Source organism: Silene latifolia, chromosome 8, assembly GCF_048544455.1.
Source record: "Silene latifolia isolate original U9 population chromosome 8, ASM4854445v1, whole genome shotgun sequence".
NCBI classification, from domain to species: Eukaryota; Viridiplantae; Streptophyta; class Magnoliopsida; order Caryophyllales; family Caryophyllaceae; genus Silene; species Silene latifolia.
In genome coordinates this window covers 27,823,066-27,967,244 of record NC_133533.1, presented here as the reverse complement: position 1 = coordinate 27,967,244, position 144,179 = coordinate 27,823,066, and the positions used below count along the sequence as shown (strand labels likewise).

Sequence of the window (144,179 nt, the reverse complement as noted above, 5' to 3'; positions counted from 1 at the left end):
TTAAGACTTTTTCAAAAACTATACATTTTATTGCTTTCGTTGAACTTTTTATTGTTTTGTGTGCGCAAGACTTCGCATTTTAAGTTTGCATAGGATTTTAAGTACTTTATACCGTTACTTTGGGTTTTGCGCAATTTTTGGCGCGGTATTATGTGCGTTTGCAAGTTTATAGACCATATTAGCTCAAGTTCTCGAGCTAATTCGAAGAAATCAGAAAATTACAAAGATTTCCATCGATCGACCGCCTACCCCGGTCGATCGACCGAGGTGCGACTTCCGGAGCTTCTGTTCATTCATTCGATCGATCGCCTATTATGGTCGATCGACCATTGTCGCTGCTGTACCTGTTCACGACCTTTTCCCTGCTGTGTTTGGTCGTTTTGCGGAATTGAGGGAGTCTTTCTTCCTCTTTATTTTCCGACATAATTTTGTTTTCTTCAATTTCTTCATCTTATGCACGTAAATACCGCTTCCACATTGCTTTCTCGGTTTTATGCGTGGTATTGTTGTCTTTTCAGGTACCTATTAGTAGCACTGCTGGCTACTGAAACCTCCTAGCTCACACTGGTTTGGGGAGGTTTCCTTTTGCTGCGCTTAAAGTCTTGTGAGTCTCCATGTCTTTACTTCATGTCTTGTTTACTTAAATTTTCTCGCAAATTCCCGTTTTCCTTTTCTTCATTACATGATTTTGCACAATGGGGACATTGTGCGATTTGGTTTGGGGAAGGGTTTTGCGTTGCATTTCATATGTTTTTGCATTCACGTTTACATTTTGTCTTGCATTGTTGTTTAATTTCTCCAATTTTTACAGAAAATTCAAAAAAATTAAAAATTTCATCATAATTCAAAAAAATGCACGTTTATTTTAGCATATAGGTTGAGTCGGAACGGTGGTATTTCAATGATGACATTGCATTTGCATCTGTTTTATCGCCTAAGCCTTGCTAATTGACATGTTATTAGTAGAATCATATATGCATAGTCTACGAGTTTTCGTTAACTTATCTTGCTGGACTTGAGACTTGACTTAGAATTTTGGCAAACTACTTATATTTTCTGAGATTTAAACCCTATAACTGGTGACATCCATGACCAGTTTATCTAGGATGTGAGTAGTTCTCCTTATGAGACATGTTTCATTAATATGCATAAATATGAACTTAATCTGCTTAAATACCTGTGTGCATTTGGTTTGTGGTTAGTTGACACATGTGGTAGAGGTTTTCCTTTATTCATTTTGCCCATAAGCTCCATACTGCCAAAAACAGCCTTTTTGTCCCATTATTACATCCTACATTTAGCCTGCCCTTGTCAAGCTAGTAGTTTACGTTCTTGGGGTTATTACTTCGTTTTTGGTGGCATATGCTCATTTTGAGATGAAGTTGGGAAGTTGGAAAAAGAAAAGAAAGAAAAAATTGGAAAGAAAGAAAAAAAAAGAAAAGAAAAATGATTCGAAAAAGAAAAAGAGAGTGTTGTTCTGTTTAATGCAGTCGATCGACTGCTCTACTTGGTCGATCGACCGATGCCCGAGAAAAAAAAGAAATCAATTCCCATGACTCAAGTCTTTATTCAAATGGCGATTTTTGCTCCCATGTTTCATTTGTATCTTATGGGGAGTTGATTATTTCGGAGATTGTGAGTTTTGTGCTTGCTATAGCACCGTGTGGATTGAAGTTTGAGCAAGAAGTGGATATTGTCATATGGTTTTGTTACGGTACTAGCTTGATCACCTGTACCCCCACATTCCCATAAATGTTTTGCCTTTCCTGCCCATTACCTCACATATCACTTATTTACCTCGGCATGTATCATGGTCATTTGTTCGGTTGGAATGCATATGTACGGTTGTAGAGATTACTTTCATATTATATTGCAGGCATGTTCTTATAGGTCGTAGTTAGGTGAGTGTCACTAACAAAATGAATTCTTTCTATCTTTCACATATATTCACCTGTATTTATTGAGTGATTTGAGCGACCCGTGAGAGTCCATATTGATAAGTCTCTATAGTTGACGGTTCAGCAGTTTTTGACGACTACAAAACTCGTTTGCATGATTCACATTTCTAGTTGATTGTTGGTTGTTGCATTAAATCGGTTTAGGCTTTACATGTGCATTTCGCTCTGAGATTGAACTCGTTCCATTAGGTTTTTAGGATCGAGTCTAGTTCTTGCTTGGGGACAAGCAAGGGTTTGGTTTGGGGAAGTTTGATGCGTGTCAATTATATGATGTTTTACACCCTATTTTACACGCATTTCAGAGCTCATTTATGTGGTTTAAGGCTACTATTTGCCCCATTTCGTCTACATTCGTATTTTTATGTAATATTGCAGATTCATGCGGAAATGAGTAGATATTGAGCCAAATCCATCCCCGAGTATCTTGCATTGCATTTGACATGAAGTATTTGCTCAAGGAGCGAGCTTGGTGCGCATTTCGAGGCCCGGAAGACAAATCCACGAGAAGTTAGATGTCAAATATCAGCTACTTCAGTCGATCGACTGCTGCTCATGGTCGGTCGACCAACCCACGAGTTCCAGGAGCCACTGTTCAGAGCTTACCAGTCGATCGACCGGCCTCAGTGGTCGATCGACCAAGCCGCTAATCTGCGTGAATTAAAAGATCGAGAATAAGCAAGCCCATAGTAGTTAGGTTTTGGAAATAAGAACTACGTTGTATTCTATATAACGTAAGCTAGGTTTTGAGAACAAATATCCAGTTTTTATCAAGCTTTAATTTAGTTTTAGTTCTACTTTCATAATTAGGGTTCGAGATTATTGTTCTTCAAATTAATAAAGTTCCCTTCGCTTTCGGTTTGGATCTGGCTCTGCAATTCCTTTTCGGTATTCTTCTGTTTAGTTTCATTGCTTATTTTATTCATAGTATAGAATTGCTAGTTAGTTTCCCGAAACCGATTATCGTTTATTGTTACTCGTTATTTAACTATTTTAAGCATGAATTCAGTAGTCTATTTCGTTAATCTTGTTGTTGTTTTTACCAATATCATGAGTAACTAAATACCTTGTGCTAGGATGTAGGGGAACTGTAGATTAGGCGGCATTAGAATAGGGAACCCTGAATCGCGCCACGGTCGATCGACCGCCTACCTTGGTCGATCGACTGGCCTCGTGAGATATGCTTCGTTTTAATTAATTTAATTTCTATTTTTGACGAATCGAGTGCACGCGACTAGTTGAATGTTTAGGATTTGACCGATCCAATAAAGATCGAAAGATAGGGAAGGGAGATAGCCTGCCTAATTAAGACAACTAGATTAGCGAGATCGAAAGATATGCTAGTTTAGCCTTTCGAGTCACTTTTCAGGACGAAAGTTAGTATTATTGATATTAGGGACCTGTAGCGAGATCGAAAGATGCTACTTGTGAGAGTGGACCGAGAGGACCTCTTATTTTCCCGTCTCACGTATTTGATTTAGACCTACCTAGTATGCTGTCGCCGAAACTATAGTGAACCGACCATCTTAGCACCCTTTTAATTCTTGATTTCATCTACTGTTTAGTTTATTTTACTTTTATTGCCTTAGCTACAGATCACTCAAATCAATCAACCCCCACATACTGTTACCTTAGACTGAAATTAGACAACTAATAATTACATCTGCCTCTCCGTGGTTCGACCCTGTTACCACTAGCTTCTGTTAGTTTTAATAGGTATTATAAATATTATTTTTGGTACTCACGACGACGGGTATCAATAATATTGTTCAATTGTTTCTATCACATGTTTACATTGTCACGATTAATCTTTGGTTATCGGTCGTAATCGTAGATTAAGTTTGTTCATTCGTTCTAAAGTCGAAAGGCACGAAATTGAATTAGACTAACCATGTGTAGTAGAACGACCTAGTCATGGACGAGAGTTTCTCTAGGACCCGGTCTAAGGCTGATACTAATGCCGTAAGGTGGGTATCTCTAAGCCTAAACATTTGACAATGTTGTTAGTACCGAATTTATCATGATCATATGTTTACCTTTGCATGTGTGACCAGAACCCTTTAGACTCTCTTTTAATTATATAATTTACAAACAAACAAATCAAACCTAACTCAAAACCGACCTTAATAAGATTCTACCCATAGCATTTCACGACGTAATTCCCGTTTCCCTGTGTTCGACCCCTATTGCTATATTAATTTGTGTCTAGGGAAATTATCTTTGCATAGGTACACGATAATCCTATCACTATCGACAAAGCTTCTTCCGTTCCTTTCTGACTTGAGTGACCTGGGTCGGTGGGACTGGGTTAATCCAGGTTTTGCGGTCCTCACTCGTTATATGAGGGCCATGGTTCGTCCCGAGCTGCTGGAGTAGGGGACATCTCCGGCCATTGTCGGTCCTAGGCTGCTGCTTGAGGTATGAACCTTCATTTGTGAAATATCATTTCTCCTTCACGTATTTCCTTTACTTCCATTGAATCATGAAAGATCATTATCAATTGTCTTATTTTGCAAGCGTGGGTGTACTCCTACTTTCCGGGCCTCGCGCCCAAGAAGACGGAGCCTGAGCCGAGGGCGTACCCAGTTGTGAGGGACTGGGTGGTGTGTCGTAGGAAGAGGCAACGCTCTTCTTACGATGTTTGTCGACGGGGCGTAAATTTCCTGAAGCTGAGTGACGTAAGTTTCTTGAATTACCCTTCATTTTATTTGTTCATTGCCTTTAGAAATGATCATAGGAAGTACCCCTTCGTTTAGATCCGATCATAGAAATGACTTCTTGTTTTCCCGTTTTTAGTGGGTGCCTAGACCTTGGGTGGACTAACCTGGTTCTCCGGCTTTTTTGGCTGATATCCTTCAACCTAGGAGCTCGAGTCGGTTGCTGCTGAGGACGTCCATGTGACCTGTGTGGTACCTGGGCAAGCATTTGACTCGTTAGTGCTCTCGCGATGCTTTCACGGTTCCTATCGATCCTCCTCGGATGATGTTTAGGGAGACTTCTGATGCTGGGAGGGAGGCTGGCTTGGCGGGCGTTGGCGGTGATGCTCTCCTTCTTCCTGGCGAGGAGTACTCCTTGTTTGTTCGTCGGAGGTTGGCGTACTGGCCGATCGTGGTAAGTATTTTACTTTCTCTTTCTGAATTGACTTGATAAATGATGAATGATCGTCGAATAAAATATTCATTTGAATTTGCAGGAGATCGAGGTGGCGGGCATCAAGCCCCCAGCGTACCCAGAGACCCTTGAGTACACTGACGCTGCGGGGATGACGACTATCTCCGAGCTTCATGACTTTGGTGAGGCAGTGACAGACGCCGGCCTGGAGGAGTGGCAGCATCTGGTTAGAAGGGTAATCCCCCATGTTTGTTTGACTTCTGTTATTGTACAAGAATACATTTTCTCATTTGAGAATCCTTTGTTTTATTGAACTGCAGGTGGCGCTATCTCAGCATGTGGCGTTGTGGAGGGTGGCCAACCGGCTGCAGGCCACGGCCACGGAGGCAGTTGCTGGCGGCCGAGGACGACAGGTATGAACCTTTCATCCTCTTTACTTTTAGCTTTTTGTAATTTCTTGCATTTGTTTGAAATGGTTGATTTGAATAAAAGTTGAAATGACGCATTTCTTTGTCATCTTGCAGAGGGAGCGAGACTTGGAGCGCGAGCTGGGGTAGTCCCAGGAGGAGACGGCTCTCATGTTGAGATAGTTGGTGGTCAGGGACACTGAGGTTGCCGCCCTTGAAGCTACCGTGGCTGAGTTGAGTGGCGACCAGGAGTAGCTGCTTTCTCTTTTTGCTTCCTTTGTTGTTGTTCAACTTGTATATATTTGTACATTTCGGCCTTTGTTTTATACCGTTAGACTTGTTTTGGGCGAAAGCCCCCAGTTGGTTGAATTTTGTGCTTCAGTTGTATATATAAAGGCCTGAATGCCTTTGCTGCTGGATTGTATGTCGCTCCTGCATGTTAGCTTAGGAAACAGGTTTGATAGATGACGATTTACGTCGTCATGCTGCCGAAATTTACACATAATTTACACACGTGACACATAATATATACATGGCTTAAATTAGCGCGAAATGAAAACGATTTGAAAATGCAAAAATTTGCACAGAAATGAAAAAAATGATGAAAAATGCCCAAAAGATTACCGGACGGTAGGGAGGGCTACCCCCTAAAAAAAAACGTAAAAAGAAATGTATAAGTTTGAAATAAAATGTGAAACGAAGAGTGAAATTATTTCCTTAAAAAAAAGAAAATAAAATGAAATTGGTAAGTGTGCTTGTTTGGCAGAAATGTCGATTTTGCCTCGAAAGGTGTTCCCGGAACTTTAGGAAACAAAGAATTTGGTAATTTGGACGGAATTACCAAAATAATAACCTATAGGAATAGGAAATTATAACCGAAATAAATTAGGAAAGATTCAAAGCTGAAAACCACGGAAATCAGCCTGAGGAAGAGGCGCAGCAAGAGCTGCGACCCTTCGAAGAGGCGCAGCAGGTGCTGCGCCACTTCCCCAGATGGTGAGTCCTGACAGAAAATTAGGAAACGACTTTTAGTATAAATAGAGACGTAGGGGAGACTTTTATTCTCATAATTCCTCCGCCTTTCTTCCGTTTATTACATAAAAACTCTTTATAGTCTAAAAAAAATTCAAAAAATTTGGATGCCTTCGAAAACCCTCTCAAGGCGTGGACAAATGAATTCACAAGTGTGGAGAAACACGATATGAGTGCCTTTAATTTGAGATCAATATTGAGTCTCAAATTAGTGAAGGTAGTGAAACCTTTCTTGGATGCTTGTCTCGACTACTGGGACCCTAATTTTCATGTGTTCGCCTTTCCTGGAGGCGATATATGTCCTTTCCTAGAGGAGATAGCTGCTATAGGAGGATCGGATCCAGAAAATGCACCGGCTATACCTTCTAACTCTCAGGGGTATAAAGGTAAATTCAGAGACTTGTTGGGACTGATCAAGGCGGAGGTCGATCGTCTTGTGACCTCGAAAGGAGTCTGGATGCTTGACTTCATTCATCGATTCATAAACAAGGAAGACCCTTTTATATCCTATGTAGCAAAACATAGGACGTTCGGATTTTGTCTACTTCACTATTATGTCTTTCAAGGGCACGTTGACAAAGAGGTGATAGGGGATCCCAGTTTCATGAGCATAGTGGAACAAATGGAGTTGCGCAGGAGCACAGCGTGCCTTGCTTAGGAGAGATCATTTTGGGGTTGGACAACAGAAAAGACAACCGCGAGCTTCCTTATTTGGGAAGTCCAATTATCCTACAGGCAAGAGCCTTTTTTTTCTTCCTTTTTTTCTTCCTTTTTTCCTTTTTTCCTTTTCGATTTTTTTTTCTTTTTTTTCTTTTTTTTTTTTTTTTTTTTATATTTTTGTATTTTTTTTTTTTTTGATTTTTTTTGACTGGCTATTAATTCCCATCGTCCTTTTTAGGTGTGGCTCATGGAGCGATTGCGGTTGATCAAACCCCCGTTTAATGTTCCAAGCTACCATGCACGGTCGATTGTGATGAGAACTCGGCTCTATATGGCGGACTTTACTCGGATCTGCAACTATTGGGAGAATAAACTTAAGAATGAGGGAGGCCCCTTGATCCGATGGAATGTGCCATGGTGGCATCTCAGGTCAGTTACCGGAGTTTCTTCTATAAACCCTACTTGGTCAGTTCGCATTCCCGGTTTGGAATTCATGGTCTGTATCTTCCCGGAGAGATTGATTAGGCGAGTAGGCCTTAAACAGAAGATCCTTAAGCTTGACATCGTTCCTCAGACTGCATCGGCCCATACTACAGAGATTCGTCGAGAGTGAGCCCTCAAGTGGTCTCAAAGGAATATGTAGTTCATACTTGCTCCTGTTGGCTCCCTGTGGGTATCCGATTCATATTTGCGATGAAGGAAGGCTGCTACTTCGGAAGAGCGCGATATATTAAGGAAGCACGAGCTTGTTGACTACAAGATTCGTGAAGTAGCCAAGGAAAATCATAAATACTTGACTGAGGAAGAGGAGGAGGCCGGGTTCCGAGTCGTTCACCCGAAGAAGAAACCGAAGACTGCTCCTATCGTGGAGATGGTGGTAGACCGAAATGGTGAGGCGAGACCGCGAGAGAGACCTTTGGTGATAAGGTCATAAATAGCACAAGAGTGCCCGACTCGTGGTCGAGATAAAAATATGACAAAAATGACAAAGGCAAGGGAAAGATGGAAGAGTAGGCTTAGTCATAGTTTTATTTTTATTATTATTATTATTATTTTTTTTTTTTTTTTTTGCAGAAAAGTTTTAGATCTTTTTATTTCATCAAGATAAACGTTACATACAAGATCTTTGCCACCCTTTCCTACAAAGGAGACCAAAGAGGCCCCCTAAAAAGGAAGATAACCAACAAAAAACCTAGGCAAAAGAGCCATACAGACGCAAAGAGATAGCCCGTTTAATAACAATACAAAGAGAATCAGACGAGGACTTAGTCCCCTTAAAAATCCTAGAGTTCCTTTCCTTCCAGATGAAATGAAAAGAAGCCATCAAGCTCGCCTTTTGCTTGCCAGTCTTGAATTCAGAAAGAAAAGCCTGAACAATGGTATCCAAGGAGAAAGACAGGGGGAGGTGTACCCATGTAGCAACAGCAGCCCAAACTTGCCGAGAGTAAGAGCAATTGAAGAAGACATGGTGAAGATCCTCCATAGAGCATTCACAAAGCACACAGCGATTAACCAAAAATAAACCACGGGTAATAAACTTAGCCACAGTAGGAAGGCTATCATTCATAACCATAAAACCAGTAAAAGAGTATTTAGGATGATAACCTTTGCCATGAACAATAGAATGCCAAGGCACAGGCTCACGCCTACTTCTCACCAGATCATAAGCCTCATTTGTGTCAAAACGAGCATGATGAGTAAACCTCTCAAGCAGCTGCATAGCAAGAGAAGAAGAACCAGCAATATTAAGAAGAAGATCCTTCATCTTAACCACATTGTTCCAATACCAAGAATTTGAAATTGTTTGCCTAGCTATCCAAATACTCTGCCCTTTAAGGATATAAGTATGAACCCACCTAGTCCAAATAGACTGAGGTTTATTATACAGTTTCCAGACCCATATGACCATTTGCGCACAATTCCAACTAAGGACTTCTTTTATGCCTATCCCCCCCCCCCCCTAATTTTTGGGAACATAGTAATTGCCACTTAAGGAAAGTATGCCTACGAGTTCCATCAGAAATACCCCATAGGAAATCCTTGGAAATCATGTTGATTTTCTTAATGACCACCTTAGGGAATAAAATACTTGCCCCCCAAAAATTGTTTAACCCAAAAATAATAGAATTCACCAGCAAAGTTTTCCCAGCATAACTTAAATTCTTGTTTGCCCAATGCTGAATGCTTGCTTTGAGTTTATCAAGCAGAGGCTGATACATATCTTTGGTAATTTGTGCATTGAACAAGGGCAAACCCAAATACCTGAAAGGGAATTTACCTTCACTAAATCCAGTGGCAGCCAAAATAAGACCCTTAACATCATCTGCAACCCCTCCAAAGTAGAGATCAGTTTTAGAAGGATTAGCAACCAAACCTGAAAGCACACTAAACTGATCTAGGCAGTCAGATACAGCTTTGACTGAAGGGAGGTCCCCTCTAGTGAAGACAAGTAAATCATCAGCAAAAATAAGGTGGGTAAGGTTCAACTGAACACACTTTGGGTGATAAGAGAAGTTCTTCACCTTAGGAAGTGTTCTGAGAAGCCCTGATAACACCTCCATACAAAGAACAAAAAGGTATGGAGACAAGGGATCACCCTGTCTGAGCCCACATTTACCAGGGAAGAAGCCTTGCACTTCACCATTTATCAGCAAAGAGTAATAGGGAGAGGTGATACAAGCCATGACCCAGTCCACAAAAGCTGAAGGGAAATGAAGGTAGAGCAAACAATCCTTAAGAAAAGTCCAATTAACAGAATCAAAAGCTTTCCTGATGTCTACCTTTAATAAACATCTAGGAGTGAGATACGCACGGCCATATTTAGAGACAAGCTCATGAGCTAACATAGTATTGTCAAAAATATCTCTATCGGCCACAAAAGCAGCTTGCTCTGGACCAACAATGGAGTCCAGGACCTGTTTCAGTCTATTAGCAAGAATTTTACTAATGGCCTTATAAAATGTAGTACAACAGGCAATAGGTCTGTAGTCTTTGACAGTAAGAGGCGTATCCATCTTAGGGACAAGGACAAGCAAAGTGGAACTAGCTACCTTAGGCATAGAACAAGTTTGAAACAATTCCAGGACATCATTCTTAAAGTCCTGACCAACAACAGTCCAGGCATCCAAAAAGAATCCAGAAGAGTAACCATCCATACCTGGGCTCTTATTTCTGTCTATAGATTTCAATGCATCCAAAATCTCAGGCACTCTCACTGGTTGTATAAGGGAGCCACATTGTTCTGGAGACACTGTATCATGCAGAAAAAGATGGGAAGGCAAAGGCAATACTGGAGTAGAAGAGCCCAGCAGAGAAGAGTAGTAATCAAGGAACCCCTGAGCCATCTCATGAGAGCCAGTACAAAGCTTACCAGCTGCATCAAGAATGCTCCCAATGTTGTTCCTAACTTTCCTGGCAGAAATCTTTGAATAAAAATATTGAGAACTAAGATCACCAGACTGAATATGCTGAACTTTAGCCCTTTGGAACAGGATTTGCATCTCAGCTCTTTTAACCTGAAGATACTCCTGCACCAGAGTCCTCTCCTCCCTAAGGAGAGTAGAATCCATGGGAGAACTACTGAGATTATCCTGGCAATGCTTAAGAGCTAACTTGCAACTAGCCACTCTGTCAAAGAGATTAGTAAAGGAGGAGGTGTGAAGCTTTCTTAGACCACTCCTAAGCTGCTTTAGTTTCTGAAAAAGAGAGATAATATGCCCACCATAATAATGAGAGCTCCAACTCCTGCAAACAGTGCTCTGGAATTGAGGGGAAAGAGCCCAGCAGTTCAGATACTTGAATTTTGGTCTGCAAGGAGAAGCCATACCATCAATTTGAACCAGACAAGGGGAGTGGTCAGAGACTCCAGCATTCAGAAAAGTAGCAGTAGAACGAAAGCTAGCAAACCACTGAGGAGACACCAGAATCCTGTCCAACTTAGCCCATCTGAGACCATCACCCTGTTTATTGTTCCATGTGAAATGGCAACCAGTAACAGAGTGATCCACCAGACTACAGTTATCAATACACTGACTGAACTCATCAATGTCAGCTATCTGGACATGAGAAGAGCCCAGCCTTTCATCAATATTCAAAACAACATTAAAATCACCAAAACATAACCAAGGCACTGTAACCTGAGAGGAAATGGACTGAAGATGAGACCAAAGCCCCCTTCTATCAAGCCTAGCATTAAAAGCATATACAAAAGTAACCTTCATATGCTGTTGGGAGGCAATATGAAGGAGAGAACAATGTATGTGCTGAGCAGACTTGTGAAGAACAGTAAGAGCAACAGCCACAGGGTTCCAAAAAATCCAGATACGACCATTGTAATGCATATCATTGTTATGAACAAGTTGATAAGGAAGAAATCTACCATTAATATCCATGAGAGCTGTGTGCTTTACATGAGTCTCAATCAAAGCACCACAGTCCACCTTTTTATCCAGCAAGAGTTGGTGAGCCTCTTGCTGTTTAAGGGGTCATTGAGACCCCTAATGTTCCATATTGTGAGGATCATGGGAGGCAGGAATGTCTCCAGGATCCAACTCAAAAACCACAGCATCCTCAGTCTCACTGACAGAGTGCTCATCCTCAGTGTCCAGTACAGCAACCTCAGAAGAAGGCTCTGCAGTTTGATCAGGCTCAATAAGGTTTCCATCCTGAAGTGTTATTATTATTATTATTATTATTATTATTATTATTATTATTATTATTATTATTATTATTATTATTATTATTATTATTATTATTATTATTATTATTATTATTTGTAATAAAACGGCGGGGTTTATAGAATCCTAGCCTAGCATTTATTTTCAGCAGTTTATATTATATGGAATATTATTATTATTATTTATTGAGCAAAATAAAAAAGATTAATTAGTTAAGAAACTATTGTCATTTTCTTTTATTATTCTTGTTGAATTTCAAATGCGAATGCAAATGTCCTTATATTTACATTTAAAATAAGCGGGTTGTATCCTGTGAAGGATTGTCTACGTATTCATTAAAAAAATGAAATCAAACCCTTGCGCGTAGTTCAAGTAAATGTAAAAGAATAATTGTTCGAAGCAAGAGCTTGTGATGAACTTAGAAAATAAACACGAGCTTTACTTACTCCTAAATTGCAATTCAATTTAATGATATGAAGATGACGAAATGTCAAAATGCAAGAGCACGGTGACGTAAGCTTTCTTTCAGCAGACCAAGAACCATTATGTTTCGTTTCGCATGAGCGGCACGTAGGTGTTACGCAAGGCATGTGTCTCGTCCTATACTAGGCATAATACCGTTTTAGTTGGTCGAGATTGGTTGGGTTAGCTTAACTGCACCCCCAGAGAGTATGGACTTGACCAAGAAAGGCCTGGCCCAATTAGGTTTAAATTTTTCGCGTGGGTCGACAGGTAGCCTCGTTTGATACGTGCCTCTTTCAATCAGCTTCTAGAATTTGACTTTCGAGTAGGATACGTAAGGACGGGATTTCTAGCTCAAGTGATTGTACAACTTCCATGCCATAGGTTAGGTAGAAAGGAGTGGCCCCAATGGGTGTCATAACTGATGTACAGTATCCCCATAATGTGAACGGTATTTTACTAGGCTAATCGCGGTAGTTATCGATCATTTTCTTGAGGATAGTGACGACATTTTTGTTAGCCGTTTCTACTGCGCCGTTAGTTTGAGGTTTGTAAGGCGAGGAATGGTGGTGTTTGATCTTGTATTTGGCTAGTAATTGCTCAGTCTCAGGCTGAAAATGTGATCCATTGTCACTGATGATCTCATGTGGGCAACCATATCGACAGATGATATTGGTTTGTATGAACTTTGCCACGTTCTTGGATGTGAGACTAGCATAAGATGCCGCTAAGACCCACTTATTAAAGTAATCGATAGCTACTAAAATGAAACAGTGACCTCCTGTCTCGGCTGGAGTGATTTTCTCGATGATGTCGATTCCCCAAGCAGAAAACGGCCAAGGAGACATCATGGTGTAGAGTGGTGAAGGAGGGACATGTTGCACATTCTCGAAGATTTGACAGTTATGGCAATGTCTGACATATTTGATGCAATCGGATTCCATCGTCGTCCAATAATATCCCAGACGCGTGATTTTATTTGCCATCATTGGTCCACTCATGTGAGGACCACACTCCCCATCGTGAACTTCTTCCATCACCTTTCGTGCCTGTGAATAATCAAGGCAGCGCAAAACTACGCCAAGAGGCATTCTTTTATACAACTCTCCTTGGATGAGGAGGTATTGAGAGGTTAGCAATCGTATGGCGCGTTGTCCTCTCTTGTCCATGTCTGGCAGATATGTACCATTAGGTTTCAAGTTTATAATGGCTTGGAACTAAGGTTCTCCTTGATTTTATTCCTCATCTGTAATCTGGTGTACATAGGCTGGTTCTGGCCGTCGTTCAATGCATTAAGGCATTTCTATCATGTTGTTTGGCATATTAATCAAATATGCAAGTTTTGAATGAGCATCTGCAACTTGATTCTCCTCTCGAGGTAGGTGTAGATAAGTGACCTGGTCGAAGAATTGGGCAACTTGATCTATCCTAGCCTGATAGGGTGCAAAATTTTTACTTCGAATTTTCCAAGATACCGTAGCTTGGTTGATGATCAAGGATGAATATCCGTGAACTCGAAGATTCTTGATGCCTAAACTTACTGCCACTTGTAGCCCAATTAGGCAAGCTTCATATTCTGCCGCGTTATTTGTCACCTCTAAATCGAGTTTGACAGAGATTGGTGTATGCTCACCTTCAGTATAAATGAGCAACACTCCTATTCCAAATTCCCTTAAACTCGATTCCCTATCAAAAAAGAGGTCCCAAGAGTCTATACTAGTTTGTAATATGTTCTCATCTGGAAATGACCATGTGTCTATTGCTTGTGTGTCGTCGATGAGGTTATCTGCGAAGAACTCGGAAATGGCTTGCCCCTTTATAACCTTCAGAGGTACATACTTGAGATCGAACTCCGAAAGCATTAGGGTCCATCTTGTTAATCAGCCGTTGAGAACGAGTTTCTCGAAGAGGTATTTGACATGATCCATTTTGGAATACACCTTTACAGAGTAGCTAAGCATGTAATGGCGTAGCTTCTTTGTTGCCCACACAAGAGCGAGGCATGTCTTTTAGAGAGGTGTGTATTTGCACTCATATTCTAAGAACTTCTTACTAAGGTAGTAGATAGCTTTTTCTTCTTTTCCTACAGTTTATGCGAGCATAGCCCCCATGACTGTTTCGGTCAGTGTGAGATATAAACCAAGATTTTGATCTCGCTGAGGAGGCATGAGCACTAGTGGTATGGCTAATATTTCCTTGATTCTGTTAAATTATTTTTGGCAATTGACGTCCCATATGGTATGGTCTGTTTTCTTGAGCTTCTTGAAAATGGGTTTGCAGATCATAGTAATCTTCTATATGAATGGCTTATGTATTGCACCTTGCCTAGGAATCCTCTAACCTCCTTCTCTGTTTCGGTCCTAGGAGTTTTCCTAAAGTTACCCCTAACGCACATTTCTGGGGATTGAACCTCATGTTTTACTTTCACAATCTTAGGGAGAATTTACGAAGGTTGTTAATGTGCCATATCCTATCCTTGGACTTAACAATCATGTCGTCAATGTACACTTCCACTTCTTTATGCATCATGTCATGTAGTAACGTGGTTTCATTTCGTTGATATATGGCTCCAGGATTTATCAGTCTAAATGGCATAGCAGTATAGTAGTAGGTACCCTATTGAGTGACGAAGGCGGTCTTGTGCATATCTTCTATTACCATTTTGATCTGATTATACTCTGTGTATCCGTCCATGAAGGATAACAACGCATGGTCTGTTGTATTATCTACCAATATGTCGATGTGTGGTAGAGGGAAATCATCCTTAGGACATGCCTCTTTAAGTCTCTGAATCAACACAAACTCGGATTCGCCCATCATTTTTAGGTACGGGTACTATGTTGGCCACCCAGTCTGAATACTCGAAAAGTTTGATGAACCCGGCTTTGAATTGTTTATCGACGTTTTCTTTAATTTTAAGAGCCCATTCAGTTCTCACTCGACGAAACTTCTGCTTTACAGGTTTGAAACCTGGTTTGATTGAAATTCTGTGTTCTGCAATGTCTATTTCGATCCCTGCCATGTCTTTGTAGGACCAAGCGAAAACATCTTTGAACTCGTGTAGGAGGTCTATGAAATCGGCCTTTTCAATCGGATTTAAGGTTGTCCCTATCCTAAGTTCTTGGGGTTCTAGTTCGGTTCCCACGTTGATAGGTTTGGTATTCTCTATTACTGGTACCCCTTTCCCTTCTTGTAATATTTCCTTAGCTATGTAGGGAGATAATTCGATTAAGTCTGGGTCAGGATCATTCTCATTATCATCTTCAACAGAATTGCATTCAGAATAACACAAGAGTAAGCATAATCTGATTTATTCATATTAAATTTTGAAAAGAGCTGAAACAAAGAAGCCATCTGTTCAGTAGTCAGTGGCGGTAAAGGGACAGCTGCTGGGATATTTCCCAGGCTACTGTTACTATTTGATGTTAATCTAGAAGAAACGAGGGGATTGGGAGTGACGACAAGAGGAGACTCTTTATGGACTTCTCTAGACTCAGACTCTAATTCCGACTCCGACTCCGACTCTGACTTGAATTCGTTGTCTTCTGGTTCTCTTTTGAACATCTCTCCTTCTCAAGTTGTGATCTTGAAGAGATTTCCTTGGTTGTTCGTCCACTTGATCGACTTCCTCCATCCTTTCTGCTGATCTTAATTGATTTCGACGATTAGTGCCATGGGGTTGAAATGGTCATCCTGAAGTATCATGGTAATGATCTCGTCCCGTGCACCCTAACGAACTGTCTTCCCAAAACAAGACTAACAAAGATGTTCGTCTAAGCAAGGTGCTTGACGAGTTTTGACGGTATGAACCGTTTCTGGAAGAAAGAAATAGAAATCGTGGAAGACCTCGATTCCAGCTAGTTGCATCCCTTTGTAATGCCAGGGTTCGGTAAACCCATAGAAGTATTCTTGACTCCCCTCTCTAACGAAGTATCCATTTAGTGTAGCGAGGTAAGATCGCATTTGGATTCCTTGGTTCTTATGATTCTGAAATTGAGTGAGCATTTCTAAGGCTTCTTCTTCCGTGGGTTTGTATCCCAATCCTAGTGGTATACTTTGAAAGTTCCCTTCCTTGTAAGGTGCAAATGTATTCTTCTTGGCAGGATTCAATGGCATTCCCGGAAAGTATCCGTGAGACTTGAGTATGTGGTTGACCACTAAGTTGGAGTATGGGTTGAATTATAGAGGTGCCAGTTTATTTTCTACAAGATTTATGTTATGAAAGCCTGCAAGCTCGTGTACTGGATCTGTGGTTACTTGGTTGGTTGACCTCTTTTCTATTACTGCCTTAATAGGTGACGACGTGATTGTCACAACTTTGCCATTTAGTGGGATCTTCATTTTCTGGTGTAGAGTGGATGTTACCGCTTTGAAAGCGTGAATCCATGGCCTTCCCAGAAGTTAAACTTTCGTTCAATAGGCCCTGTGGCTATGGTGAGGTTGACTAGTCCCATCACTTTACGTCGCGTTCCATCGTATGCTCGAACACCTTGATTAGTGGGAGTCTAATCTGATTCTTTCATACCCAATTTGTACGCGGTTTTCAATGGTATGACATTGACTGCAGAGCCATCCTCTACCAATGTCATTGGCACATTCTTCTTCAAGCATATGACCGTGATATACAATGCTAGGTTATGATTGGGGCCGAAGGGAGGCAAGTCCTCATCTGAGAAAGTAACTGGGTTACTTAGCTTAGTTGAATCTTGGAAGACCAAGTTGACTACATCGTCAGGCATAGAGTTGTGTGCCACATTCAAATTAGCCAAAGCTTGCAGTAAAGCTTGGCGATGAGGAAATGAACTTGCTACTAGTTGCCAGACTGAAAGATCAGCCTTTGTCTTCTGTAGTTGCTTTAGCAAATGGTCAGTAGATGTATCCTCGCCATCATGTGGTGTGATGACATTGGTGTTAGTGATTGGACCATTAGTTATAGGATCGTTTTGAGAAACATTTTGGTATGGACGCCCTGAACGAGTAAGGTGGTCCATATATTGATCTTGGCTTGCGTTGGCTATATCCTCACTAACCTTGACAAGGTAGTGTTCAAAGAGGTATTCGTCTTCATCGTCATCGGCCCATATCCCGTTGACATCAACAAGCTCTCTCAATTTAATGATCTCAGCTTCTAGATTGATTATTTGGTCGACTAGCTTGTCAACTACGGCGACTATCTTTTGCATTGTAGAATTTTGAGACAAATTTAGTGGCATGTTCTCCTTGGGTATGATGTTTGAATTGTGGAGGGATGCTACTACATCTTCTAGTTCCGATACTTGTCTACTAACACTCTTTGCCCATGCAACAAAATCGGTGATAGTAGGAGAAATGGTGGAATAACTCTCCTCATCTTCTAATACTTGAATTCTGTTTTCAATTGGAACAATGAGGTGCGAGAAATTCAAGATGGATTCTTCATTTCTAATCATCGGAATTCCAAGAGGATTCTGAGTATTGTTTGGTTTACCTCCAGAAGGTATAGGTAGACGACCATCTTCGATCATGTCTTAGCTTGTAGCATTTCTCTGTATCGTGTCCCTTACCTCTATTAAATTCGCAGTATGCGTTCTCGTCCCAGAACTTGAACTTCTTCTCTGGGTTAGGTGTTGGTCCTATGGGTTGGAGCTTACCTTGTTTCATTAACCTTTTCAAAGCATTGGAGTACGTATCACTGATGTTTGTAAACTTCCTTTATAGGTTATGATCTTCTTTGATGGTTCAAGAAGGTTAACCTCATCAGTCTTGCTAGTAGAGCCATAAGAACGACTCGTTGAGCCTTGATATCCACAACCCACCGTTTTGGACGAGAGCCCTTTACGGATGTCATCTTCAATTCTTGTCCCTAGTACAGTTAAGTCTTTGAAGTTCTTTATGTCTTGATACCTCAAGTGATTGGCATAAATGGGTTTCAAGTTATTCACAAATTTCTCTACAAGGGCAGCTTCATCTGGATGTTCAACTAATTGCGTGCTAGTCTTTCTCCACCTACTTAGTGTGGACGCGGGCCCACGGGGGTCACTCGGCAGAAAAAGCGAGCAAGCTTTTGCATTTGTGGAGTCGCCACCAATTTATTGTGGAAAATTGGAAACCGTGCGAATACTTCGCGTCATGTCAAGACACAAAGTGATAACATGAACACTAAGAACTCGTTACCCTTAGCATACTATGTCTAGAATGACTCTCGTGGATGTCAATGAACACGGATGTTCACAGAGATCTGGAGTAAGGGGGTGAGGGTACGTATTAGGAAACTCTTTTGATCGAAAACCTAATCCCGCCCGCCTCGATATCGGCCTCTACTAATGATTAGGGAAGTTATTCATTCTTGATATGTTGTCAATATATGCATGCAATGCAACATCCAATAGATTAATACTAGCATGTGAATTAAACTATGTCGGTGAACATGAAATTTAGCATACATTAACGTCGAGGTAGGAAATTAGGTTAATTACATGTGAAAGCATACAAACAATAAATGATAAACTAAAATAAAGAAAATTACAATAATTACAATAGATTAATTGATTTACGTCGAAAATACACTTAAAACGGATGGTTTGAGAAAAGAAAGGAAAAATAAATTAACGAACATATTATTAGGTGATAATACAAGTAATAGTTAATTAATACGTAAGCTAATGAACTAGGTCAAAGTAACAACGGAAGTTCAGAGACAGAATTCAACCCGGAACAGACGCAGCAGAGCTGCGTCCTTTCGAAGAGGCGCAGCAGTTGCTGCGTCTGTTCCTGACCTAAGTTCTGACAGTGAAGCCGGAATTGCGTGTTGTTAATGTTCATTGGTAATTTAGTGGTTGATTAATAATAGTTGACTCAGATAGAAGTGATTTAATGGATTATTTACATATGAATTGGTCATAAAACAATAAAACATGAAATAAAACTAATTAGAACAAATTAATTACAAGATTAATAACAAGATTAATAACAAGATTAATGAATCAAATAAACTAATTAGGTTAATTATGTTATTAATGACAAACTAATTATGATGATAATAAATAACAGATGCAAATATACCAAAGATGGATTTCAGAGACTCAATATTGATGAATCGAACCTCTAAAAACCAAAATTGATTTTAATGACGAAAATCCGTATATATGAATTATAAGGGATTTAAGTCGGGAATTTTAGATGATAAATTATTAACGAATTATATGCTAAAACTATCATGCTAACGAAATAAGAACAAGCAAAGACGAAGCAAAACAAATAGACGAAATTAACAAAAAGACGAAGGAAGAGGAAGGGAAGCAGGAACTACGGCAGCCTCAAGAAGAGGTGCAGCAGGTGCTACGTCCCTTCGAAGAGGCGCAGCAGTTGCTGCGTTCCTTCTCGACGTTTGTCTTCCGTTAATCCATAAAAAGGGTTGGAATAAAGGTTTTAGAAATTGGTTTTGAATATATTTTCGACGTAAACCTTACAATAATGATTACAAAAATAAAGTACAATAATAAAATATGGGATTTACACCCTCAGACTTAGATGTTTGACGAAACGAGATTAACTAAGTTAACGTGGTCGAAAGTTCAAGCACTTAGGCGCCAATAAGCAAGAGCGTGGTCTTAGAATGCAAAGGGAGAAGAGAAGGGCGGACACCGCGTGAGAAATATGAGAGGCCGAAGGTCTCTATTTATACTAATCACGAAATTCGGTCTCTATTTATACTAATCACGAAATTAGGGTTTAGGAAAGGAGAGAAAGATCCGGAAACAACCGACTTAGGTTAAACACGGAAACTTGGACAAAAGGAAAGCCTGGAGAAAAGGCACAGCAGGTGCTGCGTCCCTTGGAAGAGGCGTAGCACTTGCTGCGTCCTTTCCTTAGCGGTTTCCTCCTGCGCAAGAAAGCGCGTTTGACAGCTTGTCGTATTTTAGGCATAACTTGCTCTATAAGACTTGGAATGTGGTGCTTTTGGTGGCGTTCGAAAGCTAAGAGAAAGATCTAGACCTTTCTGTGAAATAGACCTGACCCAAAAAAGTCGTTAACACCTCGTAAAACGGGCCTAAAGGTCGGGTTGTTATTTTAACTAAATGAAATGCACGTTTTGTAATGTAAACTTTAAGTTTAGCCTAAAGAAGTGACACGTGACTCAAAAGGAGAATAATCATGACATTTTATGACATCCTAACCTTAGGTGGACAAGGACATTGCTTTGACTCGGGATTTGACGGTTACAGGAAATGAAGACTTTGACCCGGACTCCAAATGAACTCTAATTACTTCCAAAACGACCGTAATGACACCTAGATGACAACCATGAGGTAGACACAAGTATTTGAGCTATCACTTGACGATAAACTTACGAACAATTATAAATTGTTCCGTATACCAAACATGCGGCCCAATCATCACTGGGTGGCTTGCCGGAGGTGCAGAAATGAGGTATCTACAGATCCCTCACTTTGACTGAGACTTGGACAAGGCGAAAGTCAAAGTATAGACACCAGGTCAATCGAAGATTACAACCTGATGACTATGGCGACGCGAGGCGGTTCAAGGGGTCTGAACCAAGGACCTGTCGTCGGGAACATTTTAGAGTTTGTCGACTATCGGGGAGGGTCGTTTAAAGTCTATTAGACTACGTAAGGAGGCTCGCCAGCCATAAGAAGAAACCATACCTGAGACTTCTTCCTCGAGGCATTTCCGGAGTTGTGTAGGAGCTGAGGGTAAGACCTAAAAGATATATAAGGATTGTGCTAGGGTGTGGGGCCATAAAGGAAAACATCGACGATAAGGAGGTCAAATATAAGTTCAACCTAAGGGGTAACCAAGGTTTGGGTTTAGGAACTCTAAGAAAAGGTGACCTTAAAGGATTATGATCCTAAAGAGAAAAGGTGATCCTAAAGGAAAATGATCCTAAAGCAAAAAGGTGATCCTAAAGGAATATGATCCTAAGGGTAGAAGTGTATGAACTCTAGGGAGTTTCGGAACCTAAAAGGAGCTAGGTGTATGAACTTGGGTGTACGAACCTAAAAGGACGGCTGGTATGGGAACTTAAAGGCTTATGAACCTATGAGGATTTGGGATCCTAGGGTTAAATTTAGGAACTTATGGGTTACTAATTCTTGTTTTAAACACGTGCGTTTAAGCTTTCTGAGGTATATGAACTCCAAAAGGATTTATGGGTTTATGAACCTAAGGACGTTGGTGTGGGAGCTTAAAGGTTTATGAACCTAAAGGAAGCCATTTTGAGATTTAAGAATCTAGGGGGTAAGAATCATAACTTTGGGTTTACGAACCTAAGAAAGGAGGGCTGGTTTGGGAACTTTTTTGTCGAACTCCGTGAGGAAACAATAATGTTGATGGTAGAAGGACGTCGGTAGAAACTGCTGGGGAATCTGCTTGTGTCTGTCTCAAGCGAACTCTGGCAAAAAACTTGAGGTTGAATCTGCTTGTGTCGGTCTCAAGCGAACTCCATATCTCGAGAAGTGCAATCGGCTGTCATGAACTCTCGCTGGGAAAATAACTGAGGTGTCGAAACTCCGTCGAAGAAAACATGCTCGTTGTTGCAAGCGAAGTCTTGATCAAGATAAGAAGGCCATGAACTATATTTAGTGATCATGAATTCTTGCTGAGGACACATTGACGATTAGGAACATCTTGATCGCCATGAGAGAAACCTTGAGTTCGCAATACAGCAAAATACTGCTGCGCTGGAACCTATATATTAACGACTAGGAACATCTTGATTGCCATGTAAGAAACCTTGAGTGAGCAATACTGCAAAATACTGCTGCGCTGGAACATAACAATTTGAGCAATACTGCAAAATACTGTTGCGCTGGGGAGAATGAAGACTTGAGCGAAGCCCCCGGTTGGAGCAAGCACTGCTTCTGATACTCACCTTCATGGTTAGTAGCCACACAAGAATTTAATCTAATATATGCACGTAAGCAATTATCACATGGACCTCGAATGAGGAAACACATAGGTTTTGCAAAATTTGTTTCTTTATTTAAAACTTGCTCAAAGAAATTCGTCGTTTATAATGCGTTATGCATATTCAATGGGCTTTAGACATAGGACTTGACATGACATAGACCTACTAGGACGCAAAATGTAGACTTGGGTTTGACTGACGCGACACCAACTTAGATTCGACGCGACACATGGATGACCTTGACAGACTTTGCTTAAGTATGCGCAACCCCTAACCAAGTATGGGCGACAATGCGTATCAGTTCCAAAGGTAGAAGAATCGCAAGAATGATGACGACATATAAAGGCAAGGCATGAGCCATGGATCAGGTGTCTACTTGGACATCTTTTATCACCGTTTGTTGTAAAAGAGACCCCTCTTGAGGCACGATAACTTTGAGAATCGATCTAAAGACCTTTGCCATTGTCCGGACCGAGTACTAGTTTGACTCTAATGAGAAAGGAGAATAAAAGAAGGGTGGCATCTCGGAAGAGAAGCCCCCAGGATGAGAAGATGACTCTGGAATTTGGTAAAAACAAACTGGGCGACAAGAAAGAGCCCCCAGTAAAGAGGTGTTGGTTGTGGAAGGGATGTTAATTGAGGTTGGAAGGTTGAAAAGGTTGGGACGGTTGTGTCCATAAGGACTGCCTACGTATTCACGTGAAGTGAAATCAAACCAGATCGTAGTTCTGAGGTTTGGTTAATTTTATTTGGGTGTTGTGTTTGTATCCTTCTTGTGTAAGAAAGGACTGCCTACGTATCCACCTGAAGAGGTGAAATCAAACCATGCTCGTAGTTCAGGTGTATTCCTAAGCTTATGTTGTCGGGACGTTAAAGTGCATGGGTTAGGAGAGTATGATCCTTTGGTGACTCAAAGAATCGATTTGAGATAACTCCCTCTGATCATAGACCAAAGAGGTATAACTTATTTTGTAAAAAATTCCTTGTCGTGTGAGCACACCTAAAAAAGGACCCTAAGGATGGATATGGGTATGTCCCATTCTGGGTAGCAAAGTATTTGAAGACTCCATGTATGGGTCAAGGTGAAATTGGATTGGACATTTGGAATGTGGAGCTCGGTAATAAGAGGCTTTGACGAACAAATCTCTTGAGCTTGATTTTGTGGAGTTAAGGCCTCATGGGGGTTATGGCTTGTAATGTGGTTTGGAAATGGAGTCTCTTGGCTTGATGTAGCCTGAGCACATAAAGGTAGGTTAAAAATGACGTGGGATCAAGTTTCCATGTCTTGGCCCGAAAGGATGAGGGGTATCCTTGACGAGCTTGAAAGGATTCTCAAAATTCCTAACTATCTCTCTGTAACGGTCTCGAGAAGGACTTAGGGTGTGTGATGTGTGAAAGGCTAAGTAAGGGTGCTAGCTGACCATCTTCATCGATGTCCTGATTCTATATATACTTCAGCAGTATTCCGTTTAGCATTTGATTTCATACTCATTCTTGATTCAGACTTGGATTCTTGGTCTAGAATATATCTCGGCTTTTTGCTCAGATTTTTGATTTAGGTTTTTGAAGATAACTTTGACTTTGGATATTGAAATTGACTTGCTTGATTGAGCCTTGTTCTTTTGACTCTTTCATCTTTGATATTGAGCTTGGTCATTTTCTCTTTATTGAGCCTTTGTCTTTGATCATGGCTCGTATCGTCTTGGATTTGCTTACTACCATGGATTTGGGTCAGACTAGCACATTTGGTATGAAACGGGTTGGTCTTTAGTAACACGTTGTTTATTGTGGGGAATGGGCTTGCCTTCCGTCATAGATCATTAACAAGAGAGATGGTCTGGATTCGTCCTAGAATCTCTTGAGATAGGCTCGTTCAAAATGGGGTATAGCAAGGTTTCTATTGCCAGACATGGAATAGGTAAGGAAAAAACACGGAGTTTCAAGTCCTCTACAACTTAGAATGGAACATCATTTAAGTGTACTCACATCGACTGACATGCGTTGCTTGTCATTTGTTTTAAAATGTCTCAAATCAATTCTTGTTGTCACAAGAGAATCGGGTAAAGGAAGGGATATGATAGAACATGTGGATTGAGAATTGTACTTTTATTGAAATGAATAATAAATGTATAGACTCGAGAAGACACGTGACTCGTGGGACAGCCCCCAGGTTGTCACTAGTAATGGAAATGGACACGAAGAAAGACACTAGAAAAATTATGGGATAGAAAGCCTAAGACTCGGACTCTGACTCAATCTTAGATCCAGACTCGTAATCATCGGCCCATGCTTGAACATTTTCTTTTCCATCAACTGGCTTTGGCATCTGACTTTGAGCATTCACCCATTTGAGAACCTCGTCCTCATCATTGGGAACACTGGAAGGATAATAGTCAAGAAGAGTTTCTTGATAAGTGGCATATCCATGAGGATTACCTAACTTGTCGTGTGAGTTAAAGGTTGAGAGGGACAACTTCCCGCTTTTGTCATATCTTGGATCACATGCTTGAACTTATAGCACATCTCAGTATCATGTTCCCTGCCCATGTGATACTTGCAATAGACGTTCTCATCCCAGAATCTATACTTCTTTTCTGGATCTGGTGTAGGACCGATAAGTTTCAACATTCGTCGCTCCATGAGTCTATGAAGGGCATCCGTGTATGTAATACCAATGTTGGTAAATTTCCTTTTGTTGTCGAAAGCCTTTGTGAATGACCTTGGAGAGTTGTTAGGTTTCTTTGACGAAGGCTCCATGAGGTTGCCTTTGTTGATTTTGATTCTTAGATGAGAAGAACTAGGAATGTATTGCTCATTTGTTGTTTTAGGACTGTCAGGTTGAGGGTTCGTCTGGAAACTTTTCATCTTGAGATGTTGGACATCAAGCTTCTTACCCATTTCAGCAAACTGATTCTCCATGTTGGAAAGTCGAGTGTTTAGATTATCAATAGCCCCCTCTATTTTGGAAAATTTATTGTTGAAGGCCATGGAAAGCATGAGCATTCCATTTTTGGATATCATCGTCTTCGAGGACATTGATTTCTTCACTATCATGAGGAGCGAGGATGTGAGAACATTCTAGGGATGATTCTTTGTCGTGTTTAATGATATTGGACCCAAGAGGGTCGATCTTCTTGGATTTCTCGACAGAAGGTGGCTTAGGAAGCATGCCCTCTTCGATCATGTCTTGGAGGGTGTGTTTCAAGAGAAAACACTCTTCAATATCATGGCCTCTACCTTGGTGATATAAGCAGTATTTGTTGCCCTTCCAGAGGTTCACCTGTTTCTCTAAAGGTGGATCCGGAGTCAGCCCTATTGGATGTAGCTTGCCTTGGGCAGAGAGTCTCTTCAAAGCAACAGCATAAGACATGCCTAAATCGGTAAGCACCCTTTGATGCCTCCCAGGTTTCCTTTCAGCTGTTTTCGGCTTTCTAGGACGATAGCTATTGCAAGAGGTAAGCTTTGGACGACCTAGACTAGAGGTTTCTCTAGGTGGTGTGTTCTTTTCCACCATTCCATTCTCGAGGGTGAGGACGCAAATGCTCAAATTTTCCACTGTAGCTTGAACTCCTAGGACCATGGCATAAACGTCTTGGAAAGACACGGTGATTGTGGCTTGATCTGCTTCGTGACTTTGCTGACTGACAAAACTTGCTGGATTCCTACTCGACAGAAATGACGCGCATTACAACTCGATTCGACACGGGATCACGCATACTAAGGCAACAAACAAAGGAAAGGATAAGATGATAAATCTAGACTTGACTTGTGAATTCGTGAAAAGTCGTGAGCGACTTCTCGTGTTTGAATTCACGGTGCTTGACTTTAATTTTAGACTCGAGTGTTGATTTTTACAGAGTGACATTTATGTGGTTGATTTTATTGACAGGATTGTCGACACGTGTTAATTCTAATTCGTGTGTTTAAGACAGACTTGACTCGAGGTTCGGGTATGTGTGTCCCGAACGTGTCATTAGGAGAATTCAAGAGACGGATTTTGGAATGACTCGACGTGTTAGCCTCGAGTGTGTGAGTCGAGGTGTGGAAAATGTTTAGATCCTAACTGAAATGGGGTAGGGGGTTCAAGATGACGGCGTGACGCCTTAGGACTTGACTTGAACTTTGAAAAGACCCAGAATGTAAAGGAAGACGGGTTTATGACTCGACAGAGTTCCGACTAGGACATAGTCGGTTTGAATTTTGACTCTAACTTAGCCCAATTGAATTTACATACTTACATTTACATGCTTTGAAAATATTTTGGTTTAAAATGTTTTTTTTTCCTTTTTTTTTTACGTTTTTATTTTACACGGATTTTGAAATGGGATTTGAGGCCCAGAGTTTGACTCGACATTTGGACAGAGTTTCAGTTTATTTTGCCCTGCCTTGAAAATGTTTACATTTTGAAAAGGATTTTATTTTACAAAATTTCGTCATGGTATTATTTACAAAAAATGGTGATCACGTATATGATACAAACATTCATACAGGCATTATAACGGTATGCTGAGTGCATTTAGAAGGGTTTTGGTTTAAAGGGTGGGTTGCCATACCGAACAATCAAACCTGGGGTCTGTGGAGAGGCTCGTACCAAACAGGACTAAGGCTGATTCCTAGTCCATTCCTTCGAGTAGTGAAAGCCCTTGATACAAACAAGAGTAAGCATCATGGTATGCTTGACGTCAATCGTTATTCATCCTTAGGCCCAGATAAGAATTTGGACCGTCCATATGGGACGATTGGTCGAATGGGTTGGGTTGGGCCTAGGAAGGCCGAATAAACGATCTAGGAAGACCGAGTTATGAAACCAACAACTGTCTCGTACAAACTATTCCCTAACCTTGTTCAAGTTTCACCCTTGGCTACACGTAAGTGTATTATCCACAGCAGAGTCGCCAAACTGTGAACGCGGGCCCACGGGGGTCGCTCGGGAGGAAAAAGACAGCAAGCTTTTGCATTTGTGGAGTCGCCACCAATTTATTGTGGAAAATTGGAAACCGTTCGAATACTTCGCGTCATGTCAAGACACAAAGTAATGACATGAACACTAAGAACTCATTACCCTTAGCATTCTATGTCTAGAATGACTCTCGTGGATGCCAATGAACACGGAAGTTCACAGAGATCTGGAGTAAGGGGTGAAGGTATTTATTAAGAAGCTCTTTTGATCGAACACCTAATCCCGCCCGCCTCGATAGCGGCCTCTACTAATGATTAGGGAAGTTATTCATACTTGATATGTTGTCAATTATATGCATGCAATGCTACATTCAATAGATTAATCCTAGCATGTGAATTAAACTATGTCGGTGAACATGAAATTTAGCATACATTAATGTCGAGATAGGAATTTAGGTTAATTACATGTGAAAGCATACAAACAATAAATGATAAAGAACTAAAATAAAGAAAATTACAATAATTACAATAGATTAATTGATTTACGTCGGAAATACACTTAAAACGGATGGTTTGAGAAAAGAAAGGGAAAATAAATTAACGAACAGATTATTAGGTGATAATACGAGTAATAGTTAATTAATACGTAAGCTAATGAACTAGGTCAAAGCAACAACGGAAGTTCAGAGACAGAATTCAACCCGGAACAGGCGCAGCAGAGCTGCGTCCTTTGGAAGAGGCGCAGCAGTTGCTGCGTCTGTTCTTAACCTGAGTTCTGGATGTGAAGCCGGAATTGTGTGTTGTTAATGTTCATTGGTAATTTAATGGTTGATTAATAATATTTGACTCAGATAGAAGTGATTTAATGGATTATTTACATATGAATTGGTCATTAAGCAATAAAACATGAAATAAAACTAATTAGAACAAATTAATCACAAGATTAATTATGGATTAATAACAAGATTAATGAATCAAATAAACTAATTAGGTTAATTATGTTATTAGTGACGAACTAATTATGATGATAATAAATAACAGATGCAAATATACCAAAGATGGATTTCAGAGACTCAATATTGATGAATCGAACCTCTAAAAACCCGAATTGATTTTAATGACGAAAACCCGCAAATATGAATTGTAAGGGATTTAAATTGGGAATTTTAGATGATAAATTATTAACGAATTATATGCTAAAACTATCATGCTAACGAAATAAGAACAAGCAAAGACGAAGTAAAACAAATAGACGAAATTAACAAAAAGACGAAGGAAGAAGAAGGAAAGCAGGAACTGCGGCAGCCTCAGTAAAAGGCGCAACAGGTGTTGCGTCCCTTCGAAGAGGCGCAGCAGTTGCTGCGTTCCTTCTCGACGTTTGTCTCCTATTAATCCGTAAAAAGGGTTTGAATAAAGGTTTTAGAAATCGGTTTTGAATATATTTTCGACGTAAACCTTAAAATAATGATTACAAAAATAAAGTACAATAATAAAATATGGGATTTACACCCTCAGACTTACATGTTTGACGAAACGAGATTAACTAAGTTAACGTTTAGTGATGCTCGACTCGAATGTACGACCGAAGTGCCCTCTAAGAGGAAATTAAACAAGATTGCTTAAGTTGATTGATGTGGAGTTGGTCAAATTGGTCGGTTATGCAAAACGAGGCTGGTACCCGGAAGGATCCGAGCTTACGTGGTCGAAAGTTCAACGTGATTAGGGTTTAGGAAAGGAGAGAGAGATCCAGAAACAACCGACTTAGGTTAAACAAGGAAACTTGGACAAAAAGAAAGCCTAGAGAAAAGGCGCAGCAGGTGCTGCGTCCCTTGGAAGAGGCGCAGTACTTGCTGCGTCCTTTCCCCAGCGGTTTCCTCCTGCACAAGAAAGCGCGTTTGATAGCTTGTCGTATTTTAGTCATAACTTTCTCTATAAGACTCCGAATGAGGTGATTTTGGTGGCGTTGGAAAGCTAAGAGAAAGATCTAAAACTTTCTGTGAAATAGGCCTAACCCAAAAAAGTCGTTAACATCTCGTAAAATGGGCATAAAGGTCGGGTTGTCATTTTAACTAAATGAAATGCACATTTTGTAATGTAAACTTTAAGTTTAGCCTAAAGAAGTGACACGTGACTCAAAATGAGAATAATCATGACATTTTATGACATCCTAACCTTAGGTAGACAGGACATTGCTTTGACTTGGGATTTGATGGTTGCAGGAAATGAAGACGGGTTTTTACCCGGACTTCAAATGAACTCTAATTACTTTAAAAACGGCCGTAATGACACCTAGATAACAACCATGAGGTAGACACAAGTATTTAAACTATCACTTGACGATAAACTTACGAACTGTCATAAATCATTCTGTGTACCAAACATGCGGCCCAATCATCACCGGGTGCCTTGCGGGAGGTGCATAAATGAGGTATCTACACTTAGGAAGTCGGTGAAAGCTTCTTTTTCATTTTGGGTAAGAACCTCAAGAGTTCGCACGTTGACTTGAATCTCAGCACTATCCGCGTATTGCTTAGTGAACTCGATTGTGGCATCGGCCCAAGTAGCGATCTTCTTATGCTCTAGAGAGTAGAACCATTGCTTAGGGATGGTGTCGAGAGATGAAGGAATGATCATTAAGAACATCTCAGGTTTGATGCCTTTGATAGACATGTAGTCTTTGAAAGCACGGATGTGGTTCAAAGGGTTTTCATGTCCTTTGAACTTTGGGATGTCAGTCATGTTGAAATTGGTTGGCAATTGAGCATTTACGGCCTCATACTTGCGATTGTTTCCCTGTATATGTCATCTCCCTTAAGGTAATCGATTGCTCCTCCAAATGTTGGAGTCACTTTTCAGCTTCGGTGAGACCCGCTGGAGGGTTGGTTTCTTGTGGTCCAACGTAGGGTGGAAGGTTATCATACACATTTTCACTAGGAGTATCCTCTTCCGCAGGAGGGAGTCTAGTTTCGACAGCAACAATTTGGCCTTCGATTACGTTGAGGCGATCACGGGCTTGGTCTTGGCTTGTTTGGAGACAAGCGAGCGCAGCTAGGATCTGATCATTACCATTCGGGGTCGGGCCGCTGGCACTTGTGGTACTAGTTTCAGGCATCTTGGAAACTGGATAAGAGATCGATGGCAAATCAAAACACACTCGGCCATTCTAGCACACTTACTCAAAAAAGACTCGACTTGTGAAGTGGAAGTGTGCCACTTGTGTTAAGTGAGATTTTGAAAATGAAAAAGTTTTGAAATGTTTATCCTGACAACCGTAGTGTAGTTGTAGGAGTGTTGACTCGAAATGAGGTTTTTGAAATGGGTTATGAGGCCCGAATTTTGACTGGAGATTTGGACATAGTTTCGACTCATTTTGCGCTAATTTAGGCCATTTTCGAAAAAAGTCTACATTTTCAAAAGGTTTTGATTTTTACAATATTCATCATGGTTTTGTTTAAATGGTGATCACATATATAAAACAAGCTTTTATACAGGCATTATAACGGTATGCTAAGTGCGTTTAGAAGGGTTTTGGCTTAAAAGGGCGGGTTGCCATACCGAGCAATCAAACCCGGGTCTATGGAGAAGTCCGCGCCAAACATGAGTAAGGCCGGTTCCTAGTCCATTTCCTCGAGTAGTGAAATCCCTTGATACCCAAATGAGTAAGCATTATGGTATGGTTGACGTCAATCGTTATCCATCCTTAAGCCCAGATAAGAATTTGGATCGTCCAGACGGGAGGATTGGTCGAATGGGTTGGGTTGGGCCTAGGAAGGCCAAATAAAACGATCTAAGAAGATTGATTAATTAAAACCGACAACTGTCTCGTATAAACTATTCCTTAACCTTGTTCCAGTTTCACCCTTGGCAACACGTAAATGTGTTTCTGCCCAGCACAGTCGCCAAACTGTGGACGCGGGCCCACGGGGGGTCACCCAGGAACAGGCGTTTGCATTTGTGGAGTCGCCACCAATTATTATGGGAAATTGGAACCGTTCGAATACCTCGTGTCATGTCAAGACACAAAGTAGTGACGTGAACACTAAGAACTCGTTACCCTTAGCATTCTATGTCTAGAATGACTCTCGTGGATGCCAATGAACACGGATGTTCATAGAGATCTGGAGTAAGGGGTGAGGGTACGTATTAGGAAGCTCTTTAATCGAACACCTAATCCCGCCCGCCTCGATAGCGGCCTCTACTAATGATTAGTTAAGTTATTCATACTCGATATGTTGTCGATTATATGCATGCAATGCAACATCCAACATTTTGATCCTAGCATGTGAATTAGTACTAAGTCGGTGAACACATAATTAACACTCATCAATGTTGAATTAGGGTTTAAATTAATTACATGTGAAAACAAGTAAATAAATCATACAATAAATAAATAAATAAATGCAATAATTAGAATTACAATAATTACAACGGGTTAATTGATTTACGTCAAAAATACATTTAAGATGGATAATTTGAGAAAAACGGAAAAAAATAAAATATAATTAGGTCAAAGCAAGAACGGAAGTACAGAAACAGAACTCAACCCAGAACAGGCGCAACAATGTTGCGTCCCTTGGAAGAGGCGCAGTGGTTACTGCGTCTGTTCCTGAGCTGAGTTCTGGCTGTGAAGCCGGAATGCGGATTGTTAATGTTCGTTGGTGATTTTAATGGTTGATTATCGATATTTGACTCAGTTGAAAGTGTTTTAACAGGTTATTTACATATGAATTGTCATAAAAGCGATAAAAGCAAGTTAAAACGAATTAAAACTAATTAATTACAAATTATAAACAAGTTAAAGTTAATTAGAATGAATTGGGTTAAATTGAAGATGGAAACAAGATGAAAAGTCGTGATAAACAGAGGAAAAGATATACAAAAGTCGAATTCCGGAGACCTGATATGAACAAATCGAATCTTCAAAACTCGGGTTTGATTTAATGACGAAAACCCGCAAATATTGATTGTTAGGGATTTAAGTCGGGAATTTATGAATATGTTAGAAATATTTTATGAATGAAATAAGAATAAAACAAGAAAAGTCGGAACAAAAAGAGATGTTGCGACCCTTTCTCTGGAAGAGGCGCAGCAGTTGCTGCATTTCTTCTCGACGCCTATCTTCCATTAATCCGTAAAAGAGTTAAATAAAGGGGTTTTAGAAAACGTTCTTAGCGTATTTTTGACGTAAACGTTAAAATAGTTAGTACAAAAATAAAATACAATAATAAAGATGGGATTTACACCCTCAGACTTACATATTTGACGAAACGAGATTAACTAAGTTAGTGTTTAGTGATTGCTCGTCTCGAATGTATGAAGAAAGTGCCCCCGTAAGAGGATTTAAAAAACAAGTTGATTGATTAATTGAGGTGGAGTTGGTCAAATTAGTCGGGCATGCAACGTGACTGGTACTCATATGCATCCGAGCTGACGTGGTCGCGTAGAGAAAGCGCGTAGACGTCAATAAGCTTAAACCACGGTTTTAGAATGCAAAGGGAGAAGAGAAAGGCGGACACTCGCGTGAGAAATATCTGAGACCAAAGGTCTCTATTTAAACTAATCACACGGGGGAATTAGTGTTACGGTAGAACTTTGGAAACAAATCTCGAAAAGATTTGAAAATAAGCAGAAAAGAGCTGGGGAAGAGGCGCAGAGGCGCAGCAGTTGCTGCGATCCTTCGAAGAGGCGCAGCAGTTTCTGCGATCCTTCGAAGAGGCGCAGCAGTTTCTGCGATCCTTCGAAGAGGCGCAGAAGGTGCTATGTCCTTTCCCCAGAGGTTTCCTCCTGCGAAAGAAAGATTTTCCGCGTTTCTTCTATGGAATTGCGGTAGATCTCAACTTTCTTATTTTTTATCATAAACTTCGGGATATATTTTACCAAAAGATATAAAATTGATTTTTATGGAATAAAATATCTGGAACATTCTAGAACATTTTTCGACTTGGTATTTTAAACGGTTTATTGGAAAATGAAGCGGTTTTTGATCCGGACTCTTAATGAGCTCTAACTACTGTCAAAACGACCGTATCGGCGCGTAGATGACGACCAAGGGGTAGACAAAAGTATTTGATCTATCATTTGACAATAAACTTACGAACTATCATAAATCGTTTCGCGTATCAAACATGTGGCCCAATCATCACTGGGTGTTTGGCGGGAGGTGCAGAAATGAGTTATCTACAGATGCCATGTCAATAGTGACTTAGAAGATTAATTCATTATATGATATGATGAGTTTTACTATAAAGTTTCTAAGTTCATTCACACTACAAATAAAAAGCTTTCGATACGACGGAGACATTGCGACATACACTTAACCCGTAGCAAATTAAATCCTGCGACAGACCTTGCAACGGAACACTAAGTCTGCGACGGTCTTGCGATGGATATTCCGTCGCAGCCAAATATCCCACACCGTCAAATTTTCTGACATGGCGGGAAGGCTTGCGACGGAAATTCCGTCGCAATGTTAAAATAATATTAAATTATGCGACGGAAATTCCGTCGATACAAAAAAATATTATTTTCCTTGCGACCGAATTTCCGTCGCAGCCTTTTTTAATTCCATACTTTACAGCTCATCAAAAAATATATTTTTTAAACCTTGCGACGGAATTTCCGTCGCAGCCTTTTTTTATACATGGGTTTTCACTCATCTCCCCATATCTCTCTTGAATTATTTTTACCCAAAAATTATCAAAAATCTTAAATATCGTCGACACCCCACTCCGACCACCTTTTCCTCTCTCCCCTCTCCTTTCTTCTTTCCATTTCCCCTTCCCCTTTCTCCTTTCCTTTTTCTGCCTGCCGCCGCCGCCCTAAATTAGATTTTAGTTGAACTAAATTATTCTAATAATCCAACACTTAATTAAACTAAGCATCATGTGGACACGGGGGGCCACAGGGTCGCTTGGGAAAACAAGCGTCTGCATTTGTGGAGTCGCCACCAATTTACTGTGGAAAATTGGAAACCATTCGAAACTTCGCGTCACGTCAAGACACAAAGTAGTGATATGAACATTAAGAACTCGTTACCCTTAGCATTCTATGTCTAGAATAACTCTCGTGGATGCCAATGAACACGGATGTTCACAGAGATCTGGAGTAAGGGGTGAGGGTACGTATTAGGAATATCTTTTGATCGAACACCTAATCCCGCCCGCCTCGATAGCGGTCTCTACTAATGATTAGGGAAATCATCTATACTTGATATGTTGTCGATTATTTGCATGCAATACAACATCCATTGTTTTAAACCTAGCATGTGAAGATTAACTAAGCCGGTGAACAATTAGTTAGCATACATTAGAGTTGAAGTTGGAAATTAGATTAATTATATGTGAAAACAAGTAAATAACCATCCATGAAATAATAATTACAATAAATAAAATAATACAGTAAATGGAATTACAACGGGTTAATTGATTTACGTTAAAAATATATTTAAAACGAATAATTTTGGCAAAGAAGAGGAAATTAATTAGGGTTAGAAAACGGACAGATAAGTGGTGATATTACGAGTAATATTCGATTAATACGTAAAATTAATGAATTAGGTCAAAGCAAGAACAGTTCGTAGACGAACTCAACTCGAATAAAGCGCAGATCTTGTCGTCGTCCCTTGGAAGAGGCGCAGTGGTCACCTGCGTCATTCTGAGGTAAGTTCTCGGTAGTTTTAATCGCATATTGTTAATGTTCGTTGGTGATTTTAATTGTTGATTATCGATATTTGACTCGCATGAAAGTGTTTTAACATATTATTTACATCTGAATTGATCATAAAAACGATAAAACATGAGATAAAACTAATTAAGACTAATTAAAACGAATTAAAACGAATTAAAGTTAATAAAAACGAATTAGGTTAGATTAAAGATGGAAACGACGTGATAAACAGATGAAAACATGTACAAAAGGCGAATTCCAGAGACTTGATATGGACGAATCTAATCTCTAAAAAATACGGGTTTGATGTTAATAACGAAAACCCGCAAATATGGATTATTAGTGATTTAAGTCGGACTTAAATGATGATAAATAATATGAATTATATGTTAAATTTATTATACAGACGAAACAATGAAGAATAAAAGAAAATGAAGTAAAAGAGATGAATCAACGAAGAACAAAGGAAGAAGAAGAAAAGAAGAAACAGCGGCAACCTCAGGAAGAGGCGCAACAGATGATGCGACTCTTCGAAGAGGCGCAGCAGTTGCTGCATTTCTTCTCGACGTCTGATCTCTGTTAATCCGAAAAAAAGGGTTTGTCAAAAAGGTTTTACAAATCGGTTTTAAACATACTTTCGACGTAAATGTTACAATAATTTATACAAATAATTAAAGAAAATGATAATAAAAGTGGGATTTACACCCTCAGATTTACATGTTTGACGAAACCAGATTGACTAAGTTAATAATTAGTGAATGCTCGACTCTAATGTACGATGAAAGTGCCCTCGTAAGAGGAATTAAATTAAATTGATTAAATTGATTGAGTGGATCGAGTTGGTCAAATTGGTCGGTCATGCAAAACCGAGGCTGGTACTCAGAAGGATCCGAGCTTACGTGGTCGAAAGTTCAAGCACGTAGACGCCAATAAGCAAGAGCACGGTCTTAGAATGCAAAGGGAGAGGAGAAGAGCGGACACTCGCGTGAAAAATATGTGAGGCCAAAGGTCTCTATTTATACTAATCACACGGAGGAATTAGGGTTGCGGTAAAACTTTGGAAACAAATCTCGAAAAGATCTTAAAATATGCAGAAAGGAGTTGGGGAAGAGGCGCACCAACCACTGCGGCTCTTGGAAGTGGCGCAGCAGGTGCTGCGTCCTTTCCCCAGGAATTTCCTCCTGCGAAGAAAGATCTTCCGCGTTTCTGTTATGGAACATTCCGACTCGACATTTTAAACGGTTTATTAGAAAATGAAGACGGTTTTTGACCCGGACTCCAAATGAACTCTAATTACTGTCAAAACGACCGTAATAGCGCGTAGATGACGACCAAGGGGTAGACACAAGTATTTGAGCTATCACTTGACGATAAACTTACGAATTGTCATAAATCATTCCGTGTACCAAACACGCGGCCCAATCATCACCGGGTGGCTTGCGGGAGGTGAAGAAATGAGGTATCTACACATCCTAAATTTTCTTATTTTGATTAATTAGGGTTGTGTTATGGTTATTATTTTGATTAATTATGGTTAGTTTAGGATGCTTAGAATAATTTAGGATGCTTAGTTTAATTAAGTGTAGGATTATTCGAATAATTTAGTTTAATTAAAATCTAATTTAGGATGTTTAATATTATTAGGGTAGTTTAGTTTAGTTAAAAGCCAAATTAGGATGTTTAAATCAATTTTAGGATGATTTGTTTAATTAAGTTTAGGATTGTTAAAATAATTTAGTTTAATTAAAATCCAATTTAGGATATTTAATATTATTAGGGTAGTTTGGTTTAGTTAAAAGCCAATTTAGGATGTTTAAATCAATTTTAGGATGATTTGTTTAATTAAGTTTAGGATTGTTAAAATATTTTAGTTAAATTAAAATCCAATTTTGGATATTTAATATTATTAGGGTAGTTTAGTTTAGTTAAAAGCCAATTTAGGGTGTTTAAATCATTTTGAGGATGATTTGTTTAATTAAGTTTAGGATTTTTAAAATAATTTAGTTTAATTAAAATCAAATTTAGAGTGTTTAGGATTATTAGGGTAGTTTAATTGAGCCAAAAGCCAATTTAGGATGTTTTAACCATTTTAAGTATATTTACTCTACTTTTGCTTAGTTTTATATGTTTATTAGAAAGCATTAAGTTTGTTTTGATAAGTTGTGTATATTTACTTATGAATTAAACTGTGTCATATTTTTTTTTTTACAAATATTAATTCATCATATGGTTGTGTTGTTGTGAAATCATAATGTTTTGTATCTTTGATTATTAATATATTTTTGACCTAGTACCCGTTCAGGGATTACACATTAGGTGTAATTCTTGAATAGTCCCCGTTTTGGGACTGTCTTTGAATCTTTTATGCCATTTAGGTGGTAAATACTCATTTTTTTCTTGATTGTTCTGAGATAAAATTTGGTTGACATTTACTTTAATGTTCTCTGAATACATATGTGGAGTGAGAATTCATTATAAATAACGTATTTGGAGAACTGTAAGGAAGTGCTGCCGAATTTTTGTCTCAATAAAATCAAAAAAAAAGGGTATTTACATATGATATGAAAGATTCAAAGATGGGTTTAGGTTGGAGAGATAAGGACCCCAATACATAATGTATTTTCTTTGCAGGTGGCTGTTGTTGTTGTTGTTGTTGTTGTCGTTGTTGTTGTTGTTGTTGTTGTTGTTGTGGTGGTGGTGGTGGTGGTGGCGGTGGTGGTGGGTGGCGGTGTTGTTGTTGTCGTCCTAAGAATATGGATATGAATGTTGTTACCATTTTTTTAATAATTGTTATTTACCAATATATATGTAGATTTGCAATGAAGATATTAGAACGAAACTGGATGTATGAAAGGTTGGATTCCAATAAAAGGTTACAGAAGGAATTCGTAATAGGGGTTGATAAATTCATTGATTTTGTTAAGTAACAAGACGAACTCATTAGAAGTAAAGAAATTAGGTGTCCATGTACTAAGTGCAAAAATAAAAAAATATTTAGTTGAACAAGAAGTACGAAAACACCTTGGTCTGAAGGGTTTTTGTGACAAATATTATGATTGGGTGTGTCACAGAGAGAAATTCCCCGTTGAGGAAGAGGAAATGGCAATGCCCTCTGACAACCCTTATAGGGATATGGTAGAGGACGCATTGCGCGATAACATTGATCAAATTAGGGAATAAGCCCATAATGCCGAGGTGGTTGATAAATCTCCAAATCCAAATGTATTAGCCTTTTTTCAAATGTTAAAACGTGTCGAGCAACCTCTCTACGAGGGATATCGACTTTCATTGCTGCAGTCAACTGCAAGGCTTGTCACTCTGAAATGTGAATTCAACTTAGCCCATAGATGTGTAGATGGTTTCACGTCACTCATGGGAGACCTTCTTCCTCAAAATCATATTTTGGTGCGTAACTTCTATGAAACCAAAAATGTTCTCAAAGCTCTTCAACTTCATCGTGAAAAGATAGATGCATGTTTAATGGATGTATGCTTTTTTGGATGGACGACGCTCTTCTTGATAAGTGTAGAAAATGTGGTAGAGCTAGGTACAAAAGTGCAAAGGATGCAAATGGCAATAGGTTCCCCGAAAATTTCTTAAATTATTTCCCCAGTAGGGCCACGTTTGCAACGAATTTATGCCACAAAACACCTCGCGGAACAAATGCGTTGGCATTATGAAAAACCCCATGTTAGTGGGACAATGTCTCATCAAAGTGACAGTGAGGCTTGAAAACATTTTGATCACCTTCATCCTTCTTTTGCATTTGAGCCTCGAAATGTTAGACTTAGACTTTGCACCGATGGTTTCTCAGCTTTTGGTCCATTCGGGAAGTTGTACTCATGCTGGCCGGTGATGCTTACTCCGTACAATTTACCACCTTGGCTATGCATGAAAAGACAATTTATGTTCTTAACATAGTTATTCTCGGACTAAAGAGTCCCAAACAAAACCTTGACGTCTATTTACAGCCTCTAATTCACGAGTTGAAGCAATTCTAGGACACGGGATTGTTTACATATGACGTGTCTAGGAAACAAAACTTCAACTTAAGAGCCGCCCTTCTATGGACGATCAACGACTTTCCTGCTCCTTTCGCCTCATTCACTCCCGTGCATTGATTAGTAGCTATTAGTTGGTTTATGGACTTATTTAGTTTTGTTTGTTGAACACGTATTTAGTTTAAGTTTGTTGAACACGTATTTAGTTTAAATTTGTTGTGTACTAATAAACTTATGTAAACCTTTTATTTTAAGGTTATGCGAAAACGTTGTTTGGAAATCTCATTTTGAACGAGTTGTGAATTTGTCAAATGCTCGAATTTTTTTTTGTTTGCAGGAAACCGTATGTAGTTACTTTCTAAGCAATTTGGGGAGCTGAGAACGCTGTAAAACCCCCTGGAACTTTTTTTTTTGCGACGGAATTTCCGTCGCAGATGTTGACTATTGCTTTGACTTTTGGGGCGACGTGGACTGTATGAAGTATGAACAGTAATTTACGATTGAAATTCCGTCGCAGATGTTGACTATTGCTTTGACTTTAGGGGCCACGTGAACTGTATGAACAGTGATTTGCGACGGAAATTCCGTCGCAGATGTTGACTATTGCTTTGACTTTATGGGCCACGTGGACTGTATGAACAGTGATATACGACGAACATGACAAAATTTTGTGACTGAGTACTGCGACGCCTCTGTCCGTCGCAAGATTCGTTTGCTACGGATTTTCCGTCGCAAACTTTTTTTTTTGCTACGGTCCAAAACCGTCGCAAGTCCGTCGCAAATACTATATTTGCGACGGTATATCGGTATTTGCGACTGATGTTTACGTCGGTGGAACCTTTTTTTTTTGTAGTGTCACTTAAACATTAAGCTCGGGAAATTCCAATAAAACTCAAAAACACTGCATATAAGCTTACTTAAAATTGAGTTATAATTGAAAAAAAAAAAAATAATTTATAAACTATAATAAGCTTAGAAAAATACACATATGTTCAAACCAAATAAAGTATGAGGTTATAAGTTCATAAAAAATACACATATGCTCAAAAATAAATAATTTTTAAGATATATAGTACATCCGGTGTATGTTTCTTTTTCTCGTTTGGCTGGGATTATTGTCAATTGTGTATGTCGTTAGTCGTGTATCATTCACATACCGAAGCCAATGAGGTTATGTTAATCGGATTATTTGACGTGATGTTGTTGATTGTAGTGAGTACCGACCATGAGCACACGGGATATGTGGCGCGCGGTCTGGTGGTTTGGGTGGTGTGGTGGCTAGTCAGATCCGGTGGTTGGTTGGTGTGACTAATTGAATGATTCATTGGATTGAAATAAGATTGGAGATGAGGGTATAGAAATGACAAGGGCATAATGAATACATATTATATTACTAGTATAGATCTCGCGCAATGCATGCACGGTTTATATAGAGTTTTTATTTTTTAGCGTATTGTTTATACATTTAAAATTTGCACCTCAATATTTAATATTTCACTACATTGTATTTTGATATGAAATGAAAAAATAGAAATAGAAAACTAATCAAAGAGAATTACGTATGAAATTTGTATTTTTATGAAAATATTTATTTTTTTTACCATAAAACTACGGATTTAATTTCATTTATAATTTTTCTTCAATTATTTTAATGATCAAACCCCTAACCTCATAGTTAATTAGAATGAAGTAAGCAATCACTACACTAAACTCATTTGCTTAGGTATCTATAATCTATATAAGTAGCTCATAAAGAGTTCTACATCATTTTGTCATCACATAGTTAGTAGGCTTTATACTTAGATATACCCAAGAAGTCAATGTAAATTTACCAATTTTTTCTTGCATCCCCGATCTACTAAAATAATAGGTGAACTCACAAATTTTCCCTTTAAAAAGCAACTTTTTAAATAAAGAAATTATTGATAATTTAATTGTATTGACTAAATAAGAAAATTAATAATTATAATGTATTTCATTATATAATTCTTTTCATTAAAATTAATCTTTTCATCAAATTACATAATTTTCATTAAACACTAAACTATAATATTTTAATTAAAGTATAAATAATATAAGACAATAAACTATTAAATCTTTTATTGATATTATTGTTTGAGAATGACTTGACCCATATTATTCATAATATGTATAAACAAAACTATAAATGGTTTTGATTACTTTCATAACAAAAAAAATTGAGAGAATTTATTAATTAGAATCATTAGCTTTGTGGTATACAAAATACTTTATAAAAAAGATACATTTCAGCACATTACTAAATTCTCTTAGATTAATTTTCAGTTTTAATTTCTTTTTTACTCGAAACGAAGTACAATAACGAAAAAAATGAACAATTAATGAGATATCACTATTATTTTATAGTTCAATTTTACTCAGGTTTCTTGAATAGTTTTAAAGTTCAAATTTTTTTTTTCCACATATAAAAAAATAATGACGTAAAATATGAAAAATTGAAGTGTTAATTTAGCATTTATTAAGTAATACAAAAATAAAAATTCTATAGATACCGTGTATTTATTGCGCGGGATCTTAAAATTCTACTAAAGAATCTTAATATATGTCATTATTCAAAACAGTCTAATTAATCACAACTTTGAGATATAGCAAATCTAAATATATGTATATTTACTTATTGATAAATAAATGAATATATACCTATTTTTATATACTAACTGAATAATTCTAATCAATTTTTTTCCTCAGTTCAACCGAATTAATTAACATTGTGTATGTAATTACAGTGTAATAAATTCAGAGATATACCTATATAATTCCCCTCTTTTTTTACTTTTCTTCTTTTAGGGAATTTTATGGATTAGCTCCAACAGCATTGCTTGAGCCAATACCAACTTGCAACCAAGGAGAAGAGCTACCATTTGTATTCATATTCTCCTTAAGTTCTCCTAACTTAGGCAATTTCACCTTACTATCCGCCTCATCGTCTTGATTAATAGGCATATTCGACTCATAATACCCGCTATTGTTATTAGTAACAACCTTCTTTTGTCCATTATCGTCTCTCGTTATAGCACCATTGATCTCTTGTTGGTGGTGCAAATGGTTCTTCATGTCGACATTGACACCGCCCCATGATTGTAAGAAAATGTCTGTAGATACTTCAAAACTTAAGGCGGTCCTAGTAGGCTCTCTTTGTGTACGTAATGTGTTATGACCATTTGTAATAGGGAGGTTAAGATCAAGGGCAGTTTGATCAATTTGAGTGAACATAGGACCTCTTTGAAGATGTTGGCTTTGAAGTTGATGATCAATTTGCTCTTGTAGCTCTTGAAATCGCGCTAGGGTTGATGGATCCGGGGCATTTGATGTGATCCAATGACATCTTTTGTGCCCACCCAATGCTTGACCCGATGAAAATATCCGATGACAAATGGAGCATTCATGGACTTTAGCCTTTTTCTTGGACGCGGCTAAGGAAGAATTGTTGCTAGGACCAGCTCCTCCTCCGTACTCTAATTGTAATGTTGTCGATGTTGATTTCGACGGCCTCATGAATTCTTGATCACTTGCTAACAAATTATCTTTATATTCTCCTAAATAACTATCTTGATCTACATTTTGTCTATTATTAATATTATCATTGTTATTGTTATTATTAATATTATGATTATGATCTAACCTTGCTGCAAAACAACCCTTCACTTTCTTGTGACTAGCCCTATGTCCACCCAATGCTTGATGTGAATTAAAAACCTTCTTGCAAGCTTTACATTCAAACAATCCTTTATTATTAGGGTTACTTCCACTAGCGCCGCTTTTAGCCCTATAATCTAAAGGTGGCGCGGGTGACACAAATGGGACCATGAAATTAACAGGATGATGAATGTTTCTTCGCTCTTCCTCCTTACTAGCGGATGCAGAAGATTCCTCGGGTTGATCCACCCCTAGGCTTAGGGTTGAGTCTACCGCGGCATTTGATAACATCATCAAACAATTAGCAAGGTCTTCATCTTCACTAGAAGGACAATTATTTGTTGTAAAACTACCAACTTTAGTCCTACATGATCTTTTTCTCTTAGACCATCCTGAGGCTCTCTTTCCACTATCATCTTCTTCATCGGATTCGTGTGAAGATACAAGGGATTCGGCATCATCAAAGCTACATTTACCATGCTCTAGAAAGGATTTCCAGGACAAAAACTCCTTACCACAATTTTCACATACCCTACAACTTCTTAACCTATTAGGGTTTGTTCTTAAGGCATAACTTCTCTTGTTTCCTCCACCACCACTTTTGTCCTCCCAATCACTAGCCGGATCATCATCGTCGAGGATTCCACTCTCATCTCCTATTCCATGGGCTCTCATGTGCCCTCCTAATGCCCTTCCACACAAGAACCCTTTTTTACATATTTTACAAAAATGTTTGAAGTTTGTTTGTTGATCTGAAATCAAAGCCATTTAGAAGATCAACATGTTTTGATCTTTAATAAAAAAAAAATTGTTTTAATGACATTAAAATTCAAAAAAAAACCTATACTAACTAAAATAGAGATTTGTACGATTAATTATCGTAAATTAAATCAATTGTGCATTGTGTATATATGTAATATATTTCTATATAGAAAACGACGATGAATGTTCGAAAAACAAGTATATAGATTTAAACATGGTAAAGAAAGAGAGCTATGGCTAAGGGAAAAATTAAGAAGAAAGGAAATGTTTTTGTAGTTGAAATAGTTGTTTGTTTGTATGGTGAATAGTTTACAAGAGTCCTAGTTTTTAGTTGAAGTGTTGATTGGTTTTGAATGAAAGAGAGTGTGAAGTTAAAGAGTTTTATGACAAGTGGAGGGAGGATCACAAAGAGACCCTAAGCTTAAGAGAAGACTTGTTCCCTTCTACAATTCATGTCTATACATGATTTAGTTTTCATGTTATTACTCTTGTCAAAGTTGGTATTCAGATGGTATCGAGTTTCAGTCTATTAAAGTATATAATACTCGAGGGTATGCAAAGTAAGAATCTTAAATTTCAATTTAGGAATTTTAGTTTAGGATCTTGTTTGACTGATTTAAGAGTAATTTTCGTTTGTCCATTCAATACAAATGTGTAAGGATGGAGAAAACTAATTAATCCATGTTTCTCCTTTTCTATCGGTTTGTCCTTTAGTTTTGCACTCTCTTACAATCTTTTTACATAGTGTCATGTTATCATATTGTACTACATTATGGGGGAATATTCTCTACTATTCCTTTATAGTTTATTATTAACCAATTTATATTCGTCTAATTATATCCTAAATTCCTAATGCATCTAGCTCGAAAATCGACTTGATGAATAATATAGATTTCTCATTTAGATAAAATTTGGAGTAATGCTCCGCTTGTCATAAAAAGATGGACAAATAAAATTGGATAATTGCACGTATCCTTAATAAAAAATAATTAAAGAATAAAAATAGCTATATATAAAGAGTAAATGGTTTGAACAACTTACAATTTTATACATTTGCCAATGTCTTAACAAATATTCCAAAGTATAAGGAATAACATGACATTGTGTATTTGAATTATAAAATATCACATTTCATCGTTTTTCAAGTTAAGTTTTAGTAATACATAACTGAATATTACGGAGTACATGGTTTAACATTTAAGATGGGTTAAAATATAGCCCTGTTGGTAAGTAATCTATAAACAACCCTATAAGCTCTTAAAAAGGCCGATGATTTGCCCTGGCCATTGCCTCTACTTTGCTTTCAATCGACCCCCTGTTTGAAACTTTATATTTGTAATTTTTTTTTTTCCTTCTCTTTCTAAGTACCCTTTAACGAACGAAATTAATTAAGTACTCCCTCCGATCCACACCAAAGGTAACATTGACTTTTTGGCACTATTTATGGTCGTAGGGAATCTTCGATATTATTCTTAATCTATAAGACAAAATATATTCATGTGAGATCTTGTTTGATTCATCGTCATGAATGCTATAAGAATATCAATTTTTTATAATTTTTAATAATGTATAACTAAAGATATTTACGTTGCAAAACGTGCCTCGACAAGTGTGAAAAAGTCAATGTTACCTTTGGTGTGGATCGGAGGGAGTACATAATAATAAAATTTGAAACAGAAATTTGAGTCATATATATAGATATACGGGGAAGTGGTGATTGACCCCCATAACTTTGAGAAATTGTGAAATTAATCCCCATAACTTTCAATTAGAGTGATTTGGCCCCATAACTTACATAATAAGTGAAATTAAACCCCTTTATCAAAATCTCACGAGAAATTCAATTTATCATATCAAAAAGTGAAAATGGTTAATGTTTTTATGAAAAATACAAAATAAAAGTTTACAAAAATAAATAAATAAAACGTAATTAGATAAAAAAAATATTAAAATACATTACAAAAATCAAACAATTTACGTATTATTTTTATATAAAGTACAGATTTTTCAACTTTTTCTTACAATTTTTGTAAAAAAATTTCAATTGCTAAATATTTTGTTAGGTAGTTGTGTTAAAATCAGAAGTCAAAATAAAATATTTCCATGACAAAAAAAATATAATAAAAGGGCAAAAAAATATTCAAATTTTTCTATTTTTCAACATTTCAAAAAAAATCACATAAAATTGTTAATTATTTTTTTTTAACAAAAATCATACCGAATTACATACGTATGTAAAAAAAAGTTGAAAAAATATTTTGCAATTGAAATTGTTTTATAAAAATTGTAAAAAAAAGTTGAAAAATATATTCTTTATGTAAAAAAATTGTTTGATTTTTGTAAAGTAGTTTTAATTTTTTCTATCTAATATATGCTATTTTTTTTATTTATTTTTTGTAAATCTTTTTTTTTTGTATTTTTCATAAAAACATAACCATTTTCACTTTTTTTTTATATGATAAATTGAATTTCTCGTGAGATTTTAATAAAGGGGTTTAATTTCACTTATTATGTAAGTTATGGGGCCAAATTACTCTAATTGAAAGTTATAGGAGTTAATTTCACAATTGCACAAGTTATGGGGGTCAATCACCACTTCCCCGATATAACCTATATGATCAGTCCGTCTAAAGCTGATGACGGAAATAATAAAATTTGAAACAGAAATTTGAGTCATATATTTCATATTTGTGATATATGATAATTATTACATGTGGTTGTACACGAGAATTTGTGAATTACTCCACAAAGTAAATTATGATTAGTGAAAATTAACCCGAGATCGATATGTCTGGCCGGGTTTCCATCCGACCGGAATAACCCGATCCAACACTAAGGTACGTCCAGTCTCCTTTTCGGTGAGTCTAAGAGAGAGGGGTGCTTGAAGAACATAGCCTGGATTAATTGCCCAAGTTGCACCATGAGATTCAAACATGTTCATCCATCCTTTTGATTGTGGTTGTACCTCTACTTTTGCAATACCCTTTCCATCTTCAAACTCTATTGTTGATGCAAAGTAGTACGGGTTTGAACCCGGGTCCACACTTACCGCCACTGTCACCCCTGGATAGTTGCACCCTACCCTGCAACATACAAATTAAATAATAAGAATAATAAAAGTAATTGTGTAACATAGTAACTTACATATAAATGCATTCATTCTCGTAAAATAACAAATTCAGTCTTACAGTAAGTATCTGACATTATCTCACGATTACTTAAATACCCTTTGTAAAAGAGAATTCGATAATTTATTAAATGTAAGATCGTTTTATAGAAGACGTATCAAAAAGTGAAAGGGCAACGGTAGTTACTTAATTTCTAAATTGCACTTGAAGAACTCCGGCATTTCGCAACTGATCGTCCATGCCGCGTTTAGCCATGGCTCCAAAAGCAGTGCCACTAAGATCAAAATGGAATGCTTCAGAGGTGCACCCTGGACATTCATCTGTAACTGTTACTGTCACTGCATTTCCTGAACATGCTGAATTTCCTGTGCATTTTACCTATATAGTTGAATGACACACACAAAAGAAAATAAGTAGAAAGTCTTGTATACAATACAATACAATTCATAAGCGATTATTTGTTTTAGTGTTAGATATTCTTTTATAAGTGTCATGTATGACAGTGTCATATAATAAATTCGCCTTCTAAAACGAAAAACTTACTTGATAGCAAACTCCACATCCTTGACCTGATTGATAAATTGAGGGTCCTCCGGCAGATATCATTGCGGAAAATGGAGGATGCCCGACTGCATCCCTATAACCGCAAGCCCCGCCTATACACAATGGCAAACATGAAATAAAGGTTTTGTATAAAATCATTATATAAAATTTATGTAACTAGTCCAACTATAAATAAAAATTAAAATAAAAAGATTATGCGCCATCTATCTCAGTTATAGTGACGGAACCAGGATATAAAATAAATAAAAGTTTAGTCAAATTTTTAATACGTAAACCCTCGCTCCACCACTACTTAGCTAGTCTTCTTATAGTTCTTACCATCGCTTCCGGCACCACGAGGAGGTCCGTACCATGTAGCGCCAGCCAAACCCCAATTGGCGTCGATAACTTGGTCATACATTGTCACATTCATAAGTTTAGGGTTGAAACCTTGACAACATTCTAAAACAACTAAGGAAGCTAATAACATATAAAAAGTTGTTGAGAAAGAGTAATTAAGAGCCATTTCAAGTTGTATAATGTAAATATGTAATTAAGATTAGTGAAGAGAATTGTTAACAACAACACCAATTTATATAGTTTCTAGGATTCAATAAGATTTTTCGGGATGTATTTTGTTGATATAATGTCATAAATAAGCATATTGATAATTAAGCATATACATCACCTTTTTCCTAAGAAAATGAGGAGGATTGTGTGTAAATATTGTTTCCAAATATTTGTGTTCACATTTTTATTGGAAATAATAATCATATATAGTCAAAAACATTGAATATATCATGCCATATTTTTTTTCATGGAAAGTGTTTATTTAATGAAAAAAATTCATGGAAATCTAACTTTGTATTTTTTGAGAAAATATCTTAATTTTGGATGTATAATTTTAGGAGAATATGAAAAGATATTTTGGCTAGACTTAGAAGTTGATTTATTTAAGAATTAAAAGAATACTCCCTCCACTTTTTTATATATGACGTTTTGCATTTACGAGGTAAGTCTTTGACTTTAATATTTACAAAAATATATTTGTTTAAAAAATATAAAAATTGTACCATTAAACTCCTTACGAAAAACTCTTTCATATGAGTATACATATCATAATATTTAGTCTTATATTTTAAGAGATATTGAAGAGAGAAGGGAGTGTCTCGAAATGTGAGAAAGTCATATATAAAAAAATAGAGGGAGTATAATATAAGATAATATAATCCTACTGAAATTCACAAGTAATCTATTAAATTTTAATAAATTTACTTCCAAATTGTTGATTAGTTTGCTAAAATTCTTAAAAAGTCAAAATGTTGAACGTTAATGAATATATGATATATAATAATATTGATTGGTCGCAGAGGTACCTTTTCCTTGTAGGGTATAATGAAAATGAGGGTATGATATAGAATAATATATATTGATCCTAGAATAATATATCTAACATAATGTGAAATTGTTAGAGTATAAAACGAATCAAGGAACTTCAACCATCAGCTTAAGCTTTTGGTTGAGATGGTTTCTTGACAATTCTCCCTTATGCAATCTCTCCTATATAATCTTAACAGAAATGCTCTAGAATATTTTAGAATATCATAATTTATTCAGTATGATATAATAATATATATCATACCTAAATATATTATGTCAAACATCTCGACATATCCCTAACAATGGGAAAAAAACCATCAAATAAATCATCGAGATTCTATATATACGTGGTAACCTGCAAACTTTGCATACAGTCTACCAATCGAAGCAGAAATTCTGGCTTACTCACATAAGTCATAACTCATAGTACAAATTGTTAGAGCTGGACAACATAGTGGGCCAGCCCAGCACAGCCCGGCCCAGCCCGGCATCACGGGCCAATATTCAACAGCCCGGCCCAGCCCGGTCAGCCCTACGGGCTGTGCTAGTGTTGGGTTTTTACAGCCCAGCCCGTTTTTTTTTTTAAAAAAAAAAAATTAACCAGCCCGGCCCGGCCCGCCCCTACAGTGTCGTGCCCGGGCCTGACCAAAACTAGCCCAGCCCGGCCCGGCACAGCCCGATTCTATGTTAGTGTCGTGCCAGTGCCGCTCTACCCCAGCCCAGCCCACCCTTGGCCCGCACCAGCCCGGCACAACCCAGCCCAATGTCCACCTCTACAAATTGTTGTGTAAAAGTCACTTTATACAAGAATTTGAATAAACATTAAATATTTCATAACCGGAATTTTTTTTCACTTAAAATAATATGGTTATATTTTTCCAACTGTAACTTTGTTTTACACAATATTAATAGAAAATCGCCTCACTCGAGATTCATTGACTCGTGGATGTTAAACACTTTTCTTTGGCTGACTTGATTCCAGAGCAGATCTTTTGTTCCATTTTATCTCTCATCTTGTGTCACATCCCCTCTCCTAATGACACATTAGCACTTTGATATATAATATTACCATTTTTATTATTTCAAGTATGATGTGTCAATATATTAAAGTAATGGGATACAAGATGTGATATAAAAGTGGGAGAGGTGATTCAGTACAGTAATACACTTATTAATCCAAGATTTCATTATAGGCCAAGACGTTTTATACAAGTACTCATCGTCTTGACGTAAAGATTTACTCTAAACAACTTGATCCATTTAATTGTAACTTGCATCGTTGTCATCTGAATATAAACGTCTTCCATACATGATTTTACATACAAAATAGTTTTACATAAGAATTTCCGTTTTGATTTTTATAAGCCAAGCCTTTAATTTGTAATGCTCCGATAATGTCGATACTTGATCTTATGTACTCCGTATAACATTTGTAAGCTACTTGCCTTCCTTTAATAATAGAGTGATATTTTCATTAATCAAAATGCAAACATTGATAAAACTCATAAAAGCACATGCACTACCCATTACATAACTTTCGGTTTTGAATATACCATAAGTCCATAACCATATGTTTCTTGATTAATTTCATAATTCACTAGACGACCACAATTAGACACGATATAGCACTAATTACCTTGATAAAATTATCGTAATTATTACGAATTAAAATTAACATGAGACCTATAAGTTTGGCCAGCTTGCCACCCATAAGGAATGACGTCATTTAAGACCAAAGTATTTCCGGACCCCTTTTCGGTGAGCCTAAGAGAAAAGGGGGCCGGAAGTACATACCCCGCATTTAAGGCCCAAGTTGCGCCCCAAGATTCGAACATGTTTATCCATCCACTTGATTGGGCTCGGAGCTCCACTTTTGCAATGCCCGTTCCATCTTCATACTCTATTGTTGCTGCAAAGTAGTACGGGTTTGAACCCGGGTCCACACTTACCGCCACCGTCACTCCTGGATAGTTACACTTTACCCTGTTCCATGCATGTATTATGAGGTTATCATATTCAGTCTAGACGACCTTACACAAGAAATTTATAAAAACGGATAATTTAATAACTACTCCCTCTGTCCCGGTCATTTGTTGTCCTTTTCCATTTTGGGGTGTCTCAATCATTTGTTGTCCTTTCTATTTTAGGATTGCATTTGATGAACAATTTGATCATTCATACTCAATTTCATCCACATGTCATTTAGTAATTGGTCATTTCCTCTTTCCTTGGTCTTTGTGCCAAAACGAAAGGACAACAAATGATCGGGACGGAGGGAGTATCTTTTAAACAAATGGGTTATGGGATTTGTATTAATAGATCCGTTTTACCCAACTTAGGCTTACGATCTAACAAAAGAATAACTAACTTAGAATTTTTGATTTAGACAAATAACGTACCGTAGTAAGAAATAACGTAGCGCGTGTTAGGTTTTAACAATTTTGTCAATCTCTATATCGTAGCATTTGTAGTGTTATATTTCGGTTTAGGTATCGGTAGCAGTATTACTCGACACAACTTAATATAATCTCGCTAAATACAACTAATATTGCATAAAAAATACGGTAAAATGTTGACGTAGTAACTAAAAATCTTGATAATTCGGTGTTAGACTGATATCACAGACGATAGTAAACACCGTGTTTAGCAATAGAAATGAAATAAAGGATGTAGTATAATATACGAGTACATTCTATATTGGACTTGAAGAACTCCGGCATTTCGCAATTGATCATCAAGGCCGGGTTTAGCTAAAGCTCCGAAAGCAGCGCCACTAAGATCAAAATGGACTGCTTCAGAGGTGCACCCTGGACACTCATCTGTTATTGTTATTGTCACTATATTTCCTGAGCATGCTCCATTTCCTGTGCATTTTACCTATTTTATTTAAGCACAAAACAAAACAATCGTATTAGAGAAGACGGTATTACAATAATAATACTCCGTACTTCGTATTAGCTAATTATTTCGGACCAAATATTAATGAATACTAGTTAGATGGACTAATAAAAATTTCATGCGAGACTGCTCCATATTTATTATTACGTGAGACGGTCTATTAAGAGATCAGTGGTTACTTAATAAATGTCAATACAGTAACAAAAACCGACTTGGTGGCAGACTCCGCATCCTTGGCCTGATTGATAAATTGAGGGTCCTCCAGCAGATATCATTCCAGAAAATGGAGCTCGTTCGACTGCATCCTTGTAACCACAAGCTCCACCTAATAAAAATTTGCGGACAACATAAGTCGTTTAGACCTCTATAGACATTTACGTAACAACATTTCTAAATCACATTTTTATGGCCGCGTTTAACAGAAAAGTAATCACACACATTTCTAAATCATACCATCAGTTCCAGCCCCATGCGGCGGTCCATACCATGTTGCGCCGGCTGGATGCCAGCCCAAATTGATATTCCGATCACTTATTGAAACATTCACAAGTTTAGGATTAAAACATTGACCACATTTTAAAAGAACAAAACTAGCTAGTAATAACATAAGAAATGTTGTTGAGGACGCGTAATTAAGAAAATAACGCGTCATTTCGAGTTAAGCAATTTGAAAAAAAACTTATTATAATCAGTAAATTAATGATCCTTGAGTATTTATAAGGTTAAGGGAGAAAATCAGTATTAGTCACCATCAAATTAGCACTAATTCAATAATTACTAGTTTGAATGCCCGTGCGTTGCAACGGGGTAATTAACTTATTTATAATGAAAAAAAAACGTTATAAGCATTTAATGTTTACATTATATGTCTAATGATTTGTTTACATATTATTAAAATATCTCTTTCAAAAAAAAAAGATTAATATATACGTGGGTTAACTCTTATTTATAATTATATAATCACCCTACCTTATATTAATCTTTCGATGTTGGACAATTCTACTATTTATAAGTAATATATTCACAAAAATTGGATTTTTTTTCTGATGTGGGACAATTCTAATATTTATACGTAATATATATTTATCAAACCTGCATTATTTTTCAATGTGGGACAAATAACATACTCAGAATTACACCATCTTTTTTGCACTTAGTTCGACATCCAACCAGATCTCGAATACCGAATATAGACAATTGCTACTCATTATATCTAATAGTTATATTTAAATTTAATAATATGATCAAGTACTCTCCATTAATATTTGTACGTTGTTTTTCTTCAAAAAAAAAATTAAAATAATTGAGATACGGAAATTTCTCGTAGTACCCCTTAGTTTTGTTAGATTTTTCATGTTACCCCTACTTTTAAAAATCTGCCCATGGTACCCTTGAGGTTCCATTTTTTTGCCCATGGTACCCTCTAATGTAAAGGTTGTTAAATGGACGTTAAGTTTGATGGCGTGGCAATAAAATAACAATTAAAAAATAATACCCCCTTTATTGTTTTATTGGTACGGATCTCTCTCTTTTAAATGCAAATTTAATTAACTATATCATTATAATATTGGAAATTTCTCATGGTAACCTTGAACTTTGATAGATTACACATGCTACCATTGACATTTGTTTTCTATTTTTTTTATCATAATTAAAATATGTGCAAATGATAAGCACCTATACTCTAATGATAGAATATTTTTAAACACAATTCTAATTATATTATTTAAACATTTTATATTTACGGATTTACCACACCTACATTATTTTTTAATATGGGACATATAAATTCTATAGGTAGAAAATATAATGATATACACTTTTAAGACCTCTCCAAGACAATACTTAAGCGACTCAAAAGATTTTGGGTTGATGCCTAAGTTCAAGGATGCTCATAGAATCACCCACCTTATGCTATATTTTGATGTGGGAAAATTCTATTTTTTATATGTAGTATATTTAGCACACCTATATTATTTTTCAATGTGGGAGATATAACATACTATGAAATACACCATCTTTAATATGTGCAAATTATATGAAATCTATATATACTCTAATGATAGCATTTCTTACCATGAATCTAATAATATTATTTTCATAATTTTTTTACCGACATTATTTTGTCAAATGAAATTTAAAAGTTTTTATATGAAAATTAGAAACAACACTTGAATATAAAATAAGAAATACATAGTATATATTATAATAACTAAAAGATTTTCCAAACATTAACTTAGGTTAAAAATCATTATTGTAGAAACAGTAATATAAACTCTTTTAAGAGTTATCTCTGGCAATACTTAAGGGAATCAAAAGATTTTGGGTTATGACTTCTATTTGTAATCATAAGATCACCATGCCTTACGGTAATCTTCCGATGTGGGACAATTTTAATATTTATACATAGTATATTCACCACACTTACGTTATTTTTCAATGTTGGACAAATAACATACTAACTACTAAGTACACCATTTTTTTTGTACCTACTTTGAGATCAACCCGATTTAATAATGATAAAATACAATACAATATACACTCTAATGATAACATTTTTTTTGTCACAATCTAATTATATAATTTTCATACGATTTTTTTTTTTCAAATGAAATATAAAGTTTTTATATCAAAATAATAAACATCACTTTAATATAATATAGAAAATGTATATATATGGGACATTTCTATTATTTATACATAAAATATTCACAACATACACCTACATTATTTTTCAATGTGAGACGTATAACATACTAAAAAGTCTATATCTTTTATATCAAAAAAATTTTGGATTAATACCTAATTTTCAAAGATGCCTCCTATTTATATTTATAGAATCACCCTACCGTATACGATTATTTCAATGTGAGATACATAATTTAATTATTTAGACGTAGTATGTTAATAATGCCTACATTATTTTTCAATGTGAAAGACATAACATACCAAGAAATACATGTCTCTTCTTAAACAACCACTATTGTATACATATTATTTTTCTTTGAAGGTAAAAACCACTTAGTCTCGATCATTAGATATGGATCTCTACATCGTACGTATAACGACTCATTAAAGCTCTATTACTGCATTCAGAAGACAACCATTAGTAAAATCTTTAGTTTTGTATTGTATCAGGATCTCTACATCGTACGTATAACGACTCATTAAAGCTCTATTACTGCATTCAGAAGACAACCATTAGTAAAATCTTTAGTTTTGTATTGTATCAGGAGACTACCATCAACCTTTAGTTATTTTTTTATTTTCTTGTTCATATTCTTAACTCTTTCCCGAGTAATTCCCAACGATTTCCACTTTATTTTTATATCATATCGTAGATAACGATAGAAAATCTTAAGAGTTCTTTAAAACAATATTTATGAGACTCAACAAATTTTGGTGGATACATAAGTTCCAAATATGCATCCTATTTATAATCATAGGATCACATCACCTTATATTAATCTTTCGAGGTGGGACAATTCTACTATTTATATGTAGTATATTCACCACATCTACTTATTTTCCAATGTGGGACAAAACATACTAAAAATTATACAATTTTACGTATTAAGAAGTACACCATCTTTAACATGTGCAAATAATATGAAATTTATACTCTAATGATAGCATTTTTTAACACAAAGCTAATTATATTATTTTCATAATTTTTTTAACGATATTTTTTTGCCAAATGAAATGTAAAAGTTTAATATAAAAATTGGAAATATCACTTGAATATAATTTAGGAAATATACATATTATAATAATTAAAAGATTTTCCACTTTATTTTTTACATCAAAAATTATACTTTCCTAAATTGATTTTTGATGATGTGGACGCTCTTAGATCGCTCGAAAAAACTCTCTTTTATATATATATATAGATTTAGGGTTTAACTTAGTAAGTTATTTCCAACATGTGTTCATAATTAAAATTGTTACGTAGTTGGGAGAATTATTAAGGAAGCAATGCTAATTAAAGGTTTAAACGACGAGTGTTACAGCTAATTACATTGAATTCACGATAATTTCTGTAAATGATCTATATACATGCACATGCACGTATATGCAATCATTCTATTTTATGGGATACAAAAACTATCAGAATTTAGGAGCGGGAGGAGATTATAATTATTCATAACGCGTAAGATCATTTGTATTATTTGTTCATGCATAACAATTATAAGAAAGTCATATATGTTGGAATATTTAATTATATTCGAGTGGCCTAAGTGTTTCGGTTTAAATATAAGTTAAGTTCATATTAAATATTACGAGACTTTAATATGAAAGACGATACCGTGACGGATCGGTCTCGATTGAATGTAATTAAAGTACGGTAATTAGTATTCCCTCCTATCTTACCATAATAAGTCGTCTTTCACGAAAAGGTACGAACGGTTTTGTTTTGTGAAAAGGTACGTAACCCATCATATATATATATATGATGGGATACAGTAAGAAAAGGATAATAATTATAAATCATCCTGACAAAAACAAAAGGAAGATACGTACATTAAAGCAGTGAAAGGGGAAAGTCGGTTTCTTCTCCATCATCAAGAAACAATAAAGAAAGGGGTTAAGGAGGAGAATCAATCATCTTATACTTCTTATTGAATTGATTGCGTCTGTAAGACATGGACCAAGGTTAGTCCTTTATTTCGTCTATTGATTGTATTAGGGTTGAATTAATTCAAATCTATATTGTATCTTGGGATTGATTTCATTATTGAAATCTTAAAGTTAATCTTACATTTGGTATCAGAGCGGTGCTTAATTGGTTCACTGGTTTGTTTGATACGCTATTAATAGTGCCAATAAAAGAGTACTCATAGGAATATCATTCTTTGTTAATTGGGTAATGACTTATGATAATCAAGATGGCATACCGTATTAAATCATTAATGGTGAGCATTCTTGTGGCATAAATGATTTGTACAACAATGGTCATAATTGTATATATGAAGTATAAGTTCATCGTATGAATTGCTCCAATTTGCATTTATTATTTGTTTACTGGACTTGTGATATCCGGGTTTTTACATCGTTAAAATTGCATTGTTTATGCATTAATGGTTAATCACTAAGATAAGTCTTTCTTTCCACTGCAAAAATCCTTTTGTGCATTAAAGTTCACGCATTAAAGTTTGATCATAAAACTCATGCTGTTTATCATCATTATGAATTGGATGAGCATTATCCATTTGGTTATTCCGTTGCGAAATTCTTGCACGTATTGGATTTTTCCACTGGTATCAAAGCATTCTTATTTCATTCTTGTACGTATTGATTTCTTCCCATTATTGGGCTTCTGGCTGGCAAGTGTATTAGGGCAGAACTTGTTATATGTCTTTTTGCCTTCTCATTATGGTTTGTTATTTCTTTGTACATGGATAAGAAATATAAGTTTAACAAATATAAGTTTATCAAGTAGTGTTTAATATACTACTGCGTAATTAGTGTTATGATATGTTAACACATTGAAAGATTATTAAAGTTGAATGTTTATTTTGTATTTCACATGTTAGTCACCAAAGTGACCTTGTTATATTACATTTAAACATTTAAAATAAAAGTTTTCAATTGATCATAATTAAGATGTTTAAATGACATTATAGTTAGATTGATCAATTATTTTTTGTCATCTATATTTTGGGAGATCACCCAAAGGTGGGTCATTAAATATAGTTGATAAATATGAAAGGATTAATTATTCATAAATTGGGTCTAATAGTATATATATCCAAAGATAGCATTCTTATTTGATTCATGTGTGTTATAATTAATTGTTAAAGTATACATTAACATCAATGATGGCTACTTATATTTAAGTGTTGCCCAAAGGTCATTTAAACACATGTATAAAAGTTTATATAATATTATTTGAACCTGTATGATAGTTTTTCAAAGCACTAATAGATAAACATGTATAAATGTTTGCAGCATCTCCAAATATGTTTGCATCTGCTGACTCTTTTGTAAAGTTTAATGGGCTTAATTATGATGAGTGAGCCTTAAAGATCCAGTATACACTGGGTATAATGGCTTTGGACATTGTCATCCTGACAGATGAGGTACCAACAAAAATTACACCTGAAAGCTCCGAAGCCGAAAAGTGTCATTATCAGGCTTGGGAGAAATCTAACAGGTTGGGTTTACACCTCATGAGGATGACAATGGCTGATAACATTAAGCTCTCCATGCCTAAAACAGAGAAAGCAAGGGAATTCATGCTTAAAGTAAAGGAGTGTTCACAGTCGTATTTAGCTAATAAGTCAATTGTTGGTAGTTTAATGAGTGAGCTAACTACTAAAAGGTTTGACTGGTCTCAACCGATTCATGATCATGTTGTAGATACCTCATTTCTGCACCTTCCGCAAACCACCCGGTGATGATTGGGCCGCATGTTTGGTACACGGAACGATTTGTGACAGTTCGTAAGATTATCGTCAAGTGATTGCTCAAATATTAATGTCTACCTCTTAATTGTCATCTACGTCCTGATACGGTCGTTTTGACAGTAATTAGAGTACATTCGGAGTCCGGGCCTAAAACCGTCTCCATTTTCTGATAACCGCTAAATCCCGAGTCAGAATGTTCTGGAATGTTCCGGATATTTCTATTCCATATTTCATAAATTTTATCTTTTAGTAAGCAATTTCCCGTAATATTCACATAAAATATTAAGGAAAACCGGATTATTTCCGTCCTACCATAACTCAAACACGGAAATCTTTCTTCTGCAGGAGGAAACCACTTGGGAACAGACGCAGCAGTTGCTGCGCCTCTTCCAAGAGACGCAGTGGCTGCTGCGCCTCTTCCCAGGCCCTTTTCTGCATATTTCTCGTATCTTTTTCATATTTTTTCGAGATTCACTTCCAAAGAGTCTCCGAAACCCTAACTCCTTCACGTGATTAGTATAAATAGGAGCCTTCGCTCCTCATATTTCTCACGCGAGTGTCCGCCCTTCTCTTCTCCCTTTGCATTCTAGACTTTGTTCTTACTTTTCGACGTCTACGTGCTTGAACTTTCGACCACGTAAGCTCGGATCCTTCTGAGTACCAGCCTCCCCGTTTGCATGACCGACCAATTTGACCAACTACACAATCAATCAACTTAATTAACTTAATCGTTTTCCTCTTACGAGGGCACTTTCTTTGCATTCGCGTCGAGCATCACTAATCGATATCTTAGTCCTTCTCGTTTCGTCAACATGTAAGTCTGAGGGTGTAAATCTCTCTTTTATTTATTGTATTTTACCTTTTGTATCATCAAATGTAAGGTTTATGTCGAAAATACCATTAAAACCGATTTCTAAAACCACGTTTAAAACCTCTTTTTTACGGATTTCCAGTAGATAACCGTCGAGAAAGGACGCAGCAACTGCTGCGCCTCTTCGAAGGAGCGCAGTATCTGCTGCGCCTCTGCGTGAGGCTGCCACAGTTCCTGCTTCCTTTCTTCTTCGTTCGTCCTCTGATATTCGTCAGAATCCTTTTGTTTGTTTCGTTTGTTTGTTAATTCTTCATGATAGCATATAGTTCACATGTATATTATAATCATCATCATTAATATGTTTTAATCATCATAAATCCGACTTAAATCCCAAATAATCAATATTTGCGGGTTTTCGTCATTGAATTCAATTCCGGGTTGTAGAGATTCAGTTCATCAATATTGGGTTTCTGGAATTCGTCTTTGATATAGCTTTCATCTGTTATTTCACATGTTCATCGCATATTCATCATTAAACCATCATATCTAACTTAGTTAATTGAATTAATTTGTTTGACTCATTAATATTTTTCACTTCTGTCATTATTCCATCTTGTAATTAATTCGTTTGCATCCGTCTCATCCATATTTTACTTTTTTCATGACCCATTCATATGTTGAATAACATGTTAATCACTTCCATCCGAGTAAATATCATTAATCAATCCTTAAATTCACCAATTAACATTAACGGCTTGCAATCACGGCTTCACAGCCAGAACTGAGCCAAGGAACAGACGCAGCGTCTGCTGCGCCTATTCTAAAGGACGCAGCTCTGCTGCGCCTGTTCCTGGCTGAGTTCTGTCCCTGAACTCCGTTTCTGCCTTGACCTAGTTTGTTTAGACTACGTATTAACTAACTATTATCCGTAATATCACGCTAATTCCTGTTCGTTTATTTATTTCTTTTATTCCTTTATTCGTTTTATCAAATTATCCGTTTTAAAGGTATTTTCGACATAAATCGCCTAATCCGTTGTAATTAATGTAATTTTCATTATTGTAATTTATAATTATTGTATTTCTTTTATTGTTTGTATGTTTTCACATGTAATTGAGCATTAAATCCCAACTTCGACATTAATTGTATGTTAAACTATGTGTCAACCGACTTAGTCTAATTCTCACATGTTAGGATCAATTTATTGGATGTTGCATTGCATGCATACAATCGACGATATATCGAGTACGAATAACTTCCCTAATCATTAGTAGAGGCCGCTATCGAGGCGGGCGGGATTAGGTGTTCGATCAAAAGAGCTTCCTAATACGTACCCTCACCCCTTACTCCAGATATCTGTGAACACCCGTGTTCATTGGCATCCACGAGAGTCATTCTAGACATAGAATGCTAAGGGTAACGATTGCCTAGTGTTCATGTCTTTACTTTGTGTCTTGACATGACACGAGGTACTCGAACGGTTCCAATTTCCCATAAAAATTGGTGGCGACTCCATACAAATGCAAACGCTTGTTTCCCAAGCGCCCCCGTGGCCCCCGCTGTCCACAGTTTGGCGACTCCGCTGGGGATAATACACTTACGTGTAGCCAAGGGTGAAACTTGAACAAGGTTAGAGAATAGTTTGTACGAGACAATTGTCGGTTTTCATAACTCGGTCTTCCTAGACCGTTTTATTCGGCCTTCCTAGGCCCAACCCAACCCATTCGACCAATCGTCCCGTCTAAATGGTCCTAATTCTTATTTGGGCCTAAGGATGGGTAGCGATTGACGTCATACATACCATGATGCTTACTCTTGTTTGTATCAAGGGCCTTCACTACTTGAGGAAATGGACTAGGAATCGGCCTTACTCTTGTTTGGCACGAGCCTCTCCACAGACTTCGTGTTTAATGGTTCGGTATGGCAACCCACCCTTTAAACCAAAACCTTTTCTAAATGCACTCAGCATCCCGTTATAATGCTTGTATAAATGTGTATACCTTACATGATCACCATTTCTAAACAAAACCATGACGATTTTTCAAAAAATCAAAACCCATTTTCAAGCAAAATTTCGAAATGGGCTTTTAATTAGCGCAAAATCCGGTCAAAACTCTGTCCATTTGTCATGTCAAAATTCGGGCCACAAGCCCATTTCAAAACCTCACTTCGAGTTCACTCCTACAACTACACTATAGTTGACTAGGACACACATTTTCAAAGACCTTGTCTTTCTTCAAAACTCACTCAACACAAGTGGCACACACCCACTTCACGAGTCAAAACTTTTCCTCTTTTAGCAAGTGTGTTAGAATGGTCGATCGTGTTTTGATTCGTCGCCGACCTCTTATCCAGTTTCCAAGATGCCCGGATCAAGTGATGAAACAAACTTCAACCAACTTCAAAATAGTAATGATCGAATCCTAGCCGCGCTAGCCCAAATGCAAGCTACTCAAGAACAAACCTATGACCGCCTTGAGCTCATCGAGGGTCGTATCTATGCCGTGGAGGGAAGGTTTCCTCCTCATGAAAGTGAAGTACTACGTGACTCTGACAACGAATCCAAGGACGAAAATCCTCTCATGGGGATGACTGTAGCTGAGAAAAGACTCCAATACCTAGAGGAGCAATTGATGTACCTTAAGGGTGATGACATTTATAGGGAGAACAATCTCAAGTATGAGGCCGTCAATTCCAAATTGCCAACCAACTTTAGTATGATGGATATCCCTAAGTTCAAGGGACACGAGAACCCTTTGAACCACATTCGTGCCTTCAAGGATTACATGTCTATCAAAGGCATCAAACCCGAGATGTTCTTAAGGATCTTTCCTTCATCTCTTGATACCATCCCAAGGCAATGGTTCTACTCTTTAGATCACAAGAAGGTCGCTACTTGGGAAGATGCCGCAATCGAGTTCTCCAAGCAATATGCGGATAATGCCGAGATCCAAGTCAACATGCGTACTCTAGAGGTTCTTACCCAAAATGACAAAGAAGGATTCACCGACTTCCTAAGTAGGTGGAGGAAGACTAGCACTCAACTAGTAGAACGCCCGAACGAGGCTACTCTTGTGGAGAAGTTTGTGGATAATCTCAAGCCCATCTATGCCAATCATTTGAGATACCAAAACATCAAGACTTTCAAAGACTTGACCGTACTAGGGACAAGGATTGAAGATGACATCCGTAAAGGACTCTTGTCCAAAACGGTAGGTCGAGGATATCAAGGGTCCACAAGTCGTTCATACGGCTCTACTAGTAAGACCGATGAAGTTAACCTTCTCGGGCCATCCAAGAAAACTACCCCACCAAGGAAATTCACAAACCTTAGGGACACTTACTCCAACGCTCTAAAAAGGTTAATGAAGCAAGGTAAACTCCAACCCATTGGGCCTACTCCCGAACCCGAAAGGAAGTCCAAGTTTTGGGACGAAAATTCATACTGTGAATACCATAGGGGCAAAGGGCACGACACAGAAAAATGCTACAAGTTGAAAAACGTGCTTCAAGACATGATTGAAGATGGTCGACTCCCAATACCACCAGGTGGTAAGCCCAACAACACTCAGAATCCTCTTGGAGTTCTAGTGATCACAAGTGATGAATCTACCTTAGATTGCTCATACCTCATTTCTCCCATCGAAAATGAAATTCATGCAATCGAGAATGAAGGGCTCTACTCTACTATCTCCTCTACCATTTCCGACTTCATCACATGGGCAAGGAGTGTAGATAGACAAGTTTGGAAACTAGAAAACATGGTAACAACTTTACGCAATCCCAACGCAATACCCGAAGAACATGTGCCACTAATCTTCTCTCAAAATGCCACTATGCAAGAAATAATCACCGTGGTTGATAAAGTAGTCGATCAAATCATACGACTAGAAGATGATATCGTGAGAATGAGGGAACTAGCTGCAATCAATGGGGTTTGGGCCGATGATGATGAGGACGAGTATCTCAATAAAACTCCCCAGTCAAAGAAATAGTCCAAAATGTTGAAGACCAAGATGTGGACCACCTAACTCGTTCGGGTCGCCCATATCAAAGCACTACTCAAAATGGTCCAACCAACGTCATCACACCAAATGACAACGAAGATGACTCCATTGATCATTTGCTCAAGCAATTACAGAAAACAAAGGCTGATCTTTCGATCCGGCAATTAATGTAGCAAGCTCATTCCCACATCGCCAAGCTTTACTGCAAGCTTTGGCCAAACTAAATGTAGCACATAACTCCACTCGTGAAGATGTAGTCAACTTGGTCTTCCAAGAATCACCAAAGCTAAGTAATCCTATTACTTTCTCGGACGAAGATTTGCCACCTTTTGGCGCTAGTCACAACCTTGCTCTATACATCACTGTCATTTGTCTAAAGAAGAATGTGCCAATGACCTTGGTGGATGATGGCTCCGCGGTCAACGTCATACCCCTCAAAACGGCATACAAGCTAGGCATGAAAGAGTCGGATTGGACCCCTACCAATCAAGGTGTGCGTGCATATGACGGTACACGACGAAAGGAGGTAGGACTTGTCAACCTAACCATAGCCACGGGACCAATCGAACGAAAGGTTAGCTTCCAAATAGTGGACATTGAAGCTTCATTCAACATACTTCTGGGAAGGCCTTGGATTCATGCTTCCAAAGCGGTAACATCCACCCTTCATCAAAAGATCAAGATCCCACTAAACGGCAAAGTAGTGACGATCACTTCGTCACCCATCAAGGCAATAATCGAAAAACAGTCGAACAATCAAGTCCTTGCGGATCCCGTATACGAGCTTGGGGGCTTCCAAAGTGTAAGCGTCATAGAAAGTGAGTTGGCACCCTTATACTATAATCCCTACTCTAACTTGGTGGTCAACCACATACTCAAATCCCAGGGATACTTCCCTGGAATGCCTTTGAACCCTATTCGGAAGAATACCTTCGCACCATACAAGGAAGGCAACTCAACGAGGATACCACTTGGACTAGGGTACAAACCTACAAAAGAGGAGGTTCTCGAAATGCTTGCCCGAGTCCAAAACCGCAAGCACGTAGGAGTCCAAATGAGACCATATCTCCCTACTTTAAATGGGTACTTTGTTCAAGAAGGAAGTCTAGAACTCTTTCACGGATTTCCCGAACCTTGGCATTATCTCGAGAGGAAGTTAGCCGGAATCGAGATCTTTCACGATTGCTACTTCATCCCTCCAGAAACGGTTCCTACCGTCAAAACCCGTCAAGCACCCTGCTTAGACGAACAAGCTGTTAGCCTATTGTTTGGAGAGGATCGATTCGTTAGGGCCGCGCAGGATGAGATTATTACCATGATACTTCAAGACGATCGCTTCAACCCCACCGCGTTGATCACAGAAACCGACGCGAAACAGCAGAAAGGATGGAGAAAATCTATCAAATGGACCAACAAGCAAGGAAGACTCTTCAAGCTCACCACTGGAGAAGGAGAGATGTTCAAAGGAGAACCAGAAGACGATGAGTTCGAGTCGGAGTCGGATTCAGAGTCGGAGTCTAGAGAAGTCATTAGAGAGTCTACTCCTGTCGTCATCCCCACTCCCTTCGTTTCTCCTAGCTTAGTCTCGAGTAGTCGCAGAGTTCGGGAAATGCCCCAACCACTTTGTCCCTTTGCCGCCACCGGCCATGGATCGCTTGGCTTCTTTGTTTCAACTTTACTCAAATTTTAATATGAATAAATCGAGTTCACTTACTCTTTGTGTTATCTTGAGTGCAATTCTGTTTACGATGATACTGAGGATGACCAAGACCCAGACTCAATCGAAATACCTCCCTACGTAGCCAAAGAAATACTACAGGAAGGGGAAGGGGGACCAGTAATAGAGGACACCGAACCCATCAACGTAGGAACCGAACTAGAACCCCAAGAACTTAGGATAGGGACTACCTTGAGCTCTACCGAAAGGGCCGATTTCATAGACCGCCTAAATGAATTCAAAGACGTTTTCGCTTGGTCCTACAAAGATATGCAAGGGATCGACAGGGATATCGCTGAACATAGGATTCCGATTAAGCCAGGTTTCAAACCTGTGAAACAGAAGCTTCGACGAATGAGAACGGAATGGGCTCTAAAGATTAAGGAAGAAGTTGACAAACAATTCAAAGCCGGGTTCATCAAAGTTTCCGAGTATTCTGACTGGGTAGCTAACATAGTACCCGTACCCAAGAAGGATGGGAGAATTCGCGTTTGTGTTGACTTTAGGGACTTAAACAAAGCAAGTCCAAAAGATGACTTCCCTCTACCTCACATCGACATATTGGTAGACAATACTGCGGACCACGCATTACTATCCTTCATGGATGGGTATGCGGGTTATAACCAAATCAAGATGGCCATAGAAGATATGCATAAAACCGCATTCGTCACCCAATGGGGAACCTACTGCTATACGGTAATGCCGTTCGGATTAATCAACATCGGAGCTACATATCAACGCACCGCAACTACACTCCTACATGACATGATGCACAAAGAAGTTGAGGTATACGTAGATGACATGATTGTCAAATCTAAGGAAAGAGAGGGACATATCGCGAACCTTCGCAAGTTCTTCGCAAGACTACGAAAGTACAACATGAGGCTCAATCCTCAGAAATGCACGTTCGGGGTAACATCTGGTAAACTCCTGGGATACGTTGTTAGCCAACGAGGTATAGAAATAGATTCTTCCAAAATCAAAGCTCTGATCGAAATGCCACAACCTCAAACAGAAAAAGAAGTCAGAGGATTCCTGGGAAAAGTACAGTACATAAGTCGATTCATATCGAAAATTACGATGATTTGTGAGCCTATCTTCAAGAAACTCAAGAAAATAGACCACACCATGTGGGATGATGATTGTCAAAAGGCATTCGACCGGATCAAGGAAATATTGGCTAAACCACCAGTGCTCATGCCACCACAACGAGATCAACCTCTTGGTTTATATCTCACAGTAACCGAAACGGCCATGGGTGCCATGCTGGCTCAAACTGTAGGAAGTGAAGAAAGAGCTATCTACTATCTTAGTAAGAAGTTCTTGGAATACGAGTGCAAATACTCACAACTCGAAAAGACATGCCTCGCTCTTGTGTGGGCAACGAAGAAGCTACGCCATTACATGCTTAGCTACTCCGTCAAAATATACTCCAAAATGGATCCAGTCAAATACCTTTTCGAGAAACCCGTCCTCAACGGACGTCTAGCAAGATGGACCTTGATGCTCTCAGAATTCGACCTCAAATACGTGCCACTAAAAGTTATAAAAGGTCGCGCCGTCGCCGAATTCTTCGCAGAAAATCCTATCGATGACGCACAAACAATAGATACTTGGTCATTTCCAGACGAGGATATACTCCAAACTGATGTAGACTCCTGGGACCTATACTTTGATGGAGCATCAAACTTAAGAGGATTCGGAATAGGAGTGTTGCTCATTTCTCCTGAAGGCGAGCATACACCAATTGTTGTCAAACTCGACTTCGAGGTGACAAACAATGCCGCAGAATACGAAGCTTGTCTCATTGGACTACAAGCGGCAGTGAGCTTGGGCATTAAAAACCTCCGAGTACATGGGGATTCATCACTAATCATTAACCAAGTTACAGGATCTTGGAAAATCTGAAGCGAAAGCCTCGCACCTTATCAGGCTAGAATAGACCAAGTCGCTCAATTCTTTGATCACGTAACCTACCTACACCTACCTCGGGAGGAAAATCAATTTGCAGACGCTCTTGCGAAACTTGCATCATTGATTAATATGTCAGATCACATGGTGGAAATGCCTTTGTGCATCGAACGACGGTCAGAGCGGCTTATGTCCACCAAATCACCGATGAAGAGGAAATCGCGCAGAAACCCTGGTTCCAATCAATCCTGAATTTTAAGCTTAATGGTACATATCCACCGGATATGGACAAGAGGGGACAACGTGCTATACGCCTACTAGCTTCCCAATACATTCTGATGCAAGGAGAATTATACAAAAGAACACCTCTTGGTGTAGTCCTACGTTGCCTTGATCATTCACAGGCACGAAAGGTGATGGAAGAAGTTCATGACGGAGAATGCGGTCCTCACATGAGTGGGCCCATGATGGCAAAGAAAATCACACGTTTGGGATATTATTGGACCACAATGGAGTCCGACTGCATCAAATATGTAAGACATTGCCACAACTGCCAAATCTTCGGGAATGTACAACATGTCCCTCCTTCATTGCTCTATATAATGACATCCCCTTGGCCATTTTCTGCATGGGGAATTGACATAATCGGAAGATAACCCCACCGAACAGAGGTCACTGTTTCATTCTAGTAGCAATCGACTATTTTACCAAATGGGTAGAAGCGGCTTCCTACACTGGTCTTACAGCTAAAAATGTGGCAAAATTCATACAAAACAACATCATCTGTCGATATGGTTGCCTACATGAGATCATTAGCGATAACGGATCACATTTCCAAGCTGAAACCGAGCAATTGCTAGCCAAATACAAGATTAAGTATCACCACTCTTCGCCCTATAGACCACAGACTAACGGCGCGGTAGAGGCGGCAAACAAGAATGTTGTCACAATCCTCAAGAAAATGATTGACAACTATAGAGATTGGCCAAGCAAGATACCCTTTGCTTTATGGGGGTATCGTACATCTGTCAGGACGCCCACTGGGGCTACTCCTTTCTATTTGACCTACGGCATGGAAGCTGTACAACCAGTCGAGCTAGAAATACCATCCTTGCGTATTTTACTAGAAAGTCAAATCCCGGAAGCCGATTGGAAGAGGGATAGATATGAAGAGCTCATCCTCCTGGATGAACGTAGGCTACGCGTCTTACATAATGTCCAAACATACCAAGCACGTATCAAACGAGCTTTCAACAAAAGGGTTAGGCCAAGAAACATCAAAGAAGGAGACTTAGTGCTCAAATCGGTTAGAGCTCTTTTACCTATCGACCCACGGGGAAAATTCAAACCTAATTGGGCCGGACCATTTCTAGTCAAATCCAAACTCCCTGAGGGTGCGGTTAGAATCACAGACCTTGACGGGAATGAGTTTTCAAACCCAACAAACCTTGACCAACTGAAACGATACTATGCCTAGAATAGGAATGAAAACGCGCCTCGCGTAACCCCACGTGTCGCTCTTGTGGCATTAAATAAACGGCCCCTGGCCAAGCTGAAATAAGCCAATGTCACTGTGCTCTTGCATTTTGACAAATTCGTTATCCTCGTATCATCAAACAAACTAAATTCGCACCTTCAGAGTAAGCAAAAGCTCATGCTTATTTTCTACGTTCATTACAAGCTCTTGCTTCGAATAATTATTCTTTTACATTTACTCGAACTACGCGCAAGGGTTTGATTTCGCTTTTTAAGTGAATACGTAGGCAATCCTTCACGGGATTCAACCCATTATATCTAAAATATAAATAGAAGGACATTTGCATCGCATTTGAAATTCGACAAGAATAATAAATAGAAAATCACAGCGGTTTCATAACCACTTAACCTTTTTATTTCATTCTTTTTCTTCTAATAATAATACGATACATAATAAAAATAGAATAGGCTAGGATTCTAAAAATCCCTCCTTTTTTATTACAACAACAATAATAATAATAATCAAATAATAATAAAGAGATTCGGGCTATTCCTCCATCTTCCCCTTGCCCTTGTCATTCTTGTCATATTTCTTGTCACGACCTCGAGTCGGACGCTCTTGCGCCACTTCAGACCTAATCACCAACGATCTTTCTCGAGGTCTAGCTTTTCCATTCTTGCCAATCACCATCTCTGCGACAGGAGTAGTCTTCGGTTTCTTCGAAGGATGAACAACTTGAAACCCGGCTTCTTCTTCTCCCTCTGTCAGATGCTTCTCTTTCTCTTTCTCTCCCTCGCGCACCTTGTAGTCGATGGGCTCACGCTTCCTCAATTTCTCCCGCTGTTCCGGAGTTGTAGCCTTTCTCCACCTCAGATAAGAATCTGACTGTAACACCCGCGAATTTTCCATTTTGACAATTATAATTTAATTAACCGTTCTATTGTCTTATTTATATTTTAAATTATTTAATTTGATTAATTTCATTATTAAACATGATTTTTATAAATATTATATTTTTAAAGCTTAAGTTATGTGAAATAAATATTTTGGTCGGATGATAATGATAATAATAATAATATTTCCCGTCTTGAGTTGTAGTGGGCTTGAGACGTCATTTCTAGTAGAAACCGACTCAATTTGAGTTGTTGGGCTTTTTATAACCTATGGGCCTTTTCTCCTTCTCCTTTCTCTTCATAAAACCCTCACATAACACCTCACAACTTCATCTCCCTCATTATTTTTCTGAAATTCTCCTCTCAACACACCATTAACACTCATCTCCCTCTCAACCCTAAAAACTCCATATCTTGCTCAATTCTTATCCAAACTAAGTGATTTTCGCGTCTATCTCTTCCTCTCATCGCCCTCCTTCTTTCTAGGTAAGAAAAGATCCGACTTTCCTCCTTATATGGGGCTGTCGAGCCAATTTCTCATGGTACCCTTTTTTCTAGTTTCGATTTTTAGTCTTATTTTGTGTTTTCTTATGTTTAGGAGGAAGTTTAGTTGACCCGGAAGTGGATTCTTGCTTGTGAGACGATTACAATAGAGATTAAGAGCTAAAAGGTAACGGTGATGGGTTACTCGACATTATGTCAAATTTGTGTGTTTATATTTTGTAGTTTGTTCATATGTATGTTAAAGTTTGAATCTTTTCTTGTTTCACATGTATGTTGTTGAATGAGTTTGTATGAACAACCATCTCATGGTTGGTTGAAGAGTTTTAAGCATGTTGTTACATTGATTTTCAATTGGGTAAAGTTGTGATGTTTGGATGAATTAATTGTTTGATTTTGGGTCAAAATCTTGTGCTTGAATCCATCAAGATGTGTGACAATTACATTCTTGTGGTTTCTATTAGGTATTATTGTGTTAACATGTATATTTAAGAGGAATTTGGGATGAAAAATTGGTAGAAATCGACTTTCGGAAAGGGTAGGAAATTGTCGTGCAAACAGTCCGGTGGCAGGGGAAAACCGCAGGCTCCGGCACCCACCGCAGGCTCCGGCACCCACCGCAGGCTCCGGCCACTATCGCAGGCTGCGGTTTAAGCCTGACCAGTTTTCGTAAAATGGCCATAACTTCTTCGTTACTTGTTTGTTTGAGGCTTATGACCTACCGTTAGAACCGTAAGAGGATAAGCTATCACCTCCAACTGGTTTCACCTCATTATCATGTATAGAACTCAAGTTATGACCGTTTGAAGTTGACCCTTGTTGTAGTCGAGTACTAAACTTGTTGTTATAGATTGGGTTTTGAGTTCCTTGTTGGGTATGCATCTTAACTTTGGTTCTAATGCTTGTGTATGATGTGTTGAGACTCTTTTATCATGGGAGTACTTGATATTTGTTATACTCTTATACTTATACATGCTTCACATGAATTGTTTACGTTATGTTGGTGCAATCATTGTTACTCGTATTTGTGACCGGAGCGTGACGGTTTACATTGTGTGACTACTCGACATTCCTTAATTATTTGCCCTCGGCCATTGGGTCACGATTATGTGCCATTGTTTCCGAGTTGGGCTGTCTTCCTTCCGCCTCTTCGGACCTTGGGGTACGGATAGGTACCATGGTTCCGATTTGGGGTTACTCGACCTTGGGGCACGGCTAGGTGTCATGGATCGAGTCTTGGATACGATTTGGGATTGTATGTCGAATCGGGTGTCGTCCATCCCGAGAGTCTGGCCAGATTTAGACTAGGACCGTATTATGATCGTCGTCCTACCAGGAGGTTGGAGTCTAGGGGTTGTCTTGTTTTGAGTCAATCCTTTGTAAATGTCTTGCTTGTTACGGTCATTAGTGTGTTCTTATATACGAGAGTGCACGTCTTCTATGCTTGTTTGTGAGAGTCTTGGTCCTATCGGATACTAGTGGTGAGATGCAAGCCCCTAGTTGCGATATGATCGCCGGGATTGATGTTCCCATCCGTTCTTATGGTGAGATGTAAGCCATAAGTATGAATGTGACATTAGTAGCCACGTCCCGTGCTATGGTTGTTAAGAGGTTTTCAAAGGAATGGCTATTGGTTTCCATCCATGTATTTTCTATTCAATTGATCCGTTGTTTACCTTCTTCATATGATTCGATGCCTAATCTCATATCCATGTTTTGGTTACCTTGAATGCATGTTTAATATAATGTACCATGCCTATCTCATTAAGAATGCAATATGCCTATCTCGTTATGATTATCGTTATATTCCCTTGTCCATATTATTCAAGTATGATGCATGATCAATATGTTTAATTAAGTTCTTGCTTATGTGCATTTTGACATATTGTGGCCGGAGAACCCCGAGTTACTCCCACACCGACCGTGGCGTTCATGTTTACATGAATGACAGGTTCGTGATGCAGATTATGGGGAAGACGTGTGAGCTAGCGAGAACGTTGAACCTTGGACCTTAGTTATAGGTTGCTTAGACTCACCTATCGTTAGACTTGTGTTTATTCGTGGGATATCTTTTCCCCAACGCACTTGTTTTAAATTGTAAAACTTAATTATCTTTCTTTTCATTTTTGTTTGATCACTTATGGTGAATTTCGCACTTTAAACTCTTAAAGGTATTTTTTAAAATCTCGTAATTTCCGCTTTATTTTTGATGCCCTATCGAGGGGTGTCACAGTTGGTATCAGAGCATATGTTGCTCCCGACGCACACACGTGTACCCCGAATTTAAATTGAACTTGACCTCAAATAATAAATGAGAGATGGGTAGGACTAAGGACCTAAGTTGGTAGTCTCTTTGTGCATGCTATATGTTAGGTGCTAACATGGTTGACTCTTTGGTGTCTTGAGAAGATGGTACGACCAACCAAGGTGGAGAATACTATCATGGAAGCCCTTACTCTAATTCTTCGGAATCAACGGAACGCCAATGCTCATGTGAATCATCGCCCTATCCGCCGTGGCAAGAGGCCATCTGTGCCCTCATCCTCGTCTTATCCTAGCAAGAAGAGGTTGGTGCCGAGAGTCCAAGGACAAGAAGTACAAGACCATGGAGGACAAGAGCCAGTAGTGCAAGAGCCGAAAGGACAAGTACCTACATCTACTAATAGGCTTAAGGAGAACCGCAAGTGCTTCAAGTGTGGGCAAACTTATCACCCCGGGATTGGATGCTATGCTATGCCCTTGAAGTGTTACCATTGCAAGAAGCCCGGACATCTCTTCAGGAATTGCCCCGAGAAGAAGACTATCCCTCCTCCTCTCCCTCATGCTCCGGAAGCCGAGCCAAGAAGAGTCACTCTTGTCGAGAATCAAGTCGGAACCGCCGTTCCTCCCGACACCGTTATGGGTGTGTTTTCTATCCTTGATCCACCTTTCCTTACTTTTATCCCGTGATGCTCATCCCTCCTTTCTAAACTCTCTTTTGCTTTACCTTGGAAGCTAGGTTGGTACCCGCCCGACCTATCCCATGTTTTTGTTTCTCCTTCCATAACATCTTGCTTAAGGAACTCTTTCTCTGGAAGGATTTCCTTACCGTCTCGAAGATACCTTCCTCTCTTTGAGTGCCTTGTCATATTCCCTTATCTGTGTGCTTCTATGCCTTTCGCAACTCTTATTCCATATCTTAGGAGTTGTCTTTGTACCTTTTCTCCTTATAATGCCCCTCGTGTATACCTTCATCTTTGCCGTATGGAATGTTAACTCGGTCGGATAAGTTGGCTTTTGTGGAGTTTGTTTGTGTTTTGACCCTTAACCCCGCTTTTGAGAGGTCGGGATGTCGAAAGACTTAGGTAAGGTGATGATAAATACTTAGTGATTCTTATACCTAGTTCCTTGACCAAGTAAGTATAATTGATTGGTGGATTCTTCGTGTCAGGAATAAGTTGCCTATGTGATTAAAGTTATAGAACTTGGCTTTGTTGTTTATGTTTGGGATTTGAAAGCTTAGTAGGTTGAGCGTCGTCACCTTAGGAGAATATGAGATAGATTTATGATAGAAGCCTTGAATAGAACCCATTCTTAGATGTTAAAGGTCCCAAATAGAATGGTGATGTGATTTGATATTAGTTTTCCCTTGAAGAATTTGGTTGAGAAGTCTTTGTTAATTCGTTCTTTGGTTTTTAAAACATCGAGGTTGTGTCGAGAACTTGAGATAAAGAGACGTTGTTATACTTGAGTGGTAGACTTACTTTAGGGATATCCTAATATGTGATAGGATAGGTGAACAATGAGTCTAACCAATGTATCAACCCTTAAGCGGCGTTTATTTTTTTCCTTGATCGGCCATAGAGTGTAACCCTTGAAGAGAGACTTGCATATAAGGAATGAGATGAATTGTCTTAACCCATGTTTTGGAATTTGGTTGTTTTGTTATGATGGTACAATATCCTAATAGGCGTGATCCTGTTAGAAAGAACCTTAAGTCTTAGAAAGCGTATGGGTTAAGCCTTGAAGTCCTCATTCGTACCATTAATCATCTTCCTTCCCTCCGCTTATACCTTGATTAGATTTAATTCTTAAGCATAAAAGTTACTTGTCGTTTCCTTGACTTGAATACCTCTCTAATTCTAATGTCTCTTACTTGTGTTAACTAGTTACCTTTATTGTTGACTCCTTTAATCTCACACCTCGTCATGTTCATGTATCCCTTTGAAATTTCCTATCATTTCTTGACCTAGTTATTACCCTTTGTTTCTTTAGTGGAGTAATGGCTTTGTTGGCTACGTTGTAGAGTGAGTGAGATGCCCTTGAGGATTCTTTGCAAACCTTGATTTCGTCAAAATTGGATTAGTGGCACTTGAGTTAAGTTGGGTAGGAAAATTGTATGACAATCTATTTACTTTTGGTTGGTGGTCTTTAAGATTTGGGGAATGTGATCATTTAGGCTTGTGAATTCGGGTGTGAATAAGATTTTGGTTTGGAGTGTTAGAAAGTATAAAGACCTGGAGATTTTGACCTTTGATTTAGGATTTTACCATAGTGAGAACTCCTAGTAGTCGATAGTTGGTTATGTGTGTAACTCTTTTAGTAGTTTTGATATTTCATGGAAATCGTTTATAGATGATTTATATTTGAGAGTTATGGAATCACAATTGTGATGGAGTGACTTGACCCACGGGGTAGCATAGGAGTAAATTGTGAGTATTTTGAGGAAATGTTTGGGAGTTATGTGGTTATGAGTTTAGTGGTTAGGAAGTTTTCGGAACCGTTCAGGGTGACTTTGTTGTTCGAGATTTAAGTATCTAGTGTTTCCTTGTTGCCTAACTTCCCGTCCTCTTTGACCATAAGTGTTTCCGTTCATACCTCTCTTCCTCGTTTATGCTTGCTCCTCCTTTAGAATTTGATGTTAACCTATGAAATTCAATCCTCGATATCCTTGTAGATTCGATTTCAACTCTTCTCCTAGGAAGTTCATCATATCTCTTTTGTTGGTTAAGTTTGAACCCTCTTAGCGTATCTTGTTTTCATGATATCTAAGTTACTTTTCAATTCATAAAATTTCTAAACATTTCAAGCTACTATTTTTGGTTAAATAGTTAAAAGTTTATGTTACTTTTACTAAACCCTACCTATTTTAAGAGTTCAAAAAATGAAAATTTGATTTAGTTATCCTTTTGTTCTACGAGTATAACTTCATTTTATTGATTTTTAATTGCTAAAACCCGAGTTACTTTTAACTGTGCTCAATTTCTAACTAGCTTTGGTCTACTTATGATTTCGTTGTCAAGAGTTTAATATTATATTTTCAGGAATTTGACTTCCTTTTGAATTTAGAAATGAAACCTTTATTTCTATTTTGATCTTTGCAAAAGAAAATTTGAGTGAATTGCCTTCTCTTTTGATTTTGACGTTGATCGGATGTTAGAACTCGTTATTTGAAACGTTTGATAACTTGTTCTGCGCTTGTCGGCGAATGATTTTTGTTTTAAATTTGTCTTAGACTTGGAAAGTTAGCGTTCTTGTGTGCACGACAAGAGCAATTTCGTTCCATGAATGAGACTTATACTTTTGAAAATTCTTTATTAATGTTTTTGAAAGTATTTTGATTTTCGATTTATACAAATGATTTGCTTTTGACCATATCTTCGATTTGGAATGTGATGTTCTTGAATGCGCAACGAGAGCATTTTCGTTCCTTTGATGAGAATTTGGTTATGTCGGAAAATTTTATTTGGGATTTTTGAAAGGATTTCGATTCTTACGATAAGTAACCTTTTAATGTTTTGTTTACCGATTTCAAATTTAGGTTTTATTTTTATATTACTTTTCCTTTCTATTTTCAAGTTTCGAGGACGAAACTTTTTAAAAGTTGGGGTGATTGTAACACCCGCGAATTTTCCATTTTGACAATTATAATTTAATTAACCGTTCTATTGTCTTATTTATATTTTAAATTATTTAATTTGATTAATTTCATTATTAAACATGATTTTTATAAATATTATATTTTTAAAGCTTAAGTTATGTGAAATAAATATTTTGGTCGGATGATAATGATAATAATAATAATATTTCCCGTCTTGAGTTGTAGTGGGCTTGAGACGTCATTTCTAGTAGAAACCGACTCAATTTGAGTTGTTGGGCTTTTTATAACCTATGGGCCTTTTCTCCTTCTCCTTTCTCTTCATAAAACCCTCACATAACACCTCACAACTTCATCTCCCTCATTATTTTTCTGAAATTCTCCTCTCAACACACCATTAACACTCATCTCCCTCTCAACCCTAAAAACTCCATATCTTGCTCAATTCTTATCCAAACTAAGTGATTTTCGCGTCTATCTCTTCCTCTCATCGCCCTCCTTCTTTCTAGGTAAGAAAAGATCCGACTTTCCTCCTTATATGGGGCTGTCGAGCCAATTTCTCATGGTACCCTTTTTTCTAGTTTCGATTTTTAGTCTTATTTTGTGTTTTCTTATGTTTAGGAGGAAGTTTAGTTGACCCGGAAGTGGATTCTTGCTTGTGAGACGATTACAATAGAGATTAAGAGCTAAAAGGTAACGGTGATGGGTTACTCGACATTATGTCAAATTTGTGTGTTTATATTTTGTAGTTTGTTCATATGTATGTTAAAGTTTGAATCTTTTCTTGTTTCACATGTATGTTGTTGAATGAGTTTGTATGAACAACCATCTCATGGTTGGTTGAAGAGTTTTAAGCATGTTGTTACATTGATTTTCAATTGGGTAAAGTTGTGATGTTTGGATGAATTAATTGTTTGATTTTGGGTCAAAATCTTGTGCTTGAATCCATCAAGATGTGTGACAATTACATTCTTGTGGTTTCTATTAGGTATTATTGTGTTAACATGTATATTTAAGAGGAATTTGGGATGAAAAATTGGTAGAAATCGACTTTCGGAAAGGGTAGGAAATTGTCGTGCAAACAGTCCGGTGGCAGGGGAAAACCGCAGGCTCCGGCACCCACCGCAGTTCCGGCACCCACCGCAGGCTCCGGCCACTATCGCAGGCTGCGGTTTAAGCCTGACCAGTTTTTGTAAAATGGCCATAACTTCTTCGTTACTTGTTTGTTTGAGGCTTATGACCTACCGTTAGAACCGTAAGAGGATAAGCTATCACCTCCAACTGGTTTCACCTCATTATCATGTATAGAACTCAAGTTATGACCGTTTGAAGTTGACCCTTGTTGTAGTCGAGTACTAAACTTGTTGTTATAGATTGGGTTTTGAGTTCCTTGTTGGGTATGCATCTTAACTTTGGTTCTAATGCTTGTGTATGATGTGTTGAGACTCTTTTATCATGGGAGTACTTGATATTTGTTATACTCTTATACTTATACATGCTTCACATGAATTGTTTACGTTATGTTGGTGCAATCATTGTTACTCGTATTTGTGACCGGAGCGTGACGGTTTACATTGTGTGACTACTCGACATTCCTTAATTATTTGCCCTCGGCCATTGGGTCACGATTATGTGCCATTGTTTCCGAGTTGGGCTGTCTTCCTTCCGCCTCTTCGGACCTTGGGGTACGGATAGGTACCATGGTTCCGATTTGGGGTTACTCGACCTTGGGGCACGGCTAGGTGTCATGGATCGAGTCTTGGATACGATTTGGGATTGTATGTCGAATCGGGTGTCGTCCATCCCGAGAGTCTGGCCAGATTTAGACTAGGACCGTATTATGATTGTCGTCCTACCAGGAGGTTGGAGTCTAGGGGGTTGTCTTGTTTTGAGTCAATCCTTTGTAAATGTCTTGCTTGTTACGGTCATTAGTGTGTTCTTATATACGAGAGTGCACGTCTTCTATGCTTGTTTGTGAGAGTCTTGGTCCTATCGGATACTAGTGGTGAGATGCAAGCCCCTAGTTGCGATATGATCGCCGGGATTGATGTTCCCATCCGTTCTTATGGTGAGATGTAAGCCATAAGTATGAATGTGACATTAGTAGCCACGTCCCGTGCTATGGTTGTTAAGAGGTTTTCAAAGGAATGGCTATTGGTTTCCATCCATGTATTTTCTATTCAATTGATCCGTTGTTTACCTTCTTCATATGATTCGATGCCTAATCTCATATCCATGTTTTGGTTACCTTGAATGCATGTTTAATATAATGTACCATGCCTATCTCATTAAGAATGCAATATGCCTATCTCGTTATGATTATCGTTATATTCCCTTGTCCATATTATTCAAGTATGATGCATGATCAATATGTTTAATTAAGTTCTTGCTTATGTGCATTTTGACATATTGTGGCTGGGAGAACCCTGAGTTACTCCCCACTGACTGTGGCGTTCATGTTTACATGAATGACAGGTTCGTGATGCAGATTATGGGGAAGACGTGTGAGCTAGCGAGAACGTTGAACCTTGGACCTTAGTTATAGGTTGCTTAGACTCACCTATCGTTAGACTTGTGTTTATTCGTGGGATATCTTTTCCCCAACGCACTTGTTTTAAATTGTAAAACTTAATTATCTTTCTTTTCATTTTTGTTTGATCACTTATGGTGAATTTCGCACTTTAAACTCTTAAAGGTATTTTTTAAAATCTCGTAATTTCCGCTTTATTTTTGATGCCCTATCGAGGGGTGTCACACTGACACCCATAAAGCATTGACGGAGAAACTCAAGAACCACATGTTTCTTTGGGCCCATTTAATAGGCCACTCTCTTTGGCTCTCTGTAGTAAGCGCCATGGCAGTCTGCGGGACGGTATCGAGCCTCGGGATCGTCTGTTTCAGCCCAACTTGTCTCATCAGTCTTTCCGGAAAGATGCACACCATAAACTCCAATCCGGGAATGCGCACCGACCTAGTAGGATCCAAAAAAGACACTCCAGTGACGGACTTGAGGTGCCACCACGGTACGACCCACCTAATCAAGGGACCATCATCACTCTTCAGCTTGTTCTTCCAATAATCACAGACCCGGGTGAAGTCCACCATGTACAACCTCGTCCTCATCGCAATCGAACGGGCATGATAGGAAAGCGCATGAACTGGGGGCTCGATCAATCGGAGCCGCTCCATAAGCCAAACCTACCAAAAGCAGGTATTAGACATAAAAAAAACGAAAAAAAAAAAAAAAAAAAAAAAAAAAAAAAAAAAAAAAAAAAAAAAAAAAGTGTCTTTTACCCGCAAAATGACGGGACTCCCCAAGAACGGCAGATCACGGTTGGATTTCCTATTATCCAAACCCAATATAATCTCTCCTAAGCATAAGCAAGCTGGGCTCCTACGCAGCTCCATCTGCTCAACAAGGCCCAAAAGACGGGGATCACCTCTCAAGTCTTCATCAACATGCCCCTGGAAGACATACACATGCAACAAGCAAAAGCCAAATGCCCTCCGCCTAGCAACATGAGAAACGGTGGGGTCGGCCCTATTGATGAATCGATCTATAAAGTCCAACATTCTCACACCTTTTGAGGTAACTAGACGGTCCACCTCAAGTCTAGTCAATCCGAGCAAATCTCTAAATTTGCTTTTGCACCCTTGAGAAGTAGAAGGAATGGCAGGCAAATGTTCGGGGTCCCATCCACCAATAGCAGCAATTTCTTCAGGAAAGGGGCAAATATCACCTCCAGGGAACGCAAAAACATGGTAATTTGGGTCCCAATAGTCAAGGCAAGCATCCAAGAACGGTTTCACAACCTTGATGAGTTTTAAACTCAACAACGATCCAAAGTTATAAGAGCCCATATCATGCTTCTCCATATTTGAAAATTCGTTGGTCCATTCCTTCAAGCGGATCTCCAAAGTATTCATGATGAGAAAATTTATTTTGAAGAATTTTGTGTATTTAGACGAAGATGAGACGGAAGATTTGTGTGAATAAAAGCTCCATCGACGTTTCTATTTATACTAATTCTTTGTTTCCAAAATCCGTCGAACGGAACAACTGGGAACAGCGCAGACACTGCTTTGCGCCTCTTCAAAGGGACGCAGACTTATCTTTGCGCCTCTTCCCGAGCTTCACTTCTGTGATTTTCCGCGTTGGATCTTTCCTAATTCCATAACGAATAATTTCCTATTCCTACAGGTTATTATTTTGGTAAATACGGGAAGATTACCATGTTTCAGGTTTCCTAATTTCGCGGGCACGCATTTCGAGGTGACATCGACATTTCTGCCATTATATCACACTTGTATATTTTCATTTTAGGAAATAAATTTCATTTTCATTTTAGGAAATAATTTTCATTTTAATTTCAACTTGTATATATTGATTTCTATTCTTTAATTTCATTTCTAAACTTATAGGTTTCTATTTTTTTTCTTTTTTTAGGGGGTAACCCTCCCTACCGTCCGGTCATTTCCGGCAAAATTTTTGCATTTTTTTGCATTTTTCGCGTTCTTTTGAGTCTCTCATTTTGCGCTAATTAAGGCCATATGTATATAAAAATGTATGCTTTGCGTGTTTTTCTATGTAAATTTCGGCAGCATGACGGCGCAAACCGTCATCTACCAAACCTGTTCGAAACTAACCTGCAGATACAAACAACACAATCCAGCAGCAAAGGCACTCAGGCCATCGTATATATACCAAACGAAGGAAATGTACAACAAACTGGGGGCTCGAGCCCCAAACAAAGTCCAAAGAAATGTTCAAAATCAATGTACAAATGTGCAAAAGACGACGAAAGCCACACGAAACTACTGCTGGGCGCCCTCCAACTCTGCAACTCTTGCCGCAAGAGCGGCATTCTCGGCATCCCGAACCTCGAGCTCCCTCAACAAGCGAGCCGTCTCCTCCCGGGACTGGGACAACTCTCGCTCCAGCTCGCGGTCACCCTGTAAACAAAAATTGGCTCATGTCAATCGTTTCAATCAAAATCAGAAAGTAAAAAAAAAAAATCAAAAAAGGATAGGCGTAAGGTTCATACCTGACGACCTCTCGACCGCCGACAAGTGCCTCGACGGCAGTAGCTCGCAGCCGGTTGGCCACCCTCCACAACGCCACAAACCGAGACGGCGCAACCTGGATTTTCAAAAAAGAAATTCTCAACAATTGAACAAACTCAACCAAACGTGTTCTTACACAAAGGTTATACAAGTTAGAGGCTCACCCTCCGAATCAGATGCTTCCAGTCGTCCAGGCCAGCATCCGTCACAGCTACGTCAAAGTCACGCAGCTCGGAGATCGTCGTCCTCCCGGTCGCGTCAGTGTACTCGAGGGTCTCGGGGTACTCTGGGGGCTCGATGCCCGCCGCCTCGACCTCCTACAAAGACAAATGGTTCTCATCAATCGATGATCTTTCATCATGATTCTCAAAAACCAAATCAAAAGGAAAAATAAAAGATACTCACCACTACCGGCCAGTACGCCAACCTCCCGTAAAGGAACGCTGAGTAGTCCTCGTTAGGAAGAAGAAGGGTGTCGCCACTGGCACCAGCCAAGTCCGCCTCCCTCTCAGCCTCAGAAGGCTCCCTAAACATCGTCCTGGGAGGATCGAGGGGAACCGTCAACACGTCCCGCGAACACTGACGAGCCAAGCGCTCGCCCAAGTACCACACAGGACCCATCGACGTCCTCAACAGCAGTCGGCCCGAGCTCCTAGGTTGAAGGACCTCAGCCACAAAAGGAGGCGCTCCAGCGTACTCCGCCTAAGGTCGGGGCACCCACTGAGACAAAATAAAAAGGATCATTTCTACGATCAATTAAAAGCAAATATAAGAAGCACGAGCAAATATAAGTGGGATACTCACGCTACTCAGCTGAAGAGCGTTCACGTCCCGCCGGTAGACGTTGTGAGAAGAACGCTTGCTCTTCGTCCGGTACATCACCCAATCCCTCACCACGGGATAGGCCCTCTCCAGCGGCTCCGTCCTCTTGGGCGCGAGGCTCAGGAAGTAGGAGTACACCCACGCCTGCAAAGCAAAATAATCAATGACGATCTTTCATGATTTGATAAATAAAAGGAATTTACTTTGGTCTAAAGGAAGGTTCATACCTCCAGCAGTAGTCCAGGTCCGACAGCACCAGGAGAAGTCCCCTTCTCCATCAACTCCGGACGAACCATGACCCTCATGAAGCGGATGAGGACCGCAAAACCAGCAGTGACCCAATCCCAACGTCCCAGGGAACTCAGGTCAGAAAGGAAGGGAAGAAGCTTCGTCAACAGCCTCTCACCCTTGTCTCCGAGGTAAATCGAAGACAGAAACCACCAGAGCCACGGGCGAGCCCTGCTCTCGGTCACCAGACAGGGGGGAGGAGGAGCCGTGTCCCTCCCGTCAATCGTCACCGTGCTGGGGGTCTTCCCCGCAAAGTAGTCTCGAACGTAAGAACGGGTATCAAACCCGGATCAGAACGGCCTTCGGCGACAAGTTCCAACCGATCAATCTCCTCGCCTCGGCCGAGTCCGCCCTCATGGCGCCTCTCCGCCACACCACCTCCTCGGTCCCCGCACCTGGCACCGGAAATCATGCCGTAATCCTCCAAAGTGACTCCCACCTCACCAAAAGGCATGTGAAACGTAGAAGTCGTATCCCAGAATCGGTCCAAGAAAGCACGAACCAGGCTAAGGTTAGCCCGCAACTTCCTCTTCGCGATGTCCCTCCAGACCTGCACCAAAGGACCGAACGCTCCACGCTCGATCATGGCCCTCTCCTCCGCCGACGCTCGTAGTGCTCCATCGGCTTGTCGTGTAACCCGAGAACGACCCGATGTTCCCGGCCTCCTATTGTGATTTGAAACAAAGCTATCTTTAGTTTTGAATGAAATTTGAAAGAAATTTGGACAAAAGAATGAATAGGGATGAGTAGTGAGTAGTGAATTCCTATTTACCAAACTCTTCACCGTCCTGTAGGACAGGTGACCCTCTGCAGCCCACACCAGGTGCCTGCTCTCCCAAGTCTCAGCCTACGCAGGAGCTCCTCTCAGCTGACGACCTCCTCGTCCGACGTTGGCCCGTCTCGGGGCCTCCTCCTCCTCGACGGCCTCCTCCTCGTGAGCCTCGTCCCCAGCAGCCATCACCGCAGCGGTGAAGGCCTACTCTAAAGCCTCCTCGACGGTAGCAACGTCGATCTCTATGGGAGCTCTCCCAGAAGTAGAAGCCTCATCACGTGCAACATTAAAGCAAATTCAGGCCGCGTCACATGACGACAAGCCTTGGTTAAGGGATCTTCGAGCCTTCGGAAGCCCTGAAACCGCTCCTTTTTCGCCATCCTTGGCCATATTCCGACCTACCCGATCACTCATGTGATAAATTGGGTCAAGTCAAACCTAATTCAAAGCCTATTTCCGGGTTCGAGTCGAAATTTCGGCAGCATTTCGTTATAATGGCGATTATGCCCTAGAAAAGTGTCCTGAAAAAGCCGTTACGAACCAAAATTCCGAGATGGTAGAAAGTTTACCCATCATTCAAGGATCCCAAATATCAAGTTCCACCGCAAATGGGCATTCCTAAGGCTATTTTCGAAGCAATTTACGGTTCAGCTGTAAAACCATCTCAAATTTCACTCGAAGGCTCAAAACTTGATGAAAATTCGAAACAAATACATGGTTATGTTCCTAATATTACATAATATCCATTTCTAATGTCAATTTGACAAGGCAAATTCATTTGGGGGAAAAGCCCCAAATTTTCGATCAAACGGGTCATAAACCCTAGCTTTTTCGGCTCAAAATCAGACGAATGTGGATGATTAATGCAAGATTGAGACACATACCTCGATTAGTCATGTTTAATGCAAGCTTTTGAATCAAACCTTGGCGGAAATGGTGAATATTTGAGAGAGAAATGTGTGATTTATGTTCGAACAAATGAATACAAAGCCTCCTGATTTTCGCGTTTTTACGCAGGAAAATCAATTTGGGGAATAGACGTAGCAGGTGCTGCGCCTCTTCCAAGAGACGCAGCTCCTGCTGCGCCTCTTCCTTTTGTTCCCTCCATACGGATTTTCAAAAATTCGTTATGAATTCGTTATTTGTGGGCCCATCTTTGGTGCGCCTCTTCCCCAATGCTATTTTCATTCTTTTGGTCCGTTTGACGATTTTCCTTCGTTCCGGCCCGCATTTCCAAGCCCGCAGCAGACTGTTGCGTATTATTTATTCCGTCCAAGACCTTTTGCTTGTCGCAACGAGCATTCATTCCTTCACAGAATTCAATACACCTTCATTGTGTCTCCAGTGAGAGTAAGCGGATATACTTTCCCTCTCATGACAAGAAGAATCAATTCCCAATCGTGTCTCTAGCGAGAGTAAGCGGACGTACTGTCTCTCTCAAGACGTAAGGATTGACGATCTACCTAAGTAGATTTCCCCTCAGGAGTTCCCGCCTGTGTCCTGCTACTCGCAATTATTTCCCGAAGACTACCCAAGCAGTTTTCTCTCAGCAGCTCCCGCCTGTGTCCTGCTACTCACAATGTTTCTTGTTTCCCCGCGGGGTGCGACAAAGGTGTCGTTCTCCAGAAGTTCCCAAACCAAAGACTTCTTTCTTAGGTTCGTAGACCCGAAGTTAGGATTTTTTTAACTATAGGATCCCAATCCTTTTAGGTTCATAAGCCTTCAAGTTCCCAAACCAATAGAGTTCCTATACCCAAGCTTTAGTTACCCTTAAGTTGAACTTACTTTAGGCCTCACTCCCGCCGATGCTTTCCTTTAGGGTCCCACACCCTAGCACCAATCCTTATGTATCCTCTAGGTTTTACCCTTAGCTCCCATGCTCAACCTTAGCTCCTACGCACCTCCGGAAGCATCTCGAGAAAGAAGTCTTAGGTATGGTCTCTCCTTATGGCTGGCGAGCCTCCTTACGTAGTCTAATGGACTTTAAACGACCCTCCCCGATAGTCGACAGACTCTAAAATGTTCCCGACGACAGGTCCTTGGCTCAGACCCCTTGAGCCGCCTCGCGTCGCCATAGTCGTCAGGTTGTAATCTTCGATTGACCTGATGGCTATACTTTGACTTTCGCCTTGTCCAAGCCTCAGTCAAAGTGGGGGCTCTGTAGATACCTCATTTCTGCACCTTCCGCAAACCACCTGGTGATGATTGGGCCGCATGTTTGGTACGCGGAACGATTTGTGACAGTTCGTAAGATTATCGTCAAGTGATTGCTCAAATATTAATGTCTACCTCTTAATTGTCATCTACGTCCCGATACGGTCGTTTTGACAGTAATTAGAGTACATTCGGAGTCCGGGCCTAAAACCGTCTCCATTTTCTGATAACCGCTAAATCCCGAGTCAGAATGTTCTGGAATGTTCCGGATATTTCTATTCCATATTTCATAAATTTGATCTTTTAGTAAGAAATTTACCGTAATATTCATATAAGATATTAAGGAAAACCGGATTATTTCCGTCCTACCATAACTCAAACACGGAAATCTTTCTTCTGCAGGAGGAAACCACTTGGGAACAGATGCACCAGGTGCTGCGCCTCTTCCAAGAGACGCAGTGGCTGCTGCGCCCCTTCCCAGGCCCTTTTCTGCATATTTCTCGTATCTTTTTCATATCTTTTCGAGATTCACTTCCAAAGAGTCTCCGAAACCCTAATTCCTTCACGTGATTAGTATAAATAGGAGCCTTCGCTCCTCATATTTCTCACGCGAGTGTCCGCCCTTCTCTTCTCCCTTTGCATTCTAGACTTTGTTCTTACTTTTCGGCGTCTACGTGCTTGAACTTTCGACCACGTAAGCTCAGATCCTTCTGAGTACCAGCCTCCCCGTTTGCATGACCGACCAATTTGACCAACTACACAATCAATCAACTTAATTAACTTAATCGTTTTCCTCTTACGAGGGCACTTTCTTTGCATTCGCGTCGAGCATCACTAATCGATATCTTAGTCCTTCTCGTTTCGTCAACATGTAAGTCTGAGGGTGTAAATCTCTCTTTTATTTATTGTATTTTACCTTTTGTATCATCAAATGTAAGGTTTATGTCAAAAATACCATTAAAACCGATTTCTAAAACCACGTTTAAAACCTCTTTTTTACGGATTTCCAGTAGATAACCGTCGAGAAAGGACGCAGCAACTGCTGCGCCTCTTCGAAGGAGCGCAGTATCTGCTGCGCCTCTGCGTGAGGCTGCCACAGTTCCTGCTTCCTTTCTTCTTCGTTCGTCCTCTGATATTCGTCAGAATCCTTTTGTTTGTTTCGTTTGTTTGTTAATTCTTCATGATAGCATATAGTTCACATGTATATTATAATCATCATCATTAATATGTTTTAATCATCATAAATCCGACTTAAATCCCAAATAATCAATATTTGCGGGTTTTCGTCATTGAATTCAATTCCGGGTTGTAGAGATTCAGTTCATCAATATTGGGTTTAAAATTCGTCTTTGATATAGCTTTCATCTGTTATTTCACATGTTCATCGCATATTCATCATTAAACCATCATATCTAACTTAGTTAATTGAATTAATTTGTTTGACTCATTAATATTTTTCACTTCTGTCATTATTCCATCTTGTAATTAATTCGTTTGCATCCGTCTCATCCATATTTTACTGTTTTCATGACCCATTCATATGTTAAATAACATGTTAATCACTTCCATCCGAGTAAATATCATTAATCGATCCTTAAATTCACCAATTAACATTAACGGCTTGCAATCACGGCTTCACAGCCAGAACTGAGCCAAGGAACAGTAGCAGCGTCACTGCGCTTATTTCTAAAGGACGCAGCTCTGCTGCGTCTGTTCCTGGCTGAGTTCTGTCCCTGAACTCCGTTTCTGCCTTGACCTAGTTTGTTTAGACTACGTATTAACTAACTATTATCCGTAATATCACGCTAATTCCTGTTCGTTTATTTATTTCTTTTATTCCTTTATTCGTTTTATCAAATTATCCGTTTTAAAGGTATTTTCGACATAAATCGCCTAATCCGTTGTAATTAATGTAATTTTCATTATTGTAATTTATAATTATTGTATTTCTTTTATTGTTTGTATGTTTTCACATGTAATTGAGCATTAAATCCCAACTTCGACATTAATTGTATGTTAAACTATGTGTCAACCGACTTAGTCTAATTCTCACATGTTAGGATCAATTTATTGGATGTTGCATTGCATGCATACAATCGACGATATATCGAGTACGAATAACTTCCCTAATCATTAGTAGAGGCCGCTATCGAGGCGGGCGGGATTAGGTGTTCGATCAAAAGAGCTTTCTAATACGTACCCTCACCCCTTACTCCAGATATCTGTGAACACCCGTGTTCATTGGCATCCACGAGAGTCATTCTAGACATAGAATGCTAAGGGTAACGATTGCCTAGTGTTCATGTCTTTACTTTGTGTCTTGACATGACACGAGGTACTCGAACGGTTCCAATTTCCCATAAAAATTGGTGGCGACTCCATACAAATGCAAACGCTTGTTTCCCAAGCGCCCCCGTGGCCCCCCCTGTCCACACATGTGACACACATGTCTAACCTGGCAGCAAAGTTGAAGACTTTAGGAATGGACGTAAGTGATACTTTCTTGGTCCAATTCATCATTAACTCTCTACCTTATGAGTTTGGTCAGTTTCAGGTGAACTATAACACCATAAAAGATAAATTGAACTATCAAGAGTTAAAAGCCATGCTTATACAGGAGGAGGGGAGATTAAAGAAGATGAAAGATCAAGCTGTTCATTTCTTGAGTCATGATGGTGCCAACAGCAGCAAGGCTGAACCGAGTAAGAAGGGTAAGAATGGTAAAAAAGGGAAAGTTTTTCTTTAAGGGACCTGAAAGTGCGATCCAGAAAGAGAAGAAGTGTCACTTTTGTAAGAAAACGGAACACTTCAAGAAGGATTATCCTAAAAGGAAGGCATGGTTCGAAAAGAAAGGTAAACATTATAGTTTTGTTTGCTTTGAATCAAATCTTATAGAAGTACCTAGTAATACTTGGTGGTTAGATTCTGGTGCAACTACTCATATTTCTCACATTAAACAGGGATATCGTATGATCCAGCCCATAAGAGGAGCTGAACAGTTTGTATCCATGGGAAACAGGATGAAAGCACGCATTGAGGGCATTGGGACTTACAGATTAATCTTAGACACTGGTTGTCATATAGATCTTACAGATTGTCTCTATGTACCCGATTGTGCTAGAAATCTCGTATCATTAAGTAAATTGGATAATTTAGGTTTTAACTTTAAGTTTGGACATGGTGTATTTTCTATGTACCGAAATGAATACTTTTATGGTAGTGGTACTTTGATTGATTCACTTTATAGGTTCAATCTTGATGTTAAATTTTCTGATTCCCTATTTATTGTTGAGAGTCAAGGTATTAAACGTAGTGCATCGAATGAAAAATCAACTTACTTGTGGCATCAAAGGCTTGGTCACATATCCAAAGAAAGGTTAACGAGGTTGGTAAAAGATGAAATTCTACCTCAATTGGATTTTAGTGACTTAGATGTGTGTGTAGACTGCATTAAAGGTAAGCAGACTAAACATACAATAAAGAAATCAGCTACAAGGAGCTCTCAGCTTTTAGAAATTTTACACACCGATATTTGTCGACCTTTTGACACTCCATCTTGGAGTGGTGAAAAGTACTTTATTACTTTTATAGATGATTTCTCGCGGTATGGTTTCACTTATTTGTTGCATGAAAAGGCTCATTCTGTGGATGTCCTTGAGATATTCATTAATGAGGTGGAAAGGCAGCTAGAAAAGAAAGTGAAAATTGTGAGATCGGATAGAGGTGGTGAGTTTTATGGAAGGTTTACTGAAAATGGACAATGTCCTGGTCCATTTGCAAAGTTACTTGAAAATAGGGGTATTTGTGCACAATACACAATGCCCGGTACACCTCAACAGAACGGTGTTGCTGAATGGCGGAACCGTACTTTAATGGAAATGGTTAGGAGCATGTTAAGTAATTGCTCTTTACCTCTTTCACTATGGATTTATGCATTAAAGACAGCAACCTATGTTTTAAATCGGGTTCCTAGTAAAGCAGTTCCTAAGACTCGTTATGAACTGTGGACGGGAAGGAAATCGAGTTTAAGACATCTTCGAGTTTGGGGTTGCCCAACTGAAGTAAGGTTGTATAACCCAAATGAAAAGAAGCTAGATCCTAGGACAGTCAGTGGTTATTTCATTGGCTATCCTGAAAAGTCAAAGGGATATAGGTTTTACTGTCCTAATCACAGTACGAGAATAGTAGAGACCGAAAATGCTAGATTCATTGAGAACGGTCAAACTAGTGGGAGCATTGAACCACGAAAAGTGGACATCAAAGAAATTCAGGTTGAAGTTTATTCTTCTCCTGAAGTTGCACGTGAAATTGTTGTACCAATCGTGTCGTCACAGTCAAATGACATAATGGGACAACAACGAAACGAAGTGCAAGACCCACAAAATGACAATAACAATGATGATCAAGTCACAATTCAAGGGGAGAATAATATGTCACGTGAACAGTCAAGGCAACCTGTAAAGCAAAGGAGGGTAGTCAATATTCCAGAGGAACAATTAAGGCGATCTATAAGAGAAAGAAGATCAGCCATCCCAGATGACTACGAGACATATAACGTTGAATGTGACTTGAGCATTAGTGAGGATCCCGTCTCATTCCGTAAGGCCATGGAAAGTGATAATTCTGAAAATTGGTTAATTGCCATGAAAGAAGAGATGAAATCTATGGGTGACAACAAAGTATGGGACTTAGTAGTGTTACCTGAGGGTTCTAAGGCCGTTGGGTCGAAATGGGTCTATAAGACCAAAAGGGACTCTAAAGGTAACATTGAAAGGTATAAGGCTCGACTTGTTGCCAAAGGTTTCACTCCGAAATATGGAATTGACTATAAAGAAACTTTCTCTCCGGTGTCAAAGAAAGATTCTTTAAGAATTGTCTTGGCTTTGGTAGCTCATTATGATCTAGAGCTTCACCAAATGGATGTAAAGACCGCTTTTCTAAACGCTGAGCTTGAGAAAGAAGTATATATGAACCAACCTGAGGGATTTGCATCCCCGGGTAATGAAGATAAGGTGTGTAGGCTGAAGAAGTCGATATATGGACTAAAACAAGCTTCTAGACAATGGTATTTAAAGTTTAATGATACCATCACGTCATATGGATTTGTAGAGATTACCGTTGATCGGTGTATCTACATTAAGATCAGTGGGAGTAGATTTGTTATTTTAGTCTTATATGTTGACGATATTTTGCTAGCTGTGAATGATCTAGGCATGTTACATGATGTAAACAAAATATCTATCTAAAAACTTTGAAATGAAAGATATGGGTGAGGCATCCTATGTGATCGGAATTGAAATTTTCCGTGATAGATCACAAGGATTGTTAGGGTTGTCTCAGAAAGCTTACATTGACAAAGTTTTAGAGAGATATAGAATGAATGGATGCTCCGTAGGGATAGTTCCTATACAGAAAGGGGACAAATTTAGTAAAATGCAATGTCCCCGTAATGAGCTGGAACGAAAAGAAATGGAGAAAATTCCCTATGCATCTGTGGTTGGGAGTTTGAACTATGTTCAGACATGTACTCGACCGGATATCGCCTTGTCATTTGGAATGTTGGGTCGGTACCAAAGTAATCCCAGGATGGACCACTGGAAAGCTGCAAAGAAGGTCCTTAGGTACTTACAAGGCACTAAGGAGCTCATGCTTATTTATAGGAGATCCGATCATCTTGAGGTGATTGGTTATTCAGATTCAGATTATGCCGGATGTGTTGATAGTAGAAAATCAACATTTGGCTACTTGTTCCTTTTAGCTGAAGGGGCAGTATCATGGAAAAGTGGGAAGCAGTCTGTCATTGCTACTTCTACTATGGAAGCTAAATTTGTGGCATGCTTTGAGGCCACTATTCATGCATTGTGGTTGCGAAACTTTATCTCCGGACTTGGGATCGTCGATAGTATTGCCAAGCCGCTGAGAATTTATTGTGATAATTCTACAGCCGTCTTCTTCTCTAAGAATGATAAATACTCCAAGGGTGCTAAGCACATGGAATTAAAGTTCTTATCGGTCAAAGAAGAGGTACAGAAACAAAGAGTGTCATTTGAACATATAAGAACGGATAAGATGGTAGCAGATCCATTAACTAAAGGATTACCACCCAAGGCGTTCATTGGCCATGTAGAACGCATGGGTGTTGTATCAAAGACCTTGTTATTATAAAGTTAATATGCTTGTAATAAATATGACATCTAGAATTCACTTATAGTATTGTTTCTGCTATAATAGACATGTTAATCATTATAGTATATGTATACATTACAGTTATTAGATTACATGTGACTTACTGTGAGAATTAATGTTCTTCTCAAATTAAAGTTTTACCTAGATTTGGAATTGATTTGTGATACATGGAAGGAATCATGTCGATTAGTAAATGACGTGTGACCGCCATGATCCAATTAGTTCTATTTCGATTAAGGATATGAAATTTAGTGAGCTTAACATAAAAGTGCACATTATAGTAATTGAACCATCAAGTCAACACAAAGGCCAAGTGGGAGAATGTTGGAATATTTAATTATATTCGAGTGGCCTAAGTGTTTCGGTTTAAATATAAGTTAAGTTCATATTAAATATTACGAGACTTTAATATGAAAGATGATACCGTGATGGATCGGTCTCGATTAAATGTAATTAAAGTACGGGAATTATTATTCCCTCCAGCTTACCCTAATAAGTCGTCTTTCACGAAAAGGTACGAACGGTTTTGTTTTGTGAAAAGGTATGTAACCCATCATATATATATGATGGGATACAGTAAGAAAAGGATAATAATTATAAATCATCCTGACAAAAACAAAAGGAAGATACGTACATTAAAGCAGTGAAAGGGGAAAGTCAGTTTCTTCTCCATCATCAAGAAACAATAAAGAAAGGGGTTAAGGAGGAGAATCAATCGTCTTATACTTCTTATTGAATTGATTGCGTCTGTAAGACATGGACCAAGGTTAGTCCTTTATTTCGTCTATTGATTGTATTAGGGTTGAATTAATTCAAATCTATATTGTATCTTGGGACTGATTTCATTATTGAAATCGTAAAGTTAATCTTACAATATATAGTACTCTTTTTGAAATATTAATTGAACGAGAATGTCGGTCTTTTCAAACTCGTTGAGCTTTTGTATCAGGAATGTCGTAGTTTGTCTAACCTGAGAATATTCGTCGAACGGGAAAATCATCCCGTCCAGAACAACCAGTTTTCAACTGCACCACCTTTAATCGAAGCACAAATTAAATGAGCCGCATATCGGTTTAAATTTTTATTTCTTAAAGTACTCCGTAACTTTTTTTTTTATATTATGGATGACAAGATCCCGCCCATGAGCGCTTTAAATATTCGCCAACAGACAAGAATTACGCAAAGGAAAATGAAAGGGTGCCATCGGGTGACACCCAATTTGGGCTCCACCCTCTCACATGGGGTGAGTGGGGACCCTTTCAATTAAGAATGGCTGTGAGAGGGTAGCACCCAATTTGGACGTCACCCGGTGGCGCCCTATCACTATCCGCAGGCAAATTGGGGAACTCCATTTCATACAAATTTAATAGATAAATATTGATAGTCCGTGTTTGGCGTATAGAGAATATATCTTATTCCTAATTCTAGTTATTGTAATATATTTAGCTAGGGTCGTTTATGGTAAATATTTCCTAATTCTAGCGTCCTATATTTTCTGTATCTTGTGTATATTTCGATTTCCATATTCTCTAATTATGTAACCCTAGAATCGTAGCCATGTACTCTAGTATATAAGTTGTATTCATGTATCGTAAACAATGCAATGCAATTCAATAATATTCAACCGTTCATAATTCTATCATGGACATCAAAACTAGTATGTTCATATGATAAGCTGATCTTATAACAGTGTTTTTTATAAAACCAAATACTCCTTTATATAAGGGTATTTTTTTTTATATGTAAACAAATGATTGAGACTGATAACGGAGAGACGATGGGATATCCCAAATGGCCAAACATTTTTGAAATTTAATAATTTTGGTCGTTTTTTTCTAACCATAGAAACAATTGACCCCAAATCTACGGTAAGCTGATTATGATGAAAGCTAAGTTTTTGTTTCTGAGCGTAGAAGATCTGAGAGGGCAAAGTCCTAACCGTCACAAGATTTAGGTACGTACCGTCTTGAATTTTTTATTAAGATTTAATGTTTCGAAATGGCCGTTAATGGAGGTTATTGGTAGTTAAAAAAGTACTTTTATTTTGTAATTATGCACGTAAGATGTAACGTTTGCACATGATCAGTTGAATTCTTGAGTTGCTTGTCGAAGTTGATCAGTCTATTTCGTAGGATTGAGAATATATTACAAAATTTATCTAATTTGTTCGCTCTATTGATAAAAATAGTTTTTTATTCAATAATTAAGATTGGCATATTAGCGTTAAAATTACATATATCAAATATGATACATATGATATAATTTCCCTTTATCACAAATAAATTAAACACGTATGGGAGTTTCTATCGACTATAAATTTCTCTACAAAAATTAAATACGAGTACATGCATGTTCTTAAATATATATTAGTGCTCTAATCAAAGTACAATACCTTTTAGTTAAAATTCAATAACTACTATTTTACGAGCAAGTAAGTTGTTTAACTTTATTTTTTAGGGGAATTTTAAATAATACTCGGTATGTATAATTTTTTCATGGTATACATACCATATTTTTTTTTACAAACTTCATATAACATGTTTATTATTAAAATTCATCTTCTTAAAACAACAAAGGGAATGATAATAGCTCAATGCATCTTTTTACCTCTCGATTAACATTGATATACATTCATGTATATATAATACAATCACATTTTTTTTTTGTGAATGTTACAAAAGAAAAACAACATTATCATCATCTCGATATTTCAAATACTTCCGTCTTAAAAACAGAGTAATGAATCGGATGTACGTACCTTGTCTATTACAGTCCATAATGGAATGAAAGTTATTATCTTTTCACCCATTAATTCACTTACATATATAGACAACTCACAAGTAAATTATTCAACATATTCATAACAATCTAGGAATAATTAATTCATAATAGCAATTAATTAAATTTATTAATTAATTGCCATTAAAATTAACCCGAGAACGGTAAGTTTGGCCAGCTTTCCATCCAACAGGAATTATATTAGTCAAGATTAAAATGTTTCCAGACTGCTCTTCAGTCAACCTTATAGAAAAAGGTGGTTGAAGAACAACTCCAGTATTTACGGCCCAAGTTACACCTGACGAATCACGCATGCTTATCCATCCATTACTTGATTGGGCTTGAAGCTCCACTTTCGATATACCGGTTCCTTCTACATACTCTATTGCTACTGCCAAGTAATATGGGTTTGATCCCGGGTCGACTCTTACTTGTACTGTCACTCCTGGATAGTCACATTCTACCCTGCACCCCAACAATTATTATACTTAAATTAGCCTGTTGTATAACGACAATAATAATTAGGTTGAATTATACAATGGTGTTATATAAGTTGAACTTAAGGTTAATCAATTACGAGAGTATACGCTCATGTGTTTCTAATTATTAATTACCAACGAGTCTTGCCCGTTTCACTATTATTTACTCTGTATTATATAAGTATAATGTTATGTCATGTATGTTACCTTGATGTATATTTTGTAATACTCCTTATTTTCTATAGTTGTAAATTACATTATTGCTTACGTACATTCTATATTGGAGTTGAATAACTCCGGCGTTTCGAAGTTTATCGGCAAGGCCGGTTTTCGCCAAGGCTCCAAAAGCTGTACCACTTAGATCAAAATGGGCTGTTTCAGAATTAGAAGTAGTGCACCCTGGACACTCATCTGTTATTGTTACTGTCACAGGATTTCCTGAGCATGCTTCATTTTCCGTGCATTTTACCTGTTTTGGCACAAAGACCAAGAAAAGTGAAAGGGATCATTTATTAGCAAGCACGTGGAAGCTTGTGGATGATCAAATTATCCTTGAAAAACATTCCTAAAATATAAAGGTAAACAAATGAATGTATCACCTTAAAATGAAATATGTAAACAAATAACCGGAACGTAGGGAATTAATGATAATGGATCATATGCTTTCATGCATGTATGCATGTATGATGTATGTATGAATGTGTCATTATTACCTCATAGCAAACTCCACATCCTTTGTCGTTTTGGTAAATTGAAGGTCCTCCGGCAGAGATCATGGAAGAATATGGATATTTATTTACGGTATCCCTGAAACCGCAAGCTCCACCTATATTTGCATCGACCAACGTATTTATAGTTAAGATTTAAAACAGATTACGGAGTATTATTATTAAGGTGCACGATGTAAAGCAATGAGTTATTATACGTTATACAAGTATACAACGGTCTTATTTAAGTTCTGTGGAATAATAAAATATGATTAATTGAAGTTAATTAGAGACACAAAACTAATAGGTACACCAATATGATTATATAATAATATTTTTGGAGTAGCATTTTCTTTACTTCAATTCATACCATCACTTCCGGCGCCATTAGCAGCTCCATACCACGTTGCGCCAGCCAGAGACCAGCCGGAACCATAACTTTGAGCATACATTGATGCATTCAATAGTTTAGGATTGAAACATTGACAACATTGCATAAGGACAATGAAGGTTAGTAACCTAAGAGACATTGTAGACAAGGAGGAATTAAGAAAATAATATTGGTAAGCCGTACTTGAAGGTATGATGAGTGAAGAAAATTGATAGTATTTATAGAGTAAGAAAAGATTTGATGAACGTGCTATATTCGACATTAAGCCTTTAATTGGGGAAGATTATAAGAATAAGTCCTCGTGAAAATGTTAAATTAAATTTATATAGTGTATCATTCATCTTACTTCTTTCGTCCTGGTTATTTGTTTATGATACGAATTGAGCAAAATGATTTAGAACGATTTGGATAAAGGTGAGGACCTGTTCGTACTAGGTCTGCGAGACTGAATCGAACGATTTTGAGAACAAAAGAATAAAAATTAGCGGACTGTTTTTGGCGAACCGAACGTACTAGGTACGACCAGTTCTGGATTTTGCATATAAGGGATAGTGTTTTGAACAAGTAAGACCTATTACTTGATCAAAGTGAGTGAGACCAAGACCTATTGATCAACAACTCGAGAATTTCAATTAGAATCGCGTTCTAACTAAAATCAGTTTTGTTTCTACGCAAGAAACGATTTTGTAAACACAAGTTTTCTGAAAATTCTTAGATATTTTATTCAAGCAAATGAAGGCATTATATAGCCCCATTGAGCCGTGCAAGCCTAGCAAAGTGAAGAGTTTATCATTTACTCTTCACTTAATTACAATCATTAAAACAACTAATACATTGAACTTAGACAAACAACATTTTAAGCTAACATTTTATTGTTAAGATAATCTGAAAATGTAAAATAAAAGTGAAGCTTGGACCGTCCTCTTCTCTTGGTAAACGTGCCACCATCAGTCCCCATGCACCATACTTAGCAAAGTAACATAGGAAAAACAATTAGAGTTCATAGGCTGAAAATTACGAGCCACAATCAGACTGTCACCGTGAGTGTTCACAACCAGCTCGTCCAGCCCGTTAACCAAATTCGAGTCATTAACTTGGTCATTAGCTTGGTTCGCATCAGTTTATTTTTGATTTTGACACAAAAACTAAGGAGATGAGGACCATTCGGGGGTGTTGTTGTTGAGTGACAAGTGGACAACAGGTTATCTGTATTGTCAAATTACCTAATAAAATTATTTTCAATATAAAATGGTAAACAAATATATAAGATACTTATAAATAAAATAGATAAATATATAATCGAAATAAAGGAGTTGTATTTTAATCCTTGTATGTGGCAGTTATAAAATGTGTTTTTGTTATTCTAATAGATTGAACTATTTGAGCAATTATTCTAATAGATTGAACTATTTGAGCAATGGAGCTATAGTCATGAATAACATGGCATGATGAATTGATTACATATGATGTGTGCAGGGGTGAAAATGAAAACTAAACAACCGTAGCCGCAAATTAGGAAATTAGTCCATACATACATTGACTTTGTTGCTATTAATTGATCTCCTTTGATTTTGCATAATTTTGGGATTTAGGATTAATTTATTTATTTCATGATTTTACAATTTAGTTGTGATACTCATGACTAGACCTGACAAAATGGGTCAGATTCGAATGACCCGATTCAAAAAGGCTGATCTAAGACCCGAAAATGACCCAAGCTTGCTTGACCCGAATATGACCTAAAACCCGAATTAACCCGACTCATACCCGACCCGAGTGACCCGATTTGCCAGGTCTACAGTCATGACCAATTAGATTAATTAGTAAGTGTTTATGCTACCTTAACTAGATAACTTGGATTCGAGCTCTGAAATAAAGGGAGAGTTTATTATGAGTGGTTCTACGTTGACGAAATTTGACAGAATAAAAAAAAAACTTATGGTCATGCTTTGTTGTTTTTATGAAAGTACCACGGATATTTTTTAAAAAAAACTAAAGGGATGTTACTCAAAAAACGAAAAAACAAAGATATTTTTTTATTCAAATGAGCGTACTATATCACGAATAAGCATTTTACCCAAGATAGATCATTTGTTGCCATGGAGCTGTTGGAGGTCTTTGAAATCCAGCGCTACCTAAACCCTCCTATGAGTACCTCTAAAATCACCCCATCTTTCGCTTGTTTAACCTTCACAAAATCACAAGGGAAGTAGCTAGAAGAAATTGGTAACTCTTTAATTAGCCCCATGCCCCTCCCGTCTCCACCCCCTTCCTTTAGAACCTCTAAAATTGCTCACTCCCCAACTCTAGTCGTCACGTAATAACCCCGAGTTGTCCTGTGAAGAAACCTTAACAACTTTTTTCCCTTATTACCCATCTAATGAAAAGCAAATTCACCTTTAATTATATAAGGTCACCTAATAATAACATAAAATAACATGAATTACATAAAATCAACTCTTTTTTTCCCTTATTATTACCCATCTAATGAATAGCAAATTTATTTATTATTCAAACCCGTCTTATATTTTATACAATATCCGTCTTACATAAATCGGGTAAAATAGTTTGACAAACCAAGCCAAAATTCAACCAAAAAATTCAAAACCAGTACTCATCCGATGATGGACGATGGGCGATCGCAGGATGAGATTTCTAAGTTATATAGTAAGATATTTTCCAAGGTGTTTATTGAGGAGTCTACGATGGAATCCTCCTTCGTCTACTATCATCGTGAATCTGAAAAACAACGACCTCTATCTTACTTCCGGGTATCTCTTTCTTCCCCCTTTATTATTATTATTGTTATTATGGTTGTTAGTTTGTTACTGCTGTTGTGTTGTTATTGTTGATGAGGATGATGATTAATTTTAATTGGGGAAGGGATGGTGTTGGTGATGGCGAGGCGGTCGAAGGTTAGGGTTAGGCAAAGTGGTAACTTACACATAATTAATAACAGAGTGTTTTTAAGACTTGGCTTTGTTCAACCTAATTTCATTAATTCAATACAACAACAACAACAACAACAACAACGACAATGTTCAAATTCCGATTCATGTCCATAAAATGTGACTAAGTTTTTACGCTGGCCGCCAATTTCATTAATTCAATATATAAATATCAATAGGTTGATAGATACCCTGGTGATGATTTGTTACTACAACTTTGCGACAAGGATCATGTTCCATGGATTAAACAACACGTTAAGGACTCTGAGCTTCGTCATGTTCAAGATGCCATCAAGGAAGGAGTTGCTATACATGTCTATTGGGCTTTGGCCAACCCTTTCTGCCTAAATCTTAAGAAAGTATCCAAAGCTGTTGACGACTTCAGTGTTTACAACTCCGCAATCACTGCTGCTGCTGCTTTGGTTTACTCACTTTATCCCCAGGTCTCATCTCTATATTCTTGCTCTCTGCTCTTTCTTTTACATTGTTTTATTTACGCCTTTCTTCATTACAGGATTTCTTATACAAGTTAGGCAGTCGTCGATTATTGCATAAGCAGGTGGATGATTTGTGGAGCCAACTTTCAGTGTGGGGCAGACAGGTTTGTGCTGCTCTAGGGACTTTATTTTTTTTTTTATTTTTTTTTTCCCATATCATTCGTACTGTACTAAATTTGTCTCAGACTTCCCAACTTCATTGTCCTAACTAACAAGTTAGGAATTCTCGCCATGGATCTGTTAATTTATAGGGTCTCTCAGTTGATGAAGTGTGCAAGTTAATTGTCCATCAGAAGATCGACAAGGACAAATATTCCGTCGTGACAGAATATGATATCATTTCCTTGCTCAATGTAAATTCCTTAACCTTGCTAGTTTTGATTGCAGTTCTTTTATTATGACTACATGTCTTATCTTCTTGTTATTTTCCTTGTGCAGGACTATGATAACCAATGTTGCGAGAATAGATTTCTGACTCCCTCTCCTCTCTATATCGTAAGCTCTAGTCACAGCAGTCTTCATTATTTCTTGGCTGTACTGATTTATGTATTTATATGTTTGCTTGTTGATCCTTTTTCCCCAGTGCTATGAAGAAGAGGATGATAAAAAAGAAACTGTAAGTGCTGGTGGTACCTTCACCATATATACCACTTCTCTTGGCTTTGAGATGTAGTATCTATCGTCATTCTACATTTATTTTTTTCTTGTTGATGCAGGATACTATTCTCCTTGATATTAAGGCTGTAGTTGACAAGATCGAAATTTTAGATATTGCAAAGGTCAAACTTCAGATACTATTACATTATTGATTATACATCATACTAACAAAGATTCCAAAGCTGTTTAATGGATCAACTTATCTGCCAACACTATTTTCTTTATCACTAGTGCAGGTTGATGACTATACTCGATTGCTGATTAAGATCTTCAGAGGAGATGCTGTGACTGACAATGAAGCTTTAGCAAATATATATGAACCTGTATTTGCCAAAGCTCTGGAAACCGTTTATACCACAGACTTCCAAAATTCTCCTTGGCTTCCCTACCTTTCCAAGGACGGTCTTTCACACGAAGACATAATATGTTCCTTCGAGTGTAGCCTATGCATGATTTTAAGAAATGTGATAGCACCGGTAAGTATTTTTGGTACCTGGTTTCTTCAAGATTGGAGTTTCCAAATATTCTGTATTAATTTCTTTGGTTGCAGTTGGAAAGGCACCTGCCAAAGGTACTGGATCCTTTCTATCAATTGTGCGATTCCAGATCTCTTGAGTTATCTCCTGAAGTCTGTGAAATAATCCAAGTTGCCGAGCTTCGTCGGATAGCCCTAGGGAGTCGTTTTATCGGCTTGAAGCATTTAATGTGGGCTTTTTATGAATGCGGATATGGTAACACTTGAGAAAATTAACCTTACTTAGCCTTGTTCTATATTTTTCAGCTAAATGTAGTTAAGCCGTGCTCTTGTATCTGAGCCTTTCCTTTGTGGGTATACACAGGGCTCCCTGTTAATTTCTGGAGGGAGACAAATATCATTTCTGACGATGGAGATTATCCTCCTTATCATGTCTATGTGGCTTCTGTCAAGTTGGCTATGTTGTTTGGTATAATCTCTCTGCCCTGCTTATTTGTCTTGCCTGTAATGCAAAAACATCCGCTTTTTGTTGTTTCATCTTCAAAGTAACTTGTGCCGGTAGTCTCATTGACTTGTAGATATAGAGTATATTATTTGTTTCCTGAACACTGTCCGTCAGAAGTGTGTGTAGTTTCCGTCTCAATCTTGACCATGACAAGCTACATTACCAAACATTAAGTAGTAGTAGTTTCTAACTTCTAATTATCCGTAGGTCTTGTCTTTTATTTTCAAGTATGCCAAAAGCTACTTTTTCAGATTCTATGGTGTATCCTCGTACTCATATAGTGTCGTGACATCCCATGAACTTTATAAGCAAATGACGATTTTATTGTTAATTTTATCTAACTTAAAGTTTATGATGTTCGGATAGATAGCCCCAAGGGCATATAAGTAAGGACTGCGAAAGTAAATTAGAAATGATGCCACAGTTGACATTCTAGTTCCGCCATATTGGGATTCTGCTTGGATTTTGTTCAGCTTGGTGCTTTTGAAGGGTTGGCTGCAAAATCACTTTGTATCTGTCTGTAACATGTTCTTTTGGTCTTCAGGAGAAAAAGTTGTGAAACTTCAGCATTTTGTCTTTGCCATTCTCCGATGGAAAATTATTGGCGATGGAGATCAGGTAAGCTTAGAAATATCTTGGTTTGTCGAAGTTGGTCTTTTGCTTTCTTCAAGTTGGTAATATAGACATGGTGCTATCTTTTATTTTATTTTTATCGTTGCAAGGTGACTGAAATGGAAGAGGACTTCAGAGTTTATATGGAAGGTTTGTCACCCTTCTTACCATATTGTACCGATTTGTTTTTGAAGCCACACTATTAGAACCTTTGGGTGGTTACAGGAGCTGCTTTTCAAGCCACTGTTAATATTTATTGTTGTCTTCATGCTTAGTTTTGGATAGCATTAAGAAGACAAAGGTTGCAACAGAGGGTATCATTGAAAAGGATATAGAAGAAACAGGGAACGACAATATTTCGAATAAGAAACGCAGGATTGAGACGACTTAGCCTGAGCTCAGAACAGGGGGAGAATTTGAGTTCTGATTTGCTTCAATTCCTCCAGACTGGGGAAAATGCGGAGTAATGATTTTTTTGCTTAAAGCCGACAAGTGTCTTTGCAACTCGCCTTCTTATGGGTGCTAAATATTAAACTGCCTGATGGCTCTTCTTCTGGAAGTTATCAGATATGATGCTAATGAACTGTTTTATCAAGGAGGCTCCAAACCAGAGAAAAATTGTGGATCCCCATGGTTACCAAGAAGCGTCTTCCGAATGATTTGTGCTTAGTGACATTGACTTCTCAAGCTCAAAAGTCATTGATTATTGTTGTACGATAATCAATGAGCAGTATGAATTACTTTTGGATCGGTCCATGTATATAAGTGTGAGTGATAGAACCGATTCTACTTGTGTACGTAGGCGCTTTACATTTAATAGGGCATCGTATACACGAATCACCTGTGTATGTAGCCTCTGTGCTGCTGTTTGATCAAACAGCTTGTCCATGTCTTAGATTCTCAAGGCTTTCAAAGGTTTTGTTTCCTGGAGTTTCAACTCCTCTCTTATGAGAGACAGTGGTGATGGATTTTGGCGTTTCGGGGTCACTTCAATGCACCCGGAAGTCCGGAACAGATTAGATCCCAGCATAGGTTAGTTTTAAGTATAAGATGGGTGATTTTTGGCAACAGTTTTTACTTTTTAGCATCGATCGCTATTTGTGTTTTGTAACTTTAACTATGGATTCGAATGTCGGATTGATTTGCAGGACTCGAGTTAAATTTATCTACCACAATTTTCTCAGTCTACTCTATCTAACATCGCTATTTGAGTTTTGCAAGTCGTCTCAATCCTGCGTTTCACATTGTGTCTCAAAAATATATTGATCTCATAAAGGACATGTAAAATAGCTCAACAACTTTTGTGTAAGAGCTCAACAACTTTGAGGCGGTTGTACAATGCTATTATATAACTGGTTGTAGGATAGTATTCGTAATGATGTTGTTGTTGTTGTTGACTCTGTCTAACATCGTTCTTTGCCTGCCTCGGTTGTTCATGGATACATTTTTTATGGATGATACATGATTCATGAGCTCATTTTGTCGACAACATTGGTAATTGGTAGTTTAGTGTTGTAACTTGTAACAACAGTAGGTTAATGAAAATTTCATAATTATGTAAGCTTTTGATATTGTAATATTTGTACAATTTAGGACTCCATGTCTCTATATATCATCAACATATGTAGATGGTGAAATATATACTCTTGTCAAAGTTGGTATCAAAATGGTATCGAATTCATGACCTATCGTATGATATTTGGTAAAGTATATACTAATCGAGGGTATAGAAGTAAGAATCTTAAATCTTATAAGGGAGTAATTTTAAAAAACTGAATTTTAAAAAGAAGTAATTTTTAATTTACTTTAGGATAATTATTACATGTGGTTGTACACTTGTACATATCAAACTCCCACGAGAATTTGTGAATTACTCCACAAAGTAAATTATGATTAGTGAAAATTAACCCGAGATCGATATGTCTGGCCGGGTTTCCATCCGACCGGAATAACACGATCCAACACTAAGGTACGTCCAGTCTCCTTTTCGGTGAGCCTAAGAGAAAGGGGTGCTTGAAGAACATAGCCTGGATTAATTGCCCAAGTTGCACCATGAGATTCAAACATGTTCATCCATCCTTTTGATTGTGGTTGTACCTCTACTTTTGCAATACCCTTTCCATCTTCAAACTCTATTGTTGATGCAAAGTAGTACGGGTTCGACCCTGGGTCCACACTTACCGCCACTGTCACCCCTGGATAGTTGCACCCTACCCTGCAACATACAGATTAAATAATAAGCATAAAAGTAATTGTCACAAATTCTTGCATAAAACAGTCTTACAGTGAGTATATGACATTGTCTCACGATTACTTAAATACCCTTTGTAAAAGAGAATTTGTGTTTAATGGAAGATTATTCGATAATTTATAATGTAAGATCTTTTTATAGAAGACATGTCAAAAAGTGAAAGAGCGGTAGTTACTTGCTAAATTGCACTTTAAGAACACCGGCATTTCGCAACTGATCATCCATGCCGCGTTTAGCCATGGCTCCGAAAGCAGTGCCACTAAGATCAAAATGGAATGCTTCCGAGGTGCAACCTGGACATTCATCTGTAACTGTTACTGTCACTGGATTTCCTGAACATGCTGAATTTCCTGTGCATTTTACCTATATAGTTGAATGATACACACAAAAGAAAATAAGTAGAAAGTCTTGTATACAATACAATTCATAACACACAAAAAACAAAATAATTATGGAATAGTTATAATTAAGAAATTATTTTAAAGTTTACTCCCTCCGTCCTGGTCATTTGTAGACCAAGGAAAGGGAAGGAGCCAATTACTAAATGACAAGTGGAATAAATTGAGTGTGAATGATCAAATTACTTATCAAATTCATTCTTAAAATAGAAAGGACAACAAATAACCGAGGCACTCAAAAATAAAAAAGGACAACAAATGACCGGGACAGAGGGAGTAATTTTCTTTATAGGTGTCATATGATGTTTTTAATGTTAGATATTCTTTATAGGTGTCATATGATGTTTTATTAATAAATTCGTCTTCTAAAACGAAAAACTTACTTGATAGCAAACTCCACATCCTTGACCCGATTGATAAATTGAGGGTCCTCCGGCAGATATCATTGCGGAAAATGGAGGATGCCCCACTGCATCCCTATAACCACAAGCCCCACCTATACGCAATGGCACTCACGAAATAAAGTTTTTGTATAAAATCATTATATAAAATTTATGTAATTAACTAGTCCAACTATAAATAAAATAAAAATAAAAAGATTATGCACCATCTATCTCATTTAGAGTGACCGAACCGGGATTTAAAATAAATAAAAGTTTAGTCAAATTTTTTATACGTAAACCCTCGCTCCATCACTACTTAGCTAGTCTTTTTATAGTTCTTACCATCGCTTCCGGCACCACGAGGAGGTCCGTACCATGTAGCGCCAGCCAAACCCCAATTGGCGTCGATAACTTGGTCGTACATTGTCACATTCATAAGTTTAGGGTTGAAACATTGACAACATTCTAAAAGAACTAAGGAAGCTAATAACATATAAAAAGTTGTTGAGAAAGAGTAATTAAGAGCCATTTCAAGTTGTATAATGTAAATATGTAATTAAGATTACTGAAGAGAATTGTTAACAACACCACCAATTTATATAGTTTCTAGAATTCAATAAGATTTTTCGGGATGTATTTTGTTGATATAATGTCATAAATAAGCATATTGATAATTAAGCATATACATCACCTTTTTCCTAAGAAAATGAGAAGGATTGTGTGTTAATATTGTTTCCAAAAATTTGTGTTCACATTTTTATTGGAAAAATAATAATCATATAGTCAAAAACATTGAATATATCATGCCATAATTTTTTTCTTGGAAGGTGTTTATTTAATGAAAAAAATTCATGGAAATCTAACTTTGTATTTTTTGAGAAAATATCTTAATTTTGGATGTATATTTTTAGGAGAATATGAAAAGATATTTTGGCTAGACTTAGAAGTTGATTTATTTAAGAATTAAAAGAATATAATATATAATATAATATAATCCTACTGAAATTCACAAGTAATCTATTAAATTTTCTAACGTGTGCCCTAAGGGCACACATTAATAACCCATATATGGTAAGTTTAACAACAAATTCATTTAAGATACTCAAGTATATTCTCATTTTTACCATATTTAATGAGAATATATTGCTAAACTTACCATATATGGGTTATTAATGTGTGCCCTTAGGGCACACGTTAGAAAAACCCTTCTTAAAAAGTCAAAATTGTAATGAATATATGATATATAATAATATTGATTGGTCGCAAAGGTACCTTTTCCTTGTACGGTATAATGAAAATGAGGGTATGATATAGAATAATATATATTGATCCTAGAATAATATATCTAACATAATATGAAATGCTCTAGAATATTTTAGAATATCATAATTTATTCAGAATGGTATAATAATATATATCATACCTAAATATTTATGTTAAACATCTCGACATATCCCTAACAATGGGAAAAAAAACATCAAATAAATCATCGAGATTCTAGATATATGTGGTAACCTGCAAACTTTGCATACAGTCTACCAATCGAAGAACAAATTCTGGCATACTCACATAAGTCATAACTCATAGTACAAATTGTTGTGTAAAGTCACTTTATACAAGAATTTGAATAAACATTAAATATTTCATAACCGGAATTTTTTTTCAATTAAAATAATATGGTTATATTTTTCCAACTGTAACTTTGTTTTACACAATATTAATAGAAAATCGCCTCACCCGAGATTCATTGACTCGTGGATGTTAACACTTTTCTTTGGCTGAATTATTCCAGAGCAGATCTTCTGTTCCATTTCATGTCTCATCTTGTGTCACATCCCCTCTCCTAATGACACATTAGCACTTTGATATATAATATTATCATTTTTAATATTTCAAGTGTGATGTGTCAAGATATTAAAGTAATGGAATACAAGATGTGATATAAAAGTGGGACAGGTAATTCAGTACAATAATACACTTAGGCCCTGTTCTTTTGGACTTAATTTCAGTTCTAATAAATTCATTCGATTCGATTCAAACTCCATTCGATTCGATTCGATTCGATTCACTCCATTCGATTCGAATCGATTCGAGATCGATCGATTGATTCGATTCAGTTCATATTAGTTTATTTCAACATTACTATTATTATTCTTATTGATATCATTATTATTATTTTTTATAATGTAGTTATTATTATTATTATTATTATTATTATTTTTATTTTTATATTTATTATATTACTATTATATTTATTAATAATTAATTCGTATTGTTTATACTATTATATTTATATTTAATATATTTATTATTATTATTATTATTATCATTATTATCATCATTATTATTATTATTATATTATATTTATTATTTTACTAATATATTCATTATTATTAATATTATTGATAATATATTTAATATTATTATATTAATAAGTTATAATATTATATTTATTATTTTATTAATATACTCATTATTATTAATATTATTAATCACATATTTATTATTATTATTATTATTATATTTAATATTATTATATTAATAAGTTATTATATTAGACCTATTATTATTATTATATTATTATTTATTTTTTAGTTATTATTATTAATATATTTTATTATTATTAATAATGTTATCATTTATATTACTAATATATTATTATTATTACTATATTTATTATTATATTACTATTTTATTTTTTATATATCTTATTAAATTATTATTATTAGATTATATTAATATATTATTATTATTAATGAATAATATTATAATAATATTTATTATTATTATTATTATTATTATTATTATTATTATTATTATTATTATTATTGGTATTATTTTTATTATAATATTTAGTATTATTATTATTATTAATATAATCTTTTTATTATTAGTTCGATTCGATTCGATTTAGTTCAGATCGATTCGATTGATTGATTCATTCCATTCGATTCGATTGATTCGATTCACTCCATTCGATTCGATTGATTCGATTCGATTGATTCAGTTGATTCGATTCAGACAATTTCAGTCCAAAAGAACAGGGCCTTATTAATCCAAGATTTCATTATAGGCCAAGGCGGTTTTATACAAGTACTCATCCCTTTGTAATGCTCCGATAATGTCGATACTTATTATTACGTATTGGAAAATGAGATGGGGATACCGGGTGTTACTCAATTTGAGTAACGCCCGGGGTAAAATGGTAAATTATTCAAGTATTTTGAATTTCCTCCCTTGATTTTTAAATTTTAAACAAACTAATGGCAAAGGGTATTTTAGGCACTCCAAATATTACAATTAGTTACAACAAAATTAAAATGTTTGATTTAAAGATTTGGCCGAAATATTTTCAGTTATTATCCACTCAATTTTGTAGGCAAAGATAGAACTCCAATTTTTTTTGGAGGAGAGTCCATTATAAGCCATTATTAATGGATGTTTATTAAGAAGAAAGCAAATTTGAGATCAAAGTTCATTCCTTCCCATATGAATAATGCGTATCACATTTGTAAGCTACTTCACATCCTTTATTAATAGAGTGATATTTTCAACATTGATAAAACTCATAAAAGCACATGCACTACCCATTACATAACTTTGGGCTTTGAATATAGTCCATAACCATATGTTTCTTGATTAATTTCATAATTCACTAGACGACCACAATTAGACACGATTAGCACTAATTATCTTGATAAAATTATCGTAATAAATTACGAATTAAAATTAACATGAGACCTATAAGTTTGGCCAGCTTGCCACCCATAAGGAATGACGTCATTTAAGACCAAAGTATTTCCGGACCCCTTTTCGGTGAGCCTAAAGTACATAGCCCGCATTTAAGGCCCAAGTTGCGCCCCAAGATTCGAACATGTTTATCCATCCACTTAATTGGGATCGGAGCTCCACTTTTGCAATGCCCGTTCCATCTTCATACTCTATTGTTGCTGCAAAGTAGTACGGGTTTGAACCCGGGTCCACACTTACCGCCACCGTCACTCCTGGATAGTTACACTTTACCCTGTTCCATGCATGTATTATGAGGTTATCATATTCAGTCTAGGCGACTTTATACAAGAAATTTATAAAAACGGATATTTTAATAACTACTATTTTTTAAACAAATGGGTTATGGGATTTGTATTAATAGATCCGTTTTACCCAATTTACGCGTACGATCTAAGTCATCTAACAAAAGAGTAACTATTTAAACAAATAACGTAGCACATGTTAGGTTTTAACAATTTTGTCGCTCCTTATATCGTAGCATTTGTAGTGTTATATTTCGGTTTGGGTATCGGTAGCAGTATTACTCAACACAACTTAATATAATCTCGTTAAATGCAATTAATATTCCATAAAAAATACGGTGAAATGTTGACGTAGTAACTAAAAATCTTGATAATTCGGTGTTAGACTGATATCACAGACGATAGTAAAAACCGTATAGAAATGAAATAAAGGATGTAGTATAATATACATTCTATATTGGACTTGAAGAACTCCGGCATTTCGCAATTGATCATCAAGCCTGGGTTTAGCTAAAGCTCCGAAAGCAGCGCCACTAAGATCAAAATGTATTGCTTCAGAGGTGCATCCTGGACACTCATCTGTTATTGTTATTGTCACTATATTTCCTGAGCATGCTCTATGTCCTGTACATTTCACCTATTTAATTCAAGCACAACAAAAACAATCGTATTAGAGAAGACGGTGTTACAATAATACTCCGTATTAGCTAATTATTTCGGAGCAAATATTAATGAATACTAAGTTATCACTAATTAGATGGACTAATAAAAATTTCATGCGAGACTGCTCCATATTTATTATTACGTGAGACGGTCTATTAAGAGAGTGGTTACTTAATAAATGTCTATACGAGTAACAAAAACCGACTTGGTAGCAGACTCCGCATCCTTGGCCTGATTGATAAATTGAGGGTCCTCCAGCAGATATCATTCCAGAAAACGGAGCACGTTCGACTGCATCCTTGTAACCACAAGCTCCACCTACACACCATGATAGATCGCTAGAATTACCTTTATTTTCGATCATCCTTCCATAAATTAACACAGCAAGTGATTTAAATTTTAATTTAAAAATTTGGTCGAGTTGTATAACGACTTTTTTATTTTCTTTCCCTTGTGCACAACGTAAGTCGTTTGCACTCTATAGACATTTACGTAACAACAAGTTTATAAATTATAAACAATATTTTTATGCCCGCGTTTAACTGAAAATTAATCACACACAAAGCATGAAAGTTAAATATGGCCTTCTTTCTAAATCATACCATCACTTCCAGCTAGGGCAGAGTACGGATCGGGTATTTGATCCAAAGTGCTAGTTCGGATCGGATATCCATATTAGAAATCCTGAAGTTAGATATCCAATATCCAAACCAAAGTCTCGGATATCCAATGTTCGGGTATCCAAAATAATCGGATCGGATGCGGATATCCATCGGATATCCATACTTTTGAATTTACTTTAAAATTAAGTTTGAAACACGATTATATTAATAGTTTTACATGATGATTTTCTTTCATATTCTTATTCCAATGTTCTCGGTATAAAATTTAAGTACCACCTAGATATTTCTCTAATATTTTAACATTAATTAAGTTGTATATCAAATAAAATTTTATTTTCTCGAAATTATACTAGAAAACTATAGTTTCGGATCAGATCGGATATCCAAATGTTTTAATTCTAATATCCATATCCAAACCAAAACCAAAGATTTCGGATCAGATATCCAAACCAAACTTAACTTTCGGATCGGATATCCAAACATTCGGATCGGATGCGGATCGGATATCGGATCAGTTTGGATCATCGGATTTTTTGCTCTGCCCTACTTCCAGCCCCATGCGGCGGTCCATACCATGTTGCGCCGGCTGGATGCCAGCCGAAATTGATATTCCGATCCCTTATTGACACATTCACAAGTTTAGGATTAAAACAATGACCACATTTTAAAAGAACAAAACTAGCTAGTAATAACATAAGAAATTTTGTTGAGGACGGGTAATTAAGAAAATAACGTGTCATTTCGAGTTAAGCAATTTGAAAAAAAAACTTATTATAATCATTAAATTAATAATCCTTGAGTATTTATAAGGTTTAAGGGGGAAATCAGTATTTGTCACCATCAAATTAGCACTAATTCGATAATTATTTAGGGTTTAACTTAGTAGTAAGTTATTTCCAACATGTGTTCATAATTAAAATTGTTACGTAGTTGGGAGAATTATTAAGGAAGCAATGCTAATTAAAGGTTTAAACGACGAGTGTTCCAGCTAATTATATTGAATTCACGATAATTTCTGTAAATGATCTATATACATGCACATGCACGTACATGCAATCATTCTATTTTATGGGATAAAAAAATTATCAGAATTTAGGAAAGGGGGGAGATTATAATTATTCATAACGCGTAAGATCATTTGTATTATTTGTTCGTCCATAACAATTATAAGAAGACCATATATTGTGCTCTTATCGAAATGTTTTTTTTTTTTTTTTTGATGACGAGGGGGTTGAATCTCCCCCGGCCCCATGCATTCTCGCACCACCACATGGACCATGTAAGCCACCTCCTTCGGGGGCTGCAGTGGCCAAGTGATCATCGCCCCAGCTGGTAGTCGAACCCGGGACCTCTCAACTCCTGCATTTCTGCAAGCTTCAAGGTTTAACCCGGCTACCACTGGACTAACACCACTTGGCGAAATGTTAATTGTACGAGAATGTCATCTTTTCAAACTCGTTGAGTTTTTGTATCAGGAGTGTCGTAGTTTGCTTGTCTAACCTGAGAATATTAAGTCGAACGGAAAATTTCCCCGTCAGAACTACCATTTTTCAATTGCACCACCTTTAATCGAAGCACAAATTAAAAGCACAAACTCCTAAATTTTTATTTCTTTTTAAAGTACTCCGTATTAGTAAATAAATATATTGTATATATTTAGATATCGATATTGTGATTACGTTCACACTGTATTAGCTGAGTATATATTGTAAAACACTGATCAATTAATATTCACGGAATATACTTCTTTCATGGTATCAGTAGTATTAGGTTTTCTCTCTCACAAACCCTAAAACTCAGCCGCCGTCCGATCATCAGCCACGGCTATGACAAAAGACGCCAGCACCACTTCCTCCGGTGATGGAGCCACTGGTAAGTCCAACCTCCACCCGGTTTATTCCGTCACCAATATTCTCAATAAAGTCCGTATGCTCGACGGAGTTAAGGTAAATTACTCCGCTTGGGTAAAAGTGTTCACCCTCCATGCACGAGGGTACAAGGTGCTTCATCACATCGACGGTACCAAACCGCCAGCCGAGAACGATCCCTCGTATGCGTTATGGTGCGAGATTGACGCACATGTCCTTCAGTGGATCTACGGATCCATTTCAGACGATCTTCTTTTACGTATTCTCGAGGCTGACTCCACGGCCCATGAGGCGTTGTTACGACTCAAGAATCATTATCATAACAACAAGGGATCGCGCGCGGCGGCATTGGAACACGAGTTCACACACATGTCCTTGGAGAAGGCTTCGTCTCTTGATAATTACTGTCAACGCCTCAAGGATTTGGCGACTCAACTGACCGATGTTGGTAGCACCGTGGATGACCAACGGTTGGTTCTGCAATTAGTTCGAGGCTTGCCCTCGGAATATGACGTAGTCGGGGCGTTTATCAATCAGCAACTTCTGTCCTTTGAAACCGCACGGAGCATGCTCCAATTAGAGGAGCAGCACAAGTCGGCACGATCCGAGAACACACATGCTGCTGCCCTTGCCGCACTGCCACCTTGCGACGCGTCGACGTCAAACCATCGGTAACTCCTCCTCTTCTTCTCGTGGTAATAATAATTGGAATGGCAATAAGAAAAATCACAAACAGAAGGGAGGCAAAAATGGAGGATGGCGCTATCAGGAGAAAGGGGGAGGCAACTCGGGGAATGGGAAGGTCTCGAATGTTGGTCCAACACCAATCACTGTACCTGTATGGCTGAGTATACCGTGGAATGCCCGCTGGGGTGTACCACCGTGCCCTTACCCTAGCCAGCAGGGGTGGGCTTCTCCATGGCAGCCGCAGCAACCTCGTCCCAACTCTGCTGCACAGCCGCGATTTTCCGTCCCTGCCTCCACATATGGGCAGGCCTATGTTGCTGCTCCGTCAAGTGGCTATGAGCCTTCGCAATTGGGTCAAGCTTTTCAGACTATGACGCTTTACCCACCCGACAACGCGCAATGGGTTATGGACACAGGCGCCTCGTCGCATCTCACATCCGAGTCAGGTATTCTAAATCCTCCTTTTAATTTGAGTCGTATTCGGTCTATTTTTGTTGGTAACGGTAAGTCCATTCCAATTTTGGGTTCGGGTCATGCGTCCCTACACCTCCCTAACCGAAAATTGTTTCTAAATAATGTCCTTTACGCCCCAAACATTATTAAAAACCTTATTTTCGTTCGTCAATTTACTAAGGATAATAATGTTACTGTAGAATTTGACCTCACTGGTTTCTCTGTGAAGGATATTCGGACTGGGACAACGATAATGAGGAGCAATAGTACCGGTACTCTCTACCCTGTGTCAGCCACGTCTTCAAAAGAGACGCCTATAATTGTTCTCGCTGAGTCGTCACATGACCCGTGGCACTCTCGCCTTGGTCATCCTGGCCACAATATTATTAATTTTCTTAATAGTCAAAAATTTATTCGTTGTAATAAGGAGCCTCGCTCCCAACTTTGTCATTCTTGTCAGGTCGGTAAACACAAACGTCTTCCTTTCAATGACTCAAATTCTATGTCTGTTTTCCGTTTGATATTATTCATTGCGATTTATGGACATCCCCTCTCCTTAGCAAAAGTGGATTTAAATATTATATGGTACTTATCGACAATTACACTCAATACGTTTGGGTCTATCCACTTAAATTCAAATCTGAAGCGTTTCCCAAATTTCTACAATTCTGTGCTTTAGTTCACACTCAATTTTCAAACGATATTAAAAGCTTTCAGTGTGACATGGGTCGTGAATTTGATAATTCTTCATTCCACAAACTTGCCCAACACCACGGTCTAACTCTCCGCTTCTCGTGTCCACACACATCCCCTCAAAACGGTAAAGCAGAACGCATGATCCGTCGTCTAAATGAGATAATGCTTACCCTTCTCCCACCTTCTGGGTTGATGCCCTACACACTGCCACATATCTTCATAATATCCTACCCTCTAAACTTCTCTCATACCGATCCCCTGCTTCCGCTCTCTACCTCCGCCACCCCACATATGATCATCTTCGAGTCTTTGGATGTCTTTGTTACCCCAATACTTCCGCCACTCGCCAAGATAAACTTCAACCCAGATCCACTCGTTGTGTCTTCTTAGGCTATCCCGCAAATTACCGAGGGTACCGGTGTCTTGAGCTCGCTACTGGTAAAATATTGTTGTCCCGGCATGTTACCTTCGATGAACATAACTTCCCTTTTACCAACGCCAACCCACACCCACCCGAGGATTATCAATTCCTCAACCCTCCTCTGCCTATTGATGACTTTGCCTACCCACCATCACCTGACCCACCAGCCCAACCCCACACCACCAGCCCAACCACGCCCTCGACCCCACAATCTCCATCTCCTTTGCATAACACCTCACCCATTCCCCACCCGTCAACTCTCCCGCCTCCTCGGACCCTCCCAACTCCACCGCCACCTCGGACCCACCCAACTCCCCGCCTCAACGCCCTCACCCCAGAACCCACAACCACGACAAACCACCCCCACCTCACTCCATGTCCACACGCGCCAGCCATGGGATCTTTAAACACATTGACCGTATGAACCTAATTGCCCATACTCCCAAGGCCGTTTCACCCTTACCCAAATCCCCAACCGAAGCCCTCCGTGACCCGAATTGGACTACCGCTATGAACACCGAGTATCGTGCTCTTATTGATAATCATACATGGGATTTAGTACCTCGTCCCTCGGATGCTCATGTGATTAGGTGTATGTGGCTATTTCGTCATAAATATCGTTCGATGGTAGTCGGAGCGCTATAAAGCGCGTTTGGTCGTTAATGGCAAAACACAACAAGTGGGTGTTGACTGTGACGTGACTTTTAGCCCCGTAGTTAAGCCAACCACAATTCGCACCGTGTTGAGTCCGGGTCATTAGTCGTTCTTGGCCCATTCATCAGTTGGATGTCAAGAATGTATTTTTACATGGTGATTTACATGAAACGGTGTTCATGCATCAACCTCCGGGCTTTGTCGACAAATCTCGACCGTCTCATGTGTGCAAATTACGCAAATCTTTGTACGGTCTTAAACAAGCCCCCCGGGCGTGGTATCATCGCTTTGCTACATTTATTACGTCCCAAGGTTTTCGAAGCAGCCTATCCGATGCCTCATTATTTATATATCGACAAGGGTATCACACTGCCTATTTACTTCTTTATGTCGATGATATTGTGATTACTGCTTCATCATCAAGTTTTTTGCAGCAAATTTTAGCATCTCTGTCACATGAATTCGCTATGACAGACCTCGGAGCTCTCCACCATTTTCTCAGTATCACTGTTACTCGGTCCAAAACAGGTCTTTTCTTAACTCAAGAACAGTATGCCAAATCTATTCTTGCGAGAGCTAACATGACTGGCTGCAATCCCTCGGCAACCCCAGTTGACACCTCGGCCAAATTGAGTGCCTCCGAAGGCCCTCCTGTTGCTGATCCCGCTCTCTATCGAAGTCTTGCAGGTGCACTTCAATATCTTACTATTACTCGTCCTGATATTACTTATGCGGTGCAGCAAATTTGCATGTTTATGCATGACCCGCGTGAGCCCCATATGCATTTTTTGAAACGCGTTTTGCGTTATATTAAAGGGACTATGGAGTATGGTATTACATTTACCGCTACCAAGTCATATACTCTTACGACTTATTCTGATGCTGACTGGGGCGGGTGTCCCTATTCCCGTCGCTCCACTTCCGGGTACTGTGTTTTTCTGGGTGACAATTTGATTTCTTGGTCTTCTAAACGACAAGCTACTGTCTCCCGTTCTAGTGCCGAAGCAGAATATAGGGGTGTCGCTAATGCAGTAGCTGAGACGACTTGGCTTCGCAATCTACTTCTTGAATTACGTATGTCAATTCGTACTGCCACTCTTGTCTACTGCGATAACATATCCGCCGTGTACCTCTCCGGCAATCCCGTCCAACACCAACGCACAAAACACATTGAGCTTGACATCCATTTTGTTCGAGAACAGGTGCAACTTGGACGTGTTCGCGTGTTACATATCCCTTCGCCATATCAATATGCCGACATTTTCACGAAGGGTCTCCCACGCCATCTATTTAATTTCTTTCGCTCCAGTCTCAGCGTTCGACCTCCTCCCGTTTTGACTGCGGGGGTGTATTAGTAAATAAATATATTGTATATATTTAGATATCGATATTGTGATTACGTTCACACTGTATTAGCTGAGTATATATTGTAAAACACTGATCAATTAATATTCACGGAATATACTTCTTTCACTCTGTAACCATTATGTTCATATGATAAGAACGACTTTGATAAATAATACGGAGTATTCAGTTATTCACATAAAAAAAAAGTGAATTACAACCACTAGGAGAAAGGTATAATAATAACATAAGATAACCTGATCTTACAATACCGTTTTTTTATAAAATCAAATACTTTTTTATATAAGGGTATTTTTTTTTATATGTATACAAATGATTGAGACGGATAACGGAGAAATGATGGGATATCCCACATTTTTGAAATTTAATATTCTTGGTCGTTTTTTTCTAACCATAGAAATAATTGACCCCAAATCTACGGTAAGCTGATTATGATGAAAGCTCCGTTGATTTGTTTGTGAGCGTAGAAGATTTAGGTACGTACCGTCTTGAATTTTTTTATTAAGATTTAATGTTTCAAAATGGCCGTTAATGGAGGTTATTGGTAGTTAAAAAAGTACTTTTATTTTGTAATTATGCACGTAAGATGTAACGTTTGCACATGATCAGTTGAATTCTTGAGTTTGCTTGTCGAAGTTGGTCGGTCTAGTTCGTAGGATTGAGAATATATTACAAAATTTATCTAATTTGTTGGCTCTATTGATAAAAATAATTTCTTATTCAAAAGTTAAGATTGTATATTCGTCTTAAACGTATATATGTCAAATATAATATATACGATATAATTTCGTTTTCTCACAGTAAACTAAACACGCATGGGAGTTTCTATCGACTTTAAATTTCTCTACAAAAATTAAATACGAATACATGCATGTTCTTAAATATATACTAGTCTTTGTAATCAAAGTACAATACCTTTTAGTTAAATTTCAATGACAATACTATTTTACGAGCAGTAATAAGTTGTTCACCTTTATTTTTTAGGAGACTTTTAAATAATATGTATAATTTTTCATGGTATACATACCATATTTTCTTTATAAACTTCATAGAACATGTTTATTATTAAGATTCATCTTCTTAAAACAACAAAGGGAGTAATAATAGCTCAATGCATCTTTTTACCTCTCGATTAACATTGATATAGACATTCATGTATATATAGTAATACAATCACTTTTTTTTTGTGAAATTACAAAACAAAAACAACTTTATCATCATCCCGATATCTCAAATACTTCTGTCTTAAATCCAGAGTAATGGATCGGATGTTCATACCTATTAGAGTACAGAATGGAATGAAAGTTATTATCTTTTCACCCATTCACTTACATATATAGACAACTCACAAGTAAGTTCATGATTCAACATATTCATAACAATCTAGAAATAATTAATTCATAATAGCAATTAATTAAATTTATTAATTAATTGCCATTAAAATTAACCCGAGAACGATAAGTTTGGCCAGCTTTCCATCCAACAGGAATTATATTAGTCAAGATTAAAGTGTTTCCAGACTGCTCTTCAGTCAACCTTATAGAAAAAGGTGGTTGAAGAACAACTCCAGTATTTACGGCCCAAGTTACACCCGATGAATCACGCATGTTTATCCATCCATTACTTGATTGGGCTTGGAGCTCCACTTTCGATAAACCGGTTCCTTCTACATACTCTATTGCTACTGCCAAGTAATATGGGTTTGATCCCGGGTCGACTCTTACTTGTACTGTCACTCCTGGATAGTCACATTCTACCCTGCACCCCAACAATAATTATACTTAAATTAGCTTGTCGTATAACAACAATAATTAGGTTGTATCATACAGTGGTCTTATATAAGTCAAACTTAAGGTTAATCAATTACGTAAGTATACGCTCATGTGTTTCTAATTAATTAATTACCGACGAGTATTATCCGTTTCACTATTACTCTATGTATTATATAAGTATAATGTTATATTGTTATGTCATGTATGTTACATTGATGTATATTTTGTAATACTCCGTGTTTTCTATGAGACTGGTAGTTGTAAATTACGTTATTGCTTACATACATTCTATATTCGAGTTGAATAACTCCAGCGTTTCGAAGCTGATCAGCAAGGCCGGATTTCGCCAAGGCTCCAAAAGCTGTACCACTTAGATCAAAATGGGCTGTTTCAGAATTAGAATTAGTACACCCTGGACACTCATCTGTTATTGTTACTGTCACTGGATTTCCTGAGCATGCTTCATTTTCCGTGCATTTTACCTGTTTTGGCTCAAAGATCAAGAAAAGTGAAAGGGATTATTTATAAGCAAGCAGACGTGGAAGCTTGTGGATAATCAAATTATCCTTGAAAAACATTTTTAAAATCGAAAAGTAAACAAATGAATGTGACACCTTAAAATGAAATATATAAACAAATAGCGGGGGCATACGAGTTAATGATAATGGATCATATGCTTTCATGCATGTATGATGTATGTATGAAATTATGAATGTGACATTATTACCTCATAGCAAACTCCACATCCTTTGTCGTTTTGGTAAATTGAAGGTCCTCCGGCAGAGATCATGGAAGAATATGGATATTTATTTACGGTATCCCTGAAACCGCAAGCTCCACCTATATTTGCATCCAACGTATTTATAGTTAAGATTTAAAACAGATTACGGAGTATTATTATTAAGGTGCACGATGTAAAGCAATGAGTTATTATACGTTATACAAGTATACAACGGTCTTATTTAAGTTTTGTGGAATAATAAAATATGATTAATTGAAGTTAATTAGAGACACAAAACTAATAGGTACACCAATATATAATAATATTTTTGGAGTAGCATTTTCTTTTTACTTCATACCATCACTTCCGGCGCCATTAGCAGCTCCATACCACGTTGCTTCAGCCAGAGACCAGCCGGAACCATAACTTTGAGCATACATTGATGCATTCAATAGTTTAGGATTGAAACATTGACAACATTGGATAAGAACAATGAAGGTTAGTAACCTAAGAAACATTGTAGATAAGGAGGAATTAAGAAAATAATATTGGTAAGCCGTACTTGAAAGTATGATGATCTGAGTGAAGAAAATTGATAGTATTTATAGAGTAAGAAAAGATTTGATGAACGTGCCATATTCGAAATTAAGCCTTTAATTGGGGAAGATTGTTAGAATAAGTCCTCGTGAAAATGTTAAATTTATATAGTGTATCATTCATCTTACTCCCTTCGTCCCGGTACGGTCATTTGTTTATCTTTGATTTTAACACAAAAACTAAGGAGATGGGGACATTCAGGAATCGGGGTATTGTTGAGTGACAAGTGGACAACGACGTTATTATCTGAATTGTCAAATTACCTAACAAAATTATTTTCAATATAAAATGATAAACAAATATATAAGATACTTATAAATAAAATAGATAAATATATAATCGAAATAAAGGAGTTGTATTTTAATCCTTGCATGTGGCCGTTATAAAATGTGTTTTTGTTATTCTAATAGATTGAACTATTTGAGCAATGGAGCTATAGTCATGAATAACATGGCATGATGAATTGATTACATATGATGTGTGCACTGTGCAGGGGTGAAAATGAAAACTAAACAACCGTAGCCGCAAATTAGGAAATTAGTCCATACATACATTGACTTTGTTGCTATTAATTGATCTCCTTTGATTTTGCATAATTTTGGGATTTAGGATTAATTTATTTATTTCATGATTTTACAATTTAGTTGTGATACTCATGACTAGACCTGATAAAATGGGTCAGATTCGAATGACCCGACTTGAAAAGGCTGACCCAAGACCCGAAAATGACCCGAGCTTACTTGACCCGAATATGACCTAAAACCCAAATTGACCCGACTCATACCCGACCCGAGTGACCCGATTTGCCAGGTCTACAGTCATGACCAATTAGATTAATTAGTAAGTGTTTATGCTACCTTAACTACATAACTTGGATTCGAGTTCTGAAATAAAGGGAGAGTTTATTATGAGTGGTTCTACGTTGACGAAATTTGACGGAATAAAAAAAAACTTATGGTCATGCTTTGTTGTTTTTATGAAAGTACCACTGATATTTTTTTTTAAAAAAATGAAGGGATGTTACTCAAAAAACTAAAAAACAGAAATATTTTTTTTTTTCAAATAAGCATACTATATCACGAATAAGCATTTTACCCAAGATAGATCATTTGTTGCCATGGAGCTGTTGGAGGTCTTTGAAATCCAGCGCTACCTAAACCCTCCTCTGAGTACCTCTAAAATCACCCCATCTTTCGCTTGTTTAACCTTCACAAAATCACAACGGAAGTAGCTCTTTAATTAGCCCCATGCCCCTCCAGTCTCCACCCCCTTTCTTTAGGGGGTGTTTGGTTCATTCATTAGAGGTATGAGGTATGGGTTTGGAATGAGCCAAACTCATACCAAGTGTTTGTTTGGCGAATTCGGGGGTTTCATACCCATACCCTAAACCCATGAGGTATGGGTTTCTCATACCCAAGGAGGGGAGTGGGTATGAGATTGATACCCATAAGTATCAAATTATGATTAACAAAAATGTGAAAATAAATATTATAACATATTGAAAATGAAATATTTTATATTATTTGATTAAATCTTTATTCTCATGATTTAATATGTTTAAATTATTAATTAAAGTCTTGGATTTTACATATTTCAACTTTTACTTAGTTCAAACCCATACCGCTTACAATTGAAACAAACGCAAGGTATGAGGAATGGAGTTCCAACTCGATACCACCCAAGTATGATTTCTGATTCCAAACCCATACCCATGCGTGAAACAAACGCCCCCTTAGAAACTCTAAAATTGCTCACTCCCCAACTCTAGTCGTCACGTAATAACCCCGAGTTGTCCTGTGAAGAAACCTTAACAACCTTTTTCCCTTATTACCCATCTAATGAAAAGCAAATTCCCCTTTAATTTATAGAAAGTCACCTAATAATAACATAAAATAACATGAATTACATAAAATCAACTTTTTTTTCCCCTTATTATTACCCATCTAATGAATAGCAAATCCCCTATTTACTAAATGAATAGGTGAACTCCAAAATTTTCCCTCCAAAAAGCATCTTTATAAATAAGGAAACTATTGATAATTTAATTTTATTCACTAAATAAAGTAATTAATAATTATAATGTATTTCATTATATAATTTTTTTCATTAAATATTAACTTTTTCATCAAATTTTATAATTTTCACTAAACATTAAACTATAGTATTTTAAATAAAATATAAATAATAAAACACTATAAACTATTAGATCTTTTATTGATGCTATTATTTGAGAATGACTTGACTCATACTATGTATAAACAAGACTATAAATGAGAGAATTAATAAATTGGAATCATTATCTTTGTGATATAAAAAATAGTTTTTAAAAAATACATTTCAGCATGTTACTCAATTCTCTTTGACTAATTTTCAATTTTTATTTTTTTCTCAAAAAAATATACAATAACGACAAAATGAATAATTAATTAGATACCACTATTATTTTGTAGTTCAATTTTACTCAGTTCTCTTGAATAATTTTACAGTTCAATTTTTTTTTTCCGCATAACAAAATATAATGACATGAAATATGAAAAAATTAGTGAGGTATTAATTTAGCATTATCAAGTAATACAAAAGTAAAACTCTATAAATACCGCGCATTCATTGCGCGGGATCTAAACTAGTTTATTTATTATGCAAATCCGTCTTATATTTTATACAATATCCGTCTTACATAAATAGGGTAAAATCGTTTGAAACCAAGCCAAAATTCAACCAAAAAATTCAAAACCCTTAGTCATGCGATGATGGACGATGGGCGATCGCAGGATGAGATTTCTAAGTTATATAGTAAGATATTTTCCAAGGTATTTATTGAGGAGTCTACGATGGAATCCTCCTTCGTCTACTATCATCGTTGATGGGGCATATTCTCGCACCACGCGACCGAGTCAACATATTGAGCAAGGTCAAAGCCAAAAGACAAAGAAGTCAACGTATTAGATGACCCAACCGACGCATCCTGTCGGCCTGTCACTTGGGTCTCGGCTAGGCAACTAGCCAGCCGGGAGGCATATCCGCGTACTCACATCCAGTCCCCTCGGCATGGAGTCAACCAGGCCAGCCGGCCTGCCATGGGTCCCTCGGCCGAGGGTAGAGCAGTCTTTCCACCTGCTAGCCACTTGGCCACTTGGCCACTACGTGACAAAAGGTGAAAGTCTATAAATAATCCTCAATCCTCATTGAGAAAACGATCACCATTTCATCCGAAAACTATCCTAAAACTCACTAATAATCTGGTATAAACTCCCTTATCTCTCTACAATATACTTTGCCAAGTAACACACAACTTATCTCTTTAAGTTTACTGACTTGAGCGTCGGAGTGAGTACGCTCGGTACCAAGCCGAGCCCTCAGTTTGTTCATCTTTACAGGAGAGAGCGAAAGGAAGAGTTAAGCAAAGACATCATTCAACAAGCTTACGTGGTCATAACTCTGCTTCGCAATTACACCCGGAACAATTGGCGCCGTCTGTGGGAACTCATACTAAAAGCTGGTCACCTACCTTACAAAAAAAAACAACCAAAAACCATTCAAAGAGCTAAGAGGATGTCAAAACAACAAGAAGTAATTGTGATTGACGAAACCGCATTCTACCAGGATGACGCGTTCCCTAATTCTGAGATCGGGCAGTCCCCCACCGGCCGAGTCATTGAGCCGGTGAAGTACGGGATGCCGAGAGAGCCAGAAACACCACCGCCGACCGGCCAAGTCAAGTCACATGGGACATGTGGTCGATGCGACCAAATTGAAGCTATTCCTGGACCTCGATGGGTGGTACGCCGGTTACCCCCTGTCCACGGCGAGGCGGGCGCGCGCCCTCACGGGTGACCAGGGCCCACAAAGTGACTCCGAACAACTTGACCGGAGTAATACAAGGAGCTGGGCATGCAAGGACGCCGGCGGAGCCCGTGGTGCCAGTAGCAGACCAAAGTCCATCCCCCACTCGCGGGAGGACAGCGTCGCCGCGGCAATAACGAGGCCACCCCCGAAGAAATGAAAGAAGTCCGACTCTCCAAAGTCGGACAACAAGAAGCCCTTCCCGCCATATGGAGGGAAGCCGGACTAGGGTTGCGAGGAGCCGATCGCCGCGTGTCATTCGGCACGTGGTCAGACAGCCCCTCAGTGCCTATGTCCTCGAAGTCTCTGTGCCGACTAAACTGAAGCTGCCGCCCCTATCATACAAAGGGGATAGCGACCCAACCGACCATGCCGAGGCTTTCGAGTCATACATGTCGGTATAGGAGCAACCCGATGAGGTGTGGTGCCGAGTCTTCCCAACGACCCTCCACGGCATGGCTCAGAGTGGTACAAGGGGCTACCTAACGGCTCTGTATACTGCTATGCCGACCTGAGAGACAACTTCATAGCCCAGTACGCCTGCAATAAGAGAAGGGCCGTGGAGACATCATACTTCCTGACTATCCGACAGGGGGAGGACGAGTCCCTTCGAAGCTATGTGAAGAGGTTCGACGCAAAGTTCAGCCAGATCCGTGAGTGAACACCGAATCGTGGCCTTCGCAGATGATGAAAGGCCTCCCGAAAGGCGAGTTCAAAAACGAGCTGATCAAGTGCGAGGACCTCAACCTAGACACCGCCAGAAAGATGGTCGATCGAGCCGTAAAGGTGGAGGACTATCACAAGACCTGGGTAGGCCACAGTGAATCTTGGCACCCAGAGAGGAAGAGCCGCCGGGACAACGTTGATAATGGACGCCGTGACATGAATAGGTCACGGCCTGAGAGATTTAATAGGAAATGTAAACTCGGCGGGCGCCGGGGAGTTCGGGACCATACACCCATAAGCGGTACAGCGGTCTCACCCCCTGGTCAAATCACCGGCCGAGGTCTTTGCCCTAAGCAAGAATGAAGGGCAGAAATGGGCAAGGCCCCCCAAGGCGAGGGGGGACGACGACCTTAGCCAGTTTTGCGATTACCACCAACCAATGCCAAGCCACGTGTAAAGCATGCAGCCACGGAATGTCAATCGACATACAGTTACAAATCTTCTTCGACACGCTCCTTGGTATCTACTTGCCACCGGCCAGCTGATCAACCAAGCTTGGCGGACCGTAGGGCAATCAAAAGCACACGGCACTCTCAACCTTGGTCTCGGCCAGCGCCATTTTCTTTTCCACATCGGATGTCCATTACACAACCATGTGGATGGGGGATATGGTACGGCCTGAACAGAACCAAGCCGAGGAAGAAGAGGCCGGGAAAGAAGTTCAGCTTGCGCAGAATACGCTCAACACTCATCGAAGGTCCATACCACGGCATAGACTACGTTGGGGGCAAATTGATGGGGCATATTTTGCACCCGCTGACCGAGTCAACATATTGAGCAAGGTCAAAGCCAAAAGACAGCAAGTCAACGTATTAGACAGCCCAACCGACGCATCCTGTCGGCCTGTCACTTGGGTCTCGGCTAGGCAACTAGCCAGCCGGGAGGCATATCCGCGTACTCACATCCAGTCCCCTCGGCATGGAGTCAACCAGGCCATCCGGCCTGCCATAGGTCCCTCGGCCGAGGGTAGAGCGGTCTTTCCACCTGTTAGCCACTTGGCCACTTGGCCACTACGTGATAAAAGGTGAAAGTCTATAAATACTCCTCAATCCTCATTGAGAAAACGATCCAAATTTCATCCGAAAACTATCCTAAAACTCACTAATAATCTGGTATAAACTCCCTTATCTCTCTACAATATACTTTGCCAAGTAACACACAACTTATCTCTTTAAGTTTATTGACTTGAGCGTCGGAGTGAGTACGCTCGGAACCAAGCCGAGCCCTCAGTTTGTTCATCTTTACAGGAGAGAGCGAAAGGAAGAGTCAAGCAAAGACATCATTCAACAAGCTTACGTCGTCATAACTCTGATTCGGAATTACACCCGGAACAATCGTGAATCTGAAAAACAACGGCCTCTATCTTACTTCCGGGTATCTCTTTCTTCCCCCTTTTTTATTATTATTGTTATTATGGTTGTTAGTTTGTTACTGCTGTTGTGTTTTTATTGTTGATGAGGATGATGATTAATTTCAATTGGGGAAGGGATGGTGTTGGTGATGGCGAGGCGGCCGAAGGTTAGGGTTAGGCAAAGTGGTAACTTACGCATAATAATAACAGAGTGTTTGTAAGACTTGGCTTTGTTCAACCTAATTTCATTAATTTCAATACAACAACGACAATGTTCAAATTCCGATTCATATCCATAAAATGTGACTAAGTTTTTACGCTGGCCGCCAATTTCATTAATTCAATATATAAGATATCCGAGAAAGACACTATGGGCAAATTAGCCCATCTCTTTCTTTTAGTGCAAATTCACCCCATCAGTTATAACTTATGTGCAATTAAACTCCACACAAGATTTTCAGGTCAATTTCTCGCCGGAGAAAAATGACATGGGGTGAATTTGCACTACAAGAAAGAGATTGGGCTAATTTGCCCATAGGGTCAAATGTATGGGGCTTATATCAATATAAATATCAATAGGTTGATAGATACCCTGGTGATGATTTGTTACTACAACTTTGCGACAAGGATCATGTTCCATGGATTAAACAACACGTTAAGGACTCTGAGCTTCGTCATGTTCAAGATGCCATCAAGGAAGGAGTTGTTATACATGTCTATTGGGCTTTGGCCAACCCTTTCTGCCTAAATCTTAAGAAAGTATCCAAAGTCGTTGACGACTTGATGTTTACAACTCCGCAATCACCGTTTCTTTTCGCTTTGGTTTACTCACTTTATCCCCAGGTCTCATCTCTATATTCTTGCTCTCTGCTCTTTCTTTTACATTGTTTTATTTACGCCTTTCTTCATTACAGGATTTCTTATACAAGTTAGGCGTCGTCGATTATTGCATAAGCGAGTGGATGATTTGTGGAGCCAACTTTCGGTGTGGGGGAGACCAGGTTTGTCTTTGCTCTAGGGACTTTATTTTCCCATATCATTCCTCTTGTACTACATTTGTTAATTTATGTTTACTGTTAATTTATAGGGTCTCGCAGTTGATGAAGTGTGCAAGTTAATTGTCCGTCAGAAGATCGACAAGGACAAATATTCCTTCGTGACAGAATATGATATCATTTCCTTGCCCAATGTAAATTCCTTAACCTTGCTAGTTTTGATTGCAGTTCATTTATTATGACTACATGTCTTATCTTCATGTTATTTTCCTTGTGCAGGACTATGATAACCAATGTTGCGAGAATAGATTTCTGACTCCCTCTCCTCTCTATATCGTAAGCTCTAGTCATACATGTTGATTTTCACTCTCCTTTTGTCTTCCCTAGTCACAGCAGTCTTGATTATTTCTTGGCTGTACTGATTTATGTATTTATATGTTTGCTTGTTGATCCTTTTTCCCCAGTGCTATGAAGAAGAGGATGATAAAAAAGTAACTGTAAGTGCTGGTGGTACCTTCACCATATATGCCACTTCTCTTGGCTTTGAGGTGTAGTATCTGTATCTATCGTCATTCTACATTTATTTTTTCTTGTTGATGCAGGATACTATTCTCCTTGATATTAAGGCTGTAGTTGACAAGATTGAAATTTTAGATATTGCAAAGGTCAAACTTCAGATATTATTACATTATTGATTATACATCATACTAACAAAGATTCCAAAGCTGTTTAATGGATCAACTTATCTGCCAACACTATTTTCTTTATTACAAGTGCAGGTTGATGACTATACTCGCTTACTGATTAAGATCTTCAGAGGAGATACTGTGACTGAAAATGAAGCTTTAGCAAATATATATGAACCTGTATTTGCCAAAGCTCTGGAAATCATTTATACCACAGACTTCCAAAATTCTCCTTGACTTCCCTACCTTTCCAAGGACGGTCTTTCACACGAAGACATAATATGTTCCTTTGAGTGTAGCCTATGCATGATTTTAAGAAATGTGATAGCACCGGTAAGTATTCTTGGTACCTGGTTTCTTCAAGATTGGAGTTTCGAAATATTCTTTATTAATTTCTTTGGTTGCAGTTGGAAAGGCACCTGCCAAAGGTACTGGATCCTTTCTATCAATTGTGCGATTCCAGATCTCTTGAGTTATCTCCTGAAGTCTGTGAAATAATCCAAGTTGCCGAGCTTCGTCGGATAGCCCTAGGGAGTCGTTTTATTGGCTTGAAGCATTTAATGTGGGCTTTTTATGAATGCGGATATGGTAACACTTGATAAAATTAACCTTACCTCGCCTTGTTCTATATTTTTCAGCTAAATGTAGTTAAGTCGTGCTCTTGTATCTGAGCCTTTCCTTTGTGGGTATACACAGGGCTTCCTGTTAATTTCTGGAGGGAGACAAATATCATTTCTGACGATGGAGATTATCCTCCTTATCATGTCTATGTGGCTTCTGTCAAGTTGGCTATGTTGTTTGGTATAATCTCTCTGCCCTTCTTATTTGTCTTGCCTGTAATGCAAAAACATCCGCTTTTTGTTGTTTCATCTTCAAAATAACTTGTGCCGGTAGTCTCATTGACTTGTAGATATGGAGTATATTATTTGTTTCCTGAACACTGTCCGTCAGAAGTGTATCTAGTTTCCGTCTCAATCTTGACCATGACAAGCTACATTACCAAACATTAAGTAGTAGTAGTTTCTAACTTCTAATTATCCGTAGGTCTCGTCTTTTATTTTCAAGTATGCCAAAAGCTACTTTTTCAGATTCTATGGTGTATCCTCGTACTCATATAGTGTCGTGACATCCTATGAACTTTATAAGCAAATCACAATTTTATTGTTAATTTTATCTAACTTAAAGTTTATGATGTTTGGATAGATAACCCCAAGGGCATATAAGTAAGGACTGTGAAAGTAAATTAGAAATGATGCCACAGTTGACATTTCTAGTTCCGCCATATTGGGATTCTGCTTGGATTTTGTTCAGCTTGGTGCTTTTGAAGGGCTGGCTGCGAAATCACTTTGTATCTGTCTGTAACATACTAACATGTACTTTTGGCCTTCAGGAGAAAAAGTTGTGAAACTTCAGCATTTTGTCTTTGCCATTCTTCGATGGGAACTTATTGGCGATGGAGAGCAGGTAAGCTTATAAATATCTTGGTTTGCCGAAGTTGGTCGTTTTGCTTTCTTCAAGTTTGTAATATAGACATGGTACTATCTTTTTTTTTATCGGTGCAAGGTGATTGAAATGGAAGAGGACTTCAGAGGTTATATGGAAGGTTTGTCACCCTTCTTACCATATTGTAGTTCCGATTTGTTTTGAAGTCACACTATTAGAACTTTTGGGTTGTTATAGGAGCTGTCTTTCAAGCCATTGTTGATATTTATTGTTGTTTTCATGCTTAGTTTTGGATAGCATTAAGAAGACCAAGGTTGCGTCCGAGGGTATCATTGAAAAGGATCTAGAAGAAACAGGGAATGACAATATTTCGAATAAGAAACGCAGGATTGAGATGACCGAACTGAGCTCGAAACAAGGGGAGAATATGAGGTCGATTTGCTCCCGACTCCAAACCAGAGGAAAATGCCGAGTTATGATTTTTTGCTTATAGTCGTCTTTTGAGATATACATGCATGTACAGTCCGGAAGCAGCAGAGGTAGAGGGACATGGTTCTCAAGCCTGACAAATGTCTTTGCAGCTCAATTGCATAAAATCTGCCTTCTTATGGTTACCAAAAAACATCTTTGACACTTCCGTATGATTTGTGCTTGGTGACATTGAGTAGTCAAGCTCAAAAACCATTGATTATTGTTGGACGATAAAGCTACACTTTACTTATCCTATCTTATATACTTGTATAAAAAGGGGATACGGATGCCATTTTATTCTTTAGTTTAATTCCTTATGGAGTTTCTTATTTCCCCTCACTCAATCAATCACTACCTTCCCCAGCCTCTTTCATTACATCGGCTTAATTTTTTTAACAAATTATTTAGGACAGTCGTATATTAGAATTAGAGGAGTTGTTAATTTAATTTTTATAAATGTGTATAGAGGAAATAAATTAAATACTAACCACAATGATGGAGTTAATATATCTATAGTAATGTCTACTCGTTAATGACTCATTATATTTTCTTCCTTCCGTATGTGTATAGTGTTGATTATTATTGTATATGAATACATGATATCGTTGAATATTAATACCAAATGTAATATGTATCATAAAATTTATGTAATAGTGAAACTATGGCTGTTATAGACTAATAGTTATGACTGGGGGCTTCTGGTTATGGTATTGCATTTCATTCGATAAATGTTGCAGGATACAATAACCATGGCTAGTCTCGTAAATCTCAATTCTATTGATTCCCTGCTTGTTTCTGGTGAGCTTTGGTCAAAGCTTTCTTAAAGTTTATTTCTAATGGTATATTACCAATGTACTGAGGTCGTTTAGTCATATTGTCGCCTTAATTCATATAGGACAATAAAATTGAAATGAAGGTGGCATAAATTAAAGTGTATGAGATATGTCGAGATAACCTACGTATCATACGTTAAGATTATGGTAGTGTACTAGTGTGGTATTGACGTATTGCGGTGCTTATCAAGCACAAATTAGGTGTCTCTCATCGATTATTTTTACAATGACTCAAAGTAGCATATTATATTTTTTCGTTATCATCAAATGTATACTTGATATAAGTTATTTGTCTAATTTAAGTTTTAGAAAGGCTATAATAAATCTGCCTAACTCTGAAAGCCGAATGTCACACCCGACCTGATCAGACTCACAACTTATCCAATTTGACTAAATATTTGACTCGATCCACGACCAACCGTAACTAAACCGAACTCGACCCTATCTATTAAAAAATTTACTCCAACCTAAGTCAACATGACCCGAACACACTTTGGCCCCGATCAACGAACTATCCGAGCTGAACTGAACTTGACCTGATTTAATATTTTGACCAAACTTGACTTCAAACAAAATCTATAAATATTATTAAAAGGGTAAACCTTAAAAGTCACGTACACAATGTCACCTCGAATTACTAAATGTCACCCTGCATTACCAAAACTACACATCACCAATCCTCCATGTAGTATGATGTATTTAATTAAGAGGTTAATTCATGTTTGTATAATGATCCACTAGTTTTGTGACCCGTGAAAATCACGGGTTTGACTTTTTTTGTTGTTTTGTTTTCGGTGTATTGTTCGTGAAAGTTTTTTTTGCCTTTTTCTGTATTTTCTTTTTTACTTGGAGATATATTATAGTTAGGGTATTTTGAAATTTTGTGATATGAGTCAAAACTATGTAATGAGGAATGACACCAAAATTTCTAAATCTGTATGATGGTTTGATTTGTCTTAATGACAACCCCTAAGTTAGTATTCCATTTTAATATTCGAGCATTGTAACCACTAAATTAAACTTACTTAAACGAAACAAAAATACTTGGTATATTTGAAATAAAAGTAAAAAAGAATAAAATATTAATTGTTTATACCTCGACATTTCACGTTTAGATCCTTGGTAAGTAACTCTGAAAATAAACAAAAATAAATTAGAATCCAATTAAATAGAGTGTAAAAGACTACACAAAAGTATGCAAATAATAAATTATATGTGAATGGAAGTCCCCCCGCCTTTTTGTGGTCTTATTTATAATCTTGGATTATATGACTTTTATTGATATATCTCTTGAGTTATCGGTTATAATTGATCTAAATAAACCCTCCTAGTGCTAATGATAATGAGAGTTATTGAAATTAAACTTTAATGAATTATAATGAGTTGATGTAAACATCATTTTAATGAGTTAATTTAACCAATTTTTATTTTTTGTCTTTTTAGTTGCCAAAATCATTAACGATAATGGAGTAATGAAAAGTTTAATGCATATTTCTTAGAGAGTTTTTTAAGGTTCTTACATAGTCGTTTATTTAGCCAATTTTTATTTTTTGTCTTTATAGTTACCAAAATCATTACTCATGTAGTTATGAAAATTTTAGTGCATATTTATCTTTATTTTGTCTTTTTAGTTACCAAGATCATTAGTCATGATTATGAAAAATTTAGTGCATATTTATGTTAGAAAATTTATAAAGGTTCTTAAATGATCACTTAGTTAGAGTAAGATGATGTCACTTGATACTTAAGGAATTACTCAAAATATCATTTTTATGTTATTGTATAGATGATAATAATAATAATAATAATAATAATAATAATAATAATAATAATAATAATAATAATAATAATAATAATAATAATAATAATAATAATAATAATAATAATAACGTCTCTCTCTTCTTTCTCTCTCTACGAAAAATCCTCTGAAAATACACGCGACGTGGAGTGGTTTCACTCAAGCTTGCTTCGCCGCCATGCCGAGGGGCCGGCCGCCCAAATTGTCGGTCGCTGCTCGTCACACTCGTGCTTCACCATCTGAATCTCCTAGGATTGTAAGTTCTGGATCTTTCCCTAATTTACCTAATTCGGGATTAAATCCGGTTTCTAGGTCTTCTCCTATTGCTTCGTCTGTTCCTGTTTCTGTGGTTTCTGGTAGTCCTTCTGTTGTTGTTCCGGTCTCGAATCCTCCGGTGGGGAGTTCTGTTATTCCCCCGCCTGTGGGTTCGTCTAATCCGACATCTAAACTGTCATCTGGTACTGCTACTTCAAAAAAACCCTATGTGCAGGCTTTGAAATCTTCTGGTAAGGGTATGTCTCTGTCTTATGTTAAGTGTACGGAGGAGATTGTTATAGAGGAAGGGGATATTGCTGAGGAGGTTGATTATTGGAGTACCACTCTTGTGGGAACGGTTATGGGTCGTCAGACTTCCCTTGTGGAATTAAATTCGTTGGTATCCAAACACTGGAATCATGTTACTACGCCTGAGGTGATGTATTTCTCGCGTGGTTGGTTCTACTTTCGTTTTCTGACTAAAGAAGATATGGATAGCATTCTAAATGAGTCTTGGAATGTAAATGGGTATCCTCTGGTTTTTAAGCCTTGGTCTCCTACTGTGGTTGAAGAATTAGATATTGCTACACAGGTTCCTATATGGGTTATTTTTCCTAATTTAGACCCTTGCTTTTGGTCTCAGGCAGCCTTAAGCAAGGTGGCTAGCTTTGTTGGAAAACCTATTTGTGCTGATGAACCTACTACCAATAAGAGTAAAATTGCTTTCGCTCGAATTTTGGTGGAGGTTGATCTGTCAAAGGAACTTCCTAAGGGGATGGCTTTGCACACTCCTTATAGGGGAAAGATTTTGCAGAAAATTGACTATGAATGGGTCCCTCATTATTGTCATAAGTGCAAGAAATTAGGTCATACTCAGGATAGGTGTAATAAAAATAAGCCTAAACCAGTCTATAAACCTAAGGTGGTTGAACAACCTGCTGCAGTGGCTGCCCCCCTGTGCAGGCTAAAGATACCTTTATTGAAGTTACTCCTAAGAGGAAAGCTACTCAGACTCCTTGTGCTACTGAGGTAGCTACTACTTTGGCCAACAAATTTTCCTCTCTGGATCCCTCTGAAGACCCAGTTCAGGTTCAAATTGCAGTCCAAGATGAGACTGTGCAGCTTGTTCTTATCCCGGGAAACCCAGTGGAAATTGAGCCTGGGGGGGGGGTCTCACCCCCTCTATCACCTCAATGATCATTTCCTCCTGGAATGTGAGGGGGATGAATGATCCTCTAAAACAGCAGGAGGTTTTAGAATTCCTGAAAAGGAATAAGGTTGATTGTGGGGCAGTTATAGAAACCCATATTAAGAGTAATTTAGCAAAGGTTATATACAAAAGGCAATTTAGTTGTTACTCTCTTGCTACCAATTATGACTCTCATTATGGTGGTAGGATTTGGCGCTTGTGGAATCCTTCTACTGTGCAAGTTAAGGTGTTGGCTTCTGGTGCTCAATTCCTCCATTGTTCCTTGTTGCATTATTCTTCTCAAAAGCATATTCTTCTTACTGTGGTCTATGCTTTTAATAGAGCTCAGGAAAGAATGGAGCTATGGAATGCTCTTAAAAGACTTTCCCATGGTCTGGTTGATCCTTGGGTTTGTGTGGGAGATTTTAATGTTTCTCTTAGTTCTGAGGAGCGGGTGGGTTGTGTTCTTCATGATAAGGAAATGCAGGATTTTAGGGATTGCCTTCACTCTTGTGTTCTGGAGGATCATCCCTATACTGGAGGGGTTTATACTTGGCATAATAATCAAGTCTCTTCCCCTAAGTGGGCTAAATTAGATAGGCTCCTTGTTAACTCTTCTTGGTTCCTCCAGATTTCAGGGTCTTCTGTTGCTTTTTTTCCATCTGGTGTTTCTGATCACTCTTCAATTCTTCTCAATGTGGCTGCTAGTCATACTATTCATAAGCCTTTTAGGTACCTTAATTGTTGGTATCTTTCTCCTAATTTTGGTGAATGTGTCTCTAGTGGTTGGAGTGCTCCTGCTTCTGGGAATAAGATTTATTCCTTCTTTTCTAAATTGAGAGCTTTAAGGCATGTGCTAAAGCAGCTTCATTCTCTGGAATATACTAACCTATCCTCTAGAGTTGCAGCTGCAAAGCTTCAGCTTCAGGAATGCCAGCAGCTCTTGCAAGATTCTCCTCTTAGCCATGTTCTTTTACTGCAAGAGAAGCAACTTTTGCATCAGTATAGGCTTATCAAGGAAGCTGAGATGGGAATGCTTTCTCAGAAAGCTAAAATTCACCACCTTAAACTTTCTGATCTGAATACTAGATTCTTTTATGCAAGTATTGCAGTTCGAAAGGCTAAGAATACTATTGGGATTATCACTGATGCTCAGGGGCAGCTCTGTCACGGGCATCAACAGATTACTCAGGATTTTCTAAATTATTATCAGTCTCTCTTAGGGACTGCTGAACCTAATGTTGCCCTTCCTGCTACTCTGTTCCAGGACACTGTTCTCTGCCAGGTTTCTCACCTGAATAATATGGTCACAACTGCTGAAATTGAAACTGCCCTATTTTCCATTGACAGAAACAAAAGTCCTGGGGTAGACGGTTATTCTTCAGGTTTTTTTAAGGATACTTGGGCAACTACTGGGCCTGATTTTGTGGCTGCTGTCCAAGAATTTTTCAAGAAAGGGATTATGCCTCGTGCTGCTAACTCTACTCTTATATCTCTTATTCCTAAAACTGAGGCACCTAAATCTGTTACGGAGTTCAGGCCTATTTCTTGTTTTACTGTCTTCTACAAGACAGTTAGCAAGGTTCTTGCTAATAGAATGAAACCTGTTTTGGGATCTATTATAGGTCTTGAGCAAGCTGCATTTATTGAGGGACGAGACTTATTTGATAACTCAATGCTTGCTCATGAGTTGGCTGTTAAGAACAACAGAGCTTATCTTACCCCTCGTTGTATTCTGAAAGTGGACATAAAGAAGGCTTTTGATTCTGTGAACTGGGCTTTCTTGGCTGAGTGTTTGAAGTTATTTGGGTTTCCTGACCAGTTCAGTAAGTGGGTGCTAGCTTGTGTCACAACTTCTCATTTCTCTCTTAACATCAATGGGTCAGTTGAAGGGTTCTTTCCTGGGAGGAGGGGTTTGAGGCAAGGAGACCCCCTCTCTCCTTACCTCTTTGCCTTGTGTATGGAGGTTTTACCCCGGTTGCTTAGACGTCTTCCTACTTATCCAGGATTTTCCTTTCACCCCAAATGTGTAAAAATTAATCTCACTCACCTTATTTTTGCGGATGATTTATTGGTTTTTACACGGGGTGACTTGCCATCCATTCAGGCTGTGGATGTTTGCCTTGACATGTTTGCTTCTTTTTCTGGTTTGAGAGTTAACCCTCTGAAGTCTAATCTCTACTTTGGAGGAGTCTCACCCCAGATTAAGAGCCTTATCCTTGCTGCCACGGGTTATGTTGAGGGTGCTCTTCCTGTGAGATAATTGGGTATTCCCCTTTTCAGTGCTCGACTGCCTCAGCAGATGTTTGTGCCTTTGTTGGAAAAGATCAGAAGCAAAATTAATCATTGGGCAAATCATTTGCTGAGCTATGCTGGTAAGTGTGCTCTTGTCAACTCAGTCATTTTTGTTCTCCAAAATTTCTGGGGGGCTAGTGTTTTATTGCCTAAGGGAGTTGTCAAGAAAATTAACAAGCTCTGTAAAGACTTTCTTTGGGGCATTGGGGATGGGCAACGAAAGATGGTCTTCAAAAGCTGGAGGAGTCTTTGTTGTCCTCTTGCTGATGGACTTGGTTGCGAGGATTGAGGACCCACAGTGTGAGTTGCTTCTTCTTCGAGCTTGTACTGGTATATCTAAGCTCTACTTCTCCCTTCGTACTTGCTCCCCTAGTGTTTTTGGGTCTGTCCATCTTCCTTTTGATGCCGCTCTGCGTTCTAGCTTGGAACGTATTGTCACCGCGTCAGGGCCGGGTTTTGGGGATTGGCAGTGGCGCCTTGCTACATTCCCTTTTCATCTTGGTGTCTATGCGGCGGGAGATGTTTTATTTTATGCTTTTATTGCGTCCCGCTTGCAGTCTGCTGGTTTGCAGGCTAAGCTCCTCGGCCCTTCTCGTGTTGTAGCTGCTGGCCCTGCTTTTGATGATGCCGCGCAAGTGTTTACTGCGACTACAGGTTCTGATATATTAGGTCACCCTAGTGAAATTGCTGCCCCCAAACTTATGAAGAAATTGGCAGATATTTATTTCACGACGGTTGCTACTGCCTCAGAGTCTGTTTTCTCTTTGACACCTCGCCGAGATCGCTCTATGGCGATCTCGGCGGGTTCCCACTCCTCCGATTGGTTACGTGCGGTTCCTATCTCGGGGTTGGGGCGGACTATGAACGGGAGGACTTACCGTAGTGTCTTTGGGGTATCGTGGGTGTTCCGTTATTCACGGTATCTAGGCCCCGTCTGCTTGCTCTCGGGTTTTTCTTTGGGGATGTTTTTGGTGACCACGCTGTTTCTTGTCTTTGTCTTGTGGGCGTTAAACATCGGCATAACCTTGTCCGGACACTCTTTTCGACATCTGCTATAGATCCGGTATTCTTTGGGAAGGAGGTTGATATCGGTTTGGTTGATGGCAATGGTGGCTCTCTTCGTCCTGCGGATTTATTGCTTTATTCTTGGGACGGGGGCGTGATGTGTGCGTCGACCGACGGGTTCTTCACCTTTGACTCGGAAGCGGGTCGGCAGATTTTGTCTTGGGCGGGTTGTCGGCCGATCTTTGCTCGGCGAAAGTGTGCTAAGTATGGGGATTTGTGCGCGGTAGCGGGTTATGGTTTCCTACCTTTCTCTTTCTCTTCACTTGGGAGTTGAGTTCGGATCTTTGTTGCCTTGCTCAAGCGGATCCAAAGAATTCTCGGTATCTCGGATCTTTGGGGCTCGGGTAGCCGCTTACATTTTTACTCGTATTAGCTTTACTATTGCTAAGGGTGTGAGCCCAGTTGTCTCTCGGCTCCCCACCAATTTCATGTAAACCTTTTATTTTTATTATAATGAAAGCTGCGCGCATTTTATAATAAAAAAAAAAAAAAAAAAAAAAAATAATAATAATAATAATAATAATAATAATAGTAATAATAAAAATAGTAGTAATAATAATAGTAATAATAATAATAATAATAATAATAATAATAATAATAATAATAATTGTTCCGGGCGTAATTCCGGAGCAGATATTCGTTACCACCCTTGGCTTGTAGAATAATGTCTTTGGTTGGATTCTTCTCGTCTTTATCGTTCCTCTCGGCCTCTCCTGCAACAATGAACGAACTGAGGGCTTGGCTTTGCGCCAAGCGTACTCACTCCGACGCTCAAGTCAGTAAACTTAAAGGATTAAGTTGTATGTTATCTAGAGCAATATCTTGTAGAGAGATGAGGAAGATAATACCAGTTTATGTGTAATATTAGGTCCAGTTCTGGATCCTCTACTCAATGAAAGTAGATGAGTATTTATAGACTTTCACCTTTTGTCACGTAGTGGCCAAGTGGCCAAGTGGCTAGCAGGTGGAAAGACTGATCTACCCCTCGGCCGAGCGACCTATGGCAGGCCGGCGGGCCCTGTTGACTCACCGCCGAGGGGTCTTGGATATGAGTTCCCGGATGTGTGCCCCTACTGGCTTGTTGCCTGACCGGACCCATCTGACAGCCGACCTCCTCGCTTAAGGGCTGTCTAAGCCGTTGACTTGCTGTGGATATCTCCGACCTTGCTCGATATATTGACTTAGTCGGCGGTGCGAATATGCCCCATCAATTTGCCCCAGCGTAGTCTATGCCGTGGTATGGGCTCCGATGTATGTTGAGCGATATTCTGCGTAAGTAATTTGCAAAAATTTTACGACGGCTTCTTCTACCTCGGCCTGGTTCGATTAGGTCACCATATCCTCCCTCCACATGGATGTGTAATGGACATCCGATGTGGAAAAGAGAGAGACGTTGGCGAGACCAGGGGTTGAGAGTGGACCGTTTGGCAAGTAGATACCAAGGAGCGTGTTGAAGAAGATACGTCGATTGGCATTCATCGAAGGAGCGTGTCCCACCCGCCGCCGTAAACATGTTAGCGTATCGGTCGTTGTGGCCCATTTGCTTCCCGGCCTTGGCCGAGGAGTCGGGGTTACGGCGCGACGGCGTCGTATCTATAGACCATTATTGATCGCGTCCTCGTTCACGCTCGGTCTTAATTCGCCGAGGTGTCAGATTTGCGTCTCAACGGTACTTATACATTCTTAAGCTCGGTCTTAATTAGCCGAGGGCAAGTCGTGGTTCCCTCGTCACTCTCGGTCTTAGTTAGCCGAGGTGATCGAGTTTACGTTCTGACTGCCGTTGTAAATATCTAGGCATATCGGCTCGTTCCCCCGTCACTCCCGGCTTTGGCCGAGGTGATCGAGGTTTTGGCTCGATTGCATCTTTCGGCTCGTTCCCCCGTCACTCCCGGCTTTGGCCGAGGTGATCGAGGTTTTGGCTCGATTGCATCTTTCGGCTCGTTCCCCCGTCACTCCCGGCTTTGGCCGAGGTGATCGAGGTTTTGGCTCGATAGCGTTTCTTCTAGCGTATCGGTCGTTGTGTCCCCGTCGCTCTCGGCTTTAGCCGAGGTAATCGGGGTTACGGCTCGATAGCGTTTCTTCTAGCGCTCCGTTCAAATTTCTCGGAGTCACATTTTGGGCCATGGTCTCCTGGACGGTTTCCGCCGCTCTTGTCGGCGTGACAGTGTGAGCCGGCGTACTACCAATTAGGTCCAGGAGCATCTTCAGTTTTGCTGCATCAACCACATGCCCCATGATGGTGACCTGGTCGGCAGCAAAATGGTGGTGTGTCGGTATTATTGGCATCCCGTACTCCGTTGAATTACTTGGCCTACAGAGTGTTGCACAACTCCAGTTTGTGGATGGTATCATCTTGGTAGAATTCGGTTTAAATCGATTCTGAATACCTCTTGTTGTTTCGACATCTTTTTAGCTTTTTGGGTGGGTTTTTGTTTTTTTTTTTTTTTTTTTGTTTGGGAATGAATGTGACTAGCTTCTAGTGTCTTCCCCACAGACGGCGCCAATTGTTCCTGCGTAATTCGGAGCAGATATTCGTTACCACCCTTGGCTTGTAGAATAATGTCTTTGGTTGGATTCTTCTCGTCTTTATCGTTCCTCTCGGCCTCTCCTGCAACAATGAACGAACAGAGGGCTTGGCTTTGCGCCAAGCGTACTCACTCCGACGCTCAAGTCAGTAAACTTAAAGGATTAAGTTGTATGTTATCTAGAGCAATATCTTGTAGAGAGATGAGGAAGATAATACCAGTTTATGTGTAATATTAGGTCCAGTTCTGGATCCTCTACTCAATGAAAGTAGAGGAGTATTTATAGACTTTCACCTTTTGTCACGTAGTGGCCAAGTGGCTAGCAGGTGGAAAGACTGATCTACCCCTCGGCCGAGCGACCTATGGCAGGCCGGCGGGCCCTGTTGACTCACCGCCGAGGGGTCTTGGATATGAGTTCGCGGATGTGTGCCCCGGCTGGCTGGTTGCCCCGACCGGGACCCATCTGACAGGCCGACAGGCCTCGTCGGTTAGGCTGTCTAAGCCGTTGACTTGCCTGTGGATATCTCTGACCTTGCTCAGTATATTGACTTGGTCAGCGGTGCAGAATATGCCCCATCAATAATAATAATAATAATAATACGGATAATAATTTATGAATGAATGGATTATAAAAATGTCATGTGAATTAAAATTAAATGATTTAGGTAGCCTTTTGATTGTATATTCGTTTTGTTACCCGTTCAATGCACGAGATAAACATAAATTTTCTTACTAAAATTTACACGTGCTTCTTAATACTCAAAAGTGAATAATAATGTTTAATTAAATTAAATGTACAACAAATTCTTGCACAACTGAAGATATATGAGTATAGTAGTACAAGACAATAATTACACATTGTGTTTGAAACATAAATAATTTGATCTACGAAATTAAATATGAGAAAGTGAAAAAAAAATTACCCTAATATGAACAAAATAATTATCCAAAATCTGTTATACAAACTTTATAACTCATTGTCATTTGACACAAAGTACATTTTTTTTGTCTTTATCTACTAATAAAACGATACATCAATAATTTATTAGTTTATACCTTAAGTTTTATCTTTAATTTTCACCTTAGTCTTGTGCCTTTTGATTATCTTCTTTCTTCAAACTATTTGCATGAGGCTCTACCATATCTACATTCACGTGCCTTTGATGATGCTGTAGAGTTGATACACATGTTTTATTGATCAAAGACAAAACATCAACATGACAAACATTTAACAAAAGAATCAAAATATTCTCATATGTAGGCCAATTAAATTAACCCAGATGAAAAGTATAAATTCCAATATAAAGCAAACGATTCATAAGAACAAATAACATAAAAAATTAAAATACTTTATCATACTACAAAACAACAACAATAACAATTTCATATAAGAGATGTTAATTCATTTTTATATACCATATGTTCATACTCACCAAAATCAAATATAATATTCAACCATGAAATATAGTATGTAATTTGAAAATTTATGATCAATGGATATTAAATGGAGGATTAGTGAATAGAAACTATTAGTTTTATATCCATTATACAACCATTACTTTTAAACTTTTCATTTTACTTTTTCATTTATTTTGTGAGTTATGAGTATTATTAAATAAGATTATACAACCATTGATTCTCATTTTTCATATTCCTTTTCATTTATTTTGTGAGTTATGAGTATTAATAAATAAGATAATTTATTATGAGGACCTTAAGAGGTAAATTAATTAGGAAAAAGGTTAATGAAAATTGTGGGCGTTCAATTGCCTTGTTTTTAGATGCGTGAATAGTTTTTCACATAATAAGTAAATTGGACTAATGTGAAAAATGTCATAGTTTTTCAATTGCCTTGTTTTTAAATAGGAGTTGAAGTAAAATGTCATATTTTTACATTTAGGAACGTTATTAAACTACAAAATTAATTTTATTTTTAATTAAAAAGGTTTTAATTTTAGGAAAGTAAAGTATAACAATTTATAAAAAAAATACAACACTTTCAACAAACACTTAATCAAATTTATAAATTAGAAAAATAAGTATGAAGGACTTTTAATCAATTCATTAACAAGTTTTATTACAAAAACTTTAATTAAAATGTTAAATTTTATTTGTGAATTTGTATAGATTTCATTACTTTTGAATTTTTTTTAACTCATGAAATATTTAATGTATAAAACTAATTTAAGATTAATGCTAATATCCTTCGATTTGGTTTATCTTATATGTTACAAAAATTATGAAATTTGTAAGGGAATTTGTATAAATTATTACATCACTTTTGAAATTTTTTTAACTCAAGAAATATTTAATGTATACAATTAATTTAAGAATAATGATAATATCCCTTTATTTATTTTAACTTATATGTTACAAAATATATGATGACACTTTTGTGAGAAATTTTTGTAAATTTAATAATCAATACAAATTTTAAAGTTATAAAAATGCAACATAGAATAAAATTTAATGATTATGCCACATGGAATTAAATTTAATGCTTTTAAAAGTCTTTTAATTTGATTTACTTTAACTTATATGTTACAAAATATATGATGACACTTTTGTAAGAAATTTTAGTAAATTTAATAATCAATATAAATTTAAAAATTATGAAAATGCAACATAGAATGAAATTTAATGAGTACGCCACATGGAATTAAATGTAATGCTTTTAGAAGCCTTTTAACAATATTGTATAGATTTAAAATGATACACAAATTAAAAAAATATTTACATAAAAAAATAAATTAGCATAACAAACATTAAATTTTTGGCCTTTTTAATTTCTAGATAAATTAAAAATCAAAATTTATACTAAAATTTTAAATTTGTACATTTATTCTTAGAATATTTTAAGTAACAAATAAATATCACATAATTCTAATTTTACGCCGTTTATGAATTAATAAAAAAATTGTAAATATTCAGAGCAAATAATAACATACTTAACATTAAACATTAACATTTTAATTTTTAAAACTACAAGTGGTTAAACGAAAAATAAAAATTTACATCACTCTAATTTTAAATTATTTATATGTTCAATTCCTTCTTAAATATTATTGCAATAAACTTGCTCAATTTCATTAAATTGAATACATATGTAAATCTATAAATATGAATTATAAATAAAAGGAAAGACAAAATATCTACCATTTTTTAGTTCGTAAGATAACTCCCTAAACATTTCTCATGCAATGTGGATTTTGTAAAAAAAAAAAAAGTAAACCTTTTATATTTCATTTCTCATTACTCTATATTTTTATGTATATATTAAATTTGATAATAATAATTAAAAAAACCAAAAGTCATAAAACACATCCTCATTTGGGTATAAATGTTTGATAAAAGGCAACATCTGTGAGCCGAAATTCAAGCGAATATTTTTACCTCCATCGCTAAAAGAATTATATATATGTGTCAATAATATTTCTTATCATTGTATCAACATCAAGGTAAGTGTACTAAGGTTTTAAATTCATAATTTATTTATTTATTTTTAGGTTCCATTGGTTATGAAGTAATCTTCACATTTTTAACCTTCACATATATGTTGTTTTGTTCTCATTTAGGGCTATCAAGATTTGTGGAGTTGTGCTATTCATAGGTAAATATACTTACATATTTGTGATTCAATATCCTATTTCTTACTTTATTTAACGGAAAACTTAAATTAATAACGATAAAGTTAATATTAAATAAATCAAAATCCATCATTTTGTTTTTTATTAAGCACTCAATGGATTTTTTAGGGATAGTTCATTTGAGAAAGAAGACTATTTGAAAACGAGAATTACTAGAATTACTTAAACAAATATTCCCTCCATTCCACTCAATACTATGTTATAAACTAATTACAAAATTGACTACATGAATGTGAATGACTAATTGTTTTTAGGTTCATAAATAAAATTTAGTATTTCAGAAACTTTTAAATGTATGTTTTATTTGGGTATGTGTTTCTTTTTTATTCATCATTTTTTCTTTGAAAAATAGCTCTCGTAGAATGAAATTGGAGTTGCGAGGATCTTAATCTTATTAACAAGTTGGACAAAAAAAATACTATTGACATAGATAATGGCTAAATGTAAATTATTATCTTATATTTATGTGTACATGTCATATTATCTAATGCATATGTCTTATAACACATAAGAGAATGCAATGAGATTTGTAGTAGGCTATTATTTAACTCATTTTATCATTTATGCAAAAATAAAAAATTTAGAAATTTTGACAAATTGGTATAAATGATATAGTAAGACTAACATTTATTAAAGTTCATAACTATGTTATTTTGCGCATTGATGAACCGGTTCTTAAAAGACATACTCTTTATCATCTCAATGTTCATTGGCACCGTTGGTGCATTGTTTTTGCCCAACATACGAGAAGATAAGTGGACCGCTTCATCAATTGATATCTCCTTTGTTCGTTTCCACCATAATCATACCCGTCTTTAGAGAGACGGGCCATTTCAATGAGGGACGCCTTTCTCCGAGTTCGTCATCAAGAAATGCACAAGACCTTCTCTTTGTTCTATTGTTAGGTTTTTTATGCCCATTGTTGAATTTTTAATCTGTTTTTTCTTTTTTTTGTGTTTATAGCCAAAGTAAGAAGAAGGCTTTGAAAGTTTGTTGATGATAATGAGATGAAGTCAAGATTTAATTATGTTTAGTGTTTAAATGGTGTAATAGGAGTATGAGTTAAGATGATGTCATTGTTTGAGATGTTGTTAAATTAGGCGCCAAATACAAAAAGTTTTGTAAATTTTCCAATTGTTTGTGTATATGTAACGTGGGAAATGATTTTGCAAGTGGATGTTTATGTAACTTAATCAAGATTAACTTATGTTTACTTTTTAACTCAATGATTAATTAAACATTTTATTTCAGGTGGCCCCAATTAATATTTCCTACTTTACCTCTCACTTTTCCACATTTTCTTAAATAACCACTTTTTTCTTATATTTACATCTGTCTGGATCGTAGGGAGTATATGTTTTAAGCTCCTTACATTGTGAGATTTATTATTCTCAAAAAAAGAAAAGGAAAAAAAAAAAGAAATAATCCAACATTATGCATTAATTTACTCTTTTGTCTTACTTACTAACTTTATTTGCCGGAAGACAAAGCGTCGTTCAAACTTTTACATAGAAAATTTAGTACAAAATCTATACAAACTAATCAAAAACCAACCTTAAACATTTAATTTTTTTTCATGGTGTCATGAATTACTGGACTTATTGAAAGGTAACTGTTTTTTAAACCACATGTTTTTAGTATATTAATAAAAATAACAATTAAAATACAATATATAGTTTTGAAAATAAACCAAAATTGTCAAATAAATAAGGCATTAACCAACTAACTTTTATGTATTTCAAAACTATATTTTTTTAAATGGATCAACTAATTACTCAGACAAATATAAACAATACGATAAAAATAAAAAAACTAAAACAGATAAACCTGTGAATCTCGCGGGTCACAAACCTAGTGAACACATATTTTTTTAAGAGTTTTTATTGGGTTATTGTTGTTGGATAAGTCTGATGGATGAGTCTGTCTTTATATAATGATTTGTTTGGTGAATAAATCATTGCATATTTGAGAAAGACTAAAAACTGCTCCAGATATTATCCGTTTACGCACAGGAGACCCGGACAATGGTTAACAAAATCTACACATCTACACAATAACATAAAAAGCCTAGCTTGAGCATTATATTGCAGCACGCGACATTGTTACAATTACTTAAAATCTTTCATATTTTAATTATTTTATTTAGAAAAGAAATTATTACTGAATTTATATGCTAGAAAAAATGAAAGATAGTCAAGACTCGAGAATATTTAATCATATAAATTCACCAAACTCTTCGTTATGGCAAATTAATCTCATTAACTTTTATTTAGATGAGATGATGAATTACTTAGATTATTCTTTCGAATCTCTTATAAAAAAACCCCACATTTCCACAATTATCGTTTTGTTTTTGGATCTTCAACGATAGATATGGTGCATCTATTTCCCGTTAATCTCATAGTACAGTTTTTTTGTTATATTGATTTTGATTTTATGATGCGCCATTTTCCGCCAATCTCATATAGTTTATATTTTTGTTTTATCTTTTACGATAATTTTTATGTATTTCATTGATAATTGATTTCTAAATGATATTCGGTAATTGAGCTCCTGATTTAACTTATTATTCGAGATACATTTTTGTGCGAAATTGTTACTAAAATATGTTATTTGATAATTCATATATTTTCGTCTTGAATTTGGAAGCAGATTAGCATAACGTTATCAAGAAGATTAAGAATACTACAACAACAATAATAACAATAATCGTGATAAAATACTAATAAAAGTAGTAATATTCGTAGCAAAATACTAATAATCCGTGTTAAGGCTTAGTATATTATGGCCATATACATAATACAAATAAATTGTGATGACATATTATGGCAATCTTCAATCCCCACTATTCGTTTCATTTTAAATAACACGACATATGACATGACCGTTGATACTTTGATGGGTGTTTTTGGCTACTTTGCTAATTATGTTAAAATGTTTTTTTCTAAAGCATGTTCAACGCCGTTGATTCAAAGGGGAATGTGTAACTCATGTATAATCAGTCTTATAGAGTTTTTTTAAAGGTTAAGTATGTTCGAATGCATTCAAGGTGGATGAAAATTTTTGTGAAATGACTGGCATAGCAGATTACTTTCCAACATCATCTGATGGATTAATCGTTTACCGCTCGTTTCAAACGCTTAAAGACTATTTGGCGAGCGTCAATGTAGATCTATTGGCGACATCTGCTTTTCCATTCAAGGATCCGTTCAAGCAATTAATATGCTACATCTTAACAACTTCACTTGTCCATTTTTCATATAATTGTTTTCTGTCGTTTCATAAATTTATTTATAATATAGGGATTTGGGTCAAGTTGCAATCAAATGTAAGACTAAAGGTATCGATCTAGATACAAGGATAGATCGTATATTTGTGGATCGAGATGGTCCGC

The 144,179-nt window shown here is 37.7% G+C and overlaps 7 protein-coding genes, 2 long non-coding RNA genes and 2 pseudogenes across 10 annotated transcripts; 4 read left to right on the top strand and 7 right to left on the bottom strand.

The window, feature by feature from the left end:
- Positions 1-41,542: 41,542 nt before the first annotated feature.
- On the bottom strand, positions 41,543-43,243 carry LOC141594238 (uncharacterized). Its single transcript, XM_074414378.1, has one exon. It carries the CDS (start codon positions 43,216-43,218, stop codon positions 41,608-41,610), a length of 1,611 nt encoding a protein of 536 aa, XP_074270479.1. The 5' UTR covers positions 43,219-43,243; the 3' UTR covers positions 41,543-41,607.
- Positions 43,244-45,973: 2,730 nt separating this feature from the next.
- LOC141594237 (expansin-B15-like) lies at positions 45,974-47,409 on the bottom strand. Its single transcript, XM_074414377.1, has 4 exons — positions 47,223-47,409; positions 46,884-46,996; positions 46,533-46,718; positions 45,974-46,297 (listed from the first exon to the last, which is right to left on the bottom strand). The coding sequence occupies exons 1-4, from the start codon at positions 47,407-47,409 to the stop codon at positions 45,974-45,976; spliced, it is 810 nt and encodes a 269-aa protein (XP_074270478.1).
- Positions 47,410-49,921: 2,512 nt separating this feature from the next.
- LOC141594909 (expansin-B15-like) lies at positions 49,922-51,813 on the bottom strand. Its single transcript, XM_074414891.1, has 4 exons — positions 51,615-51,813; positions 51,374-51,486; positions 50,953-51,140; positions 49,922-50,246 (listed from the first exon to the last, which is right to left on the bottom strand). Exons 1-4 carry the CDS (start codon positions 51,811-51,813, stop codon positions 49,922-49,924), a joined length of 825 nt encoding a protein of 274 aa, XP_074270992.1.
- A 16,786-nt stretch (positions 51,814-68,599) lies between these two features.
- LOC141594236 (uncharacterized) lies at positions 68,600-71,008 on the top strand. The gene is made up of 3 exons (XR_012522074.1): positions 68,600-68,870; positions 68,983-69,054; positions 70,837-71,008. It is a non-coding gene; the product is annotated as an uncharacterized LOC141594236 (long non-coding RNA).
- Positions 71,009-74,980: 3,972 nt separating this feature from the next.
- On the top strand, positions 74,981-77,389 carry LOC141594235 (uncharacterized). The gene is made up of 3 exons (XR_012522073.1): positions 74,981-75,251; positions 75,364-75,435; positions 77,218-77,389. It is a non-coding gene; the product is annotated as an uncharacterized LOC141594235 (long non-coding RNA).
- Positions 77,390-91,960: 14,571 nt separating this feature from the next.
- Positions 91,961-96,631, bottom strand: LOC141594907 (expansin-B15-like; annotated as a pseudogene).
- Positions 96,632-96,665: 34 nt separating this feature from the next.
- LOC141596647 (uncharacterized) lies at positions 96,666-101,260 on the top strand. 2 transcript variants are annotated; one of them, XM_074416857.1, is made up of 13 exons: positions 96,666-97,154; positions 97,511-97,774; positions 97,846-97,932; positions 98,080-98,181; positions 98,267-98,323; positions 98,412-98,444; positions 98,545-98,607; positions 98,722-98,961; positions 99,036-99,216; positions 99,325-99,429; positions 100,010-100,083; positions 100,188-100,227; positions 100,363-101,260. In XM_074416857.1, the coding sequence occupies exons 1-13, from the start codon at positions 97,005-97,007 to the stop codon at positions 100,410-100,412; spliced, it is 1,446 nt and encodes a 481-aa protein (XP_074272958.1). In that variant the 5' UTR covers positions 96,666-97,004; the 3' UTR covers positions 100,413-101,260. The 2 variants fall into 2 exon arrangements, with proteins under 2 accessions (XP_074272958.1, XP_074272957.1); XM_074416856.1 differs by having other exon boundaries at positions 96,668-97,154; positions 100,353-101,260.
- Positions 101,261-101,970: 710 nt separating this feature from the next.
- Positions 101,971-103,638, bottom strand: LOC141594234 (putative expansin-B2). The gene is made up of 4 exons (XM_074414376.1): positions 103,452-103,638; positions 103,110-103,222; positions 102,504-102,691; positions 101,971-102,292 (listed from the first exon to the last, which is right to left on the bottom strand). The coding sequence occupies exons 1-4, from the start codon at positions 103,636-103,638 to the stop codon at positions 101,971-101,973; spliced, it is 810 nt and encodes a 269-aa protein (XP_074270477.1).
- A 3,085-nt stretch (positions 103,639-106,723) lies between these two features.
- Positions 106,724-108,307, bottom strand: LOC141594233 (expansin-B15-like; annotated as a pseudogene).
- Positions 108,308-115,732: 7,425 nt separating this feature from the next.
- LOC141594232 (expansin-B15-like) lies at positions 115,733-117,689 on the bottom strand. Its single transcript, XM_074414375.1, has 4 exons — positions 117,425-117,689; positions 117,073-117,185; positions 116,631-116,827; positions 115,733-116,331 (listed from the first exon to the last, which is right to left on the bottom strand). The coding sequence occupies exons 1-4, from the start codon at positions 117,582-117,584 to the stop codon at positions 116,001-116,003; spliced, it is 801 nt and encodes a 266-aa protein (XP_074270476.1). The 5' UTR covers positions 117,585-117,689; the 3' UTR covers positions 115,733-116,000.
- A 7,803-nt stretch (positions 117,690-125,492) lies between these two features.
- On the top strand, positions 125,493-127,519 carry LOC141596648 (uncharacterized). Its single transcript, XM_074416858.1, has 6 exons — positions 125,493-125,597; positions 125,672-125,852; positions 125,961-126,065; positions 126,655-126,728; positions 126,828-126,867; positions 126,995-127,519. The coding sequence occupies exons 1-6, from the start codon at positions 125,571-125,573 to the stop codon at positions 127,198-127,200; spliced, it is 633 nt and encodes a 210-aa protein (XP_074272959.1). The 5' UTR covers positions 125,493-125,570; the 3' UTR covers positions 127,201-127,519.
- The last annotated feature ends 16,660 nt before the right edge of the window (positions 127,520-144,179 follow it).

Bases quoted from the DNA above. Each gene is read 5' to 3' on its own strand.
- LOC141594238 (XM_074414378.1), bottom strand. From the start codon at position 43,218: ATGGCTTTGATTTCAGATCAACAAACAAACTTCAAACATTTTTGTAAA.
- LOC141594237 (XM_074414377.1), bottom strand. From the start codon at position 47,409: ATGGCTCTTAATTACTCTTTCTCAACAACTTTTTATATGTTATTAGCT. The intron at 46,997-47,222 runs GTAAGAACTATA...CATTGTGTATAG, and splicing joins TCGTGGTGCCGGAAGCGATG to GCGGGGCTTGCGGTTATAGG. The intron at 46,298-46,532 runs AATTAAGTAACT...TTTGTATGTTGC, and splicing joins TTCTTCAAGTGCAATTTAGA to AGGGTAGGGTGCAACTATCC.
- LOC141594909 (XM_074414891.1), bottom strand. From the start codon at position 51,813: ATGACGCGTTATTTTCTTAATTACGCGTCCTCAACAACATTTCTTATG. The intron at 51,141-51,373 runs GTCGGTTTTTGT...TAAATAAAATAG, and splicing joins GATGCGGAGTCTGCCACCAA to GTAAAATGCACAGGAAATGG. The intron at 50,247-50,952 runs GTACTCGTATAT...TGCATGGAACAG, and splicing joins CTTCAAGTCCAATATAGAAT to GGTAAAGTGTAACTATCCAG.
- LOC141596647 (XM_074416856.1), top strand. From the start codon at position 97,005: ATGATGGACGATGGGCGATCGCAGGATGAGATTTCTAAGTTATATAGT. The intron at 98,962-99,035 runs GTAAGTATTTTT...CTTTGGTTGCAG, and splicing joins TAAGAAATGTGATAGCACCG to TTGGAAAGGCACCTGCCAAA. The intron at 99,430-100,009 runs GTATAATCTCTC...TTTGGTCTTCAG, and splicing joins CAAGTTGGCTATGTTGTTTG to GAGAAAAAGTTGTGAAACTT.
- LOC141594234 (XM_074414376.1), bottom strand. From the start codon at position 103,638: ATGGCTCTTAATTACTCTTTCTCAACAACTTTTTATATGTTATTAGCT. The intron at 102,692-103,109 runs GTAAGTTTTTCG...TCAACTATATAG, and splicing joins GATGTGGAGTTTGCTATCAA to GTAAAATGCACAGGAAATTC. The intron at 102,293-102,503 runs GTAACTACCGCT...TGTATGTTGCAG, and splicing joins CTTAAAGTGCAATTTAGCAA to GGTAGGGTGCAACTATCCAG.
- LOC141594232 (XM_074414375.1), bottom strand. From the start codon at position 117,584: ATGTTTCTTAGGTTACTAACCTTCATTGTTCTTATCCAATGTTGTCAA. The intron at 117,186-117,424 runs GTATGAAGTAAA...ATGCAAATATAG, and splicing joins TAATGGCGCCGGAAGTGATG to GTGGAGCTTGCGGTTTCAGG. The intron at 116,332-116,630 runs GTATGTAAGCAA...GTTGGGGTGCAG, and splicing joins ATTCAACTCGAATATAGAAT to GGTAGAATGTGACTATCCAG.
- LOC141596648 (XM_074416858.1), top strand. From the start codon at position 125,571: ATGATTTTAAGAAATGTGATAGCACCG. The intron at 125,598-125,671 runs GTAAGTATTCTT...CTTTGGTTGCAG, and splicing joins TAAGAAATGTGATAGCACCG to TTGGAAAGGCACCTGCCAAA. The intron at 126,066-126,654 runs GTATAATCTCTC...TTTGGCCTTCAG, and splicing joins CAAGTTGGCTATGTTGTTTG to GAGAAAAAGTTGTGAAACTT.